The sequence below is a fragment of the Sparus aurata genome, chromosome 21, assembly GCF_900880675.1.
Source record: "Sparus aurata chromosome 21, fSpaAur1.1, whole genome shotgun sequence".
Lineage (NCBI taxonomy): Eukaryota > Metazoa > Chordata > Actinopteri > Spariformes > Sparidae > Sparus > Sparus aurata.
Window position 1 is genome coordinate 11,317,916 of NC_044207.1, and position 144,179 is coordinate 11,462,094.

Below are 144,179 nucleotides of genomic sequence, written 5' to 3' on the forward strand. Positions count from 1 at the left end.
CCGGCTTCCTCCCCTGCCAGCGGATCTGACTCACCACCAGGTGGTGATCAGTTGACAGCTCAACCCCTCTCTTCACCCGAGTGTCCAAGACATATGACCGGAGGTCAGATGACACGACCACAAAGTCGATCATTGACCTCTGGCCTAGGGTGTCCTGGTGCCACGTGCACATATGGACACCCTTATGCTTGAACATGGTGTTCGTTTTGGACAAACTGTGACTAGCACAGAAGTCCAGTAAAAAAACACCACTCGGGTTCAGATCGGGGAGGCCGTTCCTCCCAATCACACCCCTCCAGGTAACGCTGTCGCTGCCCATGTGGCGAAGTCCCCCTACTGAATGACGGAGTCCCCGGTTGGAGCACTCTCCAGTACCCCTCCCAGGGACTCCAAGAAGGCCGGGTGCTCTGCACTGCTGTTCGGCCCATAAGCCACGACAACAGTGAGAGTCCTATCCCTGATCGAAGGCGCAGGGAAGCAACCCTCTCGTTCACTGGGGTAAACTCCAACACATGGCGGCTGAGCTGAGGAGCTATAAGCAAGCCCACACCAGCTCGCCGCCTCTCACCACGGGCAACTCCAGAGTAGAAGAGAGTCCAGCCTCTCTCAAGGAGTTGGGTTCCAGAGCCCAGACTGTGCGTGGAGGTGAGCCCGACTATTTCTAGCCGGTACTGCTCAATCTCCTGCACCAGCTCAGGCTCTTTCCCCCCCAGTGAGGTGACATTCCATGTACCCATGGCTAGAGTCACCGTCCGGGGATTGGGTCGCCGGGGCCCCCGCCCACGACTGCTACCCAAATCACATTGCAACTGCCCCTTCTGAACCCTCCTGCAAGTGGTGAGCCCACTGGAGGGCGGGCCCACGTCGCTCCTTCGGGCTGCGCCCGGCCAGGTCCCGTGGGCAAAGACCTGGCCACCAGGCGCTCGCCTGCGAGCCCCAACCCCAGGCCTGGCTCCAGGGTGGGGCCCCGGTGACGCCAATCCGGGCGACGTAAACTTCCTCGGTGTTCTGTCTTTCATTAGGGGCTTTTGAATCGATCTTAGTCTGACCCATCACCTAGGACCTGTTTGCCTTGGGAGACCCTACCAGGGGCATTAAGCCCCGGACAACATAGCTCCTAGGATCATTCGGGTGCTCAAACCCGACCTAGCCTTAGAATAAAGTAATGTGTATTACATTGTATTGTATCAGCTGAGGTCAGTGCCTCATCCCAAATTTGATCGTAAATTTCAATGTTAAACTCAACCTTCCATGATTGTTTTATCGCATCTTGAGGCTGACCGGTGGCCAGTTCTCAGCTGCCTGTCCATCTGTCTCCAGTGAGTGGCAGTTTCTTAAAATCTTTAAATAAAAACTGTGACCAGCAAGTAGACATAGACTAAATCAATCTGTTTCACCACATCAGTATGAACCAAAAACAAAGCAATTTTGCTGTGTTCTGACTGCAATAAATTGAAAAAAAAAACCCCGTCAAAATTAACTGCCTTGTAAAAATCCTGAATTCATGCTTCGCCAGGTCTGTAGGCCAGATGACAAGCAAACAACTTTTAAAATGCTTGTGCCCTGAATGGAGTTTGGGTCGATCAGAGCTATGCTGTGCTGAGACATAATTCCATAACTTACTAGGCAGTCTGACTTTCTCTTTGTCCCTAGTTTGTTATCCCAGTTCCATATCAGGTATTGATATCTTTGTGCCATCAGTGCACATATGATGTTCTGTGATGAGCCACTTTGCTCTCATGCATTGACAGAGTATGGACTGGTAATTGATCTCTCATTAGTGTGGCAGGTATTTATTTGGACTTTCAGGCACCTGACAGACCCAGTAAGGCACGGACCGCATAATGCTTGTTTGTTTTTTATGAAGATGGACACAAACTTAGAAAATGGGACAAAAGTCACGTTGCTCTCTGCAAGGAGGCTTGGATTTGTCTCTTTCTTTTAGATTTGATGCGCCATGCTCCAGCATCTCGCAGAAATAGGAGCCTTGCGTATCTGCCAAGGAACTGTCCAGCCTGCCGGAGCTGCGACAGAGTAGATACGCATGCAATGGAGTCAGTGGTACAGTACAGTCATAAACTAGAGTGAAACCTCTCAACTACATTGCTATTATGGACCAGAGAGGGACTGAGCATGGATCTGGTGGAATTTAGGGGTTTGAGGGCAGCACCTTTACTCATAGAAACTAGAGTTATGGTACTGTAGGAACACATGTCCTCCATCTCTGCATCTCAAAGAGGCCCTGTTTCTGTTATTGATTACTCTTTCACCCCCAAACTGACTGTTTTCAGGAGGATGATGTTCGCTATGCAATGAAACCTTCAAATGAACACTCCGCAGGAGATTATTCTATTAATTTACAATGGGTAACACCATCTGTCTTCTCCCCCCACTCCTTTTTCGCAGGTCAACCAAGTTCAAGTACCGAGGAGTCTACTCTCTAGACGTCAGAAGAAAGATCTGTTTGCTCACACAAATGTGCTATAATGGATCATCTTGCAATTGTGAATTAGGTAATGACGGCTGATGTTCTTTCTCTTTGCATCGACAGATACATTTTCCAGAGATCCATTCACTTTCGAGGCCTAATCCTGCATCTTCCCCCTAACGTGTCAAACCATTATTTATGACAGTTTTGTTTTGTGTCTGTGACATTCCAATCTACAACTGGTCTATGTAATCATGCAGATTTTTTAACAAGTTTCATATAACGATAAACCAGAATCTCATCTTCTTAATTTTAATAAATTAAGAAACAATAAGAAACATCATAAAACTGATGTTTTCCACGTTTCTCTATGTTATTGTAGAGCTAAGATCAAGTTTTATTGTTTAATGAGTTTGATGTTTGGGGAGGAACCACAGCCCAACAGAACAACAGACTTTCAGAAGATTCGTTTTGTTTAAAACGTTTGCTATGTACCAGTAAAAAGTCTCTGACATTTTTTGTTAACAAATATCAAGCTTCACTGAAAGTATTCAGTTCTACTGTATATTCAAGTGTGTTTCTGTTTGATCAAGTTTGACCTCTTTTTGAATGATAAGTGATTTTAAATCATGTCATATTCATGTAGACACAGTCCACCTATTAAGCCATGGTGAAATTCTGGGAAAGGTGAAACACGTTCTTGAAACATTAAAAACGATAGTATAAGTTTAATTAAATCCTGTGGGTTTATACTTCTACTATGGTCAGAGGAAGTGACACTGTCGGGCCGCCCCTCTGGGTCTGCCTGCCAGCGTTTGGCTTCCCTTCACTCTCTTCTCCCTCACTCTCCTGCACTCTTATCTTCCTTTATATATTATTTATATGTGTGTATATATATATATATATATATATATATATATATATATATATATATATATATATATATATATATATATATACTGATGATCGCCATGGCTCCGGTGCAGCAAAAAAATAAAAAGTACGACTTGAAATTCAAACTTTCTGTCGTAAAATATGCAGAGGAAAACTCGGGAGAAGCAGCCGCTAGACGTTTTTCTGTCGACCCCAAGCGAGGGAGAGATGGGCGAAAAAAATCTAACGGAGCTTCAGCGTCTGTCCAAGGAGGACGGCAACAGGACCAGGCTGCCTGGTGGAGGGAGGAAGAAGACTAGCGAGGAGCCTGAGATAAACATGCGGGGATCATGCGATCAGCAAACGGGCACGCCACAAGAGAGTGTCCCGCAAAATGATCAGGGCGATGGAGAAACAAATGTACGCCACCGTGAGTGACAGCAGAGATGAGGAGTTTGCAGTGAGTGCTGGTTGGCTGAATCGTTTCCTCCACCGCAACAACTTCACTTGCAGAAGGATGCCAGAGAATACACAGAGAAGCTGGAGAAGTTTGTGACATTTTCATCCTGGATTTTTGTGAGGAAGGAATTAAACGCCTGTCCCAAATAAACGCCTGGTCTGTTAAGTGATTGAAACAAATAAACGCCCCGGCTATTATTTGGTATTTTACGGTATTCCATTCATAGATTAAATACATTACATGATTGCACACATTACATGATTATATACGTAACACCATGAATGAAAAGGAGCAGGAAAAAGAAAACTTATGATACCTGCCCCTTTCTATAGTTTTAATTACATTTAATTGACATTTAATTGACTACAAAAATAATCGTTTGTTGCAGCCCTACATTAAAAGCAATGAAAATTAACATTAAAACTACCAGAATAATCAACATATACCTTCCAAAGGATGGCAGCAGCGTGGCTGCAAGATCTGCCTTGACATGCAACACATGAACACCCTGCTGTTTGTATTTCACCCGATGATGATACTAAAACCCAGGCTCGGTGATGGGGGACTTTAAGGCTTTGGCTGGGCTCTACGTCTGCTTTAAGGTAAATCAGATTGTGTCCCGCGATGTCTTTTAACAAAATGCGTCCCACCTTATTACTGTGCAGATACTGATACGCCTCAGAGCTTTTTAGGTTATTCATTGCCTCCCCGTCCGAAGCGGCAGAGTTGAGAAAGTAGCTAAATATGCTACTGTATGTTATTTTAGGCCACTTTTTCATGTCATCCTCCCACCCCTTTATATTATTAGGCAGTGGGATTGTAATGCCGTCTTGTCTGAGCTGTGACAGCTGGTGTTCCCACATGTTTTAGGTAATTGGCAGAGAAAGATTAGCGCTGACAGCTAGCATGTAAAAACGCCGGTTCTGGTTTATACCGGAAGTCTCACCCATAATTCACGCAAGGGCTCATGGGAGCTAGGAATAAGGTGAATATATATATATATATATATATATATATATATATATATATATATATATATATATACATACATACATACACTGAACAAAAATATAAATGCAACACTTTTGTTTTGCTCCCATTTTCATGAGCTGAACTCAAAGATCTAAAACATTTTCTTAATACACAAAGAACCATTTCTCTCAAATATTGTTCACAAATCTGTCTAAATCTGTGTTAGTGAGCACTTTTCCTTTGGCGAGATAATCCATCCCACCTCACAGGTGTGGCATATCAAGATGCTGATTAGATGGCATGATTATTGCACAGGTGTGCCTTAGGCTGGCCACAATAAAAGGCCACTCTGAAATGTGCAGTTTTGCTTTATTGGGGGGGTCTGGGGGTCAGAAAACCAGTCAGTATCTGGTGTGACCACCATTTGCCTCACACAGTGCAACACATCTCCTTTGCAGAGTTGATCAGGTCGTTGATTGTGGCCTGATTGTTGAATGTTGGTCCACTCCTCTTCAATGGCTGTGCGAAGTTGCTGGACATTGGCAGGAACTGGAACACGCTGTCATATACGCCGATCCAGAGCATCCCAAACATGCTCAATGGGTGACATGTCCAGTGAGTATGCTGGCCATGCAAGAACTGGGATGTTTTCAGCTTCCAGGTATTGTGTACAGATTCTTGCAACATGGGGCTGTGCATTATCATGCTGCAACATGAGATGATGGTTGTGGATGAATGGCCTACAATGGGCCTCAGGATCTTGTCACGGTATCTCACGGTAACCATGGGCCACTCGATCCACAACGTTGACAACAGCAGACATCACCCACACGACGCCACACACGCTGTCTGCCATCTGCCCTGAACAGTGAAAAACGGGATTCATCCGTGAACCTCTCCAACGTTCACGGATGAACGTTGGATAGGGTTGCCAACTCCCTGAAAAATAAATAAGGGACAACCCCCCCCCCATGACGGCTTGGTAACTTTCCAAATACTTTGACTCGAATGTGAATTTAGTTTGATGCATGTTTTTGAGTGATACGAATACATAGAAAAAATATTATTCAACAATTAATTTTTTTGTGCAAAACAAAAGATATTTTTAACAGAAATCTGTCCTGCTTAACTTGACAGAATAAAATAAATATTTATTTATTTAACAGAACTGTCCTGCTTAACTGAAAACAGTATAAAATAACAGAAAACAATAGAAAGTTGTTACTTTCTTACTGATTTATAGTTCATGTGTAGTATATCAACTGCCTGTGCAGTACAAATTATGCACATCACATTTATCTATGGACTGTTTGAACTGACATGTGTAAGGTTGTATATATGTATGTATATAGTATAGTGTGTATTCTTTATCTATTATTCATCTACGTATTACTTTTATGTATTATTTATCTATTTTATGTATTCATCTATCAATTGTATGTGTTTATTACACTAAAAAATGTTTTGCCCACAAAATTCTGACATTTATTGGGCTTAAAAAAATTCGTATTTTTTCTACATACCATATCTGCCTCTGGTGTTGCCTGGTGGACAACAAACCAGTCAAGGGTCCACCTGGTTGTCCCTCACGTGTAGACCACTAGATGCATGCTGTTTCACGTCAAACAGTTCACCATGGGCTACAGAAAAAGTGCGCCAGCAGACATTATCTACACTTTTTCCAGCCACGTTTTCTTTTTCTCATTCGAGTCTGTATTTTTGCAGCCTTTTCTTTTTCTCTCGGGGGAGTACCGTTACTGCTCATGGTGGAAGGCGTACCGTCTGCAGTGTCCCGTGAACCTGTGTCGTTGTGAGCCATGCTGGATTGTTTTGCCAGTTGCCTCAGTCTCTTGTCTTCCGGTATCTTCTTGCAAGCGACAGTACCTCGACCAATGAGAAGAGCCGGATTCTGCATTGCTATTCTCGTGTGTGAGTGTGCTGTCGGCTCATTGGTTACAGAGCAAGAAAGGGCTGGCAGTAAGATTACCGTATATTTTCATATAAAACGCCATCATTCATTGATTCCATTGACATTTTAAAGACCATTTTGATTCTCAAGGAAATACGGGACAAAGTGCGTCCGTTTTAAGCTCAATACGGGACGCGTAACTTTGTTTCTAAATACGGGACGATTCCGTTTTTCAAGGGACGGTTGGCAACCCTAACGTTGGAGAACGTCTGGAGTTCAGACACCATTGAATGTGAGCATTTGCCCACTCAAGTCAGTTATGATGACGAACTGCAGTCAGGTCGAGACCCCGATGAGGATGATGAGCATGCAGATGAGCTTCCCTGAGATGGTTTCTGACAGTTGTCTGTTGTTGTCTGACATTGTCTGAAACGACAAATGAACATTTAATTCACGGGCAACAGCTCTGGTGGACATCCCTGCAGTCAGCATGCCAACTGCACGTTCCCTCAAAGCTTGCGACATCTGTGGCATTGTGCTGTGTGATAAAGATCCGCCAGGCCGGTGTTTCATCCTCCAGTTATTTTAATCAAGAAGTTGAATTAGTTTACTAGTCAGAGCTTAAGAACTACCACTTGAAGCAATGAAGAAGAAGTCTTCATTAAGACCATCTTCATTGATAAAGACATTTCAGTAATTGGCTACTTCAGAAGCTGTACAAGTGGTTTCCAACGAAAGAGCGACTTGTGTGCTCCAAGCCGAGACTGGCTCTGCCCCCAGTGCACTCAAGCGGACATCCCGCTGGGCATTTGGACCGAGAGTTCCTCAACAGAGTACTGGACTGGGGTGAAAACACTGCCCCCGCTACCTGGAGATATCCGAGAGAGGGGCGTTCTTCCCTGAGGTGAAGTTCGGTGTGTCCAGCAATAAGATAGCAGTGTTTCGCAATGCCATCACTCAGAGCTAGACACGCAAATTGCTCTGTTAAGAGAAATTAGATTAGGCTCTTGTTAATATTAAAGGTCCCATATTATGAAAAACATGTTTTCTCTAGCATTAGCTACATGGTCGTAACTGTAACAACACATAGAACAAACTAACAATATTCAGACACACTAACCATTCTGAGTCTGTATTTCTTCAGGAGCCTCTCCTTCTGGGTCTGATTCTGGGTCAAACTGGTATGGTTTAATGACAACATCTTGGTGAGCCATAGCGATACATCCACCGTAAACATTAGCGCATGCTACCGCTAGCGTAAGAGGCATCCTCTCCCTGAGAGGGGCGTATAGCAGGCAAGGCAGGGGTTGACAGACGGAGCCAATTAGCATTTAAAGGTGCAGGCACAGAAACAGCCTGCTCTCAGTAGAGCTTAGTAGAGCTCACTTGAGTGACTTTTAGACAGTTGAAATTCAGGACCACGGATGGGTTTGGGGCAATACATTTCGAATACAGTGTTGTTTGACCTCTGACAGCTCTGTGAAATTGATGAAAAACTAAATAATTTGGGACCTTTAAAAATTATTCTCGTGATATTTGATCACATAACCTTATTACCATACTCATTACAGTCTCTACATTTTCTATTATCTGTTGTTGTTCATCTAAATTGCCATTTAATTCATTTACCCTGAATTATTTAGTTAATAAACATATATAACTGTTTGTCGCTGTCTGTGCAAGTCAATTCTAATGTGGAGAACCGATAGAACTTTGTAATGAAATCACTGCTTCAGAATGCGAGATTGAATATAGATTATGAAATTGAATATATCAATTTGAATTTGATTTGAACTGTCCAGAGCTAAACTTGTCCAGTCAGATTTGATTGATTTCCTCCAGATTAGTCAAATAGAAAACAAAGGAGGTGGTGCCCCATTTACAAGTGTGTTATTTATTGCCAGTGATTAATTACATTTATTATTTAGCAGTGCATCTCCTATGATATGTAACCTATTCATTTGAAGAAACTCCAAAACTCTAATGTGTGTAACTTTCTAACTCAGTTACTCAGGGACAGACTATTGAGTTTATAGTGCTGACTCTACTTTGCTGCAATCTAGCCAAGACAATGTGTAAATGGACTGAAGACAAAATAGCTCATGTGATTATGAGCATAAATGTGATTATAGGTACTATATTGGTATCTTTCCTTCCAAGAGCTAACTTTTCAACAAGATTCTGTATTAGCATTTATCCAGTTCCTTGCTAAAATTGTTTGATTATATCCAGTGCTCTGTGTTGAATCAATGTGTTAAAGATGGGCAATAATATCTTTGAATTTTTTTTTTCCTATCATATTACGCATTGCTACACTATCAATAGTAACGTTTGCTAGGAAGTGGCTGAGTGTTAATGTTAGCTGTTGTGTTGTCTAACGGAAGCTAATGGTTATGAGATGTGTTGTTTTATCTTGGAATAATGTCCAATGGCCCTCCAGATTTTCACTATTCATTGTTTTTTCAGTTGCTGATCAATCATGAAGAAATTAAATTAATGATGGATGTCCTACATTTATAAAACTTTTAACTCAGATTAACAGCAGTCCAATATGTGAGCTTCCCACCCTGGTCAAAGGAAAATGGCAGCTGTTTGGAAATTCACCCATTATCACACACAATCACACCAATGCACTGTGTACCATGCAAGTCCTGACCATCTGGAGGATCTGCGGCCATGCAGTGCTCAAGAACACTTCGATGTGAGGACAGGAGGAGCCGGAGGTTGGACCACCAACCCTGTGATTAGTGGACAACCCACTCTGCCCGAACATGCTCATCAATAAATGCATTAAGGTAGTTATAGCTGGAGAGAATCTGATCAATTGTTCCACTGAGGTGCATGGGTGATAATACCACTCCTCTATCCCTGAAGTCCCGATAGTTCATTTCATTCTGACTGCTGCGGTCAACTGTTTACAGAGAGGACAAACACCGCTGATCCTACTTCAACTGACTGTCACCCTTTAAGATATATTGTAATTAGAATGATCCAAAAGCCATCCTGCTAATTTAGTCAAGCTTGTCTTATGTTATCTGGGGAATTATGATAATGAGCCATCTGCACAAAATACATGTTTTCACCTTAAAAATAACCTTAGAAAAAACAAAACATAAAGGCTGCACTGTGTAATTGTACGGAAGCCCTAAACGGCCATGCATTCATACATTTTATTTCCTCTGTTTTCCTGTGATAACGAGTTCATTTCCTCCCTTTTCCTCAGATAACAAGATAATTTTCTCGAGATCTCGAGATAGCAAAACTTTGTTTTCTCGTGATAACAAGTTAATTTCATTTGTTTTCCCGAGATAACGGGATAATTTTTGTCGAGATCTCAAGATAACGAAACTTTGTTTTCCGAGATAACGATATAATAAGGTGTGTGTGTGTGTGTGTGTGTGTGAGAATGAGTCAGTCAGTTAGTGTAACAACTGTAAATGACCTAATTTGATAATTGTTAATAAGAAAATCTTGTTGTCATTTAGTTAACTGATATTCTTTGAAGCCAGGTTATTATTTCATTAATTATATTAGACACTAAATGCGTGACTTTTATTTTGAAAGCATCTCGCTGTGAACCGAGAACATCTGTGTTCCTGTGAATCGTGTGTGTGCGTGTTTGAAGTGTGCCTGCATGATTTTTGCTGAACGTGATGAAATAATTTACTCTACACCTGGCACCTGATAAAGAGTACAAGCTCTTACGGTGTGTCCGAAGGTGTGTTTGAGTGCACAAGGTTCCTGTAATAAACACTTTGGACCATCAGTTAGAGAGTCTGACCATCATTCAGCGGGGATGCTACAACGACATCAGGCCCACTTAGATTGCGCCCCCAATATAGATGAAGCCTTGCTAACCGTCTTCTTAAATTACGCACATTTATGTGAATATTATCTATAATAGCAAGGCATAATGCTATGTCAGCCTGTGTCAGGCCTTGATTGAAAATATATGTGATGCAGTGATCGATATGCTCCTGCTCCTCTGACATTGCTACACTGAATAATGTTTCCTGCAATGATTTAATATACTACACTATCGTTTTGTTTTCTGGAGATCTTGAATTGATTATATCATTATCTCGGGAAAACAAAGTTTCGTTATCACGAGATCTCGAGAAAATTATCCCGTTATCTTGGGAAAACGGAGGAAATAAAATGTATGAATGCATGGCCGTTTAGGGCTTCCGTATAATTGGGTATTCCATTACATAAAAATCTGCTGTTGTGTGGCTCTTTAGATTAATGGCTTGTCGACATGCATATGGTTATATAGTTTACCCAAGGTGACGGGCGTTTCATTACATTGCCATGGCTTCTTCCTGGAGAGGTAAGTCGGGTGAAAAAGACTAAATTTAGGGTGAATAAAACTTTAGACATTACCTCATCTGTGAAAATTTGTGCTCCAGTCACAACGCATCAAAGCACTTTACAACACTTGTCACATTCACCCATTCACACACACACATTCATACACTGATGGCAGTTGCCAACTGCACATCAGGGGCAAATAGGGGTTTAGCATCTTACTCAAGGACACTTCGGTATGCAGATGGGGGAGCCAGGGTATTCGGACCAGTGACCTTCCAATTACTAGACGACCCGCTCTACCTCCTGAGTTTCAACCGCCCCAGTGGTGATTGTTTGATGGTGTATACATCAACAGTGAAGCGAGTTTGAAAACAGGAACATTTGTGTTACTCATGAAGTGTTAATTTGCCTGAAACAGCCAGTGGACTGTACTGTGCACCAGTGGTCCCCAACCACGTGCAGCAGACCGTTACCGGTCCGTGGGTCATTTGGTACAGGGCCGCAGAGAAAGAATAGGTAAGTTATTTTATTTCTGTTATATTGACGATCACACTCTGACAGTTGTTTTAATTTGAAAGATTGATTCTCTTTTAACAACAACCTCTTGATGCACTTGACATGTACCTGTTTCAGTCACGTTATACCCTGAAAAATAAGACCTCAAGCTAGCTGAGATTAGTGGAAATCAAACATCTTCGGAGAGCTACTTTGCAAAGGAAAAAGGAAAAGGCCCAATGATGAGACAGAACGACTGCCGAGAAACAGGAAGCTACATTTAGGGAGACTGACAACTGTCTTGGCTGATACAGTGGCTGTGGGGACGGCGAGTGGACAACTGCTGGAGACTGCTAATGACAGTGGCCTTAAAGTATGTTACCTTAGTAAGTTACGGAGTAGACTGGACATAAAGACACTTTGGGTGGCAATTATTCGTTGTATAATTGTATTTTACTCTTTGTATTTTATCGCGTATTACCCCCCCCCCCCCCAGTCCATAAAATGTCTTATATGATGCAAAAAAGGTTGGGGACGGCTGCTGTACACTAGCCGTAAGATAATGTTGACGAGCTATAGGAACACACCGGCACACTCAGGAATTATGGTAATCACCAGAGACTCTGATTTTCCTGTGAAGTTCATTTCCACTCTAGCTCCAGTCGGCATAAACACCCAAAAACAGAGGTCGGCTCCATGGATCGCTGCTGTGGCCAGGGTGATAAACAGGAGTGAAGATAGATCCGCTTTGTCATTCCAAAAGTAATCTCTGAGCTCTCCTTCCATTGGTAAATCATTCTAGATCAGAGCAGAATCTGAGGTGTCTCACTCAAGCAGCCGAGCAGCGACTTTTGACCCCTCCTCCACCTGGCCCTCCACACAACACTTTGAAAACATCTCTCTGCTTTAAAATATGTAAGTAATAATAAAAACAAAATACAGGAGGACATATACACAATAGAAACATATTCAGCAGACGTTGTTTATTAAACTCAGTTATTTAAGGTACAAGCTTTTCCTCAGCATATTATTTCACCTGCAGCTGCATCTAGAAACCTGTCTATGGCTGGTCTGAAGGATAGCAGATAACACCTCCTTCCTTTATAAATGCCACTGCACGTGTGCACGTCGTTTATACATCTGGCCCCAGGTGTTTTGGCATTTAACAGTCGTCAGGCAGTCTGTAGGAGTAGTATAGCAGCAGCTTTTATGATGTTTTTCTCCTTCAGGATTCCCTGTTGTTGAAGACCTAAAAGAAGTTATGAGCAATTCACATTCCAAACATGTTCACTTTAACCTCCTCAACAGCGATGAAAACGGACACCGGAGCACAGCTGTAATATATAAGGTGTGCTCTGCCACCCACAGAATACTCTGTTCAAATAATACTGGCTTGAACAGCAATGGTGATACAATATTTGGAATGTTTTCACTCAGTGTACAGAGTCAGTGCCACTTGTTTGCTCCGACTGAATATCAGCCCGAAGGCTACTCCTCAGGGGTCTACGCCCCTGGCAGGTGTGACCGTGTCCTGACTGTTTTTTCACGCAAGGGAGCGAGATGCACTATAACAAGGACAACAACAGGAGCAGAGGGTCGGCTTTCTGTTTAACTTCTATTTTTTAAAAGATTTATATATTCTTGTGTCCCTCTCCTGGCTTTCTGTGAGGAGTGAGTCGACTAAGTAACTGTTGGAAAGAAAGACACCCAACATGGTGACAGCTTAATAAGCTTGTGTGTGTCCTTGTCTTTCCTGATCAGCATGTGAGGTTGTAAGGGCCATTGATTTGAACAGATACCAACTGACCTGCAGAGATGCAAATAGTAAAGCTTCACCTTCACTCTCTCAGCTCATTGTTTTGGGACTGGGCTGCCCTCAAAGTGTCCTTTTTGGTATAATAATAATAATAATAATAATAATAATAATAATAATAATAATAATAATAATAACAATGTCTGATTAACCCACCATACACAACAGCAACTGACTAGCTGGTTAACAAAGTGGAGCTTCAGCAGCTCAACGGAGAGTCAGTATTAGAGTGACTTATGAGGTGGCCAAAAACACAACACCATATTCAAATGTTTGCGTATTATTCCATCCAAAGTCCATTACGCCAGCGATGGCACATTGCCACATTCAAGACCACAAACAAATGCTGGTATGTCACAAAAGGAAAAACAAAACTTACAGAAGGCTATAGTTGAGGAAAAATACAGTATAAATATTTGATATTAGAAGTCAAGGCCCAGTAACTAGCGTTCATGGTCGTATGGTTCAGAGCAGATGGATGTGCTAAAGCCAGAGTTGGGGATGGACATGCAGGCACATGCACTTGATGTGACACCTGTCAGTCTGCCAAAGAATGCTGTGTTGAATCATGGATCGCCTCTCACATGTCTCTCACAATGAATTCTCCGACAGCTTTTCCTCTCCACCTCTCCCCACCCATCATCCAAGATGTATTCTCCTCTCCTGTATCATGTAATGACAGGCTGTGTGTCAAGCATTTAAAGCATGGGGGCTCGAGTGACACAAGTGTCCAGATAAAGTAGGGGCTGCGGCGGAGCCATGTATTAGAACTGTGTACAATAAATCTATATGATCCATGATCCAGCACCTCATCCGAGCTTTCCTTAAAGCCTCGGGCATATTAAGTTGCAGAGGAGCAGCGGCCACTCTCCCAAGGTCAATGCCGGGGGGGCGGTGATGGAGGAGGAGTGGAGGGGGGAGGACAGAAGGAGGGGGTGGAGGAGAGGAACAAAGGCAGAGCAAAATGCCAATGTGATGGTGCTTTAAACGCACTTTCACTGGAGAAGAATGTTGTAACAAAAACATTTGTGTACCAGCTGTAGCTGACTCTTGGTAACAGCAGTACACGCCTCACGTTTGACGACCTTTCTCTACATCCGCTCTCCAGCGTACTCATTTTGATCTCTCCTCGTTTCCTTCCCTTGACTCCGTGAGATGTCATCATGTTTTCTGCCCTGACAGTATGGCAGCGGTTGGACCACATGCATACAAAGATCTTGTGTTTACACCCTGTTTGTGGACTATTTAAATGCAGGGCGGCGATACCTGGCGACACTTCTACCTTGAGTTGCGCATCCTTTGGGGCCGGCATAATGTCGACACAAGAAGCAGCACCAAGGCCTCCATAATCTTTTGTGCGAGGCAGGGTAAACAAATCAAATGTACCGATCCAAGCCTGGTATTTAGACAGTCTGGAGGAGAAATTGCAAAGATTTATAGAAATATATGAAGATATGAAACCAAATTGAAGAGTCAATTTCCACAATCCCCATAAAGAGACAAACAGGAAAACAAACATTATCTGACGGCAATACATTTTCCGCAAAAAGGCTGCATCAGGCGTAAGAAGTTATGTGTGATCACTAAAGGAAATGAATGGGCACGGCCACAGTTTCTGCTTCTGACTTACTGCCACCTAACTTTTCCTCCCCAGCTATATAAACACCTGTGTCAAGGACTGTTATAGAAGGATGAGTGTACTCTGCAGCTTGTATCTGAACAATACTTGCACTGTACATTTTGTCTCTGGAAAAGCTTTTCAAAATGTACTGTGCATTTTATGTCTACCGTTTCTGTGTATTACTCAGTTAATAATCTTCTATAATAATGAGTTGATATGTGCACCTCTGGTTTATATTCAGCTCGTAGTGATTCTGTTTGGGTTCCTGTGGTTTCCTGTTTTATTTTGAGTTTTGCCCTCATGAGTCGTGTTTTGCTGAAATTCCTCTTATTGTGTCATTTCCCGCCTTCTTTTTCTGTGTCAACCTGTGTGTTGTTAGTCACTCGGCCCTTGTGTGTATTTAAAGGAGAACTTCGGTCGATTTCAACATGCAGCTTTATCGCTCAAGCTACCCTTGACTTGCCAGTAACGAAAACGTCAACACTTTTGGTCCAGCCCTTACAGGGCTCCTTGAATGGAGAGTTAGCATTGAAAGCTAACAGCATGGGGTCAGAACTTTACACTGTGTTTTAAGCATCTTAACACGCTCCAAATCTCACCCCAAAAGTTATGCAACATCAGCAGACACCTTACAACACAGCACTGTAGCGTTTATGGCTCACACTTAATAAAAAAGTGGTTAAAACAGTGTGTTTGTGCAAGCAGCCACATACCGGTTTGTTGACATCCCTGTCGTCCGGTAGACCAAACTAGTTGATCAGTTGAGTGTGCGCTTACTCCCTCACTGGCAGCGATGGAAACTTGAATTTTGCAGACAGAAACAACAGACACAACAGCACAACAGCATTTTCGTTTTTTCTGTTCATAACGTACATGTTCATGTTAAAGCCTGTCATGAGCCATTAGCCTTACAATAGCCTGTTATGAGTCTATTCGTTCTGCACCGAGAGCTAGCTTGTCTGCTCATGCTAATGGTTCTTGCAGAGAGGAGAGCAGAGCAGAGCAGAGAGTCCATGATGATCGAAGCTGTTTCCGAAATAGTCACGATGGAGAGCTTGTCTGATGTCGAAGTGGAAGACATCGACGGCGAACCTTTTGAATTCGAAGGTAGACCATATTTGTTCGAGTATACAGATGAGGAGTTACTTGCACTAGAGAACGAGAGAGCAGAGAGAGAGGCGCATAGAGCAGAACAGGCAGAGGCAGCTTCACGGCCAAGGACATCGGTGACCTGGTGGTGCTCTTGTGGATGTTGTGTCCAAATGGATACAGAAGAGGAAAGCCTATGCTATAAGGAGTGGGACATCATACAGCCTAATCTGTCCCAAGATAGCGCACAGTGTGTCACCCGCACAGAGTTCAAACGGAGTTTGCACGTCTATTTGAAGGAAGACCAGCCACAACGGTAATGTTTCGGGGTCGTAGAGAGGCAAGCAGTGGAAGCTTATATTCTTATATTTCTTCATTCTGTTGCCACAATTGGGCATTGCACAAACTCATACCATTTTCAGTGACTAGCGCTGCTTCGATCATCACGGACTCTCTGCTCTGCTCTCCTCTCTGCAAGAACTATTAGCATGAGCAGACAAGCTAGCTCTCGGTGCAGAGCAAATAGACTCATAACAGGCTATTGTAAGGCTAATGGCTCATGACAGGCTGTAACATGAACATGTATGTTATGAACAAAAAACGAAAATGCTGGAATACGTTTCTGTCTGTAAAATTCAAGTTTACGTCGCTGCCAGTGAGGGAGTAAGCGCACGCTCGACGGATCGACTAGTTTGGTCTACCGGACGACAGGGATGTCAACAAACCGGTATGTAGCTGCTTGCACAAACACACTGTTTTAACCACTTTTTTATAAATTGTGAGTCATAAACGCCACAGTGCTGTGTTGTAAGGTGTCTGCTGATGTTGCACAACTTTTGGGGTGAGATTTAGAGCATGTTAAGACGCTTAAAACACAGTGTAAAGTTCTGTGCCCCATGCTGTTAGCTGTCAATGCTAACTCTCCGTTCAAGGAGCCCTGTAAGGGCTGGACCAAAAGTGTTCGTGTTTTCGGTACTGGCAAGTCAAGGGTAGCTTGAGCGATAAAGCTGCATGGTGAAATCGACCAAAGTTCTCCTTAAGGCCCGGGTTCTCCCTGCTGTCTCTGTCGGTTTGCCCTGTGTTTTCTCAGGTGTCATCCTCCTGTGTTTTTTCACCTGAGCCTCTTCCAGTGTCCCTGGTGTTTTCCCCGTTGTATGTTTGTGGTTAAAAAATAAGGTTCATATGAATTTGCTATTTTCCCCTTGTTTTGGTCCTCTGTCCTGACAAAACTAATTTGTGAGCCTTTCCCTCCAGCAGACAGTTAAGTTAAAAGCAGAAAATCGTTTTGCCACATCCAAATGTTGACATTTGCCCTTTTGAGATTGTCTCAACATTTATTATGGACTGCTGTGAAATTGGGCCCTAGGTCTCTGAGGTCACAATACTTGTGTGTTTAATACTTTGACCAAATACATGTATGGATAATGACATTTCTACCAGGGTCCTATGTGCTTTGTATTGAGTGCTAATTAGCTAATGTTAGCATGCCACCCTTCACAAATAAGTCATCAGCATGTTGGCGATGTCATTGTGAGCATGTTAGCATACTGTCATTTGCTGAAACACAGCCCAGAGCCTCTAACACGGCTCTAGACTCTTGTTATAATGTTTATGTCCTTATGTGCCTGATATCCCGGACAGAGCAACATGACCTGTGTTGCCCTTGGTCTTATGTGGGACAAATAATAATAATTTGATTAGAAAGGCTGAATCTGTAGTTGGCCTCTAACTTAATTTTGCCTCAAATCTTGCTGTTTAATTGTATATTTAGCTGCAGAAGGGCACATGAAACTACTTGATCACAATAAACAAGGTCATTAATGCAGAAACATGCACTTTAATGGCACAATTGATGTACCAGCAGTCAGAGAGCCAGTTTATTTCATTATTGCCTAAATGTTAACTCTGGCTGATGTTGAAAGAGGGAGTTGGCGCACATGGGAGGTGGAGGCAGGATATGTGGCACTTAATCTCTGGGTAGAACGAGCCAAGATTTTTAGGGGGAGACTGACAATTTACTTAAAAGTCACGCTGGTTATTAGTAAATGCAGCAATTTATCTATCTCAGATTGGGAGTTAAGATAGCGCGGCTCCTTCGAACAAAAGGTCCGATTTAATATGAACAGTCCAGATCGAATCAAATATCTGGGATACGAGCCATAAAACAGCATTCTCCATGTTGACCTTCTAACCCCATTTGTACCATCTTCCTTAACGTTTTCCCACAACGCAGGCGCCCGGCTGACCTAGAAATCCAACTAAATACCAACTGCCCAGTCCTCCCGAGATGATTAAATAAGGATGGTATTCACAACAGAACCCAAGTGTCTTAATTCAACCCAATTACAGGTAGGACCATATATGTGGAAGATGTCAGAGTAAATGTCACTGAACAGTTTTCTTGGGTAATTACCTTGCTCCACAGTGTGATGAGTGGGGAGGGATTAGGACACACCATAAAAAGGTGAAGAGCAAGTTTCCCCATCTGATTCTGTAACTTTCCATCAGCACGCAGAGAAGTGTTGCAGAGGGCACATTTTCACCCCCATAATTAAAAACATTGTTTTAACACCAAATGCCAGCGTCTTGACCATGAGGATTTGCTTTTAATTACCAGCTAATTGCTGACATTTTGAACCCCTGCTTGCCTTTTTTTTTCTTTTTTTTAATATACAGTGAATCATATTGTGGGTTTCTGTGCCGCATTTTTGGGGGCGACACAAACACACACAATAAAAAGCATCCAGCCACTCTGCTTCCATGTTACCCGCTGCCAGATGCAAACTGTTCTCTCAGGAAGTCATTAGAGCTCTTTTGTCTCTGCTTACTGTCACATAACTTTTGACAAGATCACAATATTCTCAATTTGAGACCAGTTTATTATAATTAGGACATGCTGTTCCACAAAAAAAAGCATACATTTGGCAGCAATTAATCCGTCCCTGAAAATGCTTCAATTTTAGTACTGTCTTCAAAGTCTGAAAAGTGCTTGAACTTTTGATGAAGTACTCGGAACTGCTTGAAATTGAAACTGCATTACTGTCATGAAAAACTGCAATCAAACTCAATTATTAAGTTATGAATTAAAGAAATAAAAAGACATATAACAGCGATCAACAGACTGGACCAGACTTGCTGCATTAGACTGTGATAGAAGACTGATCAATGTTTTAGATGCCAGATATCTACATATAGTACAGGATATTATTGTTATTCATAATTTGAAATCTAGGTTTACATTGTAAAATGCATTGCATTACTTGTTATGTTTTCCCAGAAAACAAAACCAGAAGGACAGGGGGTGGCAGGTTAGGAAACTACCTAAGCATTGCACAAGTCACAACAGGGTCAAAGCAAACTGGTCTCTTGATGTCTAAAAAATGGCTGTGGGAAATAAAACCCACAGCCACTGATTCTATTGAAAAGATAGATGAACAGAAAACACTGGACCCAAAAACCAAGGTCCACTGATCAGGAGGCAGATGAAATATATAGAAACCAGCCAGATTGTCACCCAAACGGAAAATGCTGAGAGACAGCTGATGGTGTTGACTCCCTGAAAACACACAACCAACTGAGCAGGGGAAATATAACCCTGTTATAGAGTCTCCCAGCTGACTGATTGCAGCCAGCTAAGGGAAAACATCACAGGTGCACCCAATAGCTTCTGATTACCTGTGACCTAGATCCTGAGAAATCCCTGTTCAAATCAGAACCTCAGGGAATCTCTGATATGTCCATAACATACTGGAAAAGCTTGAAAATACTTACAAGATGGGGCGCCGTTTAGCTCAGTAGGTAGAGCGGGTGTCCCATGGTGCTCATGTAGGAGCTACTCAATGGGTGAGACTACTTTCAGTGAATTTATTAAAAGGTCAAAAGTGTGAGGAGGTTAAGACTGAATTCATATTAAGCTTTAACATGGTTAGCATTTCTTCACAATTGTGAAAAAAACAACCACTTACTTGCTTAAAATGTATTAAACATACACAGCAGGTTTCTAGAACATATGCTTTCTTTAAACTATAGAAAAAGGGTCTCAGGAGTGTTTTAACACTCTTAAAGACTTAAAGTTAGCCATGCTTGTGTTAATAAGTTCTGAAACTGGTCTGAAAATAACAACTTATAAGTTTAATAAACTTGAAATAAACACAACTTGTGTATTCATTTTAAAGGTGAGATATGTAAGGATTGGCCACCTCTCAAGTTCACACTCAAAAACTACTGATATACTGCCATTAGCTATTTAGCTCAGTTAGCAGCACTGCTAGAGGTCTGGGGAGGGTTGGTGTTAACACCGCTAGCAAGGAAGCTTTGGGCCAGGACTGGCTGGGGCTAGTTGGTTAGCATGTTAACTTCAGAAGATAGGCTATCTCTGCAACATAATAACTTACATAGAGAGGATAAGGGCAAAAATTGTATTGCTTAACATTCTGTTGATCATTTTAGTTAAAGGTGCAAAATGTAATAGTGTTGATGAAATGTTTTCTGAAGTTAGCATGCTAATGAGCTAGCCCCGTTCTGTCTCATAATACCACTTTGTACATCCAGATGCAATAGTCCAATAGAAAAGCTCAGGCAGAGTCAGCTAATAGGACTGCTCGCTGAATGGCAAACTGAGCTAACTAGCTGACGGCAGCTACAGTTAGCAGCAGTTAGCGGTTACGCTGGTTGTACAGTATGCTGCCTCCTATTCACTTGGATTGAATTCAACAGGAGGCTGATTTTTACGCACAGCACCTTTTTAATATTTGAATGTTTTCAGCTGAAACTCTTACATATTGCACCTTTAAGTAATTTCGAAAAGTTGATTCCACTGGTAGAAATATGGACACCATCAGATGGAGATGCCTGACACTCATGTTGTTTTAGCATTTCTCTGCTCATTATTCCAGCCTGAAACCTCCATCTCTGGAGTATTTGTGTGCAGGGCTGACAGACGGGGGAGAAAAAAAAGAAATGATGATTAAATTTCACAGATACAATCAACCAAAACAGAAGAGAAATGGAGTCGTTGGACAATGGGGAAAAAAAAATCTACTTAAATTGATTTTCTCTGTGGAAAACAGCCCGCCAAGCATCCACACGCCTGGACATGTGACAGCTCAGAGTCTTGCAGAGTTTACTTCTGCTTACTGAGTGTAGCATGGGGCTCCAAAGTGACCTCATAGCCGTCTTCAGGTCCAAAATACCAAACAAATTGATAAATCTGTGACATGGGAGTGATTCAGCCTCCTTTGTGCGTGTGTGTCTAAATCTAGACAATGAGTCAAGGCCTCATTTCCTCGTGCCAAGACTCCCCTCCGTGCCAAAAATAACCAATAAGGTACTTCATCTTAAAAATACACTTAACAAGGCTGTGGTGACCATGATTCAAACCCCCTAATTACCAGTTTGACCTCTGAGCGGCTCACCTTACGCTTTTTTATAAATCAGACTGAGCTGGCACCTGTTTGGTAAATGGTCCCGAGTTAATGATTTTTTATAACCCTAAATCAGATAAATAAATGCTCGCAGCTTCGTAAATCATTTCTATTAACGGCACAAACTGCGATTAAAGTGCGCGACGCGCCAGAATAAACAGTAGATCGGTGACTGCCCCGCTCGCTCCTTTGGAGAGCGCGTTCAGCACCACGGACAGAGGACGTGAGAGCAGAGGGGGAGGAGGGGGAGAAGGAGGGGAGGCTCGTGAAACTATAAGGTGGACTTTGAGGAATCGAGCCGTGGCGGAGTGTAGTGCTGGAGCCACATGATGAAGGTCTGATTGGTCTCCATGCTGCTCTCTTACCCCACCGGAGCGCAGCGCAGCTCCTCCTCTCCTCCTCCCCCTCCTCCTCCTCCGCCGGACGTCAGCTGCTGAACGCGGGGAACGCTGGTTTAAATACGGACAGAGAGGGAAGGTGTCTGCATGAGAGACACAGGAGCGTCTCTGGCACCGAGTGAGAGTGTGCGCTACAGTCCGCCACACAGTGGAGCAGACATCCAAACTTTTTCTTTTCCTTCTTACTTTCTTTCTGCTTCGTCCTCACACAGCCCTTCTCCCCTCGTCACCCCCTGAAACTGAGTCACAAAGTTTCCCAGCAACACAAACTTTTTGAACTTCCCCACATTTCTTCACTTTTTTACTTGCCATTTCTTAAAGAGCAACAAGTGTTGCTGGAAAAAGAAGAAAAAAGAAAAGAACAGCTTGTTTGCATTAGTTTTAACCACACACACACTCTCTCACACACACTGAGAGAAAAAGAAATGCCAAGGACACGTTAGCCGCCGTTCGGAGCGCCGTGGCCGCCCAGTGTGCCGCCGCCGTGACACCGGACTGCGATGATCGTGTCCAACGTGAGCCTGAGCGGCTGCGCAGGGTTCAACAGCGCGCTGTGCGCCGGACCCGCGGAGGGGCACCAGGGGGGAGGCTCACACCGGACCACCCTCACCCCGACGGGGAACCTGGTGGTGGCCGTGTGCCTGGGCTTCATCGGCACTTTCGGACTTCTGAACAACCTGCTGGTGCTCGTGCTCTTCTGCCGCTACAAGATGCTGCGCTCGCCCATCAACCTGCTCCTGATTAACATTTCCATCAGCGACCTGCTGGTGTGCGTATTGGGGACTCCGTTCAGCTTCGCGGCCAGCACGCAGGGACGGTGGCTCATAGGAGAAGTGGGCTGCGTGTGGTACGGCTTCGCCAACTCCCTGTTTGGTGAGTAGAAAGAGGGTCATTTCATCATGTTTTATCTGCTGTGGTGTGTATTTTTATTTGAGATGTGGCTGGACGATGGTGCGCTGCGTTAGACCGGATGACGTGAAGCTTCACATGGGCTCGAAATCGACGATGTAGGGAAATGGGTGAAATATTTGACGGTGTCTCTGCGGACAGCCCCGTCGTGATGTGCGACTTCGTGTCCGTATAAAACTTTCAGAGAAAAGCCTTCAAAAAAAGAAGAAAAAAAAAAAGGTAGCGCGTAGCTCTCGCGGAACGATGTGGAAACAGATCACTGCTTATGCGCCAAATTGCGACAACATCAAAACCTCTTTTATTCGGCCGTGCGATGAGGTTTGCGTGCCCGTGTGTACTTGAACTTCGTCTCCGGCATCTTTTGTGTGTCTGTTCCTGGTGTGATCGTCCTGCAATCTGACCGCTGAGGTGCAGATTATTTCATCATCACTCGTTGATTGTGGAGAAAAAAAAAAAAACACGCAAGGTAATCCAGCGGGGCGAGGGGACGGAGGGTATGCACGATGCCTGCACACACACACACACACACACACACACACACACACACAGATGCGTTGGTCCAGGTGATGAGTTGTAAAAAGCCAGCCCTGTGTGGCTCTTCACTGGTCATTATCTCCATCTGTGGCTGCGTGACACACAGTTGAATCACTCCCGGAGCTACACGTGCATCCTTGGCGGCGGCACGGGAGTATTTCGGGATCATATTTGGTGCTCGGCTCGCCCACAGCTCAGTCATTTGCTCAAATGTCATTAGGAACTCTGAAGCCCTGTCACGCAGGACTGTCAGCAGCGGGTGATTTGCCTGCTGCACCTCCTCTCTCTGTGTATGTGTGTGTGCGCAGCCTGCTATTAAATGGCTGCTAAATGCTTGTAACATATAGTTGAGCGTATGCGCCCGAGGCAGAGGAAGCCTCATCGCCGTTCCTTTGGCTGCCCGCGCAGGTCCTAGGACGCTTCAGCAGCGTTTGTTGCAGAGTAAAGTCACCCAGGGGAAATCTGTGTCGTGGACGGGAGGGGTTGGGGAGGTGGTGGTGGTGGGGGGGACTCAGGACAGGAGTGCTGATATCGATGCAAATTGGACACAATGATGCAAGTGAGAATAAGGTACTTACTCACTCACCTGGAAGCGGGCCAGGCTGAGGATGCTGAGCCAGAACAAAAGAGCTTAATGTTTTTTGGGGTTTTCTTTTTTGGGGGGGGGGGGGGGGGGAATCCTGTGGAAAAGTTGCAAAAAAGGAGTTTTGCAGTAAAGGAACATAAATGACAGAATAATATATACCTTGTATTAAAGGGGCACTGTGTAGTGTTGGAGGAAAAACTGGTGAACTTTAGAATATTAATGAGGTACTGATAAAAAAACCTAAAAAAAAAAAAACTGTTCTCAGAGGAGAATAAGGTCCCCAGAACACTGTTTGAAGCTAGAAAGAGGTGGCAGGGTCCGCCACACGTAAACAAAGTCGCACGGAATGGGCTTGCGTTGTCCTTTTAAGGTCAGTTTGTTCATTCTGGCATGAAAACGAAGCCTTCGTTTTGGCATATTTGAGATCTCTCTTTATTGATCACAGTTTCTTCTCCAAAACGACACACTGCCCCTTAAAAACCTAAACATGCTCTGCATTGTCAGGAGTCTTTGAGGCCTGATGTACAGATCTTTATCGAGCTAGCGTCCTCGCTATCAGTCCCACTAATTGCTTTAAAAGCTTTTCGAAGCCATCTCAAACAACCTTTGAAGACGAAGCGGGCTGAAATGTTGTTTTTTTGAAATTGCCAATTTCTCCTCTCTTTGACATCAGCACGGTGCTACCGCTGTGTATTATTGCTGTTCTCTCTTTCCGTCTGATAAATGTACATACTGCAGAGAATATACGTCACTTTACGGTTTGAAACCCACCTCTTACACTAATAGTTGCAGGAGTCATTTCAGAACCTCAAAACTGCTGTAATTTTGTGTTTCCAGTCAGAATCATAAGCCGTCAGACTTCTCTGCTTCACGCTGAAGGCCTTGACTGACTGAATCTGGTGAAGATTACATGTCAGAGACTTCAATCTACATGCATATGATATAACATCCACAGCATTAAAAGTGATGAAAAAAAAAGATATGTCAAACTACACAAGTGACATCCTTAAGTCACGTTTAAATAATTCATCATGTTTTTCATTACTCTGCCGCTGTTTCTTTCTCCACCAATACAGCCTACATGAATTAATCAAAGCCTCTAATATTCATGGTCAGCTCCTTTCCAAAATGACTTCCTAAAGTTCAGTGGATATGGGAATTCAATATACGCCGACTTTGTGAATGGCTTCTGACAGGATAGAATATTTAGTGCTTTTCAGAAATAGAGACCCCCAGCTCCCTTCAGTACACACCGACTGCACATTTCACGCTGGACGTGTCCGCGGTCCAGTTTGTCCAGCTCATGATTGCTGCACAAAGGGTTTCCCCTCACTCACTTCAGCGCGTCTAATCTCCAGATGTTTAAAGCCTTTCTGACAGTGGAGACGGCTATTGGTTACCACTCGCAATCTCAGCAGCACACTGGCTAAATGTCATCCTTCCTGATACCTGCTGTAACAAGAGATCTGGGGCATTTGTCCTTATCTACAGCAGGTTTATTCCCCTCGCTTAGCCACCTGCCCCAGAGTCCAACTGATGTTAAGCAGCATGGGGAAAAGGTGAAGCAGAAAGAGAACCTCTGAGACTGAACATAGAAACCGATTTTGTGTTTGTTGCTTATCTGCACCTCTTGTGACTCGTTGGACTGTGTATTCTGACACTGACAGCAGAGTGCGGATGGATTGTGAAACAAGTGGCCCCTGAGCAAGCCCTCCTCCGATATTGAGGCAGAGCACCCACCTTGAATGAGACGAAAAGACGTGAAGAAGAAGTCGATTATGTCTCTTTGATGTTGTTTCGTGACTCTTTTGTGGTTCCCATATCTTGTGTCTTCATAGACATTTTGGAGCACTTTGTGGACCTACTGCTTTTTTGTGGTTGTTTTTGCGTCTGATGTCTTTGTGGTCATTTTGTATCTCTTGCTTGCTGTTGTCCGTCTCTGTATTGTCGTGTGGCATTTAATAGACATTTTGGATCTCCTTGTGGTTCTTTTGCATCCCTCTGAAGTTGTTCTGCATCTCTTTGTGGTCATTTTGCATCATTTTGTTTTCTTTCTGGTCTATTTATAGACTTCTTGCACCACTCAGAAGTTGTTTTACACGTTTTTGTAGCCATTTGGCATCTCTTTGTTTCCCTTTTCTGTCTGCTTGTAGCAGTTTTGCATCTCTTTGTAGTCAAAATGCATCTCTTTGTAGCTGTAATGCATCTTTTTTTGTCTTTATGCACCACTTTGTTGTCGTTTCGCACCACCTAGTAGTCACTTTGCATCTCTTTGTGTTCACTTTATATCTGTTTGTTGTCTTTTTGCTCCCTTTGTCGACGTTTTGCACCACTTTGCTGTCATTTTGTATTTCTTTGTGGTCGTTTTGCGTCTGTTTGTTGTTTTTTCTGGTACGTTTGAAGACTCTCTACACCACTTTGTAGTCCTACCATGTCTCATTGTGGTTGTTTTGCATCAATGGCATTATGCAGGTGAAGTCAAGGGGGCCTACTAACCCCCTACATATATGCCTGATAGGCCAAATAAGTCATCCATGCAGCAGAGAAATGATCTGAGCCCGTATTCACAAAGAATCTTAAGGCTAAAAGTAGCTCCTAACAGGCGATTTTAGGAGCAACTCCTAAAAATAATGGGCGTGTCAGTCATAACTTTAGGACTCCTAATTTTTGAAAATAAGAGTTATTCACAAAACATTTTAAGCCTAAAAGTAGCACCTAAGTCTGGGAGACCTTAGACGTAGTCCAGAGGAATGTTTTGGAGACGCTAAATGACAGGGAATTATTAAAACAATGTTGGATGGACCGTGAAGGGATTGAAGTTGTGGTTGAGTTGGTGAGGGACGCAATAATGTCCCCAACCAACCAAAACAATCCAATAACGCCGGAGTTAAAATGGGACCTCAAGTGATTTAGAAATTATCACACCACGTCCGTGTTTTGTGCGGTGCATTCGCACAGGATAAGCGAAGTCTGTGTTTTAACTCGAATTTACTGACATTATCCCCCGGTCGATCACACCGGAGCCCTTGCTGGAGCAGCACAACGGTTAGATATGGATATTTTTAATATAATAACTGGTGAGCCTGTTGAAAGATGGAAAAATGTTCCTTACGGCATGCTGCCATGCATGTGATCCATCTAATCATCTTTGGAGATTTTGCTCTTCTGATGAGCCCCCTAAATTTGCACCCAAAATGCTGTCAAAACTTTCATTCATAATTCCCAATGCAGCCTCTGTAATTCTCGACTGGGAAAAAGGCAGAAAAAGGTGTGGAAAATACAAAAAACCTTAAGAAAAACAAAAAACAACCCCAAATCACAGAGATGCCGATTCGCACGGGACTAATATTATCAAATGACCTCTGTGTTTGGTGAAATATGGGTAATTTGCGGTGGAATTTTTAAATTACGGTCATTCGCACGGGATTAAGATCACAGACGACCTCAGCAATTATTACAAATTACTGGAGGTCCCCACGTTATACTAGTCCCGTGCGAATAGGGCTTTTGTCAATCGGAAAAAGTTGCATTCCATCAATACACAAATTGTCTTTGACGCATGTTACAATATACTGGACATTGTTGCGAAATGGCCCGGATCAACACACGATTCCCGAATTTTAATGGAGAGTGGTTTGACGCAGCTTTTCGAGCAAATGCCGCTTTTATTGGCAATTCACGTTTTTCATCGCAATCTTCTAATTTGTAATTTTTGTCCGAAGCATTTTTGTTTGGGGGGGGCGTGCACTTAATTCTCCTCATAAATACATTTCTTTATCCAATATCTTTTCATAGGCTTTGTCATGGGCTTGTAGGCAACTTCCTTATTTTCACTTTATGCATTACGTAGCCTAAATGACTTTTCAATGGGCTGCCCTGTCACTCAACAACCAATCACCGTTGTCACCGCTTCTAAGTGCGTCCTTATAAAATGACATCATCCATAGCAACAGAGAGTTACTTCTAGTTTAGGAGTTCACTGTTTTCATAACTAAAAGTAGGTCTCAGCGGCTTTGTGAATTACTTTTAAGAAACGACTCCTACATAAAAACTTTTAGTCCGATTTAGGAGTACTCCTAACGTTAAGATAAAAGTCTTTGTGAATACGGGCCCAGAAGATTTAGGTATGTTACACTGAGTGAGTCAGAATTAAGCAGTATAAAAGCCCAGCAGGCTTCTCCCTCTCTGGCTATATCAGGGCCACCCTGTTGATTTCCCTGATCTACTGCTACTATTTTCACACAGTACAGTTAACTTACCTAAATTGAATTTACTTCGTTTATGAACCTCTTGAATCTGTCAAACTTTTAAATTGAAAACAGACTCCGGAGCGCTACTTCCTCTTCCTCTGGGATAGGCTGGCACTTTCTGAAACCAGATTACTTTATTTCAGTCATATGGTGGAGAATAGGGCCAGCCAATAGAGCCTGGATGTACTGATTGTATCAACTGTCTCACTAACTCTGGTGTTATACGGAGATTAAACACTTTCTGGAGATGTGTAACACTGACATCCACAAGGAGCCAATTTATTAAAATCTGTCTGACAGGACTTTGGCTTCCACAAGCTAAAACAGAGCAGGAAGAAAGACGGAGCGCGGGAGAGGGAAATGGCTCGCAGACATCATTAGAGCCTCCATTGGTTATGGATGAGTAATTCCTCAATGGGCTCATAAAAACAGAACGAAAGAAAGAGTGAGGGAGGGTCAGAGAAAAGGAAAAGTGAAATTGATTGTTTCGATGAATAATGCTGGGTGCAGCTTTGACAAAGTGACTGTGTCTGTCTTCACCAAATCTCTATAAAGCTTTCCCGAATGATCGATGTTCGCTCAAATTAGAGGGCATCACTGTCAATGACAAAAGACATTGTTAGCTTGCTGTTAGGACATTGTATTCCTGCTCCCTCTTCACATCGATTTCTACTTTTTGCTCGCTTGCTTTTGGCCGATAACGTCTTAGATTTTTGAATGACTGAACAATTGAAGATCCACTGCTTTGACTTTATGCCAGGAGCTCAAACTGAAGACAATTTGTGGAGACGTTTGCGTGCGCGCCAACACACACTCACCCTGCACTTTTTCCATTCGCCATCAAGGTCCTGGCACCCACTTAGCCGCCTCACCTCTCCTGCCCACCTCTTTGCATTTTCTTGTCTATCTCGCTGAACTTTTATTGTTTTCCATTATACTGTGGAGGAACAGGAGAGGAGTGCATTTTATTTATTAGACCCTGGTCCTGCATGTCCCTGCATACTGTCAGCTGCCTCCCTCCAACCCGAGTGGACTCTGCACACAGTCTCTGGATTAACCTTGCACTGCTGCGTCCACTCCCTGCATACTGAAGTCAGATTGCCCTGCTGCACACACACACACACGTTGTCACACACCAACCAGCTCAGAAATGGACAAGAGTGTACAAAGGAGAGGAGATGCATATGCATGTGCATCACGCAGGCACGGGCAACACCTGACCTGAGTGATGTTAATTCGCTATGACGGCAAGAAGAAGTCTCAGCAGGGGGAGAGAAAGCAGAACAATGACGCTAACCCATAAAGGTCAGATTGAGTGAGTCAGTTAATGAGCCTGCGTAATAAATAGTGAATTAGAGACTCTTAAAGCAGAGGCAAAAACACATACTGTGGGTGAAAGGTGTCTGCTTTGAGTCAGACATTAGTGTGAATAATCATCTTTGTGCACAGAGAGCGACTTGCCACACATCTGCCATCATATAAAAGGTGTTTTTTTTTCTCTCTTTTTAACTGTTAGTGGTGACACAGTAGTTCTGTGCAACTGTGATGACTGAGATGAGACACCGCGAAGGGATTTTATAGAGCCAACGCAGCTTTATTCAGCTTTCATTCAAACTGTCTTTTCCCGGATACCGAAGAAGATTCTGTTCTTTTTTTTTTTTTTAACAGACAAATAAGACAGGTGCAGAGAGGGTGCATCACGGTGACAGACTCAGAACAGAGGTGGTTCTTCGTTTCATTTCAGATATTATCAGATCACGAGATGTTTCCCTTTGGAATATTCAATCCAGCTGAGATCTTGCTACGAGATGGTTGGAGGGGGAAGTTGGAGTTTAGATGCTGTGAAGTTGTACAGGTAGATATTTCACTGTCGTATTACATTGCCTCGAATAAAGGCCTCCTTGTCACTCATGTACTGAGAGGAAGATCCATCATCAAGGAGGTGATGCTTTTGTATTGAACGTGATGAATCATAATCAAATACAGCCTTTTTGTGGAGCCTCGGGGCAGAAGGGGACTGTAAATTGGTTCAGCAACATAAGAGCTACTAATTAACTTTTGCAATTTTGAGAAAGTGTGATTTGATTAGACTCCTCGCTCAAATCTGGTTAATGGACTCTGGAGACATTTGTACTCGATGTTATCATTCTGTCACCTAATCACTTATCGTCGGAGCACTTCCTGCTTCTGGTTTTCCTGTCACTGAGTTTGTACATCAGGAAATCAAGGAGTGTATTGTCTTGCTCATGAAGGGGTCCAATACTGACCTTATTAAGCAGTTCAGGCATTGGCCTGATGTGACATATACACAATAAATGCAGTTGTCTCTGCCAGTGCTATTTAAAATAGCTTTTGCCGTCACATTATTACTGACACGCCAGGCTGCCGACTATTAGTACATTTGTAATGCCTAACCGCATGTCACCGCACACGGAAATGATCCCAGTGAGTTCCAGGTACTGAGGTATACAGACTTTAAATTGAAGCTCTGTTATTCGTCAGTTTTTGGAATCAGCAGATAGGTTGAGGTTTCATAGAGAATCCTTATGTATCATGATAATAACAAGCAAAGACAGAAGCTGTATCCAAAGCGGAAAGACATCCTTTGTCGGTAAAGCATTTGGGTAGTTTGATGAAACAATCTCCAATCAAGGGGTTAGGGATATGTAAACTCTTTAAATCTAACTTTTTGCCAACTGCTGTTTACAGGGAGAGAGGAATGCCAGGCTTTCCTCCGTTAAAGTTAGGGAACAATCCTTGTCATGGTTAAATGAAGAATTACTCAGCTGGCAGGACAAGGCAAACCAACAGCAGTTTCCTGATACAATTCACACTGGCCTCCTCTCTCAGCTTAATATACCCCCAAACTGATAACAGAACTGTGGGGGAAATATTGGCCAGAGCTATGTCTAGGTGTCCTTTTAGGTTGTCTTAGCCAGTCAAAGAAGACTAATTTCTGTGTGTGGCCACCTTCATTGACCTATTATAACCCCCCCTGCTCTAAAACATACTGAGACAAGGGCTACTTCTTTCAGGTTGCTTATTGCTGTGCTTACTTACAACACCTGGCTATGTACATATATATATATATGTATATATATATATATATATATATATATATATATATATGTATATATATATATATATATATGTATGTATACACACACACGTATGTATATATATATATATATATATATATGTATATATATATATATATGTATGTATACACACACACATGTATGTATATATATATTTATATACATATACACACACACACATATATATATATATATATATATATATATATATATATATATATATATATATATATATATACGGTTGCAAAAATGTTAGCTGAAAGATGAGATCAGCCAGTCCATCTGTTGTGATGAGACATCTCTACTGTTTCATCTTGAGGACAGAATAACACAGGAAAATTATGGAGCCGAATGCAATAGGGCAGCGATGAGGAAATCATTTTTGTCAAAATATATGTGAAATCTGTGTGGGATTGGTTGCTATGAGTCGACGAGCCCAGATCAAACAGAGACACATGTGGGTTGTTGTAAAACTCTGTTGACTTTGTGATATTGCAGCAACAGAGCTAATAAAAACAAGGAGCTAAGCGGTCTTTGCAGGAAAAGCAACATGAGCACAATATCTGGGGGCAACAGACGAGCACAACACGCTGTGCAGAAGAGCCTCTGCAGTCAGGGGTCCTTTCAATGTGGTCTGTGTGTTTGCACAATGTGAGTGCACACAAAAACACTCAGCATAACCATTGTCTTCAATCACAGAGCTAAAATGTTTGTTTCCATCCTGATCTACTGGCCATTACTTTTTCTCCTCCTCACTTTTCAGCTTTATTCATTCATCGTGCTGAGCAGCCGCGGTGTTGCAACGCAATGAAAACTCTGGACCGCCTTATTAAAGGGGAGTCCAGTTGAGGTCCGCTTCAATGAAAATCAATGGACATGAAGAATGGCCTCTTGGATCATAATGGCTTCAAGAAAAAATAATGTACAGGATAAAAAGGCTGAAGGGTCAGCATGAACACTGAACTCCAGGCTCCTGCAGCTCTGCCTCTGACATCTCTCTATAAAAGCAAGGAATCTCTGTCTGTATGTGTGTGTGTGTGTGTGTGTGTGTGTGTGTGTGTGTTTATCAAATATCTCTGCGGATCAGGATCAGACTGACCTGAGACTTACAACATGGCTGCTGCGTGTTTCAAGGGTGTACGACTTCGCATTTGTTTGGACTGCAATGACACCGTTAATAAATTATTTCATAAATGCTTTACAAATTCACGAGCATTGTCCACCGAGCCACCACAGTCACGTGCACACCAGAGCCAATCACTGCAGAGCCCACCGCGACCCCCCACCTTGAGAAACAAGCAGAGTTATACCTGCGCGAGCTGGACCGGGATTTTGCCGGCGGTTCAGTCCCGTTCTGTTCGGTGCATCTAAACTGACTGTTGTGTATTAATGAGACTAAAAGAGTCCGGACCGAGTCTGTTCGGGTCTGAGGAGATCCGGAGACGCGCGAACAACAAAGTGGAATCGGAATCTGTGGATGTTCGTGTGTAGCTAGCCGCTAGCCAACCTACACGGCCCACCTTCCGAGGCGACGGGCCGGACGTACCGGCACGTCCAAAACCGGAGTTGGGGTAAATAATGTCCGCCACGCTTTTTCGCGAACATTGCTGTCATGTTTGCTTTGTGTCTGGTGCAGGAAGAAACGGTAAGAACGGGCTTTTGTCACGAAAGTGTCCAAGCAGCAAGTTTTGTTGTTGAGGAACAGGAAGTTGTGTGAGGGACGGAGGCGGTGATGCAGACAGCGACAGAGAGAGCGAGTTTTGAGAGTTGAGAGATTTGTGACATATAGCGTGTTTAGAGTGTATAGTTAGTGTGTTATATGGTGTTTGGTGTGGTGTGTTTAGTGAGTAGTGTAGTCGTTTTTTGTGCTGTGAGTCAGAACAAGGAGGAGACGGCTGAATGTGGAGCAGGCAGGAATGAGCTGAGGCATTGCCTGCATTTAAATGTAAATAGTTACATATAACTTTGTAAATTTCAAAAACTTATGCAAAAATTTAGCAAACAACAATTTATATTTGCATTATAACTAATGCAATTGGTTCATTAAACTGTTTGTGATTTTCACGGTAAAAAATAACTTTTTCCTACTCTGATTTTATGTTATTTTGTGATTTTAGGTCCATAGTGTTGATATAATATGTCAAAATAAAAAAAATAACTGTACAGTCACATATGTGAGGTTGTGCTGAAAATAATGACACCAAACAAGACAAGGTAAATAGTTCTTAAGGTGAAATAATATAATGGTATAATCAAAAGTTATATCCCTGACGTCCCACCTTCAAACACAACCTCATTTTGGCATCCATGAAAAAGCTACTAAACCTCCCACTTTTCTATAGGAATACATGCTTCCTATGGGCAATGCACTAGTACTGAGAAAGACATGCAGATATTGAGGTACTGTGTGTGTGTGTGTGTGTGTGTGTGTGTGTGTGTGGAGTAAGTGGTGAGTGAATCTTTAATAATATTATGGGACAAGGCCTTAAAAGTACATATTCTGTTTGTACGGTTTTATGAAACTAACTACCTTAATCTAATAACTCCCACCATAAAAGGGTGTTCTTAACTGATGAAACAGTGTCAAACTCAAGCTCTGACAACCGATCACTGTCTTTCACTTGTTTATTTAGCATAAGCATTCCTATCCAACACATGCTATGCTTGCTAACACCTGTACAGTAATCGTGCCGTTAGCCAGGTAATCAACTGAAATGACACAAAATAAAAACAAAACCACAATATTAATTAGGGCTGGGCGAAAAATCGGCAAAATCGATTAATTCGAGTTTTTGGTTTAGGACGATTTTTAAAAATGAAAATCGATTTTTTTATTTAACTTTCTCCTCCGCAGCTCCTCGTGGGCTCCCGTAGTTCATAGTCGGCTCCGCCCTCCTCCCCGCATTGACTTTCCACAGAGAAACAAATACAACATGGAGCGAGCAAGGAGTTCGTTCATAAAAAGGCACTGTCTCGTTAGTAGCTCGGTTTTGTGGCGTCAGACCTCGAACAAACCACCGTCCGCTGCAAAGTTTGTTCAAAGGCTGTTGCAACTAAAGGCAGCGGACCGAACCATTTATTTGAGCATCTCAAACAGATGCCTGGATCACAGTGGGACACTTGTTGTTCACTACAAGATGTACAGACCGCGGCAGCCCACACGTAGCTGCTATAAAGCAGCCAAAATTAGCGGAATTATTTAATCATTGTGTCCCGTATGAGAAGAAAGGGTCCCGGTGGACAGCTGTTACAGATTCAGTCACGTTGCATATCGCTAAAGATATGCCGCTAGTATTTACCGTGGAAACGCCGCAGGTTCATCCACATGCAGAAAATGTTCGACCCCAGGCTTGTGTTACGAAGCCACAACGGGGCATGATGTCTCAAGCCAGAGGAAGCAGACAGGCTCGTCTTCCTGGCCAAAAATTTGTAAAATCTACAAACATGTCATGTTTACTGTGCAATGCATGCAGATGTTTAATTTAGATTACAGATCTTAAGGGATATAAAATACTTTTTTGAAAACAAAGGCACCTTTTGCAAAATAAAGGATTTAATTAAACTATTAACACTTTATCAATACCAATATGGAAACTTATCTGCTTTTATAGTAGCAAGCAATCTGACATGTTAAATATATGTTCACAAAAGCATTTTATCAAAAAGGGGGACAGTCTTTTCAAAAGGATGGACTTTTTTATGTGAGTTTGAAGCTGCACTGTTTACAATAGCAGGGCAAATTTGGTGTAAATCATAGCATTAAAATAAAAACAATGCCTTTAACAAATTCTTTGTAATTTGAAGTTTGGTCTTGAGAAGAGAACAAAAAAAATCGATTAAAATCATAAATCGAGTTTGGTGTGAAAAAAATCGGAGATTGAATTTTTAGGCCATATCGTCCAGCCCTAATATTAATGACACAGACATATTTCCACTATATAATCAGCATACATGAACATAGTATTCAACATAGGTTGTAATCACATTGTATACATTTCTTAACTCACCAGCTCAGCTTCACCAGTCAAAACAATGGCATGCATCAAAAAGAAGATCCGGCTGGTTAATACATCCGCCCCAAATAACCTGCAGAGGGAATTGCTACCACAAGAGGTCGCTATGAAATGAACAAAAATGTGGGATAACTACACACCGTTCTACTATGCTTTTTTCAAAATGAACAGAAAGGTCCACACTTGGCCAGTGTAGAATGAGAGTCCACTGTTACCGTGTGTGTGCGCGCGCGCATGCGCGCGTGTGTGTGTGTGTGCATTAAGTGGTACCAGCAAGATAACAACGCTTTTTGAGATCTTCGCTGGTATGTTTCACTGCATTGCTCCTTACAAGCACGACACTACAGGTGTGGCCACTGTTTGTGAATTACACTGATGTTTATCCGTCGCAGGGCCCGGCACGTGATCTGAAATATAAGATGATTCCTCGATCACGGTCATTATAGTTTTATTATGTCACCCTTTTCACTTGAGCAAGTATTTGTCAAACTCGTAACTTGCCCTCTCTATGAAGCGCTGAACCATGAAGCCCATTTTAGCTGCACTTTGATTTCAGAAAGAGCCATGAAGCTTAATATCACAGTGACATGTTTTCCTCACTAGACTAGATGAACGCAGGGTGTCTGCGCATCCTTAAAAAGTCTTAAATTCATGTATCTAAAATTATTAATACGTCCATGTTTTGCACATAGGTCTTAAATTACCTTTAGTTAGGTCTTAAATATATATACGTTTATTTATCGCTTCCGTCGTCGCCTTTGTTTTTTTGTTTTTGTTTAGGGGAAATGTGTTGGTGAGATTCACAGTCAGCTCCGTGTGTTGTTCTTCCGTCTGAAGTATCCAGGAATGTAAGTGGCATTTTGCCAACAGCCCGGTCGGAATTGAAAATGAAAAAAAAATGAAGATACGGTAAACCTTAAAAGTGCCTCTTTCTTCGTAATTATGCTTTCATACAAAGGTTTGACTCGGGTACATTAACAAAAAAGGCCAAGGTTCCATTTGGCGAGAATTTCGTTTTAATACCAGTCTTGTGTTGCTCAGAGTGCACAAAAAATACATTCCAAAAATAGAGCTGACATTACAGTTTAGCTGAGCTGTAATGTTAGCTCGCTGAGTTAGCTTAATTAGCTTGTCTCCCGGGCCTGGTTCTAGGCATGGGCACGGGGGGGCAATGCCCCCCCAAATGCTTCGGCTGCCCCACCAAACCGACCCTGCTTCATTCCGAAAAAATAAATAAATAAATCAAATATATAATATTGTATCGTATTCCCATAAATGCTGCTCAGAGTAATCACAGTCCACGGCTCTTCTGCCAACAGAGCCGGTGTCTCTCTCTCTCTCTTGTACCGTGCATACAGTCAGTAGCAGCTTCTCTCAGTTAGCATCACATTAGATACTACGGGCACTCCAGGCTTGTTAGTTGTTAGCATGTCGGCTAGCAACTGCTAGTAGTAGCGTAGTCCCATCGGCGGCTGCTGCCGAGTTTGTCTCTGTCTCTGTCTCCGCGGCATGGGAAGCGTCACACGAGCCTCACCCACCCCCGCCGACAGGATTAAACAACACACGTTAGTGAGAGGGGACTCCATAACCTGTAACTTCAGGTTAGCGCCGCCGGCCACTGTTTAACGTTACTTCCTGGGGCCAGAGCCTCCGACAGCGGCTAATCTGAGGCTGCTGGCATCTGGCAGGGAGAGACAGGCAACCCAGGCAGGCACACACGACTTTCCAAAGCACGAGAAAGTGGTGCACAATAATATAGCATCAACCAATCAGACAAGATTTATTTATTTATTTTTATAGCACTGTTTACAAAATTGCTTTGTCACAGATTATAAAGAAACTTAGATTTTGCCCCACCACCAAATTTCCCAACCTCCCTTCATATCTACCACGATGAATTTGGGTATTTTGGTGGTGGGGCGAAATGTATGTGACAGATTGACAATCTTTAACATTGGCTGATGCCAGAGGAACCGCAAGCCCTTATGGGCCGGCCGATTATCACTCTGTTCCCTGTCTAGCGTTATTTAAAGGCTAAATTACAATTTAGTCTCTTTAATTCCTTCACATCTGTTGAAAAATCAATCTGATCACTAATTGTATACCACATACAAGTCTCTGTATCACACTCATGTTACCTTCTACAGTCACAAACTTTTACATCAGTCTGCGTTGTTTTGTAGTGAATTTCTTATTCAGATGTGCATGTTTGAAATAAAACAAATCTACCTCCATTTTTTTAATGATTATTTGTTTGCAAAAGTTAAAAATGAAGCAATGCCTTCTGGGAATTTCAAGACTGAATCGAGTGGACCGTGTCTGCGTGGTTGTTGGAAGTTGGAGATTGAAAATTGGAAACTGACTGAGATTAAGCTAGCAAAAAAATTAATGGAGGCATCAAGAGACACAGGGGGTAAGCAGAGAAAAGAGAGAGAGAGAAATCTGAGAGCACTGTAGGCTGACGGTGAAAAATGCTGCAAACCGACTGATTTGTTTTTAAAATCGAGTGCAGCTTCATCTAGAAGAGGTAAACATGGATAACAAATGATGGCAAGACATTTTTATTATGGAACGACTGGCTCTGATGATTTAGTTTTTTTTTATGCATTGGGGTTGCGCATTAATATGTCCGTGTTTTGGTGCAGTTTTTTATAGCATCACTGGGGCTCAAAAGTGTGTGTTCTTTCCGTGCGTCAAAAGTTCTATCTGCCAGTTGCGCAATATTTAGGTTTAGATTCCATTTAATATTAGATAACTAATTGTAATTGGGCATTGATAAAGTTGTCCTACATCGGGGAAGTGGAGGTGGGCTTAAAATGTAAAATGCCAATTACATTGTAACTTCAAATTTAAATAGAAAATATGTTAAGAGCCTGACATCAATAATTTGTTGGCCACAGAATTTGTTTTCTTCGTCAATCCAGAAAAAGAATTCCCGTTAGAGCTTTGCCGATGGAACCATGGCGAATCTGCAATTCTTACGTCTGGGTTGGCATTATAGACTGGTAGGCATACAAAAAAACGTCATCCCTATGGCACTCAAAACAGTAGCAGTTGGTGACCCATCAACATTTCTTACTGCCCCCCCAATCAAGGCAGTCTAGAACCGGGCCTGTTGTCTCCTGTCCATTGGTAGATGCGTGCTCCTAAGGTCGATATCTCCTAATTTTGGCAACTCACGTCAAAACAATCGAGATGGTACAACAGGTCAGACCTTGGACCAAACGGTCCCTTTCACTCTTTTTGTTCACTGTCAGCATTCTGTTCCTAGACTGCGTGCAATGTTACTTTTTTGTGTGTGCCCTGTCTATCCTGTAGGCATCGTGTCCCTGATCTCCCTGGCTGTTCTCTCCTATGAGCGTTACAGCACCATGATGACCCCCACCGAGGCAGACTCCTCCAACTACTGTAAAGCTCTGCTGGGCATAACCCTGTCTTGGGTCTACTCTCTCATCTGGACCATGCCTCCACTCTTTGGCTGGAGCAGCTACGGCCCTGAGGGTCCCGGGACCACCTGCTCTGTCGACTGGAAGGCCAAGACAGCGAATAACATATCTTACATCATCTGCCTGTTTGTCTTCTGCCTCATCTTGCCGTTCCTAGTGATCGTGTTCTGCTATGGGAAGCTGCTGTGCGCCATCAGACAGGTGAGGCACTGTGGGGCCGGGGAAGGGTTCCACTAAATCTGCAGTACATTCACTAAAGAGCCTAGGTGCACCTTCAGCATTGACTGTAGTGTTAAAGTCTACATTTCCATCCCAAAAACCATGATAAGTAAGGAGACAGAATGATTATTAAGCATAGTTGAAAGCTTGCATGTATTCTGACAAGCTAAACCAGCATTACATAAGATGAAATTTAATTTTTAGCATTTTGTTATTGACAGCCTCGTTACTATTTTTACCAGAATGTCTCCTTTTGCCATAAGTCATCTAAAGCTAGCAAATAGCTACATCAACAGCAAATAGCAGCTTTATCAAAAGTGCTTTAAACATTACACATCATAAACATTAGCGCTACCTCCTGAAGCATAGCCACAATAGAGTTATAACGAGTCAGTTAGGCTACCAGCTAGCCCTGGCCTGTCCTGTCATCTGTCACTACTTACTCTAATAAGTAAACAAAATGAACTCATAAAATGTCGAGATAGGGATTATTTTTTTAAAACCTATTTTCCTCACCAAAAAGAAGATCACCGTACACCATTGAGACTTAGGTCTTTTTGTTTTACTGAACTGAAACAAGGTATTTGCCTTGCCGACTCATCATAAGAAAGGTTGACATACATGACACACACTTGGATTACCGAGATACTTGCTAACAACAGCTAGCATGGCAGCTAGTTGCTACAGCAAAACATAGCTGAGGCAGAGAGGTAGCAAGTCCAGTATAGTGAGCAGCCGTGAGCTGGTATGCTGCCTCATATAGTTTAGAAAATACCTTCAAAAATGTTCCAGCACTTACAAATTACACGTTAGCTGCTCTAATCAGCATGTTTGAACGATGGATTGAATGAAGATATGTGATGGTTATTGCTTGTACTGACAAACACACAGATTTATCCCACAACTCTAAACTTCTAGCAAGCTCTGTGGAGCGCTTTAGCATCTTGCAGCTCTTTGTTTTGGTGCCCAACAACTTTATTGTTTTGATTCAATCACCTCTCTCATGAACCTCATTCCCAGCAACAGAAGGCAGCTGTTTTTGGCCAGAAATGCTCTAAAAACCTGCTGTACACTTCCCAACAAACAGCACACAGACACAGTTAGCACTAATGAGTAACATGGAATATTTAGCATCGACATTTCCCTCAGGATTTGGAGGAGACCAAAACAGAGCTAAAAGGAGAGTCAGTATTAGACGTATTTTGATCAGTTGGCATTCAAATTAATACTAATGTTGCTCCATGCCCACTGGATGTGTAAATAGAGAACTGTTAGCTCCCAGCTTCACTATCTAAGCTTAAAATGTAGTTAAATATCAGTGTTGTGTTAACAGCATGTTTCTGCTGCCATCTGCTCCTTAAAAAAAGTAAATCCACGTTCAATCACATCTATACTTTAATTGCCCACAGTTTTGAAATATGACAATAATGCTAAAATAAGACATAAAGCTTGCACATAATGGCATTATTGCCTCCATGCCTGCTGATTCAGCAGGCGCTGAGAATCTCACCATGGCAATCACTTAAGAGGAGAAGCAGCAAACAATGGAAATAAAACTAAATTTTGTCAGCTTTTAGATGATACAGTTAGAAATTAAATAACCAAAATAAAAGTCACAGCCACAAAATTGACTCATGCGCTCTCCACATCACAAGGGACAATGTTCTCGTCTTTATTGGTAGCGGTGTTCCAGACTGCCTTTGAAACAATGTTTGCTTGTGTGGTGCAGACTATGTGTCCTGGGTTATGAAACATTGTCATTGAATTTAGGCAAGTTTTACAAGAACAATAAAGTTTAAACAGAGAAGCATGGCATGTGTCCCAATAAGCCAAATGTAATTACATTTTTGAATAAAACATAATACAGTAGACATGTACCATGATTACATTCTCGCAACATTTACATACCATGTATAGAAATTGTACCAATTCCTCAGTAGCATGCTTCATTATAATTTCCAGAGCTAATGATATGCACATTTACACTCTATTTTGTTGTTGGGTAACCTATCCTCTAAACACTTTGCCCTCTCCGTTATTCCACTGATGTCCGGCGGTTTTTCTCCCAAAGCTGTGAACCAGTGAACCAAAACCTGCAGCTGCTCCACACTCCACGCTGATTTTGGACTATTACATGTTCTTTGTTTTTTTCACAACCCTTTATTCAAATGCCCATTTTATAGCCAAGCTAATTGTGGCTCTGAATTGTAAACTATGGTTATATCACAATAAAATTACCATCAGCGCTCTCACTGTGAGTCCATAAAATCAGAGTCTGGGTCTTTGTCAGTGAAGCTGCATTTTGATGCCTCACACCACACACACCATTGAGTCTGAATCACATTAAGAACATAATGACTATATTCAGTTGTTAAATATACTGGGCTCATATTCAGAGGGAGTTGAGCCAGAACTCATATTTATTGAGCATGCTAAAAGGAAACAAATCTTCACTCGTTAAAGGCTATAAGTAAAAGCTGTTTATCAACTTTAGTAACTTTACAAATCCCGTATATCTATTGCAGTGTTTTGGAAAGTTCCACATGTCCCTTTCCCTGTTAGGAGACCAGGGGTCCGTTTCACAAAGCAGGTTCAACAAACTCTGAGTCTAACCCTGAACTCTGAGTTGATCTACTCTGAGATAGGAAACTCTGGGTTTTCGGTTCCAGAACAGCTTATTTGAGTTAGTTTGATCAACTCCGAGTAGTTTAACCTGGAGTTAAGCACGTGCACCACAAGTATAAAAAGACAGCATCAATGGAGCCCCGATTCGACGAGTCACCATGGCAACGGGGAAGAGGAGGGCTACGTTTTTCATCCCACTGAAATTGGAAATATTAATGCGCTCATACGGTGAGTTTGAGCACGTTTTTAGAAGGAAGTGTAACACCGCTGCAGCAGCAAAAGAGAGGGAGACGGCGTGGGAGAACATTGGTGCTCAGGTCAACGCGTAAGTTTAAATGTAGTCCTTTGCAATCACAATAATATTACAGGGGGAAACTTGAGTGGTAGCCTATTAATTTATTTAATTTAGGTGCAATCCAGCGGGGGAGAAGCGCACTTGGCTGCAGCTTAAGATGAAACATAAAAACATTAGACCTCGGCATAATCTCATGGGGGTACCTCATTTTGATCATGTTTTACATTGTAAAGTAAATATTAAGTGGCTGTTTGACTGTACAGTTGTTTTATCCCCAACATAATGCTGTTTTCACACATATAAATGTCTTCTCATCTATATCATGTTCTGTTAAATAATTAAGCCTATTTAAACTAACACAGACTTCTACTCAGCCAACAGAAAGAAAGCAGATGCCTGTAAAACGGGTCGTGGCCCAGCACCACCACCTCTAACGGAGGCAGAGGAGCTGAAAATGATAAAGATGGGTAATAGCTGTTTCAGGGCGAGGCACACTTTTCTGACCGCTCTGCATACAGTTGCCTTGCTCAAGTGCTCTGCATCTCCGATGTTGTATAAAAAAACTCCCATTTGCAAAAAACGCAGCGCAACACACAATATCTGCTGGGATGTGAGAGCATGACCTCGGTTGGTAATGTTGGAAATGTAAGGACGGATTAGGTTGTGTATGTAAATGATGGACTGTGACGTGAAACGGTACCGCTCAAAAAGATAATTGTCTGGAAATGCAAGAACATCTATGCGCGGTCTGATAATCATCTCCCGACGAATATTTAATTCTCTGCACAGTAGGCTAATGCTGCACCTTCATCCACTGGATCATTATCAAAAGGACATGCCATGTGAAAATAGTCGCCACCTAATATAACTTCTAATGTAGGCCTACTGACTGATTTTTGCAATGATCAATGAGAACTATACTACGGCAAAATTCGCCTGCTGACTGGATGAATGAGGAAATCAAATACCGTGTGGGGCTGAAAGAGGGCGGAGACAGAGAGAAACTCGAGGTTTGTTTAGAAAAACCTGGTCCCAACCAGGTTAGGTTCAGAGAGTATGTTACTATGGTGACTGACCGAGAGCTTAAGTTACCTCTCTCTGTGAAACAGGCTAGAGTTACCCCTCTTTCTCTGGTTTGAGTTACCTCCCTTTGTGAAACGGAAAACTCAGAGTTTCCCTCATTTCAGGGTTAACAGACTCAGAGTTTTCACTAAACCTGCTTTGTGAAACGGACCCCAGGAGATAGTGTTAAGGCCGAGGCATGTGAGCGCACGGGATGATAGATGCTCTCTGCCAGCCACTTTGGTGGTGGTGGAGTTGCAGGCGAGAAGGCTGATCTTGGGACAATTCTCAGCCATGATTGTGGCAACAAAATCCAAAACAAAGTCTGGACACTTCCGGTCGTGTTTATGTGGTCCAAAGATTTTATGCCAAAACATGATCATTTCCTAACCCTAAGCAAGTGGGGTTTTAAATCCACACATCGTCACAGTGACAGGGAAAATGTTGCATTGTTGTAGCGAAAGGTCCTGAATTGAGTCCGTCACAGCTAACATGTTCTGCAGTCATAAACCAAACTATTGTGACTCGTACAACTTGTCAGATAATGCACAGATTTCCTACCACTCATTGCCAAAAATGTAAAAATAGGCTGCATTCACATAAAAAAATGTTTAATTTGTTAAATTGCAGATATTGTATTCTGTATTTCCTGAAGTTAGGTAACATCAAAGAAATGTAATTTTCCCCTGCTGTAGGGACACATAAACTAACAGGAAATGTGGCTGAAAATATATTCTATGTTTTTAATTGAGATGTGCCGACAGTCCATTTGCAGATGTGGTGCTTATATAAGCAGTGTAAAATAATGTTGGGTGACGCACAGAGATGAATTCAAGGATCTTGTAAATTAAGTTATTCATCCATGTATTGTTAAAGATATAATATGTAACATTTATGCCTTACTTTGCTTTCACAGTAGATTTTCCGAGAAAAAAAAACAAAAACAAAACGGCTGTAATTATACTTTTGCAGTGCATGATGGATAATAAGCTGGCCTATTACAGTAAGCTACTGTGAATTTGAATTTGAGCAGTATGCTTAAACGACAAAGCAACAATGTGGTACATTACAAGGAAATACTGTAATAAGAGTACAGCTCTATGCAGTAATTTAGCAATATAATACTGTACTTTTACAACAAGATGCACATGTTAGCATGCTAAAAGGCCAACAAGAAGTGAACAGGCTGACATGCTAACAGGCTAGCATGCGAACAGGCTAGCTTATTAACAGGCTAAAAGGCTTACATGCGAATGGAATAACATGCTAACAACCAACATGCCAGGGTTAATGTGAAAGGGGGTAGGGTTATGTAATATTACTGTAAATTTACCATATATTTGTATATTACAGACTACAGATGCTTTAACTGCCAAAATATTTGCTGTAAAAGTTACAGTAGTACTTTTTACAGCGTATATGATCCCAAATGTTTCCAACAAGGTAAAAAGCCAGACATATTTATATAATGTACATTTACTCAAGGTAATGGTGCATTTCATTTGGCCACCTTTCGCTTAAACTTGTGGAAGACAGGCAGAGTGAGGAAGGAAGTCTGCAAACGAGACTAACCTGAAGGTAAATATGATTTTAAAGGTTGAGGTAATGACCATGAACACAGCGTCCCAACTCTGGAGTTGGGGCTGGATAAAACACTGCATATATACATAAAGAAGATATGCAACTTCTCTGCAGGTTTACCACTGTTTAAAAAAATCTAAAACTCCAACATGTCATTATGATCTAATAAAGAAACAGCGACATCACACTCAGTTTAGGAAGCATCATAAATCACTCTTAAGTCCTGCTCTTTGTTGGAGAGTTTTAATCCCAGGATCACTATCACCTTAATGCCCACAAGTGATTCCGAGATGCATAATGAATGCAGACGCAGATTATATGCATCAAATATTCAGCCGTAGATGTCTGCAGCGAGGTGAGGAGGACAACTGATCATCCAGAGGAGTTGTTGTGGGATTTGCCCCCCCACTCCCTCACGGCTGTGAACTGTAGCATGAGCTAACCAATGTTACCGATTGACTGGAAGAATATGAGGGGAGACAGTGTGGAAGCCCCAAATGCACGCACACACACACACGCACGCACGCATGCATGCATGCACACACACACACACACACACACACACACACACACACACGCACACACACACTCACACACACACACACACACAGCAGCACAGTTTGCAAGAACAGGTCCCAGAGCATTTTTTCCAGGGCTAAAACTCGCAATCACACTCTGTGAGCATCATCATGTCTTCTCAGGTAAACAGTATCAGTGCAGTATGTGTGTGTGTGTTTTTTGCTTGCGTGTGTGCGTGAGCATGCTTGTACCCCTCTGATAAACTGCTCAGCAGCCGTGTGTGTTTACTGACACCACAATGACCAAAGATGAATAACAATCAGTCCAGTAACAACAATGTGGCTCTTCCTTCTTCCTCTCTTTATCATTTTGCATCGGTTTCTTTCACTTTGTTCTTATTCTGTCGTCCTCTTTTACACTTCATCTATTTGCCATCTTTCATCACCAGACAACATAAGCAGTTCTCTGAATGGATGAAGAAGGTGGCAGGACAAGAAATAGTGTTTAATTGTTTTTCTTTCTTTGTCTTTGTCAGACTTCCCCTCCCCTCTCCCTCTCTTCCTCACAAACTATTTCTCTCACATATCTATTATATGTCGGCTTCAGCCCCTTTGTCCTGTTTTCTCGTCCTTTGTCCCCTCTGTATGCAGAACTGCATGTGAATACTTTATCTTTGCACATTTTATTGGCTCCTCATGTTGTTTAGGGTCATTCTTCTCCTACTGAAAGCGCTATGTACAGCAAGTCTATAGTTTAATTGTCAGGTCATATCAGGTATCACCAGCTGGGACAGATAGAAGAAGCTGAGCAACTTATCCACGTTTAGCTGAAACTGAACTCCCCAATCTAATAAAGTGAGGAGGAGTCCACATGTGGAAGACTGAGTCACCATTGGGGTTTGGTCCAAATTGATTCTGCTGCCTCGTCCTCATCCACTATACACCCAGCCATCAGAGATGAGACAAGACACAAAGCTCAGTAGGATTTGGCTCTCTACATTATAAATTATAATAAAATCAGCGACCTATCTCTATCAGTTCAAAACTGTTTCGGAACTAGTTCAGCATCGTGTTTTACATTGCCATGGTAGGTTTCTTCAAAGAGTGAACACAGACAGACGGACAGAGAGACAGACAGACAGACAGAGCTCTTTCTCTGTGAGGGGAAATTGAGGTGAGAGAGGCGAGTCTGTACTCGCACTTCAGTCAGATAAGGTGTGGAAGAAAATGAACCCGCCATTTTGCCAGTCTCTGGTGATCAGAGATGTATTGAATCCAGGGTGGTCAACACATTCCCACTTCCAACTCGTTAAGTAGGGGTAGGTCAGTTGCCTTAGGTGTCATTCGGACCTAATCAAGAGTTGAAGCGATCATTTGCAGGGTTGTGTGACACGTGTGAGTGTCATTCCATGGCTCATTTGTGTGATGTTACGCCCTGAACTTCCACCCCGGCTAATCCATAGGGTGGTGGTAATGCATCTATGTTACTTTGCTATGAGCATCCTGATCCTAGTGACCATTTTGACAGATTAAGAAGTGATAGTAAACAACCAGGCTGTGAGAAGTACCGTTACGGTGTGTTTAAACTGGGGCCCAAGGCCAAACTATGTGATTACAAGTAAAACATAACTTGAACCTGACCCTCATCCTCAGAGAGATATGTGACTTCAGATAAGACAACAAAAAAACAGTTGGAAGATGTCAAAGGGGAAATCACAAAGACTAATGCAAGGCTGGACAAGGCTGAAACAAGGATTGTGGAAAACGAAGAGAGGCTGCAAAATGCGGAAGAGGTATTAGCAGAAATGCTAAAGCTACAGGGGCAGCTCCAGTCAAAGTTGGCAGACCAAGGGGAGCGCGCACGAAGGAAAATGTGAGGATATATGGAGTACTTGAAGGTGCAGACGATGGGCCTAGAGCAATGATCCCCTTCGTGGATAAGCTGCTTAAAGAGAACCTCGAAATACCGGACACGAAGGATCTACAGATAGAGAGAGCCCACGAGCATTAGTACCGCAACCCCCGACAGGTGCCCAGATCAGGTCCATCCTTGTTAAATTCCTCAGTTTCAGAATTAATTAGAAGTGGTAAAACTAGCATGGCAAAAGAAAGGGTTCAGGTAGAGAAATTGCAAAATCAACCCCGACCATCATTATGCACCGTTTATCCTGGCCAGGCGAGGGGAATACAAGGAGGCACGGAGGGCTCTGAAAGAAAAAGACATAAAGTTCCAGACCCGGTATATGGCACGGCTGAGAGTCTACCATGAGGATGGGATAAACCTACAATATGGTGGAAGAGGCAACGTCGGACCTGGCAGACTGGGGATTGCCTGTAAATTATTGCACAGCCAGTGTCTCTTCTCGAGAGGATCCAGCGGGGTACATGGCAGCCAGTGAGGGCTCTGTGCACAACGCGGCCGGTGGAGCACCGGGATACAAGGAAAAGTATTCAGACCCGATCAAACAGACAGTGACTAATTTGAAGTGTAAAAGTACATGTGGAATGTGTCGACTCCCGAGCAGGTAAAAACTGAAAATTATAATGAAGCTATAATCATGACGAAACAACTTCCTGTATTGGGTCGAGAAACTAGAGAGTGTTTTTTCTGTTCATGGCTGTTGAGACAGCGGAGGGCCCTCTAATCCAATTGAGAGAAGCGAGAAAGAAAAAGCACAGATAGCCTTCCTTCAGGAGACTCTCATGAGTCAATCAGAGCATGCAGAACTGCAAAAAACTGGGTTTTAGACAGGTTTTCTCTTCTCCCTTTAAGTCAGGCCACAAGAGCGGAGTTGCTATCCTTATATCAGGTGCACTTGCCTATGAACACATATCGGAGACTGTGTATGATGGGGGAAGATTTATTAAGATCTCAGGGAGAATAGAGGGGTCTGTAATAACATCACTGAATGTTTACGCTCCACTGGGAAGTGATGGGTTATTCTATAGATGTGTCTTTGACCTAATGGTTAACTCTAAGTGTGTGATGATATGCGAGGGGGATTTTAACATTAGGCTAAACCCGGCACTGGATTCTTCAAGAGCAACTATACAGAATCGGCCTCTGATTAGGAAACTAGTGATGGGAGAGTTGGGCATTGTAGATGTGTGGAGAGAACTACACCCTACTAGCAGAGATTATACACACTACTCCTTCCCACATTCAGTTCAGTCTAGGTTGGATTACTTTTTTGTCTTCAGCTCTGATAAATTTCGGATTAGAGACTGTATTATTGCAACAGTTGACCTGTCAGACCATAGCCCTATCTCTATGACACTAGCTCTAGAAAAGAAAGGAAGGAAAACTTTATGGAAGTCGAATTTGCATATACTCAATGACTCAAAAGTACTGGAGAGGCTGAAGGAGGACATTAGAGACTATCTTGACTTAAAGAGATATGCCTCTGGAGGGAGCACTGTCGGAAAAACATAGTAAGATACTTTAGAACCCCACACAAGGAAAAACTAGATAATAATAATAAATTAAAGCTGCAAGCAGCGATGAACGGGCCCTCGCAGTCCACGTGCATTGGGGCATACTGCTGTCGGGGCGTGCCACGTACCCGGCCCCATTGCCTGATTATTGTGTACGCATCTCTTAACAGTCTGTGTTTCGGATGGTGCAGGGAGGGGTTAAATGTCATTTGCTGTGTCCAATATGTGGCGTTGTGACTATGACCGTATATTGGTCTATGTGTTCAGGGCTGGACTCTTATCAAATCATATGTAGTTTTTTCCAGATAGGAATGAGGAAGTTGTTCCTTTATGATTTGGTGGCCTGCTCCTGCTGGTATAAAGTAATTTACGCTGAAGTCAGAAGAAATCTCTGCAACCCACATAAAAACAAAATGGACTACACGTGAGAAATCCCTCAAACGAATTTGTGGTCAGTTGTGTTTTCATTATTCACCTTTTAGTTGCATGTCATGTTGTAGTGTATGCAGTGTTGGGAAGATTACTTTGGAAATGTAGTTGGTTACAATTACAAGTTACCCTGTTGAAAATGTAATAGTAGTGTAACTATTTCAATTACTTTCTCAAAGTAATGTAACTAATTACATTTGATTACATTATGATTACTTTTCTTAATTTTGAATGAAATCTCTCAACTGCTAACCATTTTCACATTTTAAGACCTATAGTGTGATAAACCTTTCAGTTCAAAGGTTTAACCATATATTATGAGTCTGACCTTAGGCCTGTACTGCGAAGGAGGCTCACTTCCTCACTAAATGCAGCGACAACGGGCTGATTTCAGACAAGAGGAGCAGGTTGTTTTAATGGAGAGAGTATGAGCAATACAAAAAAGCCTGATCACAGCCTGAAGCAACAGGTTTGCTGCAAATATGACAAGAGGAGGCTGATTTTAATTTCTGACAGCTCTACATTGAGCTGCTTTTAAATATGAAGCTTTAGAGGAACAACAACTGTTGTTTTAAACTGTGTTAAATATTGTTTTCATATATTTCACTGATCGCAATTATAAAATGCCAGTGTGTGTTTTATTGAAAGCGAGGCTGGGTGTGCGTATGAAAATAGGTTACAGTGGGTTTTTTAGGTGCTGCAACTACAAGCAAATCTCATGTTGTCTCTGTACAAAGACCTTTTTAAATGTGAGAAAACACAGTACACCTACTCAAGATTTGCGTTTGGGCAACACATAACAGGCGAAACAATTAATTTATTTATGGCCACATTAAGTTAAATTATCTGTCCTGCTGCGAGCGCACAACTTCTTTCAGTGGTGACTGACTGTATATAAAAGTAAATAGGCTATAGCCTAATAAATGACCTCCTGACGCGAGTCGGATCAACAGCTGAGCAGCGTATCCCCTCAGCTGAACATCTGTAGGCGGAGACGCTCAGAGAGAAAGTCAACAGCAGCGGATCAGCGCGATCTCTCCCTCCGTACAAATGCTCCGTTCTGATCCAGCTCCACTGGACTTTCAAAGTAAAGGTGACGTCAGCTGTAAATGAGTTAAATAGTGAAACAGCTGCGCTTTTATAGCCGATTTTATTATTAAACTCTGAACAGAACCTGGTCGGGACCAGGTTATGAGCTAAGCATAAGTTACCATGGTGATCTAGCCGGGTTAAAAGAGAGCCACCTTTGTAATATTAAATACAGGGAAGCCTGGCCTCTCTGTCTGTATAAAGTGTTTTTGTATTTCCAGCCCAGGAACATCATGTGCGCCGCCGACACTGTTGCTGCTGAGTCTGACTGCCGCCGTACGGTTTGTCGGTTGAGTCGAATGGCACATGACCAGAGAGAGCCAATCACAAGCGTCAGTTTTGGAAGGAGGATGTTGATATGAAAATAACTAAAAACGAACATGAATCCAGGGGGGCGAAACACTATTTGATAAATCCGAGCTTTTGCAGTGATTTTTCAAATGTAACTTAAGTTGTAATCATTGAAATTTCCAAAAGCAACTGTAATTTAATTACATATTTTCTCCCAGTAATGTAACGGATTACAATTACGTACATTTTGTAATTAAATTACGTAACGTCGTTACATGTAATTCGTTACTCCCCAACACTGAGTGTATGACATGGAGGAAAAAAGCTGTAAATGTCATGTAAATAGGATGTTTGTCTGAATTCCTGTGTCCATTTGGTGGTGCTATGGATATGACACAGCATTGATGCATGGAGGTATTTAGGCCGACATCGTCTACATGTGTGGTAAATTTGGTGTACATGGGAAATTGTATGTTGAGGTTAGGACTTGATGTTTTATGGCAAAGCATGAAAATGGACCACACCATGACACCCACTATGTTTGACGTAGGCGAAAGCTTTTGATCATTTTTCGTGTTCAAGGTTTGAGGATGATACTGAGTGAATGTGAAGACTGTGGTGTTTAATCTGTAGGAGGAGTTCGTTAAAGTACCAGGCATGAAAATGGATCAAAATGGGGGTGAAATGGGAACTTTGAATCAAAATGGCTGACTTCCTGTTGGAGTGACATTTTGGTATGGGCGTCGCAAGATTCAGCATAATTCAGGGAACGCGTAGATATAAGGTTTTCGAATGTGCGATAAGGTATATGAGAGTTATAAGGCAAAATGCACTTTCCTGGATTATAGCCAGTGTTGGGAGTAACACGTTAGTTATTCAATTACTGTAATGCATTACTTTTTGCTGTAACGCAGTAATGTAAGGAATTACAAAAAAAAAAGGTAATATTTTACTTGGTACAATTCTCAGTAACGCTCGTTACAATGCATTTTAAACCTGAAATTAAGTGGTGTGTTGTTTTTATACAAATTCGCCAACAACGCGAGATTACCAGAGGAGAAAATAATCTGCGTAAATGTTTACTTCCTGTTAGTGCTAGAGAACTATTGACTGAGGAGAAGATGACTGCAGCAGCAGACAAGTTGGATCCTATACTCGCGAGATGGACATACACTCATTATTTTCAGTTCAGCAGAGACAAGGATGTGAAGAAACATTATAGTTAAGTGCACTTCGTGTGCAAACCTAAAGATCTCTCTACCTTGCGAAAATAGCACTAATAATTTAATGAAACATCTAGAGCGGTGCCACACTGACATTAAGCTAGTGACCAAAAGAAAGAAACTAAGGATGAGAGCGGAGAACAAACATTCTACCGTTCTGCGATGCTTGACCCTCGAGAAGTGAGGAGACTGGTGGCAGAGTATGTTGTCGAAGATATGCTGCCACTTTCAACAGTGGATTCTCCATCTTTTATAAAGATTGTGAGCAAGATCCCCGTCCAGGTTGGCAACGACAAGGTAAGCTATCATTGCCTCAACAGGTTAGTGCTGCTGGGCTACTGACTATAATATAAATATAGCGACATAACGTCAATGTGTTTCATGTCAGTCTGTATCCAGATTAAACATACAAAAACTAAGGCTAAAGGGCCTTACAATGTAGGCTCCTCCCCAAAACACACACACACACACACACACACGAAACCAACTGTTTTTAAAAGGTCTGCCCATACAGAATTTTAGTGTTAACATCAAAATATTGCGATGCACAACCGGTTTCTGCCCCATGAACAGATTTAGGCTACATTGAAAATCAATGTGTGTGTATTTCAAAAACTTTCAATACAATGTAGATGCATTATTGGTATATGTACTGTCCCTGATATATAGAGGAAGGTGGGACATGTCCATGCATCATGCATGTTTAATCGCAGCTAGAGGACTTAAACTTTTAGAAAATGCTTTCACTTATATTATTGGGGCCAAGGTGTATACAAAAAGTTTTGATACATTGATTTTTCAATGTAAATCTTCTCATGGGACTGAAACAGGTAGTGCACCCCAAATGTTTCAATTTTATCATTGCAATTCATGTTCAGCGTGGCCAGCCCTTTCAAAAACGTTTGTTTTCAGTGTTGGCGGTTGTGAATAGAGGGTAGCCTACATTTTTAGGCCCTTTAGCTAATGTTTGTTTATTGCATGTGGGCCTCTAACTTAAAAGTAATGCAATAGTAGTGTAATGCCTTACAATTCAAAGACAGTAATATTGTAATGTAACAAATTACTTTGAAATGACAGTAACAAGTAATAAATAATGCATTACGTGTTTGGAGTAACTTGCCCAACACTGATTATAGCGCCACCTATTGGTGGAAATTCTCAATGACAATAGATTATGAAATGTTTCGCTAGGTGTGAGCTGTATTCCAAGCTTGGTGAGTTTTGGGGTATGTTCAGGCAGTGAAAAATGCGCTCATTTGGGACAAAGAAGTCATCACTACAAAAACAATAGTGACCTTGCAGGTCGAGACCTGCTTGGGCCCTAATTGAGCACAATATGCAAATATGTTCTTCCTTTATTCTTACTTAGCACATGTTGTGTTGTGTGCACACAGAGTAATGAAACTAAAGGAATACAGATCTAAAACAAGTAAATAAATCTTGTACATGCATATCAAAACCAGCATGCTCACATAATGTTTCACTGTTTGCAGGCAACTCTGTCTCTTGGCATGAGTGTAACAAACTGTGGCCTTGTCTTTCATGCCCTCGCAGGCGCTGCTATGCTCCGTGACCCTTAAACATAATGCGTTACTCCCACAATGTCAGAAATGTCTTCACTGATACTATGCAAGTCACCCACAGACTCTCACACAACATTAACCAAAACATCAACACCTTAAAGAAAAAACTGCTCACCGAAGTTGTGAAATCATGCTTTGAATGTCCCCTGGTGTTACAATGAGAACATGTGGGCATTCAAAATGTAAAGCTATGCTTTGATTTTGATTCAAATGAATATTTCATAGATTAAAGCTGCAGTTTGATGTTAGGAGCAAAAGCTAATCACCCTGTCTGAAATCCCTAATGGCTCTTTTTGACCTCAACCGCAAATATGGAGCCCAAACTGGACTCACCGACAGCATCTGACGTACTGACATTTCCAGCCCTAACAGGCATAAACAAAATAAAATGTAGCTGCAGTGCTAACTGCAGTGTGGTGGAGCTCCATGCTATCTGGTTAATTAACCTTGAATTTATTATACAACAGTTGTGTTTTATCCTCTAGTTCGGGACATGTGCAGTTGGCTGAACCTTGAATGCCTGGATGTTATTGTGAAACAAGTGAACTGAGCACAGTTCTCTGCACCTGGACCAGGTCACTCAGGGTCACAGCAGAATGTACCACTTTGTTTTGTGTCTTTTTACACTTCAGTTGAATGCAGTGTGCCCAATTAAACCCACTGAAAATACAAAACACACTACTATGTATATTATGCTTGCCTGATCACTTTCATATAAAACTGAGATATAAAGACACTTTATTATGCATTTGAACAGCCGGTACATTTCTCAGTACAGTCGCTCCAGTGGTAATAAGAAGTGTTATGACGCATCTCAACATTAGTCCTGCATTAGTCATTCTTGAAAGGCTTTCCGTTTGACCGAACTCTGTGCTTTTAAGTGTACCAATTGAATTATGTCAGTACTATCAGGAACCAATTCAGGTTAAACAAAGATGAGCTGAGTACTCCGCTACAGATAATACACTTTTTAAGAGCATGAGTGTCGTACAAGTAAAATGTGTCTGAACTCTTTCTGGAGGAAATATATAATCAGCTGTGTCTACATCATTATGTGCACACACACACACACTCACACACACACATACACAGGCAGCCACTCTGTCCGGCATCCACAGGGATTAACCAGGTCACCTCATCTTCCTCCTTCGCCGGATTTGTAGAGTAACCTTGGCTGAACTCATTTTGGGCAGTGTAGTCGCAAGTAACAGCTGGAAGCTCATGCTGCTTCTACCAGTTATATATTGTCCCATGCTGCTCAAAATATCTCCACTCAGATGAGTACATTTCACAAGAATACAATCGCAAGGCTGAAAGTGTTTGACTGCACTCACACACACACACACACACACACACACACACACACACACACACACCACATAATTAACACCTTCTAAAATGTCCAGTGTTTGTTGCCCCAAACATGTTGGGGTTTACTCTTACACGTTTATAAAAGAACTTGATGTATGTAATTTCTGCTCTTAGTCTTGTGATTAAAAACATTGACCTGAAGCTAAAGTTTTGTAAATATAGCAACATATCATCAGTTTCTGGCCTAAAATCATCACCTTCAGGTTGAAGCACCACCCATTCAAAGTACGGATACTGATACAGATAATTTGGCTGGTTGAGTATATACAGATACAGATTATAGAGTATTTGCTCATGCCTAACGTTAAATTAATCATGCCAATGTCCATTAGATGAGAGTGCATATTTAGAGATATAGAGAGAAAGGGTGCAAATTGCCCCTAAAACAAACCACAGTGAGTCTGGTCAGCACTTTATATTGGAGTATTTGTAATGCAAAATGAAAAGGTGATCAGAGCAGCATGTTTGACGCCTGATAACCATGAACCCCGCAGCAGCCCCAGTTGACGTTAGCATGCAGCTTGTCATTCTCGTAGTGTTGAACCCTTACTAAATGAACAACGAGGCATCAACATCTTGATTGACATCTTTATGTCATTAATTAGATCATTGATCATTGATCATCTACCGCTTGTTATTAATGCTCCTTTTGACAGTTATCCATAATGTTTGCGTAGTCCAATACAGTGCAGATATTCCATCAGTTTCTACATGTTAGTCCAGGTATCTAGGTTAAGTAAAGTCTACAGAGGAAAAACTGTCACTTCCAATTATGTTTACAGTTTTCTCCTTTGAGGAGTTTTTATGCCTCTGGGAATTTCTTCAAATTAGTGCATTGCCTGTAGGAAGTATTTATTACTATAGAAAAGTGGGAGGTTAAATAGCTTTTTCATGCATGGCCAAATAAGGCTGTGTTTGAAGGTGGGACGTCAGGGATATTTAGGTTTGTTGTGAAGTCCGATATTCCAGGGTATATTTGGCCGTTTTTAACTTTTTTTGATTTTGCCATTATATTTCAACTATTTACCTTGCCTTGCTTGGTGTCAGCACAGCCTCACGTATGTGACTGTACAGTTATTTTTTCATTTTTACTTAACACAATGGAACATAAATCACAAAAAAACATAAAATCTGAGCAAGAAAAAGTTAGATTTTTTACTGTAACAACCACAAATATGTTTAACGAACCATTTGTATAACTTATTATGCAAATATAAATTGTTGTTTGCTAAATGTGTGCATAAGTGTTTGAAATGTACAAAGTTATATGCAAGTATTTACATTTAAATGCAGGCAATGCCTCAGGCACAGGTCTCCCTGAGCTCCTTCCTGCCTGCTCCACATTCAGCAGTCTCCTCATTGTTTTGAGTCATGGGGCGTGGGGGTGGGCTCTGCAGTGATTGGATATGGTGCGCACGTGGCTATGGTGGCTATGGTTGACAATGCTAGCGGAATTGGTAAATCATTTATGAAATAATTTATTAGATGTATCATTGTAGTCCAAACAAATCTGACGTTGCACACCCTTAAACCACGCAGCAGCCATGTTGAAAAACTTAGGTCAGTCTGATCCTGATCTGAGATATTTGAGGCACACGCACACACACACACACACACACACACACACACACACACACAGACAGACAGACAGACAGACAGACAAACAGACAGACAGAGATTTCTTGCTTCTATAGAGAGATTTGGACTGACAAACTGAAGCCAAGGTCACTGTGAAGTCACAAAACACATGTTTGGCCATAACTCAAGAATTGATGTGATAATCACAATAAAATTTGACAAGACAAATTTATGAAATTTGATATTGAAAAGGTCAGATGTTCTAGTTTATGACTGAAATGAAATTTTTTTGATTACATAGAGAGTAAAGTACCCAAATAATGTCTGCATTCCAATTCACATGGGTAAACTATTTGCTATAATTGAAATAATTTGAATTAAAACAAAAAGAAAGGCCAAATTATGCACATGAACACAAACACACACACACACACACACACACACACACACATACACTCATCAGGCAGTCTTTGGTAATAGCCAGCAGCTCCCTCCCTTGTCTCAACATCTTTACCCTTGGTCTGAATTCATTATGTGACTCATATGTCCCCATGGATATCCAGCGATACTCTCAAGTGCTACAATATTTTCTCCAGCACGCTGTAGGCGATGTGGCACAGAGGTAAAGCTGGAGAGAGAGCGAGGGAGATGGAGATATCAAGAGGAAGTGAAGGAGGCAGAGAGATGAAAGGAAGAAAAAGAGGGGGGAGAGTGACAGACTGTGACTGCTGGGGGCCTAATTTTGTGCCGGCCTACATCAGATGGAGTGACCTTGCACTGGTCATGAGGTAATTTCATTGGCCATGAGCGCATTTTTTTCTGCCTTTGCCTTTTTGGTAACTTCGTGACCTGCAAACATATTACGCAAAAAATAGGTATGGAGTGCACCGGAGGGGAATTCAATGCAAATTAGTTGGTGCAGTTTGGATTAATAAGTTACACCTGGGCCTCCAACTCCTCTGCCAGCATCCGTTAAGGTACTGCTGCGAAGTTTTTCTACCTATCACATAAACTGACACCATTGCAGCCTGTTGACCACCGTGGGGAAAGTGCATTGGGGGGAAGCCAGTGAGGGATCGTGTCTTCCCACAAGTGATTCTCTGAGTTTTCATACTTGCTTAACACATTCTCAGTATTTTTTCAAGCAACAATGCTAAACATACATCACTGTCGAGGAAATGTCTTTGGTCTTTGGACTGTTGATCAAGCAATTTAAGGTAGATGTCCGCTTGGGCTCCAAGAAATTGTACCGGGATTTTCCCGAGTTTTTTTTCTTACTTTTCGGAGACTAAACAATCAATCGATTAACTGAGGAAAATAACATTTAATAATGAAGATGACAGACAGCTACAGCCCTGACACTGCTAATAGTAAAAAAAAGTGCCCGCTGTGAAAGACATTGTACAAATACGTTATTGCTGACAACTTTTCTAGACTCTCGCCCGCGATTGGCTGCTGACCTTACCCAGCATCTTTTATATGGTCATTACCACCTGTGGACATATTAAGCATTATGTTCTGATGATTCCCACAAACTCTTTGGAGGAATGTGTGAATTTATGTGTATGCTTGGAAAACATCATGCGCCTGACAGCGAATGGTAACACTCACAGCAAGTATGCACTGAGTTGCCAGTTTATTAAGAGGTTTTCATGTTCAGATTGGAGAGGTGTTTTTTTATGATGATGAGTCTTTGGTTTGTGGTGCTGTTGTTAATATTTCATGATACTGAGAGATGTTTGTAATAATTGGTCCACCCCATTTATATCAGTGAGGGTAGACTAAATACTTGAAAGTACTGCATTAAATCATACGTTTTCAGCAGGAACAGATCAGAATCAAGCAACTGCATGCATTTGTTACGAAAAATAGATGCAGTAGGAAATGAGTCTTATGATTCAGAATTAAGTTAAAATTTTGGGACCTGTCTCAAAGTCAATAGGTTTTCTTGAGTGGTTCTGTGGTCAACACAGTCTAAAGATATTTTTCAGGTAACACAGGTTTTGTACTTAAAACAGGCATTTGCTAACAAGTGGCTTAGAAGTTGAGACTAGAGAAGTTGTGGTGGAAATGAAAGGTAATTTCTATTCACTAGTCATACTTAAGTTGCAAACAATTCTTACTCTAACTTTACAGCTCCTAGATCGATCAATGTACTTTACAGTTTATATAGTATAGTGTAGCAAGATGCTTAGTGGTGACGTTGAAGTCGTGTTGACAACATTTAAGTTTCAAAAACCACAAAAGTGGTGTTCATTTGTGAGGATTATGCTGTTGAACAAAAACTGAAGTAATCATAAACTTGTGCTGGCCACAGAGTTTATTTTCTGCAATAATCCAAAATCTCGTAGGTTTTTTTTCCAAGTGTACCGGGATGAAGCTTACTTCTGACTTTTAGCATCGGACTTTATAAACTCACTGTAGACTGTTGTCTATGAGCTAACAGAAGTTCTGCCAAAGAGTGATGAATGTTTCATTCTTCATTTCACCATGATGAAAAATGTATCAAAAAGTCCTGGACCAGTACCAAAACTCCAGTGTAACAGCAGCTCTATGTCACATATCCCAAAGTGTTCTGCTGCTAAACACTACATTTAGGTATTTATGTTTATTTCCTTGGTCACATTAGTGTCCCTGATGTTCCTCAGCCCAAAAAGTAGAGTAATTAAAAACTCATCACACACACGTATACAGTTCACTCAAACATGGTAGAAACAGAGTTAGAGAGAAGGACCCACAGCTGTGAAAGCACTTCTTGCCAAACCTTTGGATGAAAATTGCCGGCACTTATGTCTGATATGAGCTCGGCAGGGAAGTGCGCTGGCGAGAAGCTGGAGGGCACGCCTGCCACGCCGTAGAGTGGGCTGCATGCTTGAAACGCAAATTAGTTCTCTGTCGGATTGGCTCCAGGATGGAGCTCTTGTTCTCTCTGTATTAAACCACAAGTGCGGCGTCTTTGCTCATTGCCTTGCTGGGTCCTTGCTTTTTTACTTGTTTTTCTTTCCCTCTCTTTGTTCCCTTTGCATTCTGAGCATCCATATCCAACTCTGTTTCCCTCTTTTAACATGTCTTTGGACTGTTCTTCATTCTCATGCCTGCACACATTCACACCCTAATTTGTCCCCAACAGTGGCTTACTTTCCCAAATCTGTGTGCATGCTCCCCCTGTACAACGGCTCATTTTGTCGTCTGCGGCGACCGCTCCAGTCCCTGCTTTCACACTCGCCTTCTCACTCTTTCTTTAATTGTCTTTCTCCATCTCCAAGCCCTCCATCTGCCCTCCTGGCATATTCTTTTCCATTCACTGCACCATTATCATCCATCTTTCTTCACCTTGGTTGTCTCACTTTCCATTATAACATCCATCCCACCTCCACCCCTCATCACCTTGGTAAAAGCAACCAAAAATATGCTGTTTTTGTTTAACAATTAGACTGATTTTGACATCTGACAGTAAGTATTTAATTCAGCAAAACTATATGAGATGGGAAGCCTTTGTTTTGAATGATGCTCAGATGGCCTATTCAGTCATGTGCTCCCACCTGACACAAACACTGAATATGGTGGGCTTGAGTTAATGGTTGTTTTTTTTTTTTTAATTAATCTGATCATTTATACCCTCATATTGCTTTATGTCCTGCTGTCAAGAAGTTTTAATTATATCACGAGGAGGTTTGTTCAGTCCTGTAAAGAAACAAATGGTAGAATACATTCAGGAAACCCAATCGAGCTGTCTCTGCAACATGGATATGTTGAAACTTTATATTCTCTAATCTAATCTTCTAATCTTTAGGTTTAATATTCAATATTATCTTGTGACAACGCTGTACTTATGCTCTGGTAGGCTTAGGCTCAAGAACAAGAAAATATCATGTTGGCTTAAAATAGTGATTTCTTTTCACCACAAACAAGGCTGGACATGTTCCAAGGTCTCATTAAATACAGCTGATTATGTCACCACAAACATGGCTGGAGATGTACCAAGTTCCCATCAAAAATATCCAATGGCTTCACACTTAGAAATGTTGAAACTCAGTTATGAACTGTGGTCACTGGCTTACCAACTCCTGATATGAAAGTTAAGTCACAAACATGAAGTGTTAACGTGATACGAAAGGTTTTGTTGAAATGTCAGTATGGTACTTAGCTTATGACAGGGAAAACTGTGAAAGTATGAGTGATTCAAAGGAATAACAATTGTAACATTTGGTCTTGGCGACTGGGCTGGATGTAAAACCCAAGCTTTTTTCAACATTTTTACCAATGAATGATCATCAAGTGGTCATAGTGTTTATCGTTGGTGAGAAACAGAATCATTAAAATAGTATTTTTGACGAAGCATCATTTAATACAAGTATGTTGCAATTTGTACAAAATAAATATAGACATGAAGATAAATGGCAATTTCAAAATGCAGTGCATCACACTAAGTTGTGTCAAAGTCCTTTTTGGGAACTCTTACCACTCAGCAGGGATCTTTGGCAGACATTTCATGCTAATGAGACCGAGGTCCTATCTAAATGTATGTGGAGGGGGCTTCACTTTTAATGGTCACTAAGACAAAGGTAGTACATGTATAGAATAAAAATAAGAATAGAAAATAAGGATTAAAATATCTGTTTCCAAAGGCTACACTTCTACTGCGCATGTGCAAGGTTTCACAACACCAACTAATTTTTGTTAGGGTCTTATTCTTAAATAATTTCCTAGTCTGGGATCAATTAAGTAATTGTATTCTATTCTTTTCTAATCCTGCGGTCTGTGACGCTGTCGGCTCATCCCACCAGAGCACTTGAACAAAAAAGAGTTTAATGTCTGATCTTTGGATAACCTCACCTTTCTTGGTAAGTCTTCGTATTTGTGAGATATTCTACTCTTCCAGGCATATTCAATGTGATCACCAAATCACTTTAAACTATTGTGAATCTTAACTGTGTGCTGGCGTCAGTGTGACAACGCGACTGACTTTTATGTTTCCTGGTTTGGCTGCGATAAAACAGACAACTGCTAAGCAGAAAGGGGCTGGACATGTGTCGTACAACCGCCATTGCTGGCATTTTAAAATGTGGTTCTTTCTTCCATCTAACAGCACCTCTGACTTTAGAAGGACGGTGTCTGAGGTTGTTTCTGCCCTTCCCAATATAGAGTCCATAGATCAGTTATGTGACATACAAATCAACAGGGATACAGAATGTACAGAACTGCATTAAGCATCTGTTTTAAAATAGCTTTTACAGAATACAATGTTTCTGTGACTTTAAGTCTTCACCTTCTCACTTCGCTGTTGAGGCTAGACACTCCCAAAACAACTTGTAGAACAAAGCTACTACTATTGTGTTTCCGATAACAGTATTTAGCACTAATGAAGGGTGCAGATTGCTTTATGTATCAGACTGTCAATAACTTCAGGTACAAAGCTGAACCTTTCAGCTCAGGGATCCCTGACATCTGCCAGCCCCTCACTGCCAATCTGTGGACATATTGAGAGCACACGCCGCCTGCACTTACATCCAAGCTGTGAGACGCCATTAACCGCTGATACTTTAATTGATAACCTCACAGAGGAGCACTTCAAATTATAGGAAAAAGTCCAGCCAACCTCCAAAAATCCATTAAGAAACCTGAGAGGAAGATTGGATCTGGTGTGGGGGGGGAACCTGGTCCAAGCTGTAAAATGTATAATGTGTTCATCAGCAGCTGCAGTCCAGTTTATGAATGTTTAAACCAGTCCAGTGTATGTGGCAGTAAAACCACAAGGAGCCTCTTAGCATCAGCAGATGTTAAATGACGTTCAGTCGTAGCATGCCTCGTGTGGATCAAAGGTACGTTTTTTTGTGTCCTCAGAGACAAAAACAGCAGCAGTCAGGCCTCCGCCCGCCCATAGTTCAGTCCAGTTTTTTCAGAGGTCACTGAATTCAGGCCACTCTGTCCAAACCCAGAAGCCACCAGAGTCTGTGTCAATTTTTAGCTTATTAAGCCAGGGAAACCTCTAGCAAGCCCCCCGACCATTTTATCAATATTATTCAACATGCTCTGCAAATGTGACAGCCTTTTGGCATAATATCTTGTTTAATGTGGCTCCGTCTTTCCTGTTTTGTACAGAAGGTATTACCTCAGGTGTTTTTGGTGTTAGGGTAATTTATGTGCCGTACCAAGTAATTATGACATTGGAGAAAGAGGGTTGAACTGTGCACTAAAACCTGCTAAACAGCCTTAAATTATATTCTCAGCAGTAGAACATTGTCCAGCTCAGAGCTGATCCCATAATGTCACTAACTTGTTGTTCTCACTCCCCAATTTTCAGTCCTAATTAAGTATACGGCTCATAGACATGAATAATTAATAGTTTTATCTATTTTGTTTTTAAATTATTATTATTTTATTCCGAATATGCAAATAGAACACGGCTTCCTGATTGCTATTTAACAAATTATTTGCACAAGATAATATAGAAATGAAGATTTTGAGGAAGCAAAATAATAATGATAAAAAATAAAATAAATGACATATTTGAAAAGGAGTGAGAAGAAGCATAGCTTGTTAGCTCTCACCCCTTTGTCTAAATAAAATTGATATATATATCTACCTACACATATACACACCCATATATACATGCATATATGTAAGGGATAATGCCCGACGAGGTGTCTATAAACAGGAGTTAATGGACGATGCGAAGTCCATTAACTCCTTTTTATGGACATCTCGAAGGGCATTATCCCGCTTATACCATTGTCACTTGCCAAAGAAAAGAAATTCGGACCATTAATTTATATTCTCATGCGTATTACAATCAAAATATAAAGTTTTTCACAAGCCATAACTTAGTTTCCCTGGAAACGCCTGAGGGTTTGACTAATACCTAGAACAATCATAACTCTCCTGTAAGATTCTTATGCAACGGAAACGTTGTTCACTCCTCCAGTAAATAGGACGGACCATAGATACGACTTGGCAACGGGAGATATTCTAGTCCGCTCAGCGATGAGCCAGAAAGCTAACGCTATGCTAGCAAGATTCAAAGTCAATAACATTGCATACGGTTGACAGACAGTAAATATAATTTGACAGTATGCTAGCTAACACTTTACAAATGCGCGAGCATTGTCCACCGAGCCACCACAGTCACGTGCGCACCAAAGCCAATCACTGCAGAGCCCACCGCGACCCCCCCTTAAGAAACAAGCAGATTTATACCTGCAGCCGCACGAGCTGGACCGGGATTTTGCCGGCGGTTCGGTCCCGTTCTGTTCTGTGCATCTAAACTGACTGTTGTGGATTAATGAGACTAAACGAGTCCGGACCGAGTCTGTTCGGTGATCTTTGTGATTTTAAGTCCATTGTGTTAATACAGTTTGTCAAAATGAAAAAATAACTGTACAGTCACACATGTGAGGTTGTGCTGAAAATAATGACACCAAGTAAATAGTTTTTAGGGTGAAATATAATGGCAAAATCAAAAATAGCCAAAAACGGCCAATTATACCCTGGAATATCGGATTTCACAACAAACCTAAATATCCCTGATGTCCCACCTTCAAACACAGCCTCATTTAGCCACCCATGAAAAAGCTTCTTAACCTCCCACTTTTCTATAGGAACACATATTTCCTACGGGCAATGCACTAGTACACATAAATACATATATACACACACACACACACACACACACACACACACACACACACACATTCACATTCTCTACCTCTCATCACCATGCCACATCAATTAATAAATGATAATCACCAATACTCATTAATAACCATTATCCATTGTACCCGCTAAATAACATGTGTTTGTACATTTTCTTGAACTGGTTGATATTTGGACTTTGCTTGGACTTTCCTCACTTAGGTTGTTCCATAGCTTGACACCAGAAATAGATATACAGAAACTTTTCAAGGTTGTTCGTCTGTTTAATCTTTTGAAGTTATGTTCCCCTCTTAATTGATAACCTCCCTTCCGATTTCTAAATACATTTTGTATATTTTCTGGTAATTGTCTGTTTTTTGCCTTGTACATGATAATTGCTGTTTGGTAAGATACAATGTCAGTGAATTTCAGTAGTTTTGATTGTATAAAAAGTGGATTTGTATGTTCCAAGTAGTTGACCTTGTGAATAGTCCTTATTGCTCTAATTTAGACTAGTATGAATTATTATGGCTGTGTCGTTTATTGAGAAGCTCATGCCTCCAATCATGTGCCCTTTTTAAAGGAATGGTAAAACCTCTTGGAATATACATTTGCCGAGGGTTTCAGTAGAAGACTGATAACACTGAGGTATATATGAAACCTTCACCAGCCGTCTACTAGCTTGGCACAAAGGCTGTCACTTTTACACATTGTGACTTAAGGTTTTTTTTAAATTGTATTTGTTTTTATTTTAGGGCATTTATAAGATGCTTTTGTCCAAAGCAACTTACAGCAATTCACACACTGATGGTGGTGGCTGCCATGTAGGGTGCTGACCAGCACAGGAGCAGTTTTCCGTTCAGTATCTTGCCCGAGGACACTTTGACATGCAGACCGGGGTAATCAAACCAGCGAACTTTTGATAACAAGATGCTGGCTTTACCCCCCGAGCAACAGCTGCCCTTAAGTGCTCATTAAACAACAAGCAATACAGCCTGTTCATTCATCAGCTTTGAAGATACTTGTGGCTGGATTTTGTTAACTTGTGTCAATGCCAATGCAAATGCTAAGCTAGCTCTCTGCTGGCTGTAGCTTCATATTTAGTACAACAAAATGTAAGTTGTGTAGTCCCTTAATGCAACACAAAACAAACATAGAGTGTTGATGAGGATTAGTTCAGGGTTCTCAGCCTGAGGAAGGAAGCTGCTCTGTAGTCTGGGGGTACAGCAGTGGATAATTCTGGCCAGCAGAAGGGCGAACAGACTGTGGCTGGGGTGGTGGATATTGTCCTTTAGTGTTCCCTGCAGGCGCAAGGGTACCAATGGTGTTCCAGGAGGTTTCAATCACCCACTATACAGCCTGTCCTGGGCCATCCACCAACCAGTTAGTGATGTTACCAGTCAAAACGCCATCTAAGCTTTTGTCTTGCCCAGGTGTCAAAAGGAAGACAAATCTTTCCAAAATAGTCAAACTGAACAGTGCAGTTACAGGATTCAAACAAAGACTGTTAAATCACTATGGCAAAGCAGTCTCAACAGCTAATTAGTGATTTCTAAGACGACCACAGCCATTCCTTAAATCACCACTCGCAAGGGTCCCCTGTGAAAGAAAAAACATCGAAAGAAAATCGTTTGTCCCTGTTGCCATAAAATGTCTTCATCAGTAAAGATGGCCACTCTAGAAGCAAGCCCACCACTACCTCAGCACACAGTGCTACATCTATTTTGACTATCATTGAGTACCACATGTTAATTTGTGTGTAGGTTCTTTTGTGTTTCTTTGTCAGTGTGTACTGTTTGAGTGTGACATGTCGTGTTTTTTTTATGTACTCTTTCCTGTACATGCAAGCAAAGACAAATGCTCTGCCTTTCGGACATACAAGGTAGACAAAGTCTTTTCTAGAAACAACTGCAAAGAAAACTGCACGACAACATGTTGTGACTGTTTGGTTGCACACAGTATTACACATTTTACACACTACATCATCTGTCTGTTTCCCAACTTGAAATCAATCTATGAAATGTCGTCCATGTGCAACAAACACTGCGATGACGCTCTTTTCCTCCTGTATTAACGATTAAGCATTAATTGATTAAAATTATTATTTAAGCATTTGTGCTGCGCTCGGGACATTTGCACTGAAAGCCTGCTTCGCCACTCTGTGAGCCAGCCTTTAAAAGAGCAGGTGTACTATGCCGCTCCCTCAGTGTTGCGAGACCCCCTTTTAAAAGGCAGGAGGAGGATGTATCATTAGTTTTATACATAATTGAGATGTGCTCATTTGATGACAGCCCTGGAGCCATTTATATTACTTCAGATATTAAAACAGATTATAGAACTTTTGAAAGAGCTAATGTTTTTAGTGGCTGTCAGAATAATGGCATACTGCATATTAGAAGGGCCAGATAGCTAAATAGAGGGTAATTCGAAATGGGTGAAATTGAAATATGGATGTATATAACATGAGCCTCATTTATCTCCAATGAGAGTGTTTCTCATTCACTTTAATGGCCCTCTAATGGAACCTACAGTATGCAAGAACAATCATACTGATAATAGAGAAAACTGCATTAGGAAACAAAAATGTAATGTATGACATGGTTTTCAGCTGTGCATCATGTTAGTCACATCAAAATGTGTTTATTCACACGAGCTTGGATAAACTGTAACTTCAATAGGGAATTGCCCTCATGGTAAAAGTTACTTCACTGACTCACAGATTTTGAATGTACAGCTAAGACAAAGGATTCCCTGTGTGTATCATTGACCCAGTAATTCAAGCCACATCCACCACATGGGCAAACATGATTAAATTATTCATCATCACTGAGTTAATTATATAAACCTGACCCATAAGCCTCAGTTGGGACACACATCATTTGTGACGGCGGTCATCAAAATGCCATTCACTGTACAGTCACTATGGATCTTGCGGCTCCCGTTGCATTCACTTCCAGAGCAAACTGGGACAGAAAGCTCTGAAAATATCAACCCCAGTTTTCCACTTATAAACTTTGATGTCGGCATCTCAAGAGGAAAATCAAAGTGCAGGCATCAAAGTTACTGAAAAAATTTAAACTACAGAGCCCACAGTAATCCTGTTGTATCACTGAATGCTGTGCTTTTGGGTAACACTTTATAAAATCCATCATTGATATTTGGTTTATTGGTTAATAAAGTTTAAAGTTCTTTATTTCACTATGAACAAACAATGGCATGCTATTCATTGAACAGAGGTTCATAAACATCAGTCACAACTTTATAATGGACGACCACATGATGAACTACACAGTGTTTTATTAACCATTAACAAAATATTCTAAATATCACTTGCAACTTTCCAGTAAACACTTGTTTCATAAGTTGTTAAAAAGCATTTTATTGTTTGTTAAAAGTTAACAAATACATTTTAATTAAGCACACACGACCATTTATTAATGGCTGGTTTTCACACGACTAATGCAAAGTTAGCTGGATCATATCTAAATAGAGGGCTGAAGAATTTTCCACAGAAAACCTGGGTTATGCTCTACATTGCTACAGTGTCAGCCCAAAAATGTTATTGGCCTTATGATTCATGTCCACTAGCAACATTAAGAGCCAGTTTGTCTGTGCTGACATTCTTCGAATATCTAGCCAGCATCTTCCCTAATATATCAACGTAGTTGCAGACCACCGCACACCGTGTAGGACTGATAGAGATTGAACGTTTTTTATCAATATTCTTGATCCAATCACCAGGTAAAATTGCAACTTCACATTTCTTTAAGGTACATTTTTTATTGTATCTTGTTTCAACACTGTGCTTATGCTCTGGTTTGGGTTAAGCCCAAAAACCACTTGCTTTTTTTGGCTTAAACATGCCTGGTTTGTCACCACAAACAGGGCAGGAAATTATTCCAGGGTCTCCCTTAAAATATCAAGGGGTGTCATGCTTATAAATATCCATAGATTTGATACATTTTGACATACAGTCTTGAACTCACTGGCACTTGCTTTGCAACATGGTCCTCCGAATACAAAGTAGTTTTCTCCACAACAACTGTAATGGCAAATATTTGATGACAACATTTGTTTTCATAATAAAAGCTGGGCTAAACTGAATAATGATTAACCATTTAAAATGAAAAATGTGGTGGATTTTTTTCCGTTAAACAGATAAAAGCATAACGGTAAAACACCTTAGATTATTTTATTTGATCTAATGTTGTAGATTTATTGTCTTAATTAAAAAATAATCCACTTAGAATAAGACAACTAAGACAAAAAAAAAAAGACATAACATAAAACACAAGGTTATGGAGGTTGGGGAAGGGAATGGACATGTAGTGTACCTGACTTTACAAGAGAAGACCAGAGTTTGCATCCAGTCATGAACCTTCAGTTGGTTGCAATTGTATTTTGAGAAGACAGAATAAAAATAAATAAATATGGCATTGAACATAATCCAGAATTTTGCAGAAGAATGCTTCTTGTGGTGTGATAGGGATAGAATTTAACAGTAGTGATGGTACTGTAACAGATCTATGCATTTGGAAAGACCTTTGCGATGGGACACCAGAGCCAACCCATTACAACTTATCCAATCATGAAACTTCGAAGGAGGAAGCCCTGAATTGGGACACAGCTGAAGGCCATCTTTCCATAGCCACACCACCAAATGACGTCAAGCGGTCTGATTAAATCTCAACATCATACGTAATTTTTTTGTTCAACAAGGCATGGCTCACCACTCTGACAGTCTTTCTAAAAACACACTGCCGACATTTTGTCTTTTTAAAATCAAGCACTGTGTCCCCTTAAGGGTCTGTCTTCAGTTAACCTTCAGTTCAGTTAATGTTACAGGCAGTGGCATGCCAGGAATGAAATTCGGCCAACTCGAGGAAAGAATTGAGTAGACGATAAAAACCCTAAGGCGATGCTTATCATCTGACAGAACTGTTTGTTTTCTAACAGTCGGTACAAAGTGAGAAGCCTTCATCTATCTATGTTTTTGTTTTGTGTGTGTTTGTAATAAAAGGGGCTGCTCTGACAGTATGGTGGCCACTGTTTCTGTCTTTGCTCATATCCTGGGTTCTCTGCCTGTCCTGACCCAGTAAGCCATGGCCTAATTGGAGTATCTGAGCGTGAGGCAGCCTCTTGTCTGGCAATGCCAGCCTCTGCAACCATCTGTCTGGAGGATGTAGCAGCGTTTCGCTGGTGGCTGAGACGCATAGTTTCATTCATTAAGCTTGGATGAACAGCAATGCATTCCTTGAAATACAGCAGTCATTCTTTGCCATATTTTACAAGCCACGGGTTTATTGAGGATGGCTGCCTGCTGGTAACACAGCGTGTGCTTGCCCTGGCTCTGCCCCATCTGTGTTTCTCCTAAGGATATAAATCTAACACACCTCTTGAGAATTCTGTATTGGAAATGGAGCAGCAGCAGCAGCAGCAGATATATTATCGCTTTGATTGGGTTCTTCCTGACCCATTTTCAAGTGCTCCCTTGTAACCTGGCCCTCCCCACTCATGCTCAAGGATTTGTTGACTTCTATGGGAGAGTTCCCAACAAATTATTTCCTTAAGAAATCAAAAGGTTTGTAACTGGACACTCTTGTCAGTCACCCTTTGATTTTGTAGTTTCTTATCATCTGCTGTTTGTACCGTATCTATTTCTCTTGGATTCTTGAAACTTTCTTGCAAGCTGGTCCTGCAAACGTTGGATCACATTCTTGAGCTTCAGCACAGCTGATTCCCTATAAGGTTTTACCTTTGAATGCTGGGCAGGAGAAAGGTCCAACGTGTGGCCGAGGAGGAGAAGCTCCAAAACCTTTGCCTTTAGCCTTGGGGTGAGATTGCGGCAGAGTGGCCTGAATCATCAACACTCTCAACTAATTTCTGTTGGCTCCTCTCACAACATCTTCTCTCAAATTTCATGCCTGAGAAAACCAGAATGTAATCTGTAACCCATCAGTTTTACTGTAGATTTTGTGCAATTCCATGTACTGCAGTAAACAATAGATAATGATTATGAGAATCTTCTCTGCTCTGTTGGTTACATTATAGTTTAGAGTAGAGTCACCATTTGGTTTCTAAGGTCATCATCAAGGTCTTTTTTTTTTATTGGTCCTTGCATTAGACTCAAAAACTTTAGCAGACTATTTATTTCAATTTGAATATTATAATTGTTGTTAAAGGACAAGGCCAACCAAGAAATAAAATTCAGTCATTATCCACTCACCCCCGAACCAGTGGAAAAGATGAAGTTTTGTAATCCACGAAACGTTTCGGAAGCTTCACAGCGAAACAGTGAAGCAGCATTCTCCAAAGCAACAGATTTTGTTGGGGACTTGTTTTGAATTGCAAAAAAAAGGAACAAGGCTAGGCTAAGAGTTGCTTCTAGCCACTTCTGTTAGGTCAAACTACCATCCAATAAGCCTCCTTTGTTCTTCATCTGGACAAATTTTACAAATCATTATCACATAAACTAACACCTTAGGCTGAAAGGAATTAAAGTGTGTTCAGAGGACTCCCAGATCACTAAAATGTACTTCTTGTGGGGCCTCCATTGATCAGATGTGTTATGGCATGTCCCGCGGATGGTTGATTGGATTGGGATCTGGGGGATTTGGATGCCACCTTGAGCTCTGTCACAATCCTGAGGCCATTCCAATGAAGTTTTTGTGGTATGGAAGGGGATATTGTATAGTGTGTGGCCAAACCTTTGGGGAGTACCATTGCCATGAGGGGGTCCAATTAGTCTTGGTGTTAAGATAGGTGGTGCTTGCAAAAGAACAGAACTGCATGTAAGGAGTTAAGGTTTCCCAGCAGAATATTGCATTTAAACCAGATGATTAATGTTATTTGCTTCACCTGTTAATGCTTTTCATGTTGTGGCTGATCAGTGTAACAGCAGCAGTGTCTGGCTCTTAGTACTCTCAGTTAAATTAGTAAAAGTTACAGTCAAAAGCTTTGTGGATACGACTTCAGAGGAAACTCTTATCAAGTTTCAACACTGTTTTGGATACGATACGATACGATATGATACGATATACTTTATTGTCCCGTTCAGGGAAATTTGTCTTGAACTCAACAGCTGCGCCATAAATGCCTTGACAGCCACAATGACAACAAACAATACATCATCAGCCATCCCATCAATGACAAATACATAACAGTATTGCACATATCCCATAACATAACACATACATACACTATACATAAGTAATACATGCTAAAAGATCACCATAATAAATAATCAAAACACTCAAATTATTGCACAAGTATCGGCCTCAAGCAGCATTATTTAGGAATTTGATGGAGGTTGGAACAAATGAATTCTTAAAACGGTTGAGTTTACAGTGAGGGACTCTATATCGTCTGCCCGAGGGTAGGAGGTTATATTCTAAATGAAGAATATGGGATGGGTCAGTCACTATCCTCTGGGCTTGCCTAAGAACAGTTTGTTCATAAGTGAACTGCAAGGTCTGATAGTCTTTTTTTTCAATCACCTTCATGGCCGTGTGCACCAGACGAGCGAGTTTAGTTTTTAGTTTTGCAGTGATGTTGCCATACCAGGATGACATCCCATATCTGACTAAGCTCTCTAGTACTGCCTGGTAAAATAAAAACATGATGCTTTTGTCCACCCCATACGCTCTCGTATAACTCGTTGTAGAACAAAACAACAGCCCCCCTTTATTTGAAATACCAAATCTTGCTGCGATGTGGTTCTATTTAAATAATTCAACTTTAAAAAGCTTGTCACCATTTGTTTCAATCTTAGCAAGTTGTACCACATGACTGATGATAGGAGCAAGCGCTTGCATAGTGAAATAATGGGGTCGCTTTTGCACTAATGATGACATAATATCAAAATACACCATCTTAAACTACCAACATTGAACCCGGCGGAGTGGACAAAATATAAATCTTCACATCTGCAGTGCTGCACCTTGGCTAATTGCTTTTTTTTTTCTTCAACTGTTTCTTCAGACTTAAATATTCATGTAGATAATTAATTTGCTGTTGGAATTGAATGTCCCCCCCAATGTATTAAACCGGAACCACACTGGGACAATCAATAATATTCACACTGAATGTGTTTAAAACCATACAGGGGGTTCCTCCTGGTAAGGTGTGTGTGTGTGTGTGTGTGTGTGTGCTGGTCTTTTAGGCAGTTCTAGGACACGCTGAGCGATGAGCTGTTAGCCCCCTGCTGCTAACTGATGAAACACAAGGACATAACAAACAGTCTTAATCTGCCACTATGTGTGTGTGCTTGTAACACGTGGGTGAGTGTGTGTGAGGGAGTAACATTTTACAGCATATGCCACATGGAAGTGTAAAGAAATTAGCTTTTTAAGTAGGATAAAATGGAAACAGACATGTTCCACACACTATTGTTTCCAAGTGGTATTATTGATGCGCCACTGTTGGAATGATGAGCAACACGGGACAAAATGTGAGTTTATTAATTCATTCAGCCCATGATGGAAAAGTGATATAGAAATGTTGCTGAGCTGCCTGCCTTCATTTTCTCTGGCGATGTTGTGCACAGACAGCTAGAATAGCGTTGTAAAGCAGAACCAATCAAATTGCTAATGGTGTAATTCATTATAGCCATTACACTGCACACTTGGCATCCACTTCATACTGTTCTCTTTTGCTCTGATGGGACTTTTTGTTTTTTTAGAATCCAAGAAAATATCATTGATGATATCATCAGGGTTTACCAAAAGACATTGCCGAATTGCAGGTGTCCACTGTTTCAGAACTGTTGTTGTGGCCATGGGTTTTTTCTTGGGCCACAATATTTTAACTTGAAAGATTGAAAAAGACTGAACTATGATTTGTTCTCCATATCATAGATTCATATTTCCATTTTCTCTAACAAGCGCAGAATATTTAGGAATGGCTGAAATATAATAGAAATCATCTATAGGTTAAAAGAAGTTCATTCAAAGTGAAAGATAAACCCTGGTCTTTGTGCGAAAGTCTGGTTTAAGATCCATGCATCCACCTAAAATTCATCCCTTGACCTTTGTTTACTGGTAGTTAAGTATTTTCTGTATGTGTGTAACTAAACTTAGATAATTAATTAATGTACCAATTTCATTGGCATTTTCCTCAACATAACCAAATACTTTTTATGTCTATACCTAACAAACCGATCCTTTCCTAAACCTAACCAAGTAGCTTTTGTGTCTGAGCTAGGGTCTCCATCAATAAGTAGCTTGCCAAGCAAATCCAAAATATAAAAAATTAAAAGAAAGAAAATAAAAAGAATCTACCCTATGCATAAACAAAACCTCACTCATAGTGAAACTCTATCAACTTACTACAACTCTAGATCTATCTAACACTTTTTAGCTGCAAGCTGGCGGCTAATGGTAATATTTCCGAGCCGAACATGAACGTAATTAACGAACAAATGTGGATTTTATTTTAAAGGTCCCATATCATAAGAAAACAGGTTTTCTCTGGTCTCTACATATATAAACTGGTCCTCCCTGAGCCTGCCAACTCCCAGAATGAGGAAAACAAGCGAGTCCTGCATGGTCTCTGCAGCCCACCCACTGGTAACACGGAGCTCCTACAGGCTGTTCAAATTCTACTCCTTTCGTTACGTAACGAAAGGAGTCATTATCCTAGGCCAGCCTCCTATGCGTGGTGATAGGAGATATCTGAGAGGGGGGCGTTGATCCCCGAGGTGAAGTTCGATGTGTCCAGCGGAGAGACAGCAGTGTTTCGCAACGTTGTCGCTCAGAGCTAGACACGCAATTGCTGTGTTGTTGTTGTATAAATCAACATAAGTGCCTATATTCTGTCCCAGCTACAGAACAACAGAAGAGACCATGGTTGTGTTTCATCTTTAATGACAACTTGCCGGCTGCGGTTCGTGTTAGCTTGTGTGTGTATGCTAACCACTTCACATCGCACTGCTTCAGTAACGAGGGTCAGTACAAAGCTGGCTTTGCCTCAACACTGACCCTCGTTAAAGGATCAGTCCCAACCAAACCGGACCCAGCAACTGCACCCGAGCCACCGATAAGTGTTGCCGCGGTTTGATAGTATTTACAGTTGCCTATGAGTATGGTGAAGTCAGCTGGAAACTGGCTAACGAGTTAGCTCCACTTCGGTCCGCTATGCAATGGCGTTTGAAGCGAGTTTGATGTTAATAATATTACAATGGAGCTTGGTTGTCACAGTAAAAAGTCTGGAAACATGTGCAGACTGGAGACAGAGACGATGCGAACAGTGTCCAAGAGTTTGGAGACAAACACAGCTTTCGCTAGCTGTTAGCCATTAGCTACACAGTAGTAACTGTAACAACACATACAAACAAAATAACATTATTAAGACACACTAACCATTCTGAAACGTCCTGCTGCAGCCACAGAGTCTGTACTTCTTCAGGAGCCTCTCCTTATGCGTCTGATTCTGGGTCAAACTGGTTCGGTCGAACAAAAAATCTCTGCGAGCCATAGTGTTACATCCACCGTAAACATTAGCGCATGCTACCGTTAGCATAAGGGGCTTCCTCTCCCTGAGAGTGATGTAGCAGGCAAGGCTCCCCAAGTAGGCGTTGACAGACGGAGCTCATTAGCATTTAAAGGTGCAGGCACAGAAACAGAGTGCTCTGAATAGAGCTCAGCAGAGCGACTTTTAGACAGCTGGAGTTCAGGACCACGGATGTGTTTGGGGCAATAAATATCAAATACAGAGTTGTTGGACCTCTGACAGTTGTGTGAAATTTATGAAAAACAGTATAATATGGGACCTTTAACGTGACTGAAGCTAACATACAAGATAAACAACGAGTGAGGCAGGGCCATAGAAGAAAAAACAGAAAGCGTACCAATTCCATCAAGAGTGTGAGACTGACTCTCTCTTCAGAAGTGTAAAAGACAGGTGTGGGTGCTTGATTTACTGGACGAGCGCTACATTCGGGAAGAAAAGCAGTGTGGAGCGGCACTTCACCACACTTCATAAGAACTTTGAACTTGATTTTCCTTCTGGCAGCAGCCTGCAGTAAGCTAAGGTGAGCGAGCTGAAAGTGGGATTGCAACGGCAGCAATTGTTGTTCACGAAACCGATGAAGGAAGCTGAGGCTGCAACCGAAGCTTCATTCAAAGTGTCCCATCATTTAGCAAAGAAAAAAAACAAACTTTAATGACTCTTGTGGCTGATTCTTTGTTCAGAGATCACAAAAATGGCCCTGAAATCTTGTCTGCTATATCAGAGGTGCAGTTTGACATGAACTTTATCAAGTCAAAGTTCCAAACTTGTCTCACTGATGCCCACCTGGTTGACAGCATCAGAGTGAACCTTTTGGGATACACCCCAGATTACAATGCCCTGGTGACAGAATGCAGTGTCAAAAATCTCATAAAAGGTAAGCATATAGTACACTGGAAACACTGTGTTAATTGGGTTATGTGGATGTGACCCCTGACCTGGACCCTTTAAAAGCTCTGGCTTCAAAACCTGCTGAGGTCATTAAGTCTCCACCAATTGCAATGCACGGCCAAATTTCTCTCCACTGTGTCTCTTTGGCTGGTTTGTGTTGGATGTAACAAATTATCAAGTTGTCTGCAGTGTCAGGAGAAGCTTGAGCTTTCCCAAAATTTCTTTAGTTTATTCACTTAACTGGCAATGCTCTTAGTGAGTGTTTCCATGACCAAATCCATTTAAATCCGTCTCTGTCTGTGTGTCACATCTTGTGTCAGTGAGTGTGATTGAGAGTCTTACTCAGGACAAACCCATTAAATGAGTCACAAAAAAAAGTTCACTCTTTCAACACAGCCTGTCATACAAATAAAAGCCTGCAAAGGCTCACTTTCATTTCAGTTAAGTTAATTTCCTCACTGATCTACATATTATTGTATTTCTTAAATTAAATGCAGATAGAGGTTGGTACTAAATGATCAGGATGTGAGGCATTCGTGATGTCAGGGACATCAATTGTGTTTACCAAACACAGGCATGTGTGAGTGCCGCCATGAACTCATCCTTGACACTGTGTTCACACCCAGCGGCTATAATTGTATTTTGTTCTCTCAATTTTTTGAACTCTATCAAGGACTTCTGAAATCGGATGAGAACTTTGACCTCTTATATTCTCGTTCTCCCGTCCCTTTCTCAATTGTCGCTTTAGATCCTCGGGGGGTACAGCAAGGACAAGAGGCAGGATCTCCAGATGTTACCAAAAGCAATCTAACTGTGAATACAGTCCTTCAGGTCTGCAATTCAACGAGTCAATTCTACATCCTTTGTACAGTGTTCCCCTATTCCTTAGATCCTCAGAGTGATGTTAGTCCAAATGAAAATAAATGTCCGTACCCCCTGAACACACTTGCACCTGCACCATCCTTGCATTCAGCACAGCCTGACAGAGCCTCACCCTCAATTTGATTCCTGATTCCCTCCCTTACAAGTTGTTTGTCAGTAGAAAGCAGCTGCTGATGCTTATTCCCTAGTGATGCACATGTTTACTTGACTCTCCACCCCATTCAATAAAAGTTACAATCATGCTCCTTTTCTTGCGCGACCTTGCAGACACCTCGATGTGGCAGCGAGGGGGGAAGAAATGGAGGGAAGGAGCGGCGTGATATGGAAAAGTGGGGGTGGGAACGGTGAGTGTTTGTAAAGCGACTCAGTGGAGCGTTGAGGATTCTTGCTGAGAGAGGCCCTTTGATGGGCGACAGGCAGGCAGAGTGTTTGGCAGGCCACAGGAGGCTGGTGGCGTACAGGACTAAAGCAGCAGACACAAATCCTGCGATCAATCATGTTTAGCAGCCAACAACTGTGCTGGCAGAGCATCCAGGCCGACTCAGGAGCCGGAATGCTGAGGCAAAACAAACCAGGTGAAAGTGCTGCGCCTATGTCTTTTCCCCCCCAGGGTAATGTGTTTATTTGTGTTTGTGTGTGTGTGTGTACTGCTGACTATTTGTAGGATTGCCCAGGTGTGTGTTTAAATTTAAAAACTATGTGTCTGAGTTGACTGCCTTATGTTTGTCATGTTATATCTGGTTGTATCTTGGTGTCCATTTTAATATATGGAAGTTCTAGAGACCATATTTTCAAGCATGGTGGATGTACACAGCAAGTCCCCCCTTGGCAAAATTTTAAAAACACAGTCGAAGTCATATTATGGTAAGAGACCTTAACAATTTTTTTTTTTCAAAATGACCTGAAATAGAGGTCCACAATCTGTGAGTGTAGAAGTCCACTGTTGGTAATGTTGACGTGTGTGTGTGTGTGTGTGTGTGTGTGTGTGTGTGAAAGCTCCCCAAAGCAGCGTCAGTCTTGGCTTCAATAGCCATTCCCTCTTCTCTCTCACACACACTTCAAGCAAGTAATTTCAGAGGCGAGATGTCACTCGCGCCATCGCCGTCAATGGCTCTAATGTGACTCTCAGCATTAGTCGAACTTCTTGTCTCTGCGACAGCACTCTTCCCCCCTCTGGCAGAGCAGGGGTGACGATGATGGAAGGGCGAAAAGTGCAATCAGATTGGCGAGGATGTAGCTTTCTGAGGAGTTCATGTTCTGATGTCAGGATTCAACTTAGCTTTGATACCGTGCAGCAGTTTCAGCTGTCACGGCCCTGCAGATGGGAGAGAATATCACTCGCTACAGAGGAATTTTCCCAATAAGGTTTTGATTTGATCGGTTAATACAGCAAAGCCTCAAACAGAACGGGCCACTTTTATTACATTTACAATCCCTGTACTGTAGTTCTTGAAAAGCCCCAGCGTTCACTCAGAAGCCAGAAGCAGGGAGTGTTTTGAAAGTGACACATGATATGCTTGTGTTTAATAAATGTTTAGAAAAAGGAGCTCCGCCTGTCAGTTATGAGGCATTTTTATGTGGCTGAGTTGAGTCAAGAGCTGTGGCATTACAAGTTCAGAAGTTTCCTCCTCATTAAATGAACTTTAAGAGAGCGTTGCCCGCAACGGTCGTGTATCTCCTATTTTGCTCCTCTCCTCGTAACTTTAGTCACATTCAGCAGTCGCAAGATAAGTTTTCTGCTTTCAGCTTTTCAAAGTGAGAGTTACAGACTTGAAAATAGGAAAAAGGACTGTGTGAAAAAAGGAAGGAGATAAGGAGTCAGAATTTACAGTAAAGGCACTCAGAAAATTGCTTCTAATCTTTCCTTCCGGGTTCAGGCGGTGTAGTGTTGCACAGCTGCTCCGGCTCACCTCTCCCAGGGGTTTCTCAAGTGTTAGTAGTGCATTCTCGAAAAAGAATCTCTAGATGCTTATTATGTGGTTTCCCAAGAGTCTCTGAGAGTATGTATGCTTAAAAAAGACAGACGGAGAAGGCTGTTTAATTCGGCTTGCTTTGCTGAGCATGCTTACATGACAGCTGTCTCTTTTCAGGACCTCCAGGAGTGTGTCCGTTTACCTGCCAAGGCGAACATGGCTGCAGCTGCCATGCATTTCCCCAAGCCAAGGTGAACGCCAGCCAAGCTGGAAGCCTCACCTGCTAAATTTGAGTGCAGGGCAAACTCCCACAACAACTTCCCAGAATTAGAATAGAAAGACAAAAGTGGGAGAGGGGGACCTTCTCAGATTCATCGCACCCGCACCACTGATTTGCCTTGAACAGCTGGACTCACAGGAATCTCCGTCAACATAGGTGACTTATAACTCTGCCTCCTTCTTTATTTCATTCAACCTCTCCTCTCTTGCTTCTCTCTGCTGCACAGATCCCACTCCTTCCTCCTGTTTTACCTCTCGCGAACGTCCTCTCCCCACTCCCCCTCCATCCCCCTCTGTCTGTTCTCACCTCCATGTCTGGCTTGCACCGCCTGCTTCCTGTCGCATCGCCACCACCACCACCAATCTCACAGTCTAATAGCCAGTATCTGGTGCTGTTGTGGGCAGGGGGTGTAGTGGGGGGCAGGCAGCAGCTGGGGAAGGCACAGGAAGCACCGACTGCTTCCAGCATCTCAGAGCTGAGGTGATTTTTAGCAGCCGGTCTGGCAGCTCCACCCGCTCCATCCATGTAATCCTGTTATCCGACCTGAAGACTCCAAATTAACTGGTTATGTGGATTAATTAGGAACACTTAGAGTGCACAAGTTTGTGTGTGTGTGTGTGTGTGTGTGTGTGTGTGTGTGTGTGTGTATGTGTGGAGGGGAGCGAAGGAGTCGTATGTGTGTGTGTGTGGTGTAATCTTGGGTCACAGGCGTTATGAACAAGTTACTTTTGTGCTGAATGCCATTGTTTCGCTTCAAACTGCGTTTTCACAATGCAATTATAGATATGCGCAAGTGAACACAGGAGCATTTGTAGCAGAGCTAATGCAGAAAGAAAAGACAGAGACAGAGGGGGATTGGCGAGAAGTCTTCTGATAACGTGAGACAGATAAGAGATGAGGAACATCTGGATGAAACCGCACGAGTGGAGAGCTGATAACAAAGCACAATATACAGAGCGAGTACTGCAGGGTGTGTGGAACCAGAAGTTTTGCATGTAATGACTCTAGTCAAGCTTCTGAAATGGAAACATAGTCAGAGTTGCGTGTTGATTTGCTTTGCCAGAGCACTGCGTGGACACGGCTGTCAGTCTGTCTCCTCCGTCCACCTGCACATCAGTTTCCTGGAGGTGACTTATCCGCCACACCGGGGACCTCACAGGTGCCTGCTGTCCTGATATCAAACACAGATTTACGCTCTCCTCCAAAAAAGAAAACTTAACCTCTCAACCAAGGGCGACACAGTGTGACTTGAATATCTAAATGATAACCTCCATCATTTACTGTTATTATAATCCACTTCAATTTTTTTTGTTGTCTTAAACTCCATCCTGACAGATGCTAGACTATTTGACAAGAAGAGGAAATGCAGGTTAAAGGTCTATTTAACCTCAAAGAGCTGCTTGAAGCTCCATTCACTCCATTATTTGATTACACAGAAATAAAAAGCTTCTGATCCCACTAGTGTGTCGTGAGGCTTCACAGAGGACTACCACTGAGCAAGAAGGCATATTGAGCCAAAAGTTTCACCCTGCTTATTAAACTCAGGCCCATAATTTGAGTATTTCATGCATGCTCTGAAATAATCTGCTGTTGTTCACCACCCGTCTACAATTAAGGATTATCCAGTTCTCAAAATACACATCTGAAAGATTACCAAAAGGTGGTTTTGAAAATGGACATGGTGACAAACATTATTATTTCAGATTGAGTGTGTTGTAGCTTTTAAATAAGTTAAAGTGTCATTTGTAAAAAAAAATGTAAGCCATGAAAAGATATGGATTCAAGTTAGAGTATTAAAGTTTTGGTTGAAGTGTTGGTTGAAGTGACAACTGATTAAAGGTGCATTATGTAAGAATTGGCCACCTGTCAATTTCAAACAGGGGTCAGCATATCATTAGCGCAACCACTTACTCCTGCAAACTGTAGCTGCCGTTAGCTAGTAAGCCCTGTCTGCCATTCATCTACCATGCCAAACTGCAAGCTCGGCACACCAGGGGCGCTTGGTGTTCACACAGCTGGCAGATGAGCTTTGGAGTGAGACGGATTGGGGCTAAGCTGTTACCATGCTAACATTTAGTAGTGGTAGTAGTAGTAGTAGCAACACAATACATACACATTTAAACTGTTACAGCTGCGATATGAAAGAACTGGCCACCTCTTGAATTCAGTTTTAAAGAAACAAATAGAGGCATGCATTGCACCAGAGTACACAATCTCTCCCTCAAGGATCAATAAAGTATTTCTGATTCTGATTCTAATTCAGAGTAACTGTTGCTAACTGTAGCTGTTATTTCATGTGTATCTAGTGGTCCAGACTGGGAGCTCAGGGCACCAGAGGATTGTTTAGTGCTGGTTAGAATGCTAACCTCAGTAGATATATATGTATGTGTGTGTGTGTGTGTGTGTGTGTGTGTATGTATGTATGTATATATATATTAGGGCTGTCAAAGTTAACGCGTTAACTCGTTAACGCAACATCCTCTTAACGCCGTTAATTTTTTTAACGCGCGATTAACGCTCGGTATTGAAAAAAAAAGAAAGAAACGCGCATTGTTTGATTTACGGCCATCAATGGCACCTGTAGTCTTGATCCAGAGGGCAGCAGAAGAATAAGAAAGGTAATCAGAAGAAGAAGACGCAGGGTTGGCGTTCGTGAAAAACACGGTGGACTGAAAAGCGAAAGTGAAAGTAAATGGAGAAAGGACTTAGGAACAGCAAATTCACTTTCAAAACACTGCCAGATGGTTCGGTCGATAGTACAAAAGTTATCTTCACGTACTGTCGACATGAAATGAGTTACCATTGAAGTACGTCAAGTCTCAAATATCATTTGCAAGCCAAACACATGGCAGATGCAGAGAGCCCACCGCTCATGTTGATTATTTTCAAATATTCTCAACTAAAATTCTTACCCATCGCACCTTTAATGGAGCAAGAGGGATTAGTTGAATTGAAAAAATTGATGATGTATACCAAAAGGACTTTTACATGACTGAAAAAGAAGATGTCAGTGAAGTGTCATCTGATGAGTAATACATGAAAACAGTTGAACTAATTTGATGTTGTAAGGACAGGCTGGTTGAAGTTTAATTGAATTGAATTTTAATAAGACTACATCTGGACAAAATTTAAGGAAGACAATAATGACCAGCCTTGATTTCCAATAAAAACATAATTCCTTGTGACCCGGGCTGTCCTCATAAACTGTCATTTTATGGCCAACTGTACTTGGAATTGGAAAGAACAGCAAGCAAGCAATCTAAATTGAGTCAGCTCTGCGTCCCTCTTGCCAGTTTTCTGTATTTGATTTAGCTTGTATGGCAAATTAGAACCAGTAGAAATGTCCGCCTCAGTATTTTTCTTTGTGTGTCCCTCTGCTTGAATTCATGAAATGCAAATATTTTCTATAATCTATTTATTTCCGCTGAATGAAGAAAGAACCATGGTTTCAGTCAAATCATTTAATATCCTTTTTTAAACTTTTCTGTACAATATAATATATATAATAGGCTGTAGAATATGCCAAATACAGGCTGTGAAACATTCTCCCTGAAATATAACAATACTAAAACTGAATAGGATGGATGTCAGGACTCTGCAGAACTTTCCCCCTCTACTAGACCTTTCCATCACCGCTGACAAGACTTTAACGACCCCCGCCTGAAGCCTGCAGGAGCCCTGACTGCAGTCTAGACAAGGAACTGTTATACAAAGCCCAGAATGCAGTCACAACACAAGTATGTGGGTTCACTCTCCCAAAGGAAAAAAACATATCTCCCATAAATCCATCATATCTAAGCTTTCCTCACCGAGGACTCCGTTCGACTCTTTGCTCAAACTTTAATCAGCCCCGCCTTGACCACTGCAACACCAACAGCAGCCGGGCTGTTGAAATATTCATTTAAACTGAAACTCGCTGTGATTCTCCCAATTCTTGCATGTCCTTCAACTATTTCACCTACACAAAAAAGGCTGATAAAAATGGCGATGCAGTGTGAACCATGTGGCCCATCCAAGAAAGACAGCATGTGCTTACCTCCAATCCTTCCTCTCCTTAATTTTCAAGGCCTGTCAAGGAACTGATTTTACCATTCACGCATGTGTAAGATCGTCTCCTGAACGGAACGTATGAACAGCTAAATGCCTAAAGTAAGGTGTAGCTGTCAAATTTTCTTAAATGACACAGCACACAATCAGGTTTATCTGGCTCCCTCGCTTCACACACCGTTATTCATCCTCTTAAATGTGACGCGCTGTGATTAGAATAGATGGCTTCGCCTACAGACAGGAAATTTCTACAGTGGATGTCAGTGTGACATTACAAGTCCACAGAGCGACTGCCTTTTCCCACGGAGAGAGGACATGGCTGACACGTGTTGAAGGAAGGTTGTTAATGTCAACTTCATTGTCATCTAGAAGAAAAGAGCAGTTTGGCAGAAAACACACATGCACGCAAGCATTGAGACAGGCCAAGAGATGTCAAATCACTGTCATGCACATCTTTCCTATTCAGGCAGCCACACTCAGCAGTTTTGGATATTGATTTCCGAATGTATTACATGTCATATGTCTTTTTATTTTCTACATTGGTGGTGGCGGGCCCAGCAGGAAGTACAGTATGATGTTGTTTAACTGTCCGTCTTTGATAGTCAACATTCAGTCGATTTTCCAGCCAGGAGTCGGCAGGTTTAACACAAAACAAAAACAAAAACAAAAAAATTCAAATCTATCTTAAACTTAGAATCTGTAACCATAAGCGTAAGATAAAGTGTACAAAGAGAAGAACTACTATTGAAAAGGCCTCCAGATGAACTCACAGATAAGATGCACAATGCTGAACATCTTTACTGGATCATTCAAATGATATTAACATACCTGTATTTTTAACGTGATACCAATATTTCTCTTTAAAAAATGACTCAAGTAAATGTGAAAATTACCACTACAAGAAATACTACTTAAAACAACAAAAATACTAGGCGTTACAAGCAACACCTGTGATTTTCATAATATGACAGCCGAAATGTCCCCGGTAGAAAAAAAGGATTTTTATTTCTGATGGGTCACAAACACACACACACGCACGTATGTATATATATGGTACATTTGCAGAATATGTGCTCTTATGTGTGAAAGGGAAAAAACAGGCAAACTACAAAAGAAGAAGCACAATGAAAGCACAAACCATTTAATGTGGTGACACCTTACACTTTCTTGTGTTTCCCGGCTGTTCCTTTCAGTTTGCCTCAGAACTAATTTTAACATCGCAGCACATTGGCCAAATGATCTGTCAAAGTAACTGACAGCCCGCCAGGGACTCGAGAGGAGACAATGCTCCTTCTGTCGCCGCAGAGGAAAATTAGCCACCGGATATTTAATTTAGTCAGCGAGCACTGCGAAGATATTCTCTCTTGACAAAGATTTCCCGTCAAACAGTTCTTGACAAATTCTTTCCCATGTGTCTATCCCACAGTCTGTGAGCATCACTGCCGCGCTGGACCACTGCCCGTAATCTACAACTCTATTTCAGCTTGTAATGATGGTGCTGCTACTGTTCTCAATTCACTGTCTGCTTAGTGCGACATCATGTCGTCCATCATCAAAAAAAAAAAAAAAGTCATGTTATTTTGATGCTCATTACCGAGCTCGTAGTCCTCGTAAAAAGGCTACAACAGATTTGTGCCGTCACACGGACGCAGCACATAAATTATAATTATTTGGCTCTGGGTGCTGCTGTTTAGCATATGAAACTGTTTCTTTGTACGGGCGGTCAATTAATAAGCTAGCTCTTTTCACCAGCAACCCAGCAATCATTCAGCACTTACTCTCCATCTCCTCAATTTGTCTGTGATCTCTGCCACTTCATTTATTTAATCAGAGCCCAGATTGAAGCTATTAGCCACCTATTCTCCAGAGCTGACAGAGTGAGTCTATCAGGTGGAAACAGAGCCAAACTGCAAGTAAAGCTGAAACTTCTCTGAGCTTAAATGATGGATGACTTTTTTCTGTTTAATGCTAAAAACTTTCAACACACAAGAAGGTGATAAAAGACAAAACTGTGTGTACCTGTAGTCAGGTTAACTGAAGTGTCAGGAGAGCTTTCTATAGATGGCAATGAACTGTCACCCGGCTCTTGGCAGAATATCTGTTATGGATATATTGTTGGAATCTAAAGTTATTTTTTAAATGGCTTGAGTTTATACAGGCCTATTTCAAGCAAAAAGTGAAAAATCTAATTATCTCCTCAGGAGCTTGCTGTTGTGACTTTTTGTCCTGCTGATGTCCCGCCAACTTAGAGATTTGATGTTAGAGGAAGTCAAAACAAATTCATTAGGTCCCAGCGGCTTCAGTGTCACAGACTGTCTCAACTCTTTGCCATAATTGAGTGTTCACTTAACCCTTAACCCAAACAATAGCTATAGTCAAACCATAGCTTAGTAAACTAACAATGGCAGGTTTGTTGAGGTTGGTTTTGTAATAATGTTGAAGCAGGGGGAGCTTGCTTCAGTCAAAAACCAAAAAGAAAAAGGAAAAAGTGTATTTCCTGCTCTAATAGAAGCTGCAAACTTTAGCATATCCGGCTATCTATCTAGGTTACTATTTATGGTGGCCAAGAAAATGTTACTTCCAAGGAAAAGGAGCATTTTAAAATACATAATTTTGTAAGGTTTCATGTTACATTATCAAAGAACTGTTCACGATAACACAGCGATCTTACATTTTCCTTATCAAACTGGCACCATACTTATACATGGATCACTAACTGAAGTCAGCTTAAGATATGTAAGGAGACACACTAATTGCTCATTTTCAGGTTCATAATTTCATTTTGGGTTACTGCTTGAATAGGTTTACATTATTTAGTGCATCTGTATTCCCCTTCTCTGTGATGTAGTGTGATATCACAAAGTCACAGAATTAAAGACGGGACTACTGACGAGGCGTTTTAAGAGCTGTGTTTTCTGCGGCAGAGTGGAGCTTCTGTTGGTGCAGGCTTTGACCTTTTTAACTCTCAAGATCTTTCACAAACAGGAGAACATTTAAAAAGCTCTGAAAGAAAGGAAAATAATGAAAAAGTCCAGTCGCCAAACTCATTGAGCAAATGTTAGCTGGTTGATGCTTGTTTGTTCATAATGAGAAGCGTTCTTTTGTCCACTTATGTCTAGAAATCTAAGAAACATTGCCTAAAAATGACTAAAATGGTAGCTTATAAGATGCTAAACTGAGAATAAACAATTCAGATGTTGAATACAGTGGTCTAAACATGCTTGTATGAACACACCCTAAATTCCCATTTGCAGACTGGTGGGAGTCTCTGGGGCGTGAAATGAGTCGGAGTCTGTCAATCATTGGCATGGCTCAATTAGTCTGCCACACTGGAAAATCATTTATTTGCTTTGAGTCATATTATGTCAGTAACGCAAACACTCAGCCCGTGTGGTGAAAGCTCAGTGCCATATTAATATGTATATTCATACAAATGCTGCAGCGTGAGTGGCAGCATGGGGACTACAGGACATCAGTCAGTTTACCGTGAACCGAACATTGCGGGAAAAGAGCACCTAAACATACTGTGTCATGATATGTTATGCTTTACAACACATACTAAACATGTAGACGCCAAACATGTAGATTTGTGCAAATGCCATTTCACTTAGCGGTAAGCAGAACGTGAAAATTAGCATCCCGAGGGTAACAACGACTGATCACTGGACTCACTGTTGTTCTTTTTTCTTGTTTTTCATTTTTGTGTACACCTACTGTTTGTGTACAGTGTATCTACCTTCTTATAAAAGCACCATCACATCACCTCCCCCCAAAGTGAATAAAAAAAAAGAAAACCTGCCACTGCTGGAGCCTTTTTTGAAAGTAGTTTCCCATCAGCGTTTGTCTCCACACTGGTGAAGTTGAGTGACAGCCACAGACATGTGGCCGTTAGGCAGAAATACAAATGGAGACTGCTAAAGTTTGGAGAGTGTTTTTCAGGTGTTTTTCAAGTTCAGTGTGTGTGTTTGTGGCAAACTTAATATGATTATATGGATGTTGATGTGTAAGTATGTACATGCTTCTGACATTGTTGTTTGTTTCAGTTACTTTGCCAAAGATTAATATACGTTTTTTTACACAATGGGTTTCATTTTCAGTTATAAAAGTCAGAAAGGGGTCAGCAACATGGGCAGTTATACAATCATACAGGTTGCAAAACAAGATGAAACGTGTTAACCAGTGAGCTTTAGGTGCTGGTGGGCAGTTTTGGTTATTTTTGTCCTGGCAAATTGTTGGTACAGTGGCCAGCAATGGGCCAAAATACACATGTTTTGCAGTGATCCCTCAAATATGGTTTTGAAACACTTGTGACAAAGGGATGTGATGGAGACAGCATGTTTTAAACGCAAACAATCAACATCTTAAATGACATCTGACAACCAGTGTTGTAGTCAGGACCACATAAACCGAGACCAAGTCATGACCAACAACCCTGTGTATCAAGACAGAGAAAAGACTCTGAGGGGTTGGGACCATACCAACCATAGGCACTCTAAGATTGGTCTGAAAGATTCTTCATTCACCAAATTTATTGCCATACATATCAGAGCCTGACAGATATATTGGCTGGTCAGTATTATCAGCTGACTACCACAGATGTATCAGTATCAAAGTTCTCAGATATCGGCAGAACATGATGCAGACAAAGATGCTTGGCTGATTAATAATTCTTAGATTCCCCATTAGTTTGAGTGCGCTGATGTCATTTAACGCAATTATTGTCAATTAAACTATGAAATCTCATCCTCTGTTACATATTGACAACCACATTTAAGGGATCACTGTGTGTATGTCAATATCAGAATTCTTTACTCCCTATCATCAACATTAGTATTGACCCCAAAACCCGGTTGGGTTCTACTATATCCCACACTTAAAATGTACCAGTGATTTTTGATAACAATTTTATGTGTTGGATTTTACTTTGTTTTCTATTAGCAACAAATTCAAAACAACCCTAAGAACTGAAATGTACCATTTTTATCCAACACCCCTATTCCATGATTGACCATCAACCTGACAAAATGCAATTTTTGTGCAAGCATCAGATTATCTAGGTGATTCCTGTCATGTCTCATAGAAAACAATCATTTTTTAGAGAAAGTATCAGACAGTAACATAATACAGATATCCCTGCAGTCGTGGTCTTGACTGGTCTTGAAAACTTCTAAAAAAAAAAAAAAAAAATTCAACTACAGTACTATCTGAAATGGTAAAGTTTGCTGGAAATGTAATAGTTATAAACTCTACCAAGCATCTTTACCTGCATAATAATCATAATAAAAATAAAGGTTTTAATTTTGGACAAAATACTTCCTCCACTGCCTCAGTCTCCTCCTTGATTAGAGACCTTCTGCAGATGTTCAGATGAGCTTCCCTGCCCCCATCTTCAGTCCATTTCCTGCTTTCTCTGCCTCTCTGTATGCCTTTCAATCACTCCCTTCTACCTGTCTGACCTTATTTATTTTATGTCACGCCTGCACTTTACTTCCTAGACTCCTCTCCCAACAGCTCTGTCCCATAGGGGAACATTAAGATGTCTCATGGCAGCAGAAGTGAAAAAAACCTATAAGTCTGAACTAATGCTGTCAGTACAACGTGTTCCAGTTGGATTCATTAATTACAGAAAAACGCAGATTTATCGCACTCTTTAGACGCCCCATGACCAACATGATGGTGGCTGATGACTAAACGCTGCTGTGACTAGTTCACTCAAAATCACTAGATTAATTTTCTCTTGTATTGCTTGACAGCCAAAGTCAGTGCAATGAAATCTTATGTGCTATCGTCCTCTACTCCCTCTCTCCCTCGCTGTCTCCAGGTCAGCGGGATAAATGCATCGATGAGCAGGAAACGTGAGCAGCGGGTGCTGTTCATGGTGGTGGTGATGGTGATCTGCTACCTGTTGTGCTGGCTGCCGTACGGCATCATGGCCCTGCTGGCAACCTTCGGGCCACCAGGCCTGGTCACGCCGGAGGCCAGCATCATCCCCTCTGTCCTAGCCAAAACAAGCACGGTCATCAACCCAGTCATCTATGTCTTCATGAATAAACAGGTGAGAATAAGAGGGAGGGAGGGAGTGAGGGAGGGCTGTGGCTGAGGTCAATGCCTTTCATCATTCACTGTCACGTAGCAGCAGGTGGAGGTCGTCCTGCCCACTGAGGCCAGTCATCGCTGTTGTTCTCACAGTGGTTCGATATAATAGAAATGAGCCATTGTTTTATATTCCTATCAGACGTTACTCAGTGTGTTCTTGACACTGAATAAACTAAATGAATTACTTGAGAATAAGTTATTTTAGGTGTTTTTGTTCACATTTCTTACAGATTTGAGGAGAAAAGCTCAAGCTGCATAATGCAGATCCACACTGAAAAGATAATCAATTCCTTTTTTGACATGCATATGATGGATGTCTTCTTTTGTAAATGCAAGTGTATCACAGGATCCAATAAGATAATAATCTGTCAAAAGACAGAGAGAGGAGTCACTCCCTTGATCCAAGTTTGCATTTCGTTTCTCATGGCATGTTTAACAAATCTAATCTATTCTTAAGTCGCCTAACCCGAGCATTTCACATGACCCTAACCAATTCCTGGTGCCTACTCACCTGATTGTTGCTTATTCAGTCACAAAAATTTGAAGGAGTAGTTTTGTACTCAGCTTAACATGCAGAGAATCCTCTCCCATCCAACTCTATGGATTGGATGGGAGAGGACTCTCACGCTCGCCTTTGTACTGATTAAATGAATAAGGTATTACATGTTATATAATGAGATTTAAAGAATCTGGTAGGTGGATTGTTAACACAGCCAGGCCAAGTGGTTTTCCCTTTTATGCTAAGCTAAGCTGCAGATAAGCCTTAGAATTAACAGACATTTGAATAAGTCATCTAATCAAATTATCCAATAGAAAGCAAGTAAACATACTTCACAAAATTCCCTGGTCTGATCTGTCTAAAAACTTAGCAGGTGTGGTTTAATTAGATTTGGCTGACAGTGACCAAAAAAGCCCCTGAACTTTCATCAGATCAGCTGGTACTAAATCCTGATTGGTGCATGGAAATACCTGACATCGGCTTCTTCCCATCCACCTCAAACCAATTGGAGCACAAAAAAATCAACCTAAAACCTCAACTTTTGAATATCCTTTAAGGGGAATTTTGGTATGTTAAGACCCGGTCCTGAACTTTATTTGAATGAAATTGCTCCAGTAGATTGCCTCAGCTTGCAGTCGCAACATGGCTGTAATAGCTACAATGACATCCTTCACGGCAACTGCGACTGTCAAAGTTATGGCCAACAAAAGTGCTTGTTTTTGTCATTGACAGGTTAAAAATGTTCTTCTTGCTACACTAACATTACAGAAATGATGCCTATGGAGATAGAGCATTTTGTTGAATAATAAAGTCTACTAATAAATTTCATTCAAGGAGAAGTCTCGCTATGAAATCGGAAGTGAATTGTTATAGTAGTTGCCTTATTTAGACTTACAAAATTGGCTAATTCAGCCATGACTTTGGAAATAAATTCTCCAATTATCTCTAAGTTAACTGCCCTCTCCAACTATGACTAATGTTTCCACAGTACTCTCTCTGCAACAGCTGGACTCTCGCAATTCCAGCGATTCCAAAGTAAGATTTCTCTTTAAATTTGACATATGTTTCTGATAACACAAAAATCGTACTATTTCAAAAAAGGTCTATCTCTGAAGGAATGGTTTCTGTGATGTTGCCAGACACTTATATCAACCTCGGCCTGTCAGTGGCAAGAAACAAGCAGTCTCTGTGGACTCCATGACTTTGAAGGTGGTAGTTGCCCCAAACGATTACATTGCAGCGAGTGCAGTTGGGCGCAGCTACGTAATATTAAGCCATGGACCTTCTGTATGTGGACCTTGTGTCCTGTTGAGCAGGGATTCGGTTTTATTTGTTTCTTAACGCTTTGACAGCAACACAGAGGATGCTCCTTTTCAGGCAGCAAACATTTATTCAGCTTACATCCGTTGCGTCAGGCTTGAGTCAAGTTGGGAAGTAAAAATCAGAACGTGTTCAGGTTACACCTCTCTTTTGGGTTCTGATGGAAACATGCTTCCCACGCCGTACTTGAGTTTGCAACATTTTAGAAGTTTGTTGAAAAGAATGTGTATGCATTTTTCTCTTTCATACACACACTTCTGGCGGTGAATCTACACTACGAGACCTACGAGTCTTTACACATCTGACCCCTGAAAGTTCAAAAACAACAACTTTCTGGGCCTCAACAGTGCAGGCCCCGCTCTTGCATTTTTGGCTGGAGGGCCAGAGAGACAGGAGACAGGATAAAAGGCAGGCAGTCGGGCAACCAGGGTCAAAATTTGTATTCAAATTATTAATCACAGCAGACCTTAAAAAGTGGTGTCACATTTATCATGCAACTCTCGCCTGTTTGTGTTATTTAATTAAATCCACAGACTGATGATTGGTTGTTGACTCATTCCGCAGGTTCAGCCAAGATGGAGATTAGCGTCCAGAGCAATGCTTGCAATGGATCTGGGTTTCTCTCTCCCGAAAATTAGATTAGACTATTTCCAGCAAAGGTCTTTGGTGTTTATAAATCAGATTTAATGAGACATATTGCCTAACCAGGAGGAGCACTGATGCATTTTTGGCTCAAAAGGATAGGCTCAGAGGACAGGTACTGTGTAATGGATGGCTCCACAAAGTTTTGACTTGGCCCTTTTTTCCTTATGTGTTCTATCAAAACAATATACCAAACGAGTATTCACCCAGACCATGGTATAATACATTTTAATCACTTGCTTCATTGTAGAACTCTAAACACAGTAGCAGTTAACTGCTGTGCAGCTACAACTGTTCGGTCCTAAAAGTGATTCAAACATATTATTTCAGAAGATGTTTTTTAATTAATTTGATTAATAAATGATCTCACAATTTCAAGCTTTAGTCATGTTTTTAACACCTTTGTAAAACATTGTTTATCTAGGCTGGATTACCAACTGGGCAGAGAGGGAAACTGCCTTGGGGCTCTAAGCTGTTAGTTGTGGTTCTCAACACGTGGGTCAATAAATGTAAGGGTGCACTGGTTACTTTGTTTTCTACGTTTGTTTGTTAAATTGTGGATGCTTTCAGATATGCAGGCTCATTAAATTTATTCAAATGGAACTGCACACTCAGAGGAAAATGTGTCACAAGTACACAGACCTAATTAAATATGTCAGAAAACTGTGAAGCAAATAGTTTGTGATACTCTGATGAAGAAAAATGTTGTTTTGTATCACACCAGTACCGCATGAGGCCTTTCAAGGGCTCCGTGGAACTTCTGTGTTGTGTTGGAAACTGGTCGTTTTGAATTTGACATTTAGAAATTAATGTTAAATACTTTTGCACAGCAGGAAATGTATTGCCCCGGCGCTCCCTTGGGGTCAATCCAGTATTTACTTTTCTCGCTGCCATGTCATTGTATTCACATTTGTGTTTTTCTTTAGTTTAAAGAATACATTAATCAATGGGAAACCAATTTCCTGACTCACTTATGAATATCAAACCAAAGACAAACTAACATCAGCAGGCAGGCTACGTGTGTTCCCAGGTTTGTGATAACAGCAGCTGCAAAACCATCCTCAGATCTTCATCCAGGATGTCGACACAAATGCGTTTCCATGTCGACAGATTATGTTTACCGAACAGCTTCCTGTGTGACATCAACGCGGCATCAGCATTATTAAGCAGCCGACAGTATGTGTCAGATACCTTATGCTCAAACATACAGGCAATGGGTAATCAAAAATGGGTTTCAGGGTTTGAGATTGTCCCGGCGCTCTGGGTGTGCACTGAGCTCTACAGTGAGAGAAGAAACTGAAATTCTGAGTGCATCCACATCATGAACATAGTATGGATAAAAGTGTCTGGTTAAACAAAGTCAGCAAAACATTTCTTCGCATCCCTTTGAATGTTTTTGTCTCACTGCATTTGTTGTGGGACTTTTTTAACATCCAACTTATATAAGAGCACAAAAGAGTATCACTGTGTTCATAAAGACAGTAACTATTTGCTGCGTTTCCACCTGGTTTATAATCTCAGCTCACACACAGCTTCAAAGTGTAACACCTCAGTAAAGGAGTCCAAAGTTTTAAGATGACAAATGTGGGCTTCCTAAAGCAGATTTGAAGAACTTCAGACAATTTATGACTCATAGCACAAATCCAAGGAAAACTTTTGTCCTTGGTTGAGAGAATATATACTTACACAGGCTGAATTCCAAGCAGAACTAGACAACTTTTCAACTCCCCCCCCCCCCCCCCCCCCTTTAGCATGTCCCTGTGGTGTTATTGTTGTTCCCAAGACAGTGTTAGCAACATGGCTACTGCTAGCAGCCTGGCTACTGTAGAAAGCAACCACAAGAATTCCAATTTGACCTGGAAGCTCTGTCTCAGTTGTACTGATAAATGGACAGGTTTTGTTCTTCACTCAGTGGTAGGAGGAAACACATATCAGCAGGGGAACAGATTCTGACACAACGGTGCTCTCCATCGAATGATGACTCTCCATCCAATCTTGTTTTACCTCGGCTTTTCCTCATTGTAATTTTTGCTGCCTCTATTTTGCAGCGAGTTTCCAAAGTTAATCCGGTTGTTCCATCCTTACCTAGGGATGGCAACCAGGGAAATCAATGACTCTTCCAGTTTTGGTTCCAGGTTTTTCAGGGAAAAAGTCAAGCAAATCTGTACTACAAAGTGAAGGCCAGGCTTGTAGGGACCAAATCTACATGTGGGTGGTTCCATTTTTTTCTCAGCCATTACACCGCGCAATCAGTATTTAGTTATCACACATATATATATCACAAGTTATCACAAAAAAAGTTGTCTACTGCCAGTTTCAAGATATTCAATGCGAATGACCATGATTTGGGATTTATAGTTAGGATGTAATGTGGGCCGGGACATAACTCAAATTTCACTTTGTACTTATCAAGTTCTTCGTAAAACTGTATGTACGGAACAAAACATTTGCACATAAGATTTAAGATGTTTTGTTCCTTTGTGAAGTGCAGTTCATCATGGTGGGGAAAAAATAACAGAAGATAACAAAGATTGTCCTCCACTCCCTCTGGGGCCGGATGATAAAACTTTTTCTCCCCAATGTAATCTTTATCATCTCATTCGGTTGTATTAAGTGAAGCGCAAAATGCTGTGTAAGGTCTTGAAAAAAAAAATTCCCTTTGGACTCAGTCAAAGGGATTTCATGTACTATACAGAGAATTATATACTGTACTGTATATTGGAGAGCAAATCTTATCACAGTTTCCAAAGCCATCCAAGTGTAATACTTTGCTCCGGAGTTTAAACTTCCCTCACTGAGTTACCCTCAAGAGCTATTTTATTGTGAAGCTGGAAATAACACACAAAATTACACCTTGGTCCAGATGTTCTCCTGTCATCTGGAGGTACATGCATGTAGTGCGTTTCCTTTAACACTCCCTTCCCTCTCTAACTCCCACCACAGCAGCAATGAACTCAGGTTACAGGGACATTTCAGCCCACACATCATCTACCTCATGACAGCGTGAGAAAAAAGCTACAGCAGGAGAGAGGGACACCGAATGTCCTGTATGTCTTTTTCAGTCTTCAATTCCTCCCAGCCCGTTACTATGGAAACTGTGAGTTGAGGCGAGTTGAAGACTAAAAATGCTGTACAGATACAAGTAGCAGCTGGCGTGCGTTTGTCCCATCAACAAATCGGCGGAGCCCGCAGCCAAGAGGTCTGAGGTCGACGCAAGGAACCTGAACGGACACACCCAGGAATTGTGGGTAAGTTTACTCGGAATCACCTGTCTGTCTCTACTGAATACATTGTGGTTTGTACTAAATGTCTGCTTAGAATAGACAAGAGATATGCCAGGAAACTGTCAAAAGTGATTCTACGTGCTGTATTGTAGACGACTGGACATGTTTCAGTTTCTTGAAGACATTTCACCTCTCATCCAAGAGGCTTCTTCAGTTCTAACTAACTGGAGGGAGGGTTTCAAGCCTGCAGCTCCAAAATGTTGACCTACTCTATTATCATGATCATAAATGGGAACACCTTTGCAAAACTGGGTTAAATTAGGTCAAGTACTAGTAAGAAACCTGGTTCCTCCCTCATATTTTGATTCCACTTTTTCTTTTTTCTGTAACAACATTATGAAATGTTTTTATTTGTCATCGCTTTATGGATTGCCTGAAAACTATTTTTAAGGTGCTTTCAAGTTGGATGCTTGTTTCCAAATGTTTTTCTTTTTCACTCTCCAGTAATCATAAGATGGTTGTCTTTTCAAGGAATGTTGTTTCAGACCTGGATAACCACATTCTGGATCTTTGCCATCAGTCAAACTAGCCCACATTTGTGGGCTATGTACTGTCAGGTCCTCCCATCTTGTGCTCATTTAGTTTAAGGCTATACAAAGAAATATAGAGGATAAATATGACATATGTTTTTCTTCTACACTGCACAACATAACTTTTGGTGTGTCTGTCTGCCATTATGGGAATACATCTATAACACTCTTCATCGATTGCCATCTTGGGTCCTGGATAAATCAGGTCAATTCAATTCTGTCATGAATGAAACATATATTTTCCCATCTTAACTAGCCAATAATTTCCTGTTCCTCTACATCTTTCATTTTGTGGTAACAATGATGAAGTGTGTTTTCATGCTGAACAGACTGCAATTGGAGTATCGTTGACTGCAGCTGCTTGTCAGAACTCGAATCATCATTTGACCTAAATGGGAACTGCTTTTGTGACATGATTTTAGGACCCTTTAGGCTGATTTACCTCAAATGTGTAATGCCCTATATTATCTTTATATGATCATCCTTTTAATTGGAAAATGTAAGTAGAGCTATACTTTAATTGTAACCCTTTGGCATTACACACAATATTTGTGTATTGTGTATCTTGCAATGTTAAATCCATAGTGTAGTAATCATGCTGATAAACCTGGTGAAACATAACCTCCTTGGCAGAGGTAACAAAGTTGAATCCATTATCCGAACTTTAATTTTTTTTGTACAAAATTATTAAACAAAAGATAACTTATAAAAATCTGACTTATCTTTGGAGCTGGAGACTATAGAGACGACTGTGTTAAAGGAGTCATTTTATACCCTATTTCTACGAGTTAACCTAGTTCCCTGGTGTCCTAATGAAATGTCTGTGACATGCTTTGGTCAAAATACCATAAGGATGAAGCACAATAGCAGTTCAACCCTGCCAAAACAGTCGGTTATGAGTGCCTGTCTCTTTAAATGCAAAAGAGACACAGGTAATCCACCCGCTTCCTTCACCCCCTCGCCTGCACTCTCGCGTTTTATAGGGACAAGGCGGAGCTCTGCGACACAACAAGGAGGTAAACTTCCTGGAAAGTTGGCAACACTCAGGGTGAAAGGTCGCAAACCGAAGTGTGACATCACAGTTGCTGTGAAGTCTACATTGCATGTTTTATCTCCTGTATTTTGACTGAGGCAGCCCACAAAAACATGACTGAGTCATCTTTTTTCACACTTTGCCTGCTGATAGGCCCTCCAGAGTCCCAAATGTACATAATCAAATGATTAAAAAGTTGTTTTTGCATAATATGGCTCCTTTAAAGAGTTATAGCAGCAATATTGTGAAAAAGGGTTATGAAATTATTGCCACTTTTCTCCCCCCTCAGAACTCATAGTACCATTAGAAGCTCTCTCTAAAGTTCCTGTTTTAATGCAGGAGAAATAAAACAATGTTTCAAGCCCCGATTGGCTCTTCATCAGGTACAGAGGTATTAGAACAAAGACCCAGATGAGGAGCTGATAGTGACTCAAAACTTTGTACTTTTTCTGATGAAATTAAATTTCAAAGGGAGTGTCCTGGCAAGCAGAAATAACAAGTTTTTTCTTTCCTCTCCCACATAGCAATGTAAGCTCATTTGGTTGACGACTGAAGCTTATATGTTGCTTACCAATATGGCTGCGTAATCATGGTTTCCCTTGAATAAGTCCCTTGAATGCATTACTGCGTTGTCAGGAACCATGGTTTGGATTTCCGTTTGGTTCCTTGCTCATTTAACCGTGTCAGAATCCTCTCATTCCTCATGCCACTTGAAACAGGAGGGTAGAGGATAGATTCGTTTTCTGAAGAACCATGTTCGAGTCAAGGCACTGATGTATTTTGTCAATGGCTCTCTCCATCACGGAAACAAGACGTTGCACGAAATCTTGACTGTGAGAGTTCCAACCACTGATTGCAAGTGTGAGGAAATGATTGATGTACACGATATAAACACACTGCAGCCCTTCACTGGGTTGAGAATGTGCCAGGAAATACCAAGAGGGTATCAGATGATTGTCATTCCGTTCACATGCCCATGAGGCACTCTTTGTCTCTCCAGCCTACAGCACTCTGATCTTGTCATTTTTTATTACCTCCAGTGGTCTGCTGGAGATTCCACAACACAGGGGAGTTCAGGCACATACTTGTCAAATAAGTAATGGGTTATTTGCTGATTCCTATGAAAGAAAGTTAATACTTCCTGCCATTGACTCAATTAAATTAGATTCCTTGAAGTGAATCATGTATAATGTATTGAGGTGATTGACTATCCTCGATTAAACTCTTCTCCTACTGTGTTGAGAACAATGCAAAGTTTTCAATACTACTGTCATAAAGGATTAAATTAAAAGAGTAGCAACCCTAGACCGAAGCACTGTTGACGTACACAACTGTTGCTTGATTTGTATTGCGTAATTATCTGAAATCGGGAAAAAAAATAAAGTTTATATCAGTTGTCATTTTCAGCCAAGACTGTAACGTGTATTGATGTTTAGCTAAACACCTGACCTTTCTGCTGTGCTTATTTTAAAAAACTGTGTTGCTTGGCTTCTTAGATATACACCCAACAGTGACTACTAGATTTAGGTAAACTCAAGCTGCCTTTTTTTATTATCTATCGCCCAAACCGCAAATTAGGTTTCCAAACTGATGTTAGTTAAAGCGTGTTCTTAATTATTAAAACATCAAACATGCATTTGAGATGAATGAGACTTACTCACTTTTAAATAACAATATGGAAGCTAGGGTACTCTACCCCGAGGTTGGAGTAGACTAACATTATGGTCGGTTCTGTTCCTTCTCGTTGTACCCAGCTCTGCAGTGAGGATATATATAAACATGGATTGCATTCGACCCAGATTCCAAAGAAGCTGGTACACTGTGTGAAATGTCAATAAGAACAGAATGCAAACAAACACTGTCTAATGGCAACAATTTGACAAAGTGTTCCCGAGCTAGTAATATCTTTTAGACAGTCATGTGTTTCACAACGTGATGAACCTCGACCCATCCTTGCTTGAGACCGACTGAGCCTTTTGATGATGTCACTTTCACACCCAGTCATGTTCTTATCACCTGTTACCAATTAACCTGTTTACCTGGAAGTTTTGGAGCATTCAACAACAACGTCTTTTGTTGTTCAACTTGTTTAAAACGTGTATGTTTCACATCTTAGATTTCACATTTCACTTTTAGAATAAACAATTATTTTCAACGATCAACGAATTTAATGGAGGTGAAAATTTAAATATATTGTATATTGCATGGACTTCATTTGACTACATGTCAAAACGTATTAGCAATTATTATAGTCTGAAATGGATGCCAACAACAAGTCCTCTCATTCCCAACCCTTCACATATTGCAAACTGTTCAGTGGCCTTAAGCTTCAAACTATGATGCTTTATCCATCTACCCCTCTACTGTCTACAGCCGCACATGGTAAAGTTATCAGATACGTAATATGCAATGTCTGGTTAAAATGAATTTGGTTGACAAATGGTTAAAATATTATGACATATTATGAATTTTGGAGTAGTTTTAATGTTGTGAAACACTTGTGGTTTGGTTTGGTTAGGTTAGGGTATTAAAAATAATTGGTAAGGTTTAGAAGAAGGTGATAGTTAGAATTAAAGTTAAAATTGAAGGTCAAAATGAACTACGTTCAGTTACGTCACTCGCGTAATGTAAGTTAAGACATTTCTGTCTTAAGATATTTTACTTACATGACATGGCTTAAAAAATATTTTCTCTTGACTCCTGGTCTCAAATGGGATGTGAACCCCAGTCTACATAGCAAAAGTCCAGAGTATAGTCCATCCTACCAACTCAAACACCCCTGACTTGAATCTTGCACTTAACACTACTGCACTGGAGAGGCACTTGAAGAAATTAGGCTAATGGGGCTTTTCCACTGGTACCTGTGGCCGCTGCAAGTCAAACTGGACTGTGCCAGTTTGCATTTCCATTCCCAGTTTTACTGTCCTAAATTGAGCCAAGCCTAGCCGGGGATGGACATTCCCTGTAGTAGGTCCAAAGTGTGCCCGCCATACCCTCAAGCATGGAGGTGTGGCCCATGTCGACCCCTTTCTCTCCCTCAAATAAGTCTGTGTAGCGAGATTAAACCTATCTTGTGCAGGAAATCTAAGAGAAAGACGTTTTAAGTTTAGTCTCTCTCCAGTGTTTTTTCAGATATCTGCTGTATTTTACCATCATATGTGCTTCCAGCTGATGAAAACTTAATAATGCAGGACTTTTAATGTGAAGAGTTTATAGAAAATAAAATGTGATTGCCACGCGGTTCTTCTCGATAGTGCCGTGGGGATGAAGAGCTTTTACAGCCGCTCTTCTGACCAATACACAAGCTAAGCAAATCAAACCCGTGAAGAGCTAGACCAGCAGGTGTAATGGAAACACACCAATGCAGTGTCAAACTTGGATATGCAGGGTCACTGACCAGGCTGTTGTATTTGACACTTGGGATGTGAGAAGGAGCTGCCAGTGCATTTCTTTGGAACTATACTGGAGTTGTATATAACAAACAAAACTGCAAAGCCAACGTGTTTGAACTGCTAATGAAAGTCTCCTTGTGTACAGTCACGTAGAGCCAGAAGAATCCCGGATCCCGGCAGACGTGCTTTGAAAAATAAATGAAGGCCTTATTGTTTGAGATGATGCCTGACATTTGACCCTCTTGTTGTCAGCCCTCTACCCATGCAGCATCTGCCCAGATCACAGAAAGCATCGCCCCAGCCTGATGTGAGCAGTCTGAGATGAACCATCCTGAGTCATCTCCCACCCTCTCTCTCCAAAACACTCCGATCTCCCTGTCATGCTTTATCTATTCATCTGTCATTTCCTTCACCTTTCTCTTGACCTTAGCCTGGATGCCTCTGTGTCTTAACTAACTTCATCCACTACCATTTGTCCGTTGCATCCATCCCCCCCACCACTTTCCTGTCCTTCTAACACTCTTCAGCGTGTTGTTTGGACAGCTGAGGAGAGCAGGGAGCGTGCATCAAGAGCGCAGAGATGTGTTGAGTGTCTCGTTTCTCCACCCCTACTTGCTAGCCTTCACTCTTAGGTGACCTATAGGTTATTAACAGACTGACAAAGGGGACGAACGCGTAGCGCAGAGGTACACCGTGAGGAGAATTTCTGTTTATGTCCTAAGGCGTCTCTCTCTCTCTTTCTCTCTCTCTCTCTCTCTCTCGCTTTCTCCCACTATCTCTTCACACCCAGCAAGTATTTGACAGACAGTGATAAGCAGGAGAAGTTCAATGTCGAGTCGAATAAATACAAAATACTCACGAGATGAGTTCATGGCGTGGTAAAAAATTCATGCTCCAGACAGGATTTTGAAGCAAAAAAATAGTTAAGTTAAATGGTAAGTCTGGCGATGTTCTACATTTGAGTTATTTTTAAAACATCTAACCAGCAAGATGCTATTCAATCCATCAATACTCTACGTCTCTGCCAGCCTGTCTATGGCTCTCAGTTCCAAGCCCATATTTTATTCATGAAGATGATAAAATGCCAGCCTGTCCACATCAGAAAACCATATACTGTAGGTTGACGGTAAAAGCAGTTTATCACGACCCACGCTGAGGCCTCTTGTTATGTGGGGGGGTGTCATTATTAGAGCAGCAAAGGGAAAAAGTGTGGCAAAGTAGTATAAAGAGCAGAAAAGTTTGATGAAGGACAAGATCAGAGATGGATAGGTAGTCGGTGACATCGCCTTGATAACATTAGTGAACTTACGTATTTGACATCGGCCGGCTCATAACTAAGGTCACATTAGTAATGCAGTTATTTTAACCAAGACCATAAGGTATTCAAAACCCAACCAAGTAGTTTTATTGCCTCAACCTAACCAAAATGTGACAGTACAACAAAGGTCTGTTTCACCTGTCATTGGTTCGCAGGAGCAGCCATGTTGTTTGGGGAATGGCAGTCTTACTTATAGGATGTAGACTGATGCTGTAAAGCCTGTCATCAGTCGCCTATCCCCTCCCCCTTGCTTCCATTTTCTGCATGTACTCAAAATTCCAACAATATGTGTAAAAACTATGGAACCTCCAAGCCATTAACCTACACTTTGAAACTGGAAAGATACTCTAACAATGGCTGTTGCCTTTCCTTTCAACGGCAATTCAGCTATTTTTAAGACTGGGCTCACCTTGGTGCATACCAAGTTTCCCCCAACACTATTATGCAGGGTCATCGCCTCCCAAGATGATTTTGATTGGGTTAAAGACATCCAAACAGACCAGAGGTTTTTTTTTCCCCCAATATCCCAGAATGACAAACAGTGCCGCCGGACAGTTGGTGTTGTCCTAGGGGTCACTGGCAAGTTTTCAGTTTTTTAGGTATGAGGAAAGACGTTTATATGGAAAGAGTCACAAACCTTTTTGAGTCTGAGCTATCGGAAAAGTAGAAATTAGTAGTAAGAGTTTTTTGTTTTGTTATTTTATCATCTTTGGAATAATCTCCAATTTCTCAGTTTACTTTTAAATGATTAATATTATTGATTTAACGGACCACATATATTAGAAGACTTTCCATGGGAATGATTCCCCTATACATATATACTTATATGCAAGTTTAATGGTTTCTCTAATCTGATGGAAGGTCATACATCACATTTGTGACATCTTTGTACAGTTATATAATTTAAAGCAACATTAGGTAGAAATCAGAATTTTGTGCTGTCATTAGTACAAATCCCAGGTCTGTAAAAATCTGTCAGACGCAATGGAGATGCATAACTACAAACAAAACTCATAACATCATAACAATGTTGTGTGTTGAAGTAAACCTGTGTGTAACGCTGTGATCCTTCCCTCTCACTGAAGGGACATAGTGCAGAAACACGTGATGGTGGGCAGGATGCCTGAGACAGAGACACCATTCACCTTACTACAAGACACTGTAGCATTAACATGATTTCGAAGCTGTTATTTTAAGGTAAAAAAGTTCCATATTGTTGCTTTAGAGTTTGAAGCCTGTTACTAAATTTTTGATTTGAAGTTTCAAAGGAAAACACTTGACCGGTCTGTAAAGGTTTTTGAAGAAGAGGCTCGGCATCATTCACAAGGTCATTTTTAGAAAAGGGTGATTCACACAGATAGGCTGAACCAAAAAGGCAACTGTCATGGATGCTGTGCATACACTTTAGTTCTTCAGTGTCTCCAAAGGCAACAAAAGTGCGCTGAGCCCTGGTGGGTTTTGCGTTGAATGTCACTTTGAAACATGACAATTTCCATCTGCACCTCACCAGCATCCGAGGTAAATGCTGCACTCAGATGCTCAGCAATGCATGTCATGTCCACTTACAGTGAAAGGATTTAAAATGAACAACAGAAATGGCTCCAGCTTATTACACTTACAGAAACTGTCTTGGAACTCTTACCTAAGTCTATCTAGGAGTTGAGAGTACTTTTCTGCAGTGCCGTCCAAGGCACCAGATGCAGCAGAATTGTCATTCAGCACTGACTGCATAGAGGGAGAGTGCAGCGATTTCTTTCTCAGTAAATGCACCTTGAAAAGATAAATCTTTGCTTTGTTCAATGACAGTCTCACATTTAGCTTGCAGTTTACAGTTTAAATGGTTTTATCTCATTGATTTTCAGCCCAAAATGATTTTAAAATTATTTCAATACCCTTCCCCTGCTAAGCCTTTTAGATTTTGTGCGTGCAGTAACAGGTCACCATATTCCACTGTTTGTGATCATCATGACTGGAGTCATTACATGGTGGGCATTCCATCGTTGCACTTGTCGCCTACTGATGAATGTTGCAGTGGTAAAGTGGACATTTACGGATGTCTGTTTGACGGCCAGTCACCACATCATCTGTTGTTTCAGACCCCAGCTTTTCCAGGGGTTTTCATCAGTGGCAGGAGTGGCAGGAGTTCTCTTTAATGCTGAGGTCTTGGAATACCATTCTTAGAGGCACCATCAGATAAGATGCTAAACCACCTGCATGGACTCAGATGTCAGCCCAGCTGTTCTGAAAAGTTCTCAGACTTAACCGACAACTGTTGCACTTATCTCAATTTGGATGTCAGAAAGAGTGAAGATGCATTTAGGCCAACTCATGTCATCCTTAATGTACTGAAAGTGTTAACTTTCAGTACATCACCTTACAGAAAAGGTTTCTTATTCTTTGTTGAAAAAAAGTTAGACCAAGGTCTGAATTAAGCTTCTTTTGCTGCTCAGGTCTTTTTTAACCTTAATTAGCTTAGGAGGAGATCTCCTCTATGTTGTGGCGCTCCCCATCCCCACATTCGTCCAACAAAGGACAAATACACACTTAACTGCTGTGAAGAAGAACACTATCTCTCACCGCTCGTGCCCTGTTATACTCTTCTTCTTTTCTGCCATTCCTGACCATGTCAGCCTTAAACTTCAACCTAGTTAGCTCAACATCATAGCTATGCTAGCTAGCTGGCAAAGAATAAATATGGGAGGAAAGGGGCCATGTAATATAATGTCTAGCTTTGCCCCAGACAGGGTCAGAGTTCTTATGAATGATAAATTGAATTTTTAAAATGTTATATAGAAAGTTAAACTAGTACTTTTTCCACACTCAGGTGAGTGTTTTAAAAGAAAACATAGAATTAACGCATCTCACTTGTATGCCTCTGCAAAGCAGACAAGTTGCTGTTCCAAGCTGTGGTCCTGAATAATGGCCAGCAAGAAATTATCTCAATGTGTTTCCGAGATGTTGTGTTCACTAGAATGGGACATCATTAGGTAACAATGAAGTTTCATTACCTAAATCTAATCAGTTCATCCTTGACTTCAATTTGTACCAAATTTGAAGAAATTCCCTCGAGGCGCTCTTGAGATATAGTGTTCACGGGCTAAGAGATGTAGAGATGATGGACAACCTGAAAACAAAATGCCTCTGGTCACAGCTGTCGCTGGCGTGAGGGCGTTCGAGCAGAGACTTGTTGGCTCCCTGTGAGCGACCCGGTGCTTACAGGCAGCGTCTTGGCTACCACTGGTATAAATTCAGCCCATATATAGGCTATACTTTTATTTTGTTAAAAAGGCTACATCATTTCCCTACAGCTGAGAACTGTAGTTTCTATCAAACAATATGTTTGACACACTACAGTGCATGGGCTCATCATAGTGAAGTAACACATCAGCCAGTGCAGCAGTGCGGCTCCTTTATTTATATTTCAACAGATTGTGGACAACAATGAATCTCTCCGGCACAGATAAATAAAATATATATGGCTTTGGCTCCACAAGGAAACCTTTCATTAATACATTGTTGGTTTTGGTTTTGGGATTTGACAGAAAATAAGAAGTACTGAACACTAACGGACTCCTCCTTGCTGCTAGGAGCTGCTTTTTGAGCTCTTGCACAAGGCCGCATAAGCATCACATCTCTTTGTTTCTACAATGCTTCCTGGTAATCTCCCTATTATGTTTATGATTGTATTTTATTGGTGTCTTTGTCTTTTTCTCTCTCCCACTAATACAAATATTTTTTTTCAAATGTAAGGTGCTTTCTATATCTGTATTTGATGTTTGTGGCATCTCTACACTTATCAGGTGCTGTGAAAGAGTTTCATCTTATTTTGCACTCATGAGAAAATGTAGTAGACTATAAGTATACATGCAACTCCTGAAGTATACTAAGTATACTACGTTTACTTAAGAGGGGCGTCTTCTGAGTCCTAATTAACTGAAGCTGAAAAAGAATACTGGAAAATGGTCTGAATTGTCATCCAATGCCTCCCTTTGTTGTGAATGTGTCTTGGATGTGGCTGGTATTGCCTGGAATTCAAAATATAGCCAAATACCCTGAATGCATTGTTATGCTTTCAACCTGAGGCTGGGGTCCTCAATTATTCAGAATCTTCCTATCTGTCCATCAGCACATACCCCGGACTTTGAGCTGGGCAGCACAGGGGCTCTATTATGTGTAGAGGTCGGCATAAAAACAGGAAGATCTGCATGAAATCACATTCCAGAGACTTTCAGATCTGTTTCTTGTATTGAAAAATGCATCCAAGAGTCCATTCACTATTTATTATATGCTGACAGATGATGTATACGTTCCTCTGTACCTCCGAGATGGGCTGTCCTTTCTATCCACAAAATATTTTGATGTGTTCTGATTCTTGCTGGCGGTTAGAACACAGCAATCGTGGAGGTGTGGGCCTGTAGCATTTCATGTGAAACCACTGAAACAATTTTATCAGTTTTCGAGGTGTTGTGTCCAAAGGTAATGTGTCCTGTTGGTGGTCATGCTTAAAATGATATACACGTCTTTCACAGTAGCCTCCCTTTGTGGTTATGTATTGTCATATGTGAAAAAGACATCCAGGATTTCTCTTACAGCTGGCTAATATTCGTACATGAGTAGATTGTGGCTGCCTCGTTCTCTGGCTGTGATGCGCAAAAAAGCATGTCCTACAATTATAAAAGGGTCAACTCCTATACTCCAGCATAAAATACTGTAGATCCGAGTATGATAGGACAATCTGGCTTTGGCTGAATTCAATTTTGAAGCTGAGAGAAAGTAACTCCTGGTTATTGGAGGGAGATTTTGAGGTGCATGTTGATGCTGGGTGTGTTTACATCCTGACGCCTGTATGGTTGGGTGCTATAACTCAGGGAGCAGCTGATTCTAAAAGGCTTTATATTTGATTAAAAAGAAATCCAGTTTATTCTTGCTCTTCAGCATATGAAGTGCTTCAGATGTTTAACTAGATGAAGCCCAACCCCCTGCTTGTCACACACTGTGGTTGCAACTAACATGTCAGCAAGAACAAGGATCCACGCTAAAGGTCCCTCAAAACGTGCCGTTTGCAAACCCGGAAGCTGATCAATCCTTTTCACCAGACAAGATCATTGATACTGAACACTTATGTACATTTATTATATTAAATTATGTAAGTATTTTTCTTTTAAATCCTTGCTTTCAGCGATATGGGCAAATGGCAACTAGTGTAGGGTATAGCCAGTGTTGGGAAGATTACTTTGGAAATGTAGTTGGTTACAATTACAAGTTACCCTGTTGAAAATGTAATAGTAGTGTAACTATTTCAATTACTTTCTCAAAGTAATGTAACTAATTACATTTGATTACATTTTGATTACTTTTCTTAATTTTGAATGAAATCTCTCAACTGCTAACCATTTTCACATTTTAAGACCTATAGTGTGATAAACCTTTCAGTTCAAAGGTTTAACCATATATTATGAGTCTGACCTTAGGCCTGTACTGCGAAGGAGGCTCACTTCCTCACTAAATGGAGCCACAACGGGCTGATTTCAGCCAAGAGGAGCAGGTTGTTTTAATGGAGAGAGTATGAGCGATATAAAAAGCCTGATCACAGCCTGAAGCAACAGTGTTGCTGCAAATATGACAAGAGGAGGCTGATTTTAATTTCTGACAGCTCTACATTGAGCTGCTTTTTAATATGAAGCTTTAGAGCAACAACAACTGTTGTTTTAAACTGTGTTTTATTTTGTTTTCATATATTTCACTGATCGCAATTATAAAATGCCAGTGTGTGTTTTATTGAAAGCGAGGCTGGTGTGTGTATGAAAATAGGTTACAGTGGGTTTTTTAGGTGCTGTAGCTACAAGCAAATCTCATGTTGTCTCTGTACAAAGACCTTTTTAAATGTGAGAAAACAGAGAAGACCTACTCAAGATTTACTGCGTTTGGGCAACACATAACAGGCGAAACAGTTAATTTATTCATGGCCACATTAAGTTAAATCACCTGTCCTGCTGCGAGCGCACAACTTCTTTCACTGGTGACTGACTGTATATAAAGAAAACAGGCCATAGCCTAATAAATGACCTCCTGACGCGAGTCGGATCATCAGCTGAGCAGCGTTTCCTCTCAGCTGAACATCTGTAGGCGGAGACGCTCAGAGAGAAAGTAAACAGCAGCGGATCAGCGCGATCTCTCCCTCCGTACAGATGTTCTGATCCAGCTCCACTGGACTTTCAAAGTAAAGGTGACGCCAGCTGTAAATGAGTTAAATCGTGAAACAGCGGCGCTTTTATAGCCGATTTTAAGCTGAAAGTCTGAACAAAACCTGGTCGGGACCAGGTTATGAGCTAACCATAAGTTACCATGGTGATCTAGCCCGGTTAAAAGAGAGCCACCTTTGTAATACAGGGATACGATTTTTCATATGTAACTTAAGTTGTAATCATTGAAATTTCCAAAAGCAACTGTAATTTAATTACATATTTTCTCCCAGTAATGTAACGGATTACAATTACGTAAATTTTGTAATTAAATTACGTAACGTCGTTACATGTAATTCGTTACTCCCCAACACTGGGTATAGCTGAAAGTCCAAGGGTTAGTGGGTAGGGTTGGCCAGACCGGGAATGAGACTCAAAAACCAACTTCTCAGAAATTGGACCTTTAATGGTAGGTAAGAATTAGGCTAAAATTTGGATGCAGATCAAGCGAGCATAGTTGTCATATGGAAAAAAACACACATGGATTTTCTGAGCTGCCGCAACACATTATGGTATCGCTCTTGTGGGAAGCGGCTTAAAACTAGTCAGTACAGCTCTGCCTAATTTTTTAAAGATATTGAGCTTCTTTAACAGGTGCAATGGACTTCACCACTCCATTCTGCAAGGGCAGCAGACTGGGTGCACGGCTGCAGTCAGGACAGGTACTAGGGCAGTATCTGTAGACGGCAGCTAAAGAGTAATCCAGTCAGTGCACCTGAATGACTGTTACAGCAGAACATCGAGAACAACGGGAACATTGAGGGTCAAAGTGCTGATCGCCTGTAAAAAGCATTTCATCATGGGACGGCTGTGGCTGACCAGATTTCTAGTGCACCAGAGGGGGTTAGAAATTGCTGAAGTACACAACTTAGAAGAATGAGACAGGTCCTAAAGGGAGTTGGTGGTAAGAGAGACATGACTCCAAAGGGTGTGTCAGTGGGTTCACAACCTCACACCACTGCTGGAAGCTGAAGTATTTTGCAAGGTAGAATGAGCACACACGCCCTGAAAGTTGGGAGGGAGGAGTGTTTCTTAACAACTGGACCTTTAATATAAATTCATTAATAACTTTAATTAAATATTTAAGATATGAATCTACATTTGAAATAAACGCATAGCAGCATACAACATATACGGAAGACGATTAGGGCCACATGTGAATTTTTTTTTAGTTCTGACTTTCAAGTCAGAATTCTGGCATTAAAGTCAGAATGTGACAACATGCAGGAAAGGGCCACAGGTTAGACTTGACCCGGGGCCAACTGCAGGGAGAATGCAGCCTCTATACATGGGGCCATACTGTACCATCTGAGCCGCTGTGGTGCCCCTCTGACATCACTCTTAGTTTACACTGTCCAGTGTCAGCGTTTTCTCCAAACTCTTTGGAAACTCGCCTCACAAAAGACTCCTTTGACACATAAAATTGCACTGTGAAAATTGTTTAGCACATAATAAAAAATCTTGGGTGGTTAGTGTGCCCAAGAGAAAGTACCAGAGTGAAACTGGCAGTCTCCCATTCTCAGTCTCTCACCCTCAAATCAACGCCACTCTTTATAAGCACACATTAGCAAAATCACTTATTCAATTGAAAAAGCAGCAATTGTTCATACTCGTGATTGAGACTGTAATTAGTCAAGCATTTAATATCCTCTAGAAACTTTGCAAATAATTTGGGTCCCTTGGCGTTTTGTTCCACATGAAAAGACGACACAATAACCCCAATGACAAAGGGACCACTGTGGGTACAAAGGAGGGCATGGAGAGAGAAGGGGGTGTCTGATCAGTTGTAATTATTTGTAATTTGCCTTATGGTTCACTAAAGAGAGAAAGATGGGCATATTTTGAGGCAAATGTTCTTCCAATTGGTGGAAGTAGAAGCTGGAAGGAAATCAGGTTATATCTGTTATGGATGTAGGTTGATGTAGGAAAATTTAAAGAGGAATGCTCTCCTTGTCAAGGCATGGCTTGATCATGTGTTTGTGTTGTATGCTTGCCCCAGTTTTACAGATGTTTCCAGGCCCTGCTGCGATGTGATACTCCCCTACGAGGCTCCAGCTTAAAGAGCTCCTCCAAGGTCCCCACCAAGGCCATGAGAGGTGTAGCTGTCACCGGTCCCCGCCGCACCAACGACTTCCTATTTATGGTGGCCTCCCTGGGTCAGCCGGCTGCCACCATGCCCCAGCTGGGCGCCTCCTTTGAAGCCACCAATGATGTGACCAAAGCCCCCTCCTCAGATGCCAACCAACCGGTCGTAGTATCACTGGTGGCCCACTTTGATGGTTGATTATTGGCTTTTAACCACAAAAAGTCCCAAAGACCCAAGCCAGGAAATCATTAATAATGAGTGAGGTGGTTTAACTGAGGCTTGGAGAGCAGCAGCATGCCAGTCAAGGTGGATTTAATGCAGCTGTTGCTACAGCTTTGCCCCAGCCAGTAGAAATGACGGAACAATGCAAAGGCAAAAATCTTCGACTGCCTCTGGACAACAGGAGCAGAAATCAGAGGCGGAAAAGGCTGCAGAAGCTGGCAGTCTGTGTTTCTCTGCAGAGAAAATAACTTGCTGGGGATGAGCATTTGGAGAATGTTCTTAAAACAGTTTTTGGAGAAAGCACAGTCAGATTGTTTGGAAGAGGAATTTTAGGGATAATTTATTTTGGGCTATATCTAATGTTTGGCATTCACTCATAAAATGTCACAACAGAAATGTGTTCAGAGAGCAGGAAGAGGGATACTGATAGCTGTGGTTACAAAGTAAAGTAGACGAACACACATTTTTATTTCTGTTTATTACTGTTGTTTATTTCTCCCAACCATTTTAAAGTCTTTTGCTGGAGTAGACACAATGACAAAGACAAAGTAGCCTAGACTATGAATAGTATGAGAATGTAATGGGAATGACTTTAAAGTTTTTTAGCTGTTATTTCCTGCCAGTCATTTTCATTTACTTCCTCACTTTTCACTTTGAAATGCATACGTGGTTTTCCATTAAGTGGTTTAATAATTACTTGTTAGACTTTTAGCATTGCTAGCAAGCTAGTGGCATTAACGTTTTTTCCAGGTATAGTGACTTTGATGTCAAACAAATAGGTGCATGTTGGAGAGTTACTGTGTTGTCCCTTCAATAAGGTCTGTGCATGTGCACTGTTGCAAATATGCAACACATAATATGCAAATGAAGCCAGAGAAATACTGTATCTGCTAATGATCAGTGTATATCACTGTCTTGGTACTGTAGGAAATTCTGAAAATGAATGCCTCTCTGGAATTTTAATTGGCCATTTTCACATACATACACCTGTGATATCTGTTTGTTTTTTGTTAAAGCTTGGTCAAGTTCAAGCGCAGAGTCCTGTGTCATCATCAAGCATAGAAGACATAGGTCCTTTAACGTAAAAGAGCAATCTTCAAACAATCTGATGAAATTATTAGCAGTCCAGTGCCTTATTCATTGGCACACAGTCAGCAGTACATGTGCATAGACATCAGCCTCTACTCATAATTTCTGTAAAAGTCAAACTATTTGCTTCCACAAAAGTCCGGTGTGTTTAACAGACTTTGAACGCACAACATCGCCAAAGGAAATCCTAACAACAAACACAAACTATTTTCCAGTGTTTTTCCAGAACATAACAATGTGCTCGACTTGAGGCAACGAGTATCTTTTAGATGTGATAAGTTTGTTCTGTATATATATTGTTTGCCATGTGCTTGTCTGCATCTTATTCAATTTTTTGATAACTGACTTGAAACCTTTTCCCTCTTGCAGTACAGAGATAAATGTGCAGTTTCTGAAAGCAGTGCATCAATGCTGTGTTGTCAGTGAATGTCTAAGACGTAAGTGGTGTGGTACTTTCACGCCACTGCACACGGTAACAGTGTGTGCAGTTGTTTTGGTAATTCACTTTTAGCGCACTGTTTTTCTATGTTCTCTCCAGATCTTGTATAAATTAATGTAAATGTGTTGATACCAAAGCTAAAGAAATGTTGATATTTTTTGAGGAGTGTTCAATAAAGGTTTTTTTTAATGTGGTAAATTATGCACAATGTTTTTTTTTCTTTTTTGTTAGGACCGGTTTGAAATGTGAGGTGGTCCAAATCAAGGAGGTTCAATATGCAATGTACTGAAGATGAATGATTGAGTTATGTGATATGTTCAGTAACAGTATAGTTATATTTATTTGACGATTTGGTTAACTACGGTTGGGGAAAGGCTTTTAGTGGCAGTATGCATTGTGCTATAATAAGAGCGATGCTTGGGTTACGAAGAGTTTATGCTCCTGCTGATTCAGATTCAGATGCTGCTTTTTTCAACTCCAGTTATTATCAATCCCAGTTTTTGATTCTAAAATAGTAATAATGTGCCGTGCTTATCAGAGAGAGGCCCAAATAGCTTGATTGTGAAGCAGCCTATTGCAACCCATATTTACGTTTCTTGTTAGGCAGCAACCTCTAGTGGCCATAGTGATTGTTACAGGAGTAAAGCTGGATTTCGGGTGAAGTAGTGCATGCACACAATTTTCATCAGGGAGACCACTGTTGGTGTCTGGTGTGAAAGCAAAAGTTAACGGTAAGTTGTTTTAACTAACATAGTAAATCTACATCACCCACAACTTAAGTTATGTACATAGCAAAGGCTAACTTTGAAACAATGAAACATGAGTCCGATTTAAGACTTTGTTCCCCGGATAATACTAGCACTCCACTGCAATAGAAGAACAGTGCTGAAACCTTAAAATGGTTGGCAAAGAGGGCATGTTCAACAATGTAAGTTTAATTTGCCAGCAAGCTACAGGTGATAAAGTTTGCTACTTCTTCTCATCCTGCTTTTATCTATCTGCTACCGTGAAATCAGGGACCCAGCATTTAAAAAAAATATGCAGAGTACTAAAACTGCCAATCCCTGGATCCCCAGGGCGGGACTGAGTTACAAGCCGAAGCATCCTTGAGCAAGATGCTGAACCCCAACCCCAACACTGCTCCTGATGTGCAGTTGGCACCTTCTTGGCAGCCACTGCCATCAGTAAGGGCCCTGCAATGAGCTGGCGACTCATCCAGGGAGTACCCTGGCCTTCGCCCATAGAGTCACTGGATTTGGCCTCAGTACCCCCACTCCACCTTGAAAAAGGTGGTATAAAAGTGGTAACATCACCCGTGACCCGCATGGATAAAGCGGAAGAAAACGAAAACTAAACTAAACTAAAACTGCCACCATAATACAAAAATAAAAATGGTGATTCGACAAGTCAAATAATCTATAAACTGACTGTATACAGGTTATCCAGGGTGAACCTAGCTGTCAGCTGCTAAGTCAGTCACTACCTTTAATGTAATCAACATTGAATTTCTAAGGACTATATTAAATTTCTGCCTACGCCCAACCGGTCACAAGCTTTTTCTTCTTTTTTTTAGATCCACAGTCAAGCTGGTACACGAACGGAGTCCTGTGACTATCTAATTGCCTAAACTGAGACACAGGTGCCAGTTTTCCAAACCAAGACGACATTATCTTCAGTCTCCTGCCTTCAATCTGTCAACACGTTTTAAAAACACTTTTTTCATCTGGCCAGGGTGAGAGAAAAGTTGCGTCAACACCTAGATGACAGCAGCCAGGCACACATAGAGTTTAGTGTCTTTAACTTCTGAGTAATTCCTCATGGACAACTGCAGATGAATGGCTAAAAGGGCCAACTTGACAGCAGCACTTATTGAATCATGTTCATAGACAATTTACTCTCAAAACACTGAATAATTTGTATTTTTTGTATATTTTAAACTGGGCTCAGTGTGTTACCCTAACTTGGGGATCCAATGCTTGTTAGTGGTTGTACTGTAAATATTTTGGGATCAATCTCTGGCACTGGAATTCCCTCTGTGACTGATCAAATTCTATCTAATCTCAATTTATAACAGGTAACTACTATTCTCAAGACTGGATTGGGGTTTTTGGCAGCCATTCCATTCGTAACATGAACCCAGCAAGCAATTTATTGTTTTAAAAAGGTTCTGAGAATGTTACTGAGAATGTTCTCGTAATGTTTTCAGCGGGAAGTTTTCGTTAAGTTCCCAGAATGTTCGAGGATAACGTTCTCTAAAAACATTCTAAAAATGGTTTGTGATAACCTCCTTAAAATGTTCAGTGACAACATTGCTTGAACGTTATGCCCTGATGTTCTTGAAAACGTTCTCAGCAGGAAGTTCTCTTTAAGTTCCCAGAATGTGCGAGGTTAACGTTCTCTACAAATATTACAAAAATGTTTAGTGATAATCTTCTTAAAATGTTTACTAAAAGCCCTGTTAGACTATTATGACCAAATGTTTTTAAAACATTTTTAGATGAAAGTTTTTAATGTTCCTGGAATGATACTATTTTAGAGGTGGATAACATGCTTTGAAAAAAATCTATAAATGTTTTGCAGTAACTTTTCATTAAAATATTTCAACATTATAGCAACATTCCCACTTCAGCTTAAGACAAAAATGTCCTCACTAGGATCACTGATAGTTTCCTTAACTATTGGAATTGGACTATTAACACATGTAGAATTTTAATAACATCAATATTCAAAAGTCTTTCAACAGAATATTTTTTTATATTCTTTTAGTTAAAACAAGGGTTAGGGTTATGTTTTTTCAATTGCACTTTCCCCACTAGCCATTCTACTAGAACCAAAAAGACAAAAAAATCAACAAAAAACGTTAAACCTAAACGTTAAACTTAACTTTTTGGTAACAACAATAATGTAAAATGTACTGTAAAACACTTGTGTTGATCTGACATTGTCATCCTCCTGAATTTCTCTCTAATTGTGTCACCCAGATTGTCCATACTGGCATTTTACATGCAGATTACATGCCTTTCAATCCCAGGAGAGGGATCCAATTCTGTTGCTTTTCCTGAGGTTTCCTCCATTGCTCACCCAGTAGGAAATCTGTCCCATGTAGCCTGTGCTATAGAATACATATTGTAAAGCCCCTTGAGGTAATTTTGTGATTTGTTATATTGGGCTATAAAATGATTTGTTTGATTTTACCTGAATATCCTTGACTCATTCGATAACCGAGTGCAGAGTTCCGCAGTAATGATCATCATTGAGCTGCGGGACTCTACTGCACTCGGTAATCGACTCACAGGGCTTCCCCACAACAAGGAAGGCTTCTTGGGTGGTGAGATTTGTTTATCTATTCCGACAAATCCGGCAATGATATAAAATGTTTGATGCCTCGAAATATGTGCTGGGACCCTGTTTCTAATGTTGCTGAAATTTGGTGCTGTTCTGAGCATTATTTGTGGCTTTTTGATGGCGGATTTATATTTGGACCCATTTACTGCAATGTATTGTTGTCGTGCAGTCGTTTCTGAGGATGCTAAAACTACATTAGCTAGCGGTCTGCAAACTTTATCTCTCGAGAGGGAGTCTAACACAGTTTCAAGGTGTGTTAGACCATGGATTAAATTTACACCGGAATATCCCTTTAAATTGGTTGTGGGATTGCAGGTATAACAAATCTGTTTTCAGAACTGATTTTAAATCTCTTTCTGGCTTCAGGGGGTGTTATGCTAATTGTTTTTGTGTAATGCTCAGCCCTTGCTCTCCACTGTTTGCTATGAAGCCCCTGGTGAGCGGAGATAAGAGAAACAACTCAATAATCAATAAGGCTGCTAGATGGCGTTGTGGGGATGGACTCTGGTATACCAGACGCTCTGGGCACAATGTCTGATTAACCAGCTGAATAGCTGGAAGACTGGACTAAAGTTGGGATGAGTAGAATCCAAAATGACCTTTTGTTATCAACCCTTTCAGCTTTCGTCAAAAATATGAGCCAGTAAGTTGATAAGGCAGTCGCTTACAAAGGGCCTGCATCAAAATTGATTTCATTCTGTCTCACCTGCAACACCTGTCTCTCTGACTTTTATCAGTGGATAATGTAAATGGCCTCTTTATTCAGTGAGCCGGGTGAAAACAGATGGGATGGGATGAAAAGTTGTGCTCGAAACAGAAGGTTCACCCCTCTTCCAAAATGGTGACAACTACACTGATGTGCTTTCACAGATAACAAAGACTAATTTCTACACTGGAAAATGAGAGAAATGGAGGGACCTCAACTGTTCCTGTAGACATCTAAGAGGCACTTCAGAAACATGTTACAGCTCCCAACATCCATTAATCTGTAGACTTAAAACCTCTTCCTTTGGTTCAAACACACCACAACACAGCAGACTAGCTCCACAGTGCCTGTGAATGCTGTGCCAGCAGCAGCACTGGCAGGGGTTTCACAGGAAATATGTTTAATACTGTTGCTTTTCTCTATGACAATGGAGTCTGTGATTGCAGTGCTAAAAACACAACCTGATTAGGAACAGCCACATGTCGTTGCCAGCTCTTGTTCTCATCATTTATGGTGGAATAAGCTTGTTGTTGCAGCAGTTTAGGTGAAAATAATGCAAAGCAGGACTGTACATGAGCCATCAAAAGACCGCAATTCAACTAACAATGGTTTTTATTAGATATTAGTCGATAATACATTTCCTGAAGCTAAGCATGATTTAATTGAATCGCTTGTTATCAAACAATCCAAATCCTGGATGTTCAGTCTGAAAATCACATAACAAGAGAAATTCTAACAAAAGACTTGCATTTGAAACTGGAACAAGTGAATATTTGGCATCTTTGCTTCAACTATTATTAACCATTATTAATTGTTATTATCATTTGCTGAGTCATTTTCTGTCCATCAACTAATGGATTCATGAAAAAATTTTGGCTGCTAAAATTTCTGCAACTACCAACTACTGATATGGTCATGTCTGTTTGTGTCATAGACTACGTACCATATTGACATATAGACCGAGCCAGTGACCACTGTTCAAGACTGTGTTTCAACATTGGAAAGTGCAAAACCAATGGATAACTTTTAATTGAACTTGGGACAATTTCCAACCGTATTTAGGGCAACAAATAACATTTACTTTTGAATTGAAGTCAGGACCACAACAACCACAACAATGGCATGTTGGTTCATCATTGGATGTCCGTTGGCAAAGATTATTCCAACTCTCTAGGTTTGCTCAGACTATGTGCCACTGCATTCATTCATATCCCTGTTGATCGAGGTTACCGAGTGCTGTCAGTAGGAAAAATAACGTGATTTTTTTGTACAATATTGACCAGATATCAGGACGGCAGCTAAAGCGAACCTGTGGGGGCAGACATCCTTAAGTTCGACTTTCTGTTATGTCTGCCCCCATAGGTTCACTTTAGCTGCCGTTCTGATTGTGCCAAATGTTCTCGTTATTTTCTCTCTAATGACAGCCCTCGGTAACCTCGATCATCAGGGATATGGGTTAAAAAAACGGCCAAAGTTCTCCTTTAACTGGTCTTTGCGTTTTTACTGTATTAGCCATTTCAGTTTTATTGTACTGCACTATGGTCAGCTGTTGTTTTTTTAAATGTGCTAAATAAATACATTTGGATTTGATTGCATTAAAACACCAACTCCTCCTTCACAGCGGCAGCTCAATTTGACAGAATTCACAACATGGTAAAATGGGCCATTTATGGGATAAACGAGGATCTTTAGCAGCTGTGGACCCCCTGTGTCTATCTTGAGTGTATTGAGGACCTCTAATCTTCTGCCTGCAGATGGGTTACAACTTTAATCTCTTGTTGAACAGCGGAAGCTGCTGATAAAGCTAAGAAGAGGCAGGGCTTACATTACAGTGATGAGCATGTTTAACGTGACAAGATCCCTGTACATCGATGGACCTTATTAATGCTAATTATAAAGACAAGGAAGACACAACCTGTCAACACTGACTTGAGCCCTTATCGCTCAGGACTGATATTACAAGGAAACACTCATGTGATTTAGAAACCACCACCCTATGTGTAATGCATTAGAATAGGATAAGCAAAGTCTGTATTTTACTTGAATTTATTCACATTATCCCCCAGATATGATCAATAAGCATCAGCCATCAACCAACATTATGGTTTCAGAAGCGACGCATCTGTTCTACATCAGCCAAATTAATAATATTGTTCAGAGTTGTTTCGCTTACTTGTATGTGTTAGAAGCTTAAATACACACTACACACTAACAGATCATAACCCTCTCTGCCATCAGTCAATTTAAATGTCAACACAGCTGATCTCAACAAATCTAAAACTGCAATCAAATATCTTAATTGTTCAGTCGTCCGACAACAGAAAACAGTTTTTAAGTAAAATGCAACCCCAAATCACTTCATACTGATTCACACAGGACAGTTTCTAGACTGCAATTTTATCAACAGACTTCACACAGCAAAATAAATTAGTGATAGACAAGGACATTATCTTTGGATTCATTAGCCAGCAAGACTTCATTTGATTTTATCGCATTGTAGACAAATTTTATCATCTCATCAAAATTGTATATGATGAAAGCCATACCCTTTACGCTACAAGATAATGTGTCAGCCCTCCTGTTCTGTTTTTCCTCAAACCCAGGCACATTCCATCTACTTGAAACGACCCCGTCAAAAGCAAACCAGGATGAGAGTCTTCTTTCTGTGCTCACATCTTAAAAGAGAGCAGAGCTACTTCCGTCCTGGAGACAGATGACAGAGAAAGCCTGAGGAAGAAACGCTTGGCATCTATGGTAGCATTTCTCTGACGATATGTCCGTCCATACATTAAACTAAAAGGACAAACCCTTAACTGAGTGATCTATAAGCACAAAGGATACTAATGGTTGTGTTTCCCGCAGCACAGGTGGTAAAGTGTACGTCTTTGACTCCTGCCAAACAAGTCAGACTAAAGTGATTATAATATCTGGCAGGCTGCCCTGTGACGAGTGGGGCCAGCCAGCACGGTGCTAAAATAACACACAGTCAATGAGCAAAGACAGCACAAGGGGTTCCACATCTAATTGATGAGTAAAATCCATTGCCACATTCAAAGAACTTAGGTAGATTTTACTTTTCATCAGCCAATAGATGATGATGATAGGCCATAAGTTTCCATCAATAAATTACATTTATTTGATCATTAGTGTGTAATTACTTGAAACAAAGGCTCATTCTGTTTTCTTACCTTAGCTTTTATATCTGCTGAGTCCACTATGTTGCATCACCATGTTTCCACAGTAGCGCATCTATATAAACACAGTTTCTGCTGCCTCCAGCTTAGTTATGTGATGAGTGTGTCGTCCTTCGGATCCCAGCTTTGTGTTCTGAGGTTATACTGCTCTTGGACGAAGACTGGGTTGCGTGTTCAACAAGCCACTGAGTGAGGTTGAGAGGTGATAGCAATAATAAAAGTGAAAAAAGAGAAAAGCTTCTATAAATAATCAACTCGCACCTCCTGTTCTAAAGCTCCTCGCCAGGTCAGTGCCACTCTCAACCTTTCCAGTTCTTTAGCAAAGGTTCTCAATTTACTCACTAGCCCTCGACCGGCTCACTTCAAGTCTGCTGATCTTTTCCTTTTGGATCCTGACTTCTCTGCCCTCCAGATGCTCGTGTCTGTTCATTTGTTGAACTGATTTTGTCTATAGAGCCAATCAATGAAGGTTCCATGCATCATTGTCTTTCATTCATTTTAAGCAATTTAATAAGATCAAGTGAAAAAAGTCTATTGTCCTACTCTAAGAGACACCGAATATTACTTATATTTGATCTTGATGAATGCAACATGCACAATACCAAAGACTCATATTCATTAACAGTGACGGCACATGTCTTATTGGTTGTGAATGCAGGGGGAATCCTGTGCATGGAATTCTTTTTTTTTCTTTTTTCATCTTGTTATTATGTCTTCGGGATCTGATATTTTGGCCCTGAACTTGTCACATTTTTCAATGTATTCTCTCCATTCAAACACCAAACATTCGTCTCAGTTGGGAATTGACCACGTCTTTTTTAATTGATATCATTCATACCTTCAGAGATATTGGAAGTTTTTCTACCATTTTTTCCTATTCAAGTAGATGATGGAACGATCAAAAAATCCCACATTTTCAAGCATATTCAAAGCTCATCTACTCATTTATGCTTCCAGATAGAAACTCCATTCAAATTCTGAAATAATACATAATTTGTCGACATTCAAACGATTCAAATCACATTTAAACTTTTGAAAATATTTTTGTTGTATTGCAATTATAATGGTAGTCAATGAGAAATCACTTCAAACCAACTCATTTTCCAACTCTTCTTCTTCATACATTCCCGTAGAAACTCCATTCAAACTGTGAAATGTTCACAAAGATTAGGACTTTCTCACCTGAATTCAACCTTTTCACCGCATTTATACTTTTTACACAGTTGCAGTTCAAACATTGGTAACTTTTTAGCCACTTTCAGATTTTTGTATTGGTCTGTATGGGGTGGAATGCTGACAGCCAAAGTGGAGGAGCCAACTGACAGAGTGGGAAGGAGCTCAAAAAAATCAGAAAACCTTGTCTTCAACTCACCATCACTTCGACAATTTTCACTCCAGCAGAAAGAAAACGACACGAGCTTGTAGGAACACTCTTGCTGTTCACTAGAGTGGTTCTTCTGAGGCAATCAGACAAACCTTTGCCTTGGTAGGCTTTTAAATGACTGGAACACCGACCAGCTGCCCATTAAGCCCCATTAAACTGAGAGGAAAAATATCTAGAGGCAGACAAACACATCCACTTCTCTGAACTGCACAAGACACATTTTTGACCACACACACACACAAATTTCACAAAGTGCTCACAAGACTCCCATAGTTCTACCATATCATTATTTGAGAGATAGCAGTTACTGTTTTGAAGTGAGAAACATGATAATGTAAGGTGAGCCTCAATTAGAAATCACTATTAAATCAACTCTCACAGTCCGCTAGGGGGCCAACACAGAGAGCCAGATTTATCAATGAGTCAGTGTAATACACATAGTGATATACAGGGTATATTTCCCAACATTTTAAATATATTCATCTATTATCGTTTTCATTAATTCAAGCCAGAATCTCCATCTAAATATTTAAGTGTTCACTGATACATTAAGATTTCTTAAGCTTTTCAGTCCCATTCAGAGAAGTTGAACCATCTTTCCATATGCCAGTTTGGCTCGCAGCTCATATTCTGTTTTTAATCCTTCATTCTCATCCAACAATTAGAAAGCTTCATTGTCTTCAGACGAGACTCTGTCACAGGTACACATTTGGTTACATTTCACTGCAGCAAAGTAGATAAATCTCACCTCAAAATCACCTCCAAAATGAATAAACTCTACTTAAATTGTTCTGACCTTTGACCCTTTGTGAAATATATTCCTTCATAGGTTGGTTCATCATTGTCTTTGCATCTTCTTCCACTTTACTCTATCACAGGTACACATTTGGAAACATTTTCACATTTCAAATCATTGACTACTCCATATACAGTGCACTACATGGTTAGAACGCCATTTTGTAGTGCTGTCCGAATGTCTAGTGGAAATTGTTACACCCTACAGTGGACTCAAAGTATCCCACAATGAATCGACAAAAGTGTTCAACCGATGGTCACAATTTTTACACAATATTTACCATCATTGCATTGTGCTGAGAGAAAAATGGCGCCTGAGTAGTGCCCAAAGGTGCTGTTTTTGCAGCAGCAGTAATGTGGAAGAATCTTCCCTCAAAATCACCTAAAAAATGAATAACTATTGATATGATGATGGATGCAATGTCTTTTCAGACATCTCCTGGTCCTTGGAGACACTTTCTGACCTGCTTTTGTCACAGTTAATCATCATATCCATGTTTGAAACTCAGGTGACACTTCGGCCCTAATGAGATTCATTAATACGATAAAATATTAACTGAGTGGGAATTTCTCTGCCAAGGTGGCCCGTGATTGAAGCATACCTCGTGATGAATTGCTGCGGGGAAATGCTGAAAGGGGCTGGGCTTTCAGATTCAATAGAAGAGCCTATTCTGGTTTGGGTGATCGGGAGCCAGCGTCAGGTCATAATGGTTAAAAATACTGGCACCATGCTGTGGTGTGCATTGAAAAACACATATATACATATACTAACACCAATATGTGTCAGTAATATGACAACAAAGCATCGCATAGATTATCTTGTCATGGTTATTCATATTCAGCTAGCCACACAAGCAGCTCTGGTTTGATTCTCTCCACTGGTGGAATGCAACCCTGTCTCACAAAGTGATTTGAGACCTTTTTCACCCCCACATCTCTCACACACTCGAGGGATCATTTCTCTCTTGTGTCCTCTCATCACTTATGGGCCTAATGTGAGCCAGTTTTGGTTACTGCTTTCACTGATGAGAGCGGATTCCCTCCTCAGAGATGACTTTTCATTCCCTCGCTGCTTTATTCGGAGAACACTGGAGCTTTTAGGCGCCTCTCTGTTGTGAGTAAAGGCCACGAGCAAACATCATCTGTCTGCATTTGTTGCCGCTTCTCCGAGCAACGCTAAGTGGTGTTTAAATGAAAAGGGGCACATGTGTCATAGAAAGTCTCACACTTCTGTAAAGCTTGTGACATGCCACAGATGCGCGATGAATGAATGGAGAGAAAAAGCTGTGTACAAGCTTCTCCTCACAGAAACTAATGTGCTGAAGGTCCTTATGCATAAGGTTTGCTGAACAGGAGCAGGGGGGCACTCAGCCAACAAAAAACTGAACTCTCAACATTAGATATTGTGCCTCGAGGATATCCTTCAGTGTGATTAACCAGAGAAAAAGTTGTGGGTTTGTAATGCTTTTTATTGCGATATCAGATGACTCTCCTGTTTGTGAACCATCCCGGTCACCATTACATGTGTTAGCAACTGATTTTCACGTCTGGCAGGTGGAGCGGATGGTGGTGCAGTTACAGGAAACAAAGCTGCCAAATGGTCAACAGCAGTTCACAAAAGTAGGAGATATTTTTAAGCCTCTGCACTCACATCGTTTCAACATTTGTAAGTGTGACACTACAGGATATTTTTAGATAGAACTAAAAACAACAAACAGATCAATTTCCCACCGTGTTTGTTACGATAAAAAGCAGACATTTTTCACAGGAAGTCGGGCCATCTTTACCCATGTTTGCTTGGATAAAAGCTGCTGTTTTAGCGGTGACATCGTAACATCTCCTTCCATGATTAAGGTGACCAAAACAGGTATTTTACGCCACACCATGGTGTTTTTTGTTTATGCCTGAACCTTCCCAGAGCATAAGCACGGCGTTGTGACGAGATAGAAATAGAAAAACAGAACATAAATAAACGTAAAGTTGCAACAAAAGGAGGCGTGAAGCTTTAACTTATCTGTGGTTTTGCAGAAATGCCAGCTAACATTTAGCATTGACAGTCTACTGACACTTGCAAGTCTTGCATACAAACAATAATGTCCTTTTTGCATGAATTGTGTTTTATGACGACTGCAGTGAGTTTTGAAATGGGACACATTGGTGCGGCCTATTGATGGTGCCTTCTAACCTCACCACCTTATCTGCATTGATATGACATGTCGCTCATGAACAGTGAACAGTAACAATAGCCTGTTTAAGCAGTGGCGTATTCAGGATGTTTGAGGGGAAGAGACGAGAAAAATTAAAGGGGCACCATCGCGCAGAAAAGGGCACCTCACCACATTTTCTCCACTGTAAGGGCACCCTAGAGACTTTATCATGTTCTCTCCAGTGGAAGGGAACCCAAGAGGGAACCATACCACAATTTGTCCACTAAGAGGACATCTAAAAGGGCATTTTATAACCTTTAGCTCCCTGAAAGAGCACCCTAAATACCACTTCATGCCGTTTTATCCACTGGGAGGGCACCCAAAAGGGCACCTTATCACATTTTGTCCACAAGAAGGGCAGCCTAGACGGTGTTTTTTCAAAAGTGGGGACACCAGGGGAGACGACCAGTATAACTGTTATGGGTGATTCATAGATCACTTTTTTCTTTGAGTCTTTCGTGGACACATTAAATCCCACAGGCCCGCCTAAATTCATGTTTCTGGCAATGCTGCTGCTATTAAGCCCACGCTTGACTATTGTGAACTTTTTAGCCCACACCCGACTTCGACTGTACCATGTGCTGTGGTTTTTTGACAGGCTCGGAGCACACTTAAGCCCAATTAGCCCAATAAGACTTTAATTGGGGCTATGGGAATCATTAAGGAGGCCAAGTGGACAGTATCAGGTCACCTTTCCTCTGAAGTCAAGACGGACTATCTGCAAATAGATCCCACATAGAGATCTCTGCTCTGTCAGCCAGCTCTTTGAACACTCGTGCCTTCAGCTCTATGTGTTAAAAATACATATGCTCTCTATCAAGGCTCATTAAAAGGGTAGAAAGTTTCTATCAATTCAAGAAAAAAAAAAGAATACTAGCAGAACAATTCACATAAAGACAAAACTTCTCCATTTGTGCTATTTTTAACAACACAGCTTGTTTGACACAAGAATAGGTCTGGCCTTTGAAGACAGGAAACGTCAGAAACAGCATCCATTCAAAATGTGAAAGGGAAAATAAGCGAGTCAGCTTCCTTTGTGTGCGTGTCACAGTGATATGTTGAGGTTGCACTGTCTCTGTAATCATCCACGAGCACGGGCCACGCTTCGTTATAGAATTTAATTACTCAGAGAGGGGCTGATGAGGATTATCTGAGGAAAAGTGACAAAAATGGAAGGCTATTATGCACACGGCCAAGGTAATTACTCCAGCCGGTATTATAGAAATCCATGAGAAAATCCAACATGAAGGAGCGAAATGAAGAGCGAAATAAAACTTAGAGGACGTATGACTGCTCTCCGCTAACTCTCCTCCTCCCAATGATAGAATGGATGCATGGATGGCAAACAGGTGAACAGATGGATGGATATGTTAAAATGTAACATCTACTGAGTGTATTCCATAAAACTGTGTTAAGAGCTCTCTGTAACCCGAGCAGGCTGAGAAATGAAACTGAGGGTGAAGCTGAGTGGAAATGAAACAGCACAGAGGATAATTCATCACCCAGTTAGAAAAGGTGGTGCTTCTTCCCCATCTGTTCGAGCTCCTCTCAAGATTGACTGAACTCGGGCTGAGTTCTGCGTTTTTCTGAATTCATGTTGCTGGATGATCATAGCTCACATTCAAATTTGTTTGCACTATTGTATGGTGTTAACTTGGAATAAAACAGAAACTCCTGCGATTGTTCAATAAATCTTGTTGTCTCAAAACATCTATCATTTGCTGACTCAAAAACTGTGTGTGTGTGTGTGTGTGTGTGTGTGTGTGTGTTTTACTATTTAACTATTAATAACTAGATGAAAGTGAATATGGAGGCCTCTGGTCAATACGCTCACCGGTGCATTGCCCGCGCAACCACAAACTTTTAACAATCAGGAGACAAACATTCAAGGGCTCATGAAATTCAATTTCAAACTGAACAGTGTTGCTGTTTGACAACAACTAAAGCTTGATGATTGCAAAAACAATCCAGGCAATCCCAAAAAGAAACATATCAGGAGACAAAGAGGGATAAAGCTTATATTGTAGTGGCTAAATCATTAAAAGGGCAATAATTGAAAAAAAGCCAACATGTTTCAACCAAATAACATCATGTGGCTCCATATACACAGTGGCCACAGCCCACTGGAGACATGACACAGATCAGTGTTCGAGGGTAACACACAACAAACTACTCTGTTAGAGGACTCGGATTACTTTTTTGTTGTAATGAGAAATGCAACATGTATAATTCAAGTATATGTTATATAGACACTTTTTCATAAACGTAATTGTCACTCAAAACTGTATATGTTTTCTTTTCCTTTTGTCGCCACAAAAGTAAAAGTAAATCCCTGAAGCATCTGCACTGTTTCTGTTTCTCTCCTGCTGGTGAAATGTAAGTTGTGCCTGGAGGATAAAGACTTGTTGCATTGTTTTCACTGAAACAGTTGTGCCTAACACTGTATGCCTCTGCTGTCAGATTGTCAGCTAAATAAAGAACTGGGAATGTCACACTGCGTCTGTCATTCCTATTATAAGGCTGTGGAGTGAATGATTGTGGGCCATAAAGAAGGATACAAAATGACAGTGGAGTGAATATGTTCAACTGTACACGTGCAGTTATACCGACAGGCTCAATGAGACTCGAAGGGGTTTTTACCGTATACTCTTAACTTACTTTTCACAGTACATAGGGCAGTAACGTAATGTGATACTATTTTAAATGGCAGTAATCTTGTAATGTAAGGAGTTACTTTTTAAATGACCCAACACTGATAATGACATACCAGGTGAGAAATTCATGTCAATAAATCAATGAAACATTAAGAGGAGAGGACATAGAAGGTTCACATGCTCACAATATACAAAATAGATACCCATATGTATGTAATATACTGTCCCAAAAAGGCTGTAAAAAAAGTTTTCGGTCTGCAATTTTAGAAGATGAAGAATAATAAGATTGGTCATAGGAATTATTTTAAATAAGTGCAGTTTCGCATTTCATTAATTTCAAGAATGAAGCTTCTCTTGTACAAACAGCAAAAGGTCAGATTCAAGCCATGCTTCACTCCAGACAGCTAAGTTGATTAGAAATTCCTTGGAAATGCACATAAAGCCCTATTCTCACAGAAATAATATTGCCATGGTAATTTCTAAGTCACCTCATGTGACTTTTGTGTGCCACACTCGCATGGGATAAGGGAAGTCTAAATTTTATTCAAATTTAATGACATTATATTCAAATATGATAACATCAACTTTCACACCTTCAGCAGTAGGTAAGCGGTTGTTTTGCTACTTTATTTTTTGGACTCTTGACTCTTTTCTTTGTGCTTCTTGGTTTTGTTTGCATTCAGCTTTAAATAAAGCTCGCCTTTTGTTTTTTCACTGATCTTGCCTCATGTCCCCTGTTTAACTGCGTTTGGGTCCACCTCCTTTATCCTGAGTATTCCCCTGTTTACCAAGAACCTGACAGTTGGGGCAGCTGTGGCTCAGGGGTAGAGCCACAGCTTTTTATTGGAAGGTCACTGGTTTAATTCCCCTGGTCTGCATGTTGAAGTGTCCTTGGGCAAGATACTGAACCCCAAACGGCTACTGATATCGGCATCTTGCATGGCAGCAACCGACATCACAGTATGAATGTATGCAGTGTTGGGAAAGTTCACTTTCTACACGAACTAGTTCAAAGTTCAGTTCATAAATTTTAAAATGAACTAGTTCAGTTCATAATTCAAATTTTGAACACAGTTCCAAAAATGAACTAGTTCATAGTTCTTTTTTTTTTTCAATATGTTGATGCGAGCTATTATTTTTCAAAATTATTGCCACAGCCCATATAGAACCACAGACGGCTATTATTTTATCAGTTTTAACATTGAAACTGCAGCTCTTCGACAATATTCTGCAAAACCAGGTTGTCCAGCTGCGGCTGGGAGATGAAGACAGCGGAGCCACTACTGTACGCCGTTAATGCAATTTGGGTGGTAGAGGATCTGTTTTGGCTCGCCGTTGCCATGTCTTTTGATTTTTTTTTATTCACTTGCACATACCTTGAAAGGTTAGCCAGCCGCTTTAGAGTTCAAATTAAAAATAAAATGCATAAATAAGTAAATAAATAATTTTAGAAGAAAGGGAAAAATAAAATAATAAATAAATGGATAGTTCAGACAGTGGCTTCAGGGAAAAACTTTTCATAATGACTCAGTAAGGTATTACTTTTTTTGTTAACAAAATCAGAAATTTAAGCAAAGAGCTCAGTTCCAGGAGAAAAGGAGCAATTTTAGGTAGTGATTTTGCTCATTTTTGTTTGTATAAAACATTTTGCGGATAACAAAGTTCGTCATGTGTTCAAGAGCATTATCTTCTGGGTTAACATAGCAAATAACATGTTTAAGGGTAAGAGAATGGACAGAGCGCAGCATAAAAAAAAAAAAATTAAATTCAACATCACTCAAACTTTTTAGATATACCACAATAAAAAAACAGATGTGAAGCCTTCATTTGTTTTTGTCTCCATGCTTGGCACATTGATGACGCATGCGCGGTGTTACTCTGTGGTGGCTGGTGTTGCCAGTGTTATGTCCGTTCAGGACGAATTAATCTGTGTTCGTTTGGCAATGCCTCACTGCATGTTTGGTATGCAGCTGTTTCTGTCTGAAATAGTTAAGTTTCGTTTTGATCGAAAGTAGAGCAAGTTACACAAACCTCTCGTCCAGCGTCGTTTTTATACACAACAGCCAGATAGGGTGTTTTTCCAATACATCAAAGCCTGTTCACGGTGTGTTTTAGCCGGTTTTCGCCTGGAAGGCTCGATGGAAATCTGGCACTCTCTTGAACGAAGTTAAACTGTGAGAACGGGCCGTTCACAAACGCCAGAATGAACGCATTCACAATAACGTTTTTGCCAGTAAGTGCTCTGAAGGACTCTGAGTCAGCTGTTGACAGGAGTATGTTCTCAACAACATACATGTCTATCATTGCATTCAGTTCAGTCTGTGTCAAGTTTTTGTGAAGCTGGAGCAGAAACATCCAGCTGTAGCTGCCTGGACAGCTTCGTGTCCTTCTTTGTTAGCGGAGCTCACGTTAGCCACACCTGGCCTGCTGTCATCATCGACAGTGTCAACAACAGTGTTTTTGGCCACTAGTTTTGTAGAAGCGTGTGCCGCTGAGAGATGATTCATTAGATTAGAGTTGCTTACAACAGACGTAGATAAAAAAGATTAAAGTAGTGTCTGTACTTCCACTTTGAAAACGCCAACTTTCCCTCCGGACTTGCCATTGCTGCAGCTCACCTCCGCTAGTTTGTGTGTGCGAGGCTGCTGTGTTTGTGTGTGGTTTGTGAGTAAACTGAACACTGCCTCTGATTGGCTTACAAACTCTCACTCTACCTTAGAGAGCCAATCACCATCACTTATGCGTTTGTCCCGCCCCTCCCCCCTTCCTCGCCAAGCTAAAAAAAATGATAAAATAAAACAGCTTTGCAGCTCTGGTGGCTGAGAGCCGAGTCGGATGACAACAGCTTCAATGAGCAGCTTCAGTTTGTAACGTGCCACATTTAATAGTCGGTAACGGTAACAGCGTTGTAACGATCGCAATAGTAATTAGATTACTCGTTACTGAAAAAAAGCTGTTTATTGTAACGCCATTATTCCCAACACTTTGTATGAATTACTCCAAGTCGCCTTGGACAAAAGTGATGTAAATGGAACTGCAAGCAAAAAGACATGCAGTCGTTAAAGTGGATAGAGGGTGCATCATACTACATTGTGCAAGGGGAGAATTGTGAAGCAGCCAATGGAAACAATGTATTTGTCACAGTGGTTAGTGTGAAGTTATTTAGTGTATATATATACTATATTTTTAAAATGTTTGCTGCGTCACATTGCCATCAGACAGCCTTTTAAAGTCTGACCCAAACAACGGCGTAATACAGTATGAGGCAGGCACAGCTGCGCTCGTGTATAGGAATAAGTACATGCCAAATGAAAAGGACTGTGTGACGGCAATGTAAAGCAACAAAAATGTTCAAATTACAGCATACGGTCAGAGGTTTATGGTTAGTGGGCCTTCTTTTAGGTGTCTTAAAACATCTTGCTGTCAATGCCGTTTACCAGTACAATGCTCTGCTTCCCTGCCAGCGCTGCATTTCCACACAGGGGGAAGGTCGGTGGTCAGCTCCCACAGGAAATATGCTGACTAGGGATAAGTACCTCATACAACCCCTCATCAACAGACCTGAACTATTCCTTCAAGGCAAATGTAGCAAGTAAGTAATATAATAAGTATCACAAGATCTTTTGAATTTATTGTTTTTTTTTTTCTATTTAATTAGCGGTTTCTAATCAAAACTGGCACCATGGAGCTAAAATGAACGAGCCAAAGTTGAACGCCGTCAGTGGTATTAGACCAAACGTGAAGTCTGGCACTAGAATAATGTGCTGTGCAATCCGCTGATTGTGTCACTTTACTGCCATCAAACTAGAAGCAGCTGAGTGTCCCCCTGTGCATGAAATGTGCCATATAAATTAAAGGCTGCCCTGCCTTTTCTTAATTGCCTTGCCTTGCCTGTCATATGGACACACCTCCAGAGGACTGAGCCTACACACCAGATGGTGGTCCCTGCCCTCACTTCCAAGGGCCATCCATTGCTCCTACAAACAAGCGAGCAAGCCACTGTTTAAACTCCTCCGTGGGATTGCAAAGTGCACAAACAGCAGGTCACTTTGACAGTGGGGTTTCTGTCTCTTCTCGCTGAAGAAAGAATGTGCAATGTTCTCACTGGATAAGTTTTACGCCTTCAGTGCTCTGCAGAAACAAAAGAAAAGGCAAGAAAGGCAGAGAGCTAGAAGAACAACAGGCAATACTCCTGGAAACCTCAGGGTGCAATAAAACACAGTACTAACAAAATGTGTAGATGACAGTTAACTGCTAATTAACCATTAGTTAACTCCTAATCCAATTTTATAAAGTAGCTAATGATTAGTAGAATAAGAAACAAACAAGATATTAATCAAGGATGAAAGGGAATATACTTGTTAAATAATGTAACAATAATGATTCAATATTCAGTAAGCACTTAGTGTGATGCTACACTTCACTTAACATAAAAGCAGTAAATCATTGTAGGGTAATGATCAGGGCCATAGTCAGGAGTGTGTGTAGTGTTACCCTCGAGAAAAATGTGAAGACTTTAGTATAAATATTTATTTATTCAATGCACTTTAATGCATAATGTAATGTACAATAATTCCTTAATTTCATAAATACATATATTAAAATATTTATACAAATCCATAACAAATACTGAGGAGCTGACACGGTATCCTCAATGGCAGCTTCAGGCTTGGTAATGATTAAGTAATGAGGGACTACTCAAATACTACTCCATATTATGTATTACTACTTGGGGTGCCGAAAAACACTAACTAATGTTAGGGAGCCACTCATGTAGAAAGTGGTCACATACTCATGAACTAAACGTTATCTAATGATTAATTGTTAAGTGTGATGACCCCTGTGCTGGTCTCACCCTCCTGGAGCCTGGTGGGTGGAGTCAGGTCATCAGTGAGATTCAGATCACCTGTTCTGGCTGCCAGAGTATATAAGCTGGTGGCCAAAAGCCCTTCACTCTCTTCATTCCTCACAGCTGGCATCCATCCGTCGTTGTCTTTTGGTTGTCTTATTTTTTTAAATCTTTATTTTAACAAATCACTTGTTTTACAGAAAAGGTCTTGCATGTGCTCCCTCTATGTCACACTCCTGAGCCAGGCTGTAACAATAGCATCTACCAGTCTTTTCTCTAGTAATATATTGTTATCTCCGTTAGGAATTATTATTGAAGAACTTATTAATGACTCATCAATTATCAAATTGTTCCATATACATTCCTCACTCCTTTCTTAGTTAAGTAATCATTAAGTAATGATTAGCTACTCTATAAAAAATAGAGTAGCTTTACTCATTGACTAATCGTTAATTAGTAGTAATTTGTTCCTCATTTGCTCCTTGGTTACAACTCAAAATTCTGTGTCCCTTATTCTACAGTGTTACAGAGGTGTGCTACCTTATTAGACTAAACTGTGATGTTACGATAACCCATGAAGCAAACTAAGTTTCGAATCAGCTTCAGCCTAGTCAAGACATGAATTCCTCAATGAATGTCTGTAGCATTGAATATCTGTAGCGGGGCATAACATTAGGTCTTTCACTACCTAGCATCTATTACATTTCACTTAAGGGCACCAACTGATCCATATTTTTTTTCAATTCTCACTCTTATACTTTGTCCAAATTGCATAGCACTTTCGTGAACTAGTGTTCCATTTATAGGAGACAGGCTCTGTGTCCCTGAGCTGCAGGAGTTTGATTATATCTAAGGGCAATCTCTGAATTCAGCTCTCCAAATCAAGGAACGTTTCTCTCATTCATTCCCTACAAAGTCATGTAAGACATACACAGGGGAGATTAATGGCATGTATTTTATTTAAATGGAAAAATACTTGTGGCAGCCCATGTGTGTCACATGAGGTTGTTCATGCTTATTGTGAGCGAATCCCTTAACTCAGAGGTCACCCGAGTCTGGTGGCCAAATGATAAGTGACACGCAGTGATTTGAAGTTCACACAACAAATTCATTGAGGCTGAGTGTGTGCTCCCCCACCTGTTCATGTCAGAAGCCACCGAAAATCAATCAAAATCAATACGTGGTGGCTCTGTATGAAGTCGCAGCAGTGTCAAGGCCAGATAAACTGTACACACTTCCAAAGAATTGATGTGGGACCGGCTCTGCATGGCTGCCCACATACTGCTCACTCTGCTGGGACTCCGATGGAACCACCAACAGGAAAGAAGATAACTGAGGACGAGGCTTAAACGAGGCATCATAAAAAACATGTAGCAGGGAAAGAGAGAGAGAGAGTGAACGTGTCTACAGGAAATTAACGCTGTCTTTGGTCATAAAGCCTAATTGTACTCTACAGATCTTTGATTAATCAGTAAAATGTATGAACCATACTGCCAGCTGGTGACACTGATACAGATTGCAAACAGGTGGATCCGCATTCTAAAAGCTCGTCCCTTCAATGAAACGTCTCTACACTCACTGCGCTGCACTGTGATAAATAATGAGGCTGTTTATCCCTGTTAACATGTGTTTTTGGTAATCCATGTGCTTTCGCATCAAAGCCCTGATATGAGTACACTTGACCCTAAAATCTAGTAGGTTTGTTTAGTTTGAACACAAGTAGACCATATTCTGATTTTTGCCCATGTCCGCTTGAAAAAGTGGTCTCGTGTTCATGTGTACTCAGGTACAGTTCACATCAGGTGTGAAAGCAGCGTGCTATGTGTTCATTTTTCTTCTTTGTGTATACTGACGGATCGCAAACCAACTAGGTGCATACATACGCAACTGTACTCTGGTACGGAACAATATTACTAATGTGAACGCTAGCCGGCGGGGAGAGGAGGTTAATCATACTCTGGCATTGTACACCCTTGAAAAGGTGTTCGAGTACTGGCCATCTGTCGAATCTGTTCTCATACCAAATAAGGGGCAGAATATCACCACAGTAACCGCTAATTGCTGCTAACCATTGCTGCCATTAGCTAGTTAGCTCAGTTAGACGTGCAGCTAGTGGTCCATGTGATGAGCTTGGAGCACCAGGGGAGTGTTGGTGTTTGCACCACTAGCACAGGAACAGAAGCCAGTTAGCATGTTAATGACTTAATGCCACTGACTGATGTTTTATGTCATCTCTAAAATTTGAAAATCAATTCTCAACTCTTAAGAAATCTGGTGCGAGGAGTGTATACATTTTGTAAACTTTGTAAGCCTTTTTAAGTAAACACTGTGTTTGTTTTGTGGTCATCTTCCCCTTAAACAAAGAATTAATCAAACTAAATCCTCTGGCTTTTGAGACTACAAGATATATTCCTCAATGGCCTTGATAGTGGAAAATAAAACAAACAGTTTTCATATTGCTCATCACAGTTCAGTGATTCGGTAATCCCTCTGGATGGTGGTGGCAGTAATGCTTACAACAGATAGCAATCATCCCAGCTTCTCCCTCGTGTCCCATGGTCCTCAACCTCGTGTGATAACACTTCATCAACTGTCTTCCTTTACCTTAATATCATCTCCACCTCCTCCAACTCTCCATCGTTTCCGCTCTTTCAGCTAAGTGCCTCCAGTTTCTCTTTTACCATCATGATTGTACTCCAGTATCAGCGGTGAATTGGGATATCCTAAATTACCGCAGCTGCCTGGAAACGTGGATTCCTTGGGAGTTCAGGAAGGGCAATCTCTGAGGCTGGAGAAGAGAAATTCCCTGGGAAAACAGATGGCATTCCACTCTTCATTAATCATCAGACTGGAGGACAGCTAGACTAAATTGGAAAGGCAGGGACCCTGATTTGCTCTCCATCAGGCTCCCTCCTCTTTTTCTGTTACACACCTTCCTCTGTCTTCATCAGCTCTACCTTTCCCCACTGCAATCCCACTTCTCTCCATTGTCTTTGTCCCGCCCCCACGCCCACTTTGTCATTGCTTGTCTTTACATTGACCCCACCAGAGCCTAATAAAAGAGACCTTTTCTCCAAATGGCACACGTCTTTTGCAACTATTTTTATAAAATTGTCATGAAATGCTGCTATATGTGTTGCGTATAATGGGTGTTGTGAGCCTGATCTACTGTTATTTTTGCAGGTGTGGCCCTGTCCAGTGTTAAACTATTGCTGTCACAATTTGGCACAAAAATCAATGCGGCTCACCCTATCCCTCCTGACCACAGTAGTGTCTGTGATTCAATCAAATCTGCCGTTATGGGTAGGTCCCAGGGCACTGGGCCCACTCATCCACGAGTTCAGCCCTGCCTTTAGTTTTGATTTATTACTGTCATCATTGTTTTCATTGGATATATATGTACGTGTGTGTGTGTAGGTGTGTGTGTGTGTGTGGGTGTGTTCTATCCAAATGTGTATTTTGTACTTCACTGTGTTGCAACTTTAATGTATAGAATGTCATGTTTACTGGGTCTAGAGTAAGCACATCATCTGTGGCCGATCTGCTAGACTGAATTTCGGTACAACAAAGCGAGTGACATGAACCTCTTGGGAGTTTTTTTGTAAGTCAGCAGATGCTTCACTTCAGCCAGCGTCTGGCTAGCTTAGTTTTAGTATCAGCAATCATATTTCTTTGTTAGAAATGAACCTGAGAAAGTGTCTTTGCCATTCTTTGAAGAAAAGGTGCTAGTGGTTCCTTAGCTGATGGGGAGAATGTTAAAATCCCAATGTTGAAAAGTGAGGTTGTTGCTGTGAAGTGTCCGATGAAAGAAAGTGGATGGAGGAATGATGCTGATGCTGGTCGCTCCTTTCCTTTGCAGGGATAGCAGCCCGGTGCTCACTTGCTGTATGTTCCTCAGATTGTGGAGTTAGCTGGCAAGCTTTGTGGTACAACTGGGTGGAAGTGCTAGCAGGACCTTGCGTCACTGCAGCGGGAAGCAGTTCTGTGGGCCCGCTAGAACTGCAGCTGGCAGCTCTCCGCAGCTGTCTGGCCCAAAAGAATCCAGGAGAAGAGCTGGGGCCAAGGCCTAGTGGGAGCAGAGCTGGAGAAGAGCTCTGAAGAGCCAAGAGGGCAGGCAGCGAGATGAAGAGAACAAGAGGGCAATGAACGACTTCATCAGTGGAACCCAACAACGAGTATCTATACTACAAACACAAGATACACAAGTAGCAGGCAGAACAAAACACAGTCATAACTGTAGATGTGTTTTGCCAAAAATGGCAGACACATCTTTCAGCCCAGCTGCAAGGATACAATTTGATACCTTGATCCAGGACAGTCAGACTACATGCCATCTTAAATCATTTTCTCAGTTGGAGTAATTTATCTTTATATGCCTGCATGATCCCTCCATCTTAGTTGTTGAGAACATCCCCACCCTCCAGTGAGGGTTTTGGTGTGTAACAAATTATGGTTACCGGAAATTGGTATTGTGGATTGGGGATCAGAAATCTTGTGGGCAAATGGACCCCTGTTTACATGTTCTGTATAAAAATAAAATTCAAATGTCTTTTTTTAACTTTAACTTTTAACTTTTCATGTGCAATTGCAAAGCAGTCATATATTCCTATGTCAAACTTGTGACATAGGAATATATGACTGCTTTGCAATTGCACATGAAAAACATGACTTTTCTGTCAAACGGCTGCAGCTTCTCATTTCAGCTTTGACATGTGCAGCAAACTGTCTTTCTCCCTGTTGTACCTCCACCCTTTTGACCCCTGCCTGTAACAAAGATGCACAAAGCTCACATACGCAAGTGCCGGCTGTTTGATAAATTAAGACAGGGCTATGGGGAGACCCTTGAACCTGAGCTCTTTCATCATCCAGAGATCATTACTCTTGAAGAGACCCAGGAAACTGTATCTTCAAGTGTAGTTAGTGGCGGTCATAGATGAGCTGATGTTGACATTGAACCATGTCACCTTGAAACCACATTTCAGCGAACATGCCTTGAGGGAAACATGCTGACCAAATTGTGTTTTTAGTCACATAATGAGGAAATGTAATGTAACTTGCCGTTTGTAAAAATGTCAGAACAATAGAGCTGAACTTGTACCCTGCCTGGATAGATACTGTTGCCAATTTTTAACTTAACAGATATCAAGGAATTGCATTGCAGAAATGCTATAGGCTTGAATTTGAATTTACAGTATACTGGATGTGAGCCATTACAGAAGGACCTGTGTGGAGCTGGTTTATTAAGAATATTAAAAAACATACTGGATAAGGGGGAGGGAACAATTTAAAACTAGGGTTGGTAGAGGAAGTCAAATTTGGAAAGTAGAGGACCAGGAAAAATCCCACCTCCTCGCTGCCGGATCACATGAACACACACTGCTTGACAACTGCACCCTAGCTCCTGTGATAGACACCTGGGAGATGTAGCCAATGTAAATTTTGGCCAGCCCATCTCTTCCATTCTTGTACCACTAGCTAATAGCTTTAGCAATACATCAGTCTAAAGCAGCGGTCCTCAATAGGCGGCCCCCGGGCTGCATCCGGCCCACTGGCCTCCTGTTTGTGGCCCCCGAGCTGTTATTCCTTCACCATGTGTTTTGGTTGGGTCAGCACATATACACCGGGACTTGTCTCCATGACAACGATACACAGACAGCTGGGTCACTCACCGCTGCGAGCGTAACTTTTAACTTTCACTTTCGTTTTCGGAGCAGTTCGCATATTCACATTTTGCCGGTGGTAAGAGATTGAAAATAGCGTGTTTCCAAGTACACTGCTTTAACAAAGTGGACAGTGAAAATCGGCGACTCAGAGAAATAGATGCATTTGCATTCATTCTCCTTCCAACCAGGACAAGTCCCACGTATCTGACAGTACAACAGTAACAAATACTTGGCCTTACCTTACGTAGTTCAACAAGTTATAGCCAGTGGTGGACAGTAACGGAGTAAATTTACTTGAGTACTGTACTTAAGTACATATCCAGAGGATCTGTACTTTACTTGAGTATTAGATTTCTTTGGTACTTATTACTCTTACTTGAATACATTTCCAAGACAAATATTTTTACTTTTACTCGAGTTAATTTCTAGGAAGGCTGAAAAGTACTCGTTACTTTCAGGTCTGCTCTTTTTTTCTTTTTTTTTTTTCTAAAATACTATTGGACACAAGCTGTGTTTGTCAAAGAAGGAAACCTATCACAGTGCACGCTCTCCACGGGGATCTACGTAAAAGCGGATATACGTCATCCCTCCCCATAAGGATACCACCAAAATAACCGTGCTCTCGACTGCGTTTGTCAACAGAAAACCGCGACAATGGCTGCATCAGATGTAGTTTTTTGTAAAGCCGTTATTCTCAACCAGTGGTCTGGGGACAACATTGGTCTTTGAGGGGGTTCCAGTTCCCAACTTAGCTAAATGATAGAGAGTTAGTTGGACGGTGCATGTTCATTTGGTTACAGTTTTAATGATTGTTAATAAACATCTGCATCTGCAACATCTGCTGCAGTGATGTTGCTAGGTACGCGTCCTGTGTCCCTGACGCATTAAAATCTGAAAGGACGCACTAAACTCACTATCCATGCGTCCCGGGGACGCACCTCATTTTTCCCATGAAAAACGATACATTGTGAACATTAAACAACTCGTGTTTAATCACAGTAACTGGCAAAAGGAACCTTGTTGTTAGCAGACCGGACAAGCGCTGTTTCAACCCTCTGTGCATCTACTCGGCGCAAACGTGATCCCCTGTACAAAGTATCGCGACATCCTAATTTAGCCGCTACCAAAACAAATAGCCCTTCACCGCTGATCTCATTTCAACCAGGGGCGTCGCACCCGTGGGGGATGTGTGTGTTTTAACACCCGATGAGAGGGTTCAACACCCACACTTTTTCGGCAGTTTTTCTGCAGTTTGGCACAAACGCCTTACTGCGGCCGCTTAGTCTGCTCTCGCTGTAACTGCCTCCTCTCCTCCTCCCTCTCCTGTTGCTGCTTCAAACATGACTGACCGGCTGATGATTGGCTGTTCTGCCCTAAGTCCCGCCTCTCTTGCTATGTTAGATTTATTGTTCAGCTCGTGCTGATGAGGCGGGATCTACCGTAAAATACCAAATAATAGCCGGGCGTTTATTTGTCTCAACCACTTAACAGACTAGGCGTTTATTTGGGACAGGCGTTTAATTCCTTCCTCACAAAAATCCGGGTTGAAAATGTCACAAACTTCTCCAGCTTCTCTGTGAATTCTCTGGAAACGGAGAGCACCAAAAACAATGTCTGTAACGTTCTCTGATGATTATAAACATTGTTTATTCCTGATACGTTCAGTATACAGGTCGACACCAAACCACATGATGTGTTTTATAATGTTTTTATGTGTTTACAGCTGCTAATGTATGTAACGCTGTTATTGTGATGACATATGACAGTTAAATCTATAATCTGTCTATAATAACCACATCCTGACATGTAACTGTGATTTTTGATAATCTAAGTACTAATAATAACAATCATGACAAAAAATCAACAGAGACTGCAGATCAAGATAAGAAGCTGCAACTGGCAGTGAGCAGCTCTCTTTTCTGTTAGCAGTGAAGTGACATAGTCCATGACAGAACATTATAAAATATGATAATGTATAAAATAACATTTAATGGTAAAAAAGAAAAAGTACAGTTTCAGTAGGCTTCTATTATAAATATTATAATTAGGGCCGGGACTCGATTAAAAAAATTTATCGAATTAATCAGAGGCTTTGTAATTAATTGATCGAAATTAATCGCATTTTAATTGCATACAAATATTTGACCTGAGAACAGCGAGAAGCAATTTTTTTCACATGGATTTTAGTATACCATTGAATAATGACTGAATACAGAAGCTTAAGCAACAAAACATTGTTTGGGTTTTTTTTTTCAAGACCAACAGACCAGTGCAATTTTTGCCATGAAGTGTAGCAATAGCTTATTTAGGAATACATTTCAGAGATTCAGGTAGCCTATAGGTAGGTAGACCTTCTGTAAACTACAACACTTTGTTTTTTAAGTAAAACACAATACTTTCAAGTACATTCAGAACACTGGAAACCCTGACTATTAGAAAACATCTATCTTCAGAGGCCATAACAGTCTTTACCAACAGTTGATCTAAACAAATCAATTTCAGTCCAACTCTCTGTAAATAACCTTGGCCAAAACAATAAACAGTTCAACATAAAGTGCCAGTTGCAACAACAACATAATAAATAGTTGCTTAGCATTTAGGTGATATCTGAGGCTTGATATGCTGCGGTGATACACGAACTCCTTCTTGCATAATTTGCACACAACCGTGCTCTTATCTACGCTGCCATCCGTCTGCTTTTTAAAACAAAATTTCCCATCCACGGGGCCAACCAGAGCGGTCTCATCTGCTTCTTCGTTCATTGTTGTTGTCTGAAGTCACACGAAAAAAGTAGTGAGCTAAGCTACAAGTTACTCTACATTAAATGAAGCTTCACTACACCAAAGCTACTCCCCAGAGAAATGTAGCAAGCTAAGCAACAGCAAAATGGCAAAAGTAGCTTAACTACATCAAAGCTATTTTTTTTTTTATATTGGAACAACTTCATTCCAAGTCAAAGCTATCTCAGTGATCAATAAAACTATCAATCAGACAGATAAGCAGGCAAAAATGTTACGTTCAATTGTTTATTAAACAATAATTTGTGCTTTCACTATTTTGTATATTTTATTATTCAACTATCAATGCACACTTAATTCTAACATCCATGGACAGACATTCACCTTGCTACCACAGCAATATCCACCTGACTTACACTAATGGACAGTGTCCTACACTGTAGCATATTAACATAATTAAACAGCAAATAGTATATTATAGTTGTAGTTTTCGTTAAGGTTCTCTATTCTTCTAGTTTCAGCTTTATAATTTATATTTGATATTTGAGTTAGTCTATTTAGTTATTGTATATAATTCAGCTTTTAATTGTATTTGTTTATTTTATCTACCTCATTGTTTTTGGATTTTGATTTATGTCAAGTGGCTGTAATACTTGAATTTCCCTTTGAGATTAATAAAGTACTCTATCCATCAACTAGTGTCTCATATAACTGGCAGTTTCAAAAGTGGTATTTTTATTAGGCCCACTCTGTAGTAGTAGCTATATCTACATACATTTTAAGCTAATCATTTTGACTAATCACCATACTTTGGTTTTGTAGAAATTGCATTTTTGCTGTATCCTGTGCTGGTTAAAAATTACAAAAGTAACAATTCAGAGTAATGTTTCTCTGTCACTGTATTTGTTTATTCTTCAAGTTTGTCTTTTGCATCCCTCGGGATCAACTCGTCTCCGTCCTCCTCACCCTCTGCCATCTTTCCATCAAGTAACGTAACTCACTGAAGCTAACCTGTCTGTGCAGCAGAGACGTTGTAAGCAAGAATTAGTCCGTGGTGTCAACGTCATACGGAAGTGCTTCTGTCGGCTCCACATACACGGCCATGTGTGGCGGTGGCATCACCGACTTATCCTTTCATTTCAGACCGCAACAGAAAGCTCCGCTGAACTTCAGACGTGTTCATAAAAATGTAGCTTGTGTGGACGCTACTGCGCTACTTGGTCAATAAAAGAGCTAAGCTACTGAAAAGCCATTTCATTAAGAAAGTAGCGACGCTACCACCACGCTACTGAGAAATGTAGTTAAACTAGTAACGCCGCTACTTGTAGCGACGTTACTGCTCAACACTGCATGAACGCTATGCATGAACGTTTGTTGGTGCTCCAGTATAATCGGTACCCCTGAAACTCATCCAGTGAGAAACGTTCCGCGGTGCAAAAATTAGTGCGATTAAAATGCGTTAATTTTTTTAACGCGTTATTTTTTGTGTGATTAATTAATCGTAATTAACACGTTAAAGTCCCGGCCCTAATTATAATTAAACGAATCAAGACAGATGTCACATTTACATGTCAGGGTGTGGTTATTATAGACACAGATTTAATATTTAAGTGTCATTTATCATCAGAATAATATAAGAAAGAAATACATTTTTTTAACTGGGGAGTCGGGACCCATTGAATTTCCCAGAGACCCACTCAACTCACCACCTGTGTGTCCCGGTGGTGAAAACCTATCAACATCACTGTGCTGTCGTCCTGTAATCCCATTCATTGTATTTGTTTTTATAGGTGTTTCTGCAGGCTTTATATAACATTGTGGTTCTAAAAGCAAGCACATCAGTGCAGATGGTTTCAAAGAGTTAATTCTCAGAAACAAGAGTTAAAAGGTCCTTAAATTCATTTAGAAAAAATTATAGTAATTCATCGATGTGAAAAATAAGAAATTTACTCTTACTCTTACTTTTACTTAAAGTAAATTTAAAAGCATGTACTTTTGGATACTTAAGTACCTTTAAAAGCAAGTACTTTTTTACTCTTACTCAACATGTCGACTGAGCTACTTTTACTTGTAACGGAGTAAATTTTGACCAGTAGTATTTGTACTCTTACTCAAGTACTGGGGTCGAGTACTCTGTCCATCTCTGGTTATAGCTAGTCTCATCATGTATTTTCAAATACTCATACAGTTAAACGGACGGGGAGTTTCTCCCAGCAAACACCCATTCACTCATGGTGCCAAAAATTTGTATCATCCTTGTTAAAACGCAACACCATTTAATCACAGAACAAATGACGTGAATTAACCCACAACCATCTTACATATCATCTTATTCACAAACACATTCATGAACCATAATTACACCAACACCAACAGAATACCCAAGAGTTATTGTGCTACAGTCCACAAGGGGCGTTACAATATGCCAAGAGAAGTTGTGATGAAGATTTCCAATTTGAAACGGCATTATGAGATGAAGCATTGGAATTTTGAAGAGACATTCCCTCAAAATTCAGAGATAAGCACAACACAAATAAATGCACTGAAATCGTCATATCAAGCTGCAAGCAGGATTCTTGTCACATCTATGTCACAATGAAATAAAATAATGCATGACTGAAGTGATGGACACAATGTTTGAAGGCAAACCAAAAGAGGAAATATTCAACTATGTGTTTTAATTTATGTTAAAATAGAAATTACATTTTATTTCAGTTCGTATTTTGTTGTTTAGAATGAAAAGGACATTTTGTTTTGAATATTACAGTATTATTGCATGTGGCCTGACCGACCTCAATACATGGACCTTTGAGTCATTGAAAAAAATCTTTGTGGCCCTTTAAGATTTGTATTTGAGTTCCCCTGGTCTAGTGTGCGCATGCAGGCATGTGTGTAGGTAAAGAGACAGGACCAGTCTTTTACTTGCAGAGTGAGACGATTGGTTCAGTTTATTAGAGGCCTGCAACGACCACAGTTAGACTGCTGGATTTCATTCAGCATTTGATTTATTGATTGCTGTCGATATGTTAAGCGATTTACCGCAAATTAAAAAAAAAAAATGCTCCTATTATAATTAACCCTAATAACCCCCATAATTAGCCCCATTTTTGAATGTATACATTTCAAAACTAAACAGAGATATAACAGAATCTTTGATATGATTTTTTCGTGTTAATCAATGTCAATTGTCATTTGACATTACCAATTTATTTAGATTTTAGCAATATAAAGGTTTGCAATTTCTTATATTATCTGCGCTTTTTCTTTGATTTTGAACTAATGTGTGATGAGCATCTGATTATATTCATGTCTCAATATGTGTCTCTTGCCAGAGAGGGTTTTCTTCACCAGACGTGGGTGAAGCTCAGAACACGGGGTCACACATTTTGTAATGATCCCATAATGGATCAATTACCCACTGACATGTTCTCTACCTTCTAACATTGGATGATGGATGCATGTGATGGGCCATTATTCCAAGGTTTTCTTGAGGTCACTCTGAGTTAATCAAGAAAACAAATGGTTAATTATATGCTCTGTTTACCCCACAAATGGGGCTGTGTTGACGAGGGGCTTTTGCAAATTGTTTAGAATGTTTTTGATGAATGAGGCATTTCCGTTTCAGAGTGAAAACATCAAAATGGCTGATTAATTTCAATCAGATTTAATGAAAAATGTGCGAGGGTGCACTGCATGCCCAAGCGTACACAGTTCATGTAGGCCTGATACGATTATTTTCCTGTTAGATAATTGTGTTTATTTTTTTGAGATAAGTCAATTAAAGGTTTAGTTGAAATGTCAGGAAAAAAGAAACCTCCCCATTGACCACAATGATCCTAAAGCCTTCAAAGTCTCGAGTCCGAATGAAAAAAATTGTTGCAATTTTCATTTCACTCATTTATCTGCTCATTGACGAATCAGCTAACCATTTCAGTAAAAATCTCTCATACAGTAATGTTTACCATTTTGGATTGCTACTTTTCAGAGTATACATTTTCAGGAACATTTAACTTTGGTACATCTGAACTGTGTGTGTGTGTGTGTGTGTGTGTGTGTGTGTGTGTGTGTGTTAAAGCACATGTATAGAGCAATGCTTAGTTGCTTCTGCCAATGCCTTTTTGTTCACCTGTTTGTCTATTCACGCAGACTTGGTCAGACAGTCGTCAACAGGTGTCAGAGCATGAGATAACATTTTGGTGCGCTACGTAGATTCTTGAAGTAAAAGTTGGATATTTTTGAACAGTGAACCATATAAAAAAGATTCCCTATCTCTGAGGTCTTAAATCACTTCTGGTTCTAAAAACTTTGGCTCCTCGACTCATTCCCTCATCCGTCATTTATCTTCAAAAATGTGTTTATCACGCAGAACTTGTCCCAGATGCTACTTTCCGTCCAAGTACTTAAAGTTTTAAAGATTTATGTTACAATGCAATGTAAAAAATAATGCGAGTGGCTGATAACAAGTAGAAGTTAATGCGAAGTAAACACTCAACACAGTTTGAAAAACAAAAACATTTAAAATTAAAATGGTAAAACAATGACTATGAAACAAACATTTACACTGAGGACAGGAGGCTACTACTGATTTAATGTAGCTCACAGACGCTGATCGAACACATATATACTTTCATCATCTTTTGAAGTTTTAATTATTTTACTGGCTATAATGAATGGTCATCGTCTTTAAGTCAACAATTATTCTTAGACATGTTGGCAAAATCATGTGACTGTTTCATTAAAACTAAACAAATGCACAAATAGATTAACAGTTCATTTTGCAGTAAGCTTTCTAAGCTAACAGATGATTGTTTTTTAATATTAGTGCCTTTCAGACTATTACAGTGATCTAACGTTACATACACTTTGGTCAGCTAAAGTTAATTAACCCTAAATAACTTGTAAATTAACACATGTGAGTTGTTTTTAACGTTCTGGTTAAATTTAGCAAAATACTATGCTGCTCACCCAATTAGGTTGATGAATCTATCGCGTAAAAATGTGGCTTCCAGAGCTGCAGTCCCAGAACTGCTGCCTCCTCTCCTGCAGGAAAGTAAATACAAACAACAGTAAGACTAATAGACAAAACAACAAGACAATATTGAAAGACGTAAATACAACTAGATCCTCTACTCCACTCATACTTGAGTGTATACAGATACACAAGATGTCAGATTACAGTAGAGTTCTCAACGGGCCTGAAAATTACAACCCGACCCGACCCGGCCCACAAGTTTTTAAGCCCACACCCGACGCAGTCCGACACACCAGCATGAATTGTCTGCCCAAACCCGGCCCTAACCCGACACTTGTTATCGTACGCAGCAGCGTCAGGTCTGCGTCTGCCCCTCCCCATGAAGCAGGCAGCCAGACTTTATCTTCACCACACGTGAACAGAGATGATTCACAACAAACAATATATAATTTACAACCTGCAAGAAATGTGTTTTATGAAATGTGTTTTATAAAAAAGGAAGCCCGAGGCCCGGCCCGACCCGGCTCATTTACGTATTTTTTCAGCCCGAGCTCGGCCCGAACCTGCGGGTCCGACCCAACCCTAACCCAGATTACAGAGACCTTTGACCTCCAACGATTAATCATTTCATCCTTGAGTCCAACTTTGTGCCAAATGTTATGAAAATCCCTAAAGGGGATATCAGTTCATGAGACAGGAGGTTGCTGTGACCTTTGACCTTTGATTTGATTCTCCTCTTTACATATGACCCAATTGTCATGCTCCTCAGCACCTTGTAACACACATATCCATATTTTCCATAAAAAAATGAATGGTACCCATACGTAATTTAAAAAAAAAACAACATAAAATAAATAAGTTGAGGCATTTAACATGAAGCAAGCATATGTAAATAAGTGCTTATTTTCTTTTCTTTTCAGAAAATTAAATGAACAGGTTTAGAACTGAATATTGCATGTAATACCTCATTGCAAACTTTTTCAGAGTTCCTGCCACGTGTCTGGAATATTTTCTTTATAGGTGTAGTTTAACTGGAGCTATATACAGGCTGTGCACATTAGCCAATACAATTTTAACAGCTTTAACCTTGTATTCACCATTTGAGTATTGATCTCTGAGACAATAACCCACTCTTCCAAGGAGACCTCCTCATGCACATCCTCCCTTCAGGCATTCAGCCAGTCTACAGAGGACTCAAAGGCTACAGAGGCTGGAAACCAACATCTTGTACAAAAAGGAAATTTGCCCTGAACCATACCAATAATTAGAAACTGCTCTTCCAGAGGAGAAAGATGGAAGTTAACTTTTGACTTTGGGCTGCAGAAATAAAACTTCTACTTGCAAATATTTAAAAAATGGGAAATCAAATGTTGCTTTAATTTTCTAAACTGTCATCATTACC

General features: G+C 41.0%; 1 protein-coding gene across 2 annotated transcripts; it reads left to right on the forward strand.

Annotated features, from left to right (window-relative positions):
- The first annotated feature begins 21,685 nt into the window (after positions 1-21,685).
- Positions 21,686-110,468, forward strand: LOC115571954 (vertebrate ancient opsin-like). Of its 2 annotated transcripts, XR_003982008.1 has the most exons (5): positions 21,686-22,665; positions 38,501-38,829; positions 87,900-88,133; positions 93,698-93,883; positions 108,434-108,546. XR_003982008.1 is itself a non-coding variant. In XM_030401642.1 (4 exons), the coding sequence occupies exons 1-4, from the start codon at positions 22,293-22,295 to the stop codon at positions 108,716-108,718; spliced, it is 1,221 nt and encodes a 406-aa protein (XP_030257502.1). In that variant the 5' UTR covers positions 21,690-22,292; the 3' UTR covers positions 108,719-110,468. The 2 variants fall into 2 exon arrangements, 1 of the variants encoding a protein (XP_030257502.1); XM_030401642.1 differs by lacking the exon at positions 93,698-93,883 and having other exon boundaries at positions 21,690-22,665; positions 108,434-110,468.
- The last annotated feature ends 33,711 nt before the right edge of the window (positions 110,469-144,179 follow it).

Coding starts and splice junctions, on each gene's coding strand:
- LOC115571954 (XM_030401642.1), top strand. CDS start 22,293: ATGATCGTGTCCAACGTGAGCCTGAGCGGCTGCGCAGGGTTCAACAGC. Junction 22,666..38,500: donor CTTCGCCAACTCCCTGTTTG/GTGAGTAGAAAG, acceptor TCTATCCTGTAG/GCATCGTGTCCCTGATCTCC. Junction 88,134..108,433: donor ATGTCTTCATGAATAAACAG/GTGAGAATAAGA, acceptor TGCTTGCCCCAG/TTTTACAGATGTTTCCAGGC.